This window comes from Acomys russatus, chromosome 24 (genome assembly GCF_903995435.1).
Source record: "Acomys russatus chromosome 24, mAcoRus1.1, whole genome shotgun sequence".
Lineage (NCBI taxonomy): Eukaryota > Metazoa > Chordata > Mammalia > Rodentia > Muridae > Acomys > Acomys russatus.
Window position 1 is genome coordinate 22536202 of NC_067160.1, and position 144179 is coordinate 22680380.

The window sequence follows — 144179 nt, forward strand, 5'->3', positions numbered from 1 at the left end:
CCTCCATGGGACATGGTCAAATGTGAGGCAGGAACATTCCTCCATTGCTGGTGGGAATGCAAACTAGTACAGCCACTTTGGAAATCTATCTGGTGCCGTCTCCCTTTAATTTTTAAAAGATGAAAAAACCACTTCCTCAACAAACAAACAAACAAACAAAAACCCGTAATAATCCATGTTTTGATTGGATCTGAAAGAACTCCTTCTTTGTATAGCCAACTTTGTCTGATTATAACTTCTGTATTAGTAGTACCAGCAAAATGAGCATTGTAGTAGTGCCAAACACATTTCTTATACATGTACCAGAAATATAACATAATATTTGATATTGTATAGTCAATAAATAGCCTGTTCACAGTAAAACTGTTATTATAACATTATCGACTTAAACTCTGTAATTCTTTTCACAGTACTGTGCTATTGTTTGGACATGAACTCCCCCTCCCCGCCTCCCAGTACAAATATGTTGAAAGCATGATTCCCAGCAAAGCAATGCTTAGACGGGAACTTTGGTGAACTGATTGGATTCTGAGGGCACTGACATAAAGAGGATGTTAGTGTGTTGATGGACTCATAAATGAATGCACTCTTGGGAGGTGGTGAGAACTGTGACTGAAGGCAGAGCCTAGAGCAGAGGAGCATCACCAGGAATGTGGTTCTCAAGGCTGTCCCCGGACCTCACTCCATTCTCCTGCTCTTCCACACTGTGCTCTCAAGCCTCCTCCACCAAACGCTCGGACTGCCCAGCTACTCTGAACTACCCCAGACTCAGAGCGCTGGATTCAGCAGAACTTGCAAGCGTGGTCTGGAATAAATCTTTCCTCTTTTAGACTATTTCTCTCAAGTATTTGTCACAGTGATGAAGTCACATACCATGAATAGATAGTTACTGAGCAAATGGTGTTTGGATGGTGAAAACGGTCATTTGCCAGAATGGCCTTTTGCTTAACTTTTATAAGGAAAAATGGGCTTTGTATTAGCTATTTCCTATTCCCAAAGCACTGATCTCCAGATATTTATGTAGTTGAATCCTTTGTATCATTTAGATTTCAGTTCAAATGTGCATTATTCAAATACAAATCTATGTAGTCTCCCAGCTCCTTACATCCTTTTAGCCCAAGTAACAATTTGTCTCAGACCAGCCAGTGGCTCAGGACGTTAAAACAGAGCACCTGTGACTGAATTGTCTCCAAATAATAGAAGCACGTCTCTATCTTTTATTTATTTAAAACATTTTTTAATTTTTTAAATATACATTTATATTATTATACATATATACAATAAATTACCTATAGCAAGAAGAACCATGACACAGTCAGGAATTACATAAATGTTACATTCTTAGTGTTTTGGTTGTTTGTATTTGACAGCCTTAATAAAAAAAAAAAAAAAATCTTTTCTATCTTGGCACGCCTAAATTCTGACTATAATGCAGGTACTTCTCTATTGACCTTGACTATGAGAAGTTCAAAATCAGCCTTGGTCAAATTCACTCGCTTGGGAGCGGTGTCCTAGCCAATGGCTTATTGCTATCCCTACAGAAAGGCAAAGCGAACAAAATTCACCCTCAAAACTTTTTGACAAAACTATCACTACCATTAGTGACGGTGTAGAACCACCCTTGGAAATTTCCGTTTCTTATAATTACTGTGCTAGATTCAATTTTGGAAGGGAACAAACACTCAGACAGTAGCACGCTGGCACATGCAGTGTAACAGACGTGAAGCCCTCTGCAACAGAAGCCCGTTGCCTCACAGTTCCGCAGGGGGGTGTGGACGGTTAATATCCCATGAGGATCCTCGCCTTATCTTGTAGATGGTCATTTCCTCTTACTGCCTTGTAACAAAGCCATTCGTCAACGCACACCCATATCTTGCATTCTCTCCTCATCTCAATTTGTTTTGTTTTGTTTTAAGGACACATTAAGCAAATTGAGTTAGGGACCACAATAACAGTCTTGCTCGAATTCATTTGTCTTTTTCAAAGCTCTATCTCAAAACATAAGGCAACATTGAGGTACTGGGGTTAAATTTTCATATAAGAATTTTGAAGGGGATAAAATATAGGCCACAATTGCATGGGATTATGATGTTTATAAAGATGAATTTATGGTCTATCATCACTCTGTAGAATGTAAGCTCCGACCTAGCTCAACTGTGTTGTTGACTGCAGCACTTGGATCGGAGCCTAATGCATGATAGACACTCCGTACATATGTTTGTTAAATGAATGAACAGATAAATGAATGATAAAAGCACTTAATTATCAAGTCTTTGATGTTTGTAATTATTAAAAATTTCATTAATTTCAGACCCAAGCCTGAAAAGCTAATATGCAGTGTTTTATATCTTAGTGAGGCACAGCAGCTGTTGGTTTCCTCCAACCCCTACTCACACCATCCAAACTTCTTTTTGTTTTGTTTAGTTTTGCTTTGTTTGTTTCTTTTGTTTTTTTTTTTTTTTTTTTTTGTTTTGGAGACATGGTTTCTCTGTGTACCCTTAGCTGTTGTGGATTTGCTTTGTAAACCAGGCTGGCCTCAAACCTGCTTCTGTCTCCCTGAGCAATTCAGATGAAAGGTGTGTTCCACCACACCCAGTTCAAAGTTCATTTAGAGTGAAAAGACATCTTATGTTTCCTGATTCAACCAAGATTCAAAAAGTAGTGAGGACCCACACTTTACCTTCTGGCAGATGGCCCAGCAGAGACCACAAGGGAGCTTTAGATGGTCAGTAAAGAAAACATAAAATATTGCGTTACTAATTGATTACCACCTCTGTAAACTAAGAAAACAGATTTATGGCCGAGACGGAGACTGTTGCTTCTAGTTGTTTTCCAACATCCATCCTGCTGTTCTCCTACAGAAACAGGATCTCATGTTCTCAAGGAGTACACTGGCTAAAAAACAGCTGTTTTCCATTTAAGTGACTATATTCTTAACTTCATTTGCATCTGAATTAAATGAGCTGGATTAAAGGTGTGAATGGTAGGTTCCTGTAGATATGTTGGGCACTTCTGGGAGCAGTGCGATGGTGAGATGGTGAAGGAAGGAACATGTACGTCCTTTATAATGTTTTGTTACTCCTACAGCATTGGACTCCTGAACAGGCATTTATAATCTGAAAGAGAGATAGATTTCTTTGAAATACTAGTATTTTAAATGCTTCTGATACATTATCTGATACAATGATTTTTATGTTTAATTATAAGATATAAAATAATAACAATAAGATGCCAGGCAGCAGATATTAGATTATATGAGCTTTATTAAATGAGCTTAAATGAGCGTGAGGAGAGAAGGAAATGGGGAGGTGTACCCCAGAGAGAGAGGGGTGAGGTAGGTCTGCCCTTTTATAAACTGGGCAGGGCCACGCTCCCATGGCAGGAAGGCAATGACATCACAGGCAGGTGGACTGAAGCAGAATCCTAACTAGGATCCCTAGTTTTTGTAACATTTATTTTAATACTATATAACCTGCAACTGAGTAATTTATCTTATTACTGTGGCAAGTTTTTTGACTTATCTAAAGAATTTTTCTCCTTGATGTCTACCTGTAGCGATTTGAGCATTACAATGTAGAACTCTTTGCATCGCAAGGTAGATCATACTACACAGCTGTTTTAGTTTTGTCTAAACTTAGTTTTTTTTTTCTTTTTTTCAGTGTCTTCTTATAAATTATTATAAATTTCTACATTATATAAACTGTGTCCTCAATGAAGGACATATCTTAGTGTCTCGTGTGTTTTCCTCCCTGCCTCACCATACCGTGTGCCTCTTGTGGATAGAAATACTACTCAGCCTTGGATTCTAAGAACTTTGTGAAGATCTTAGAGTGTATTAAAAGCTCTTTTATGGGTAAGCAGATGTGTAAATACTTTATCTACCTGTTGTTTATCCACATATTCACTCTAAGAGTGGCAGATTCAAGGTGGATTTTCGGATAATTCCAGTGGACGTTAATTTCCTTAGACAGCCTAGCTACTCAAACCACTTAGAATATTTGCAACACATTATCAGGCTTCAAATTAATATCAGTCATATTGTGACTCCAACGGTGGCTCATGAGGAGCTAGATATTGAGAGGGCTGCACAGTCACAGGAAGACACTGTAGTACAGGATATAGAAAGGAAGATTTTAAGTGAGAAAGTCAAAGATATATATATCTATCTATCCCAGTTTTTTTCTTCACTTCCTGGGTTAACATTTATTATTCTGATTCTGGAAGTGTTGTCAAAAATTCACCAGTTTTATAGTAAAATGAGTTGAAAAGTTTTTGATAGGTATATGACACAGCCAAATGTTCAATGAGTTCTAGCTGTATTGAGGTGCCCTTAATCCGAGCTACTTGGGAAGACTTAGGCACAGCACTCGGGGGTCACATGTTTTTAATTTCCCTATCTAGTGCATGTTCAAGGTTCTCTTGCTCTGCAACTTTAATAATCCTTGATCAACAATGCATTATACAATACATTGGCTTGAGTTGTAGCAACCAGTGCTAGCCTTAATTCCACTAATGAGGAACATTCATGACCCATTATGGGATTTCCTCTGTAAAATAGAGTTATACTGACTTTGTAAAGTAGCATGCTTGCTTTTATGCTCTACAAAGGAGTTATATTGTAGAGAAACTTCATGCCTCAGATCCTGCTTCTCAAACACATGTATATTATTATAACTATAAATTTTATATTCTTTTTCTAAAGAGTTTTCTTCCTAAAAATTATGCAATCATCTTCATAGTGAAGTATTTATTTTCATTTCTTTATTTTTAAATACTTATTGTGTATGTTTGCTGAATGTATAAGTGTACATCTCGTACCAGCCTGGTATCTTCAAATGTCAGAAGAGGGCATTGGATGCCCTGCAATTGGAGTATCAGACAATGGCGAACCCTCATGTGGGTGCTAGGAATAGAACCTGTGTCTTCTGCAAGAGCCAACTCTCCAGCCTCTTAGAGCTTATTTTTAGTAAAAATCAAAACTACCAGAATTTTTACTTCTATATCTCAAAAACGAAGAAAATGATGTTTACCAAGACAGAATGAGACATCTCATCTCAAAACGCTGTGCTGAGTAGATGTCAATCATTTAGCTTAATGTGTTTACCCCGACTCTGTCATGAAGACTCAAAGCAAGGACCTTGAGGAAATCATTTAATTTATCATGACACGAAGAGAATGTTTTGCCTCTACTTTGTAATTGCATCTTTACATTGATCTTATCTATAGCCAATACTGTAATTCTGCATTTTCAATCCTAGTCACTGTAATGAAATATCTAAAATCTATTCTCATGACTTTTTGCTAAAATTAGTAAATAAATATGAAGCAGGTTACTTTTTTTCAAATTTATCTCATAATTACCCAAGAATTACATTTAATAAAAATCTAGATTGAACTTTGCTCTAACAGGTTTACGTTTAAAGATTCTTTGATCTGTGATAACTGTAATATATATTAACATGTTGCATTTTAAAGTGACACTGCTTTCCATTAATCAAGTGTCTGTATGGTTGATTAATTTGTACAAGGTTTAAATTGCTATGAAAATTTATCATTCATAGCCATGATCTCCATTTACATATATGTTAATTATGGTAAATGTAATCTTTTTCTGAATCCTCTGGGCTGCATACTAAAAAGACAAAGTGATCATTGACTAGGTTTTCCATTTTAAAGTGAACTCTTACCATTGCTAAATAAAGTGTGCTGTCGCCATAAAAGCTAAGCTAAAGATACTTTGATATTTCGTACTGAAGAAAAGCCCAAATTTAAACAATGCTATTTCCTTTTAAAATGATTGCTTTAAGCAACAAACATAAAAAATTCTACAGACAGGATTACCATATTTGATTATCATAGTCTATGGAGCTGCCCACAAGTACTCATTGTTTGAGGTTTGATTTGAAGCACTCTCTTATTTCAACTCACGATTAGTAAGCACAGTATAGGTTTCTATATATCTATAAAACAGAATGACTTGAGAGAGATATTGTGACAAAGTAAATGAATGAATGAATGAATGAATGAATGAATGAATAAGCAAGCAATATAAGAATGTATCTATAGGGCTTTGTGAGACTTGATCAATCCTTTGTTGCCACAAGAAAGACTGGTACTGGAGGAAACTGAGTCATTTGTAGTTAGGTTATTATCATTATTTTCTAATTAACTGTTTTTAAAGCTTCACAGTCAAGAAAAACCTAAGCACCACCATTTAGGGATTTACTCTGGAGTGCTGGGGAGAGTTGGAAGCCCACGTCTAGCCACATAACAAAACTTGTTACTGGTTTTCTCCTTAAGGTTTTTTCCCCTGGCTTTCCTTAATTTAAACATGCTAATCAAGGCCTGCTTCTTCATTAGTCTTAAAGCTTCCATTTGTTCCCAGTTATAATTAGTTCTGTTGGGAAAAACCAACTTAGAGGAAATGCTAACCCACTGTAGGTGGCTAAAATGGCGTGAGATGGCGTGAGATGGCAACCAGTGTCTTTGAATGAATGTGATGGGCCTTGCTAGGCAAATGTTAGAAAATTTAATTATTCCTATTAAATGTCTCTAATTTTATGCTTAAGTTGTTAATATTTACATAATATATTCACTTCAAGAGGAGTCTCATTTCTTAGTCACATTTTAATAGAATTAAAGTATCCATCTTGGAAACCTTTGCAAGCATAGCACCTCTGACTGCCTGACGAGGCTGTTTTTAACACCACTTATTTGGCAATTTTCTTATAGTCAGCCTAATGATACAAGAAACAAACTAGTATGGCACCTGTTCTGATAGATTGATGTTGTCCCTTTCATCCTTTGGTCTCGGACCTTATAAGGCATTTTCCAAGGAAACATCACTTCTCTCACTGCAGAAATGCACCCACCTCTGAGCTGGAAACAGCAAAAGCGTAGGGCAGAAGATGAAGAATATATTATCCAACTAAAATTACAGAGAAATTTTAAGTAGGCAGAATATAATTGCCCAATTTGGAAATTAGCCAGGACACAGGGTTTAACATCATCTTTACTCTTTTGAAAAGTGCCATGGGATTTTTAATAACTGCTGGTGGTCAGGACCTTGGTTTTACCCTCATCCATTAGACGACACCTCCAGCAGTGCAGTGCCCCCTCATACCATGCTGGGGCATCAGTTCAGTACTGACTCAGTGAAAATTGTGCCACCTACTGAATCATCCTCAGCTCCGCTCAGAGTGGCCTGGCTTTTAGATTTTCTCTGGAGAGCTGTTATGAAAGATGAGACTGGGCACAATGATGCTTAACGTATGAGGTTTCAAGGTTTTACATGGCCAAAATCTCAGACCTGGGTTTTGTATTTTCCAGTTTCACCTAGCCAAATTTCCAAGATAGTTCTATCCTTATGATCCAAAATGACAGTCTTGATGATTAAACTCTACCTTAAACTCATCTGTCTTTTACAAGAAAAACAGTGACAGCATACCCAGCACGTGATGGGTGATACTCAGATGCATCATTGCATTTAATGTAGAGCAGATTGTGCTGTTTATAGTTTATTTGCCTCCTCTAAAATGGAAAATGAGCTACACATCCTGTAAATCCATGTAAATTATGTCACTTAGTATATTCCACCAAGCGTTCATTTTCTTTCTCATTTTTTAAGTTCTTAGGAACAAATCCTCTAAGAATTAGTTTTAAATCACAGAAGGACTACACTTCCCTGGACAAATAAAATGGTGTGTGTGTGTGTGTGTGTGTGTGTGTGTGTCAAAGACAGCCTTCATCCCTGCTCACCGAGATAAAAACCTTGCCATCTACAAAAAGTCCTAGCGTAGCTTGACTGTTCTAAGAATAGCTGAAGAAGAGTCAGGATTTTTCATGTCAGTCCAGGGACTCTAAAGGTAAGTGTTAAGATGCAGCTCTTTTACAGCCTCCACTTTGATTGACTCTTTTTAATCCGTGTTAATGGCGTTAATGGTTAATCTTAGTACACCTTATCCAAGATGTTTTAAGTGGGGCTCTTGCTATATTCAGAAAGCCTGGTCTTTAAAGAAATGTCTCCTGGCTGCTAAAGGTAACAGTATGCTGGGATTGAGAAACTCCTCTGAAAGTGTTTCTTGAGGTGTTGCTTCTGGGAATGACATTGAGTAAATCCTGAGGCTGGTGTGTGAGAAAAGAGATGTTGGGAAACAGTTATGAAGAATACAGTGAGACGTGACAGCTGAGCCTGGAAAGTAGAGTCCAGCATATTCTGGAACCAAGAATTCTTAAGTGTGTGTGTGTGTGTACATACATATATATTACACACACACACACACACACACACACACACACACATACATACAACCCTCCCACAAGAACACTTATACACACACTCATATATATCATGTCATTTTATTTTTCCCTTTCTTTCCCCATCAGTTTCTAGCTTTCTCTGTGACCTACTTTTATATCAGTTCATCTTTGTTAAATAGAAAAATCATTTTCAACTCATTTTAACCCTTTTTCCTCCGAGAATTTCCCTGTGCTAGTCTACTGCGAGTTCATTATTCATGATCTAGTAGACTAATATCTCAAGTGTTAGCTGTTTGCGGATCAGAAATGTTATTTCAGAAAACTAAGGTTTGATTTGCTGAACAATTACAGCCATGGCATAAAACAGACAATATGGATCCCTAAGTGCCTGTTTGATACTTGATGTGAAAAATTAGTTACTTTTTGTCATTAATTATGAACATGAAGATCAATGGTGACAGATATGCCCCTATTTTACAATTGAAAACATGGGACCTAAAAGGGCTCTGAGTTGATCACACATGATCACATGATAGGTGTGAAAGGGTTAGCTTGAGCTGTGGATGGCTATAGGTTTGCATGATATTTAATGCTGGCTATCCATAGCTTCCTCCAAAATTGAATTTGAAGTAAAAATTTCCCCTTAATTTTAAGGAAAAAAAATGCATTAGGTTGTTCTTTTCCTTTTAAAGGACCCTTTATTTAGTGCTTGTTTATATGTTTTCATAAGTAATAAAGCTGCCTTCAGCTCTTTTATATTTTTTCCATTGTTGTTTTCATTCTTCTGAATATTATTCTGTCAGTTACTTATTCTCACCTAAATGTTCTCCTCAATTTCTGTTTCAATTTCAGAAATGCTTCCTTAAATATATTTTCTTCTCTTCACAAGAAGAGAGGATTTTAGAGGAAACACGCAATCATCTACGGAAACAATCATTTCAGTTACAATCTGTCAATACCTCAACTGAGCACACTAGGATATGTTTATAATAAAGAATATTTGACTCTGTGTTACCTGTAGGCTGGAGAAGCACAAAAATACAGATAAATATGAATTCATATGGGTTTTGCTGCATTTCCCTAATCATTGTTAACTACACTTTGCATGTATCTCTAAATTTGCATATAAAAGCATTAATTCCTTGTCTGTATATTTCAAACAAATGATTGCAACCCAATGCTGTTGAATTTAATAGTCATGAAGTTAAAGGGGCCACTTAGGTTATGAAAATCAGTCTTGCTTGCAGGAAAAAGGACAAATGATTTCCCAGACCCTTCTAAGTAAATACTTCTGGTCTTAAATCTAAGTCATAAACATTTTATAAGAATTCTTCTTCAGGGTCAGGTATTATGACTCAGCTTGTAATCCCAGCACTCAGAAGGCCAAAGCAGCAGAATTACCAGACATTTGAGGCCAGGTTAAGCTACAGAGTGAGTTCTAGGCTAGGTAGAGATACATAGTGAGATCCTGACTTCAACAACCATGAAGAAATCCCTCAGAAGATATGAAAGATCAAATATGCTATTCAAATCGAATTTTAATACATTTGTTAGCTATTCAAGGTATATATTGAGGCATCATGACCATTTTGACATTTATTGCATTGAATGGTGAACCTCAAAAATATGTGTCCATGGGAAGTCGCTAGACATTGTGAATGTTACTCAGCAAGGGAGAGAAGCCTTTGCAAAGACTGTTAAGTAGAGGATCTTGAAATAAGATCAGCATTCTGAAAGATTTTGGAAATGTTATATTCAAAGGCAAATATCTCTCAGAGAAGAGACGCAGAGAGGCACAGGACTGGAGTCATGTGGCCTCAAAGAGTCTGGTTAGAAGCAGAGAGAGAGAGAGAGTGTTTCCCTAAGACTGCTGGAGAGACACAATGACGCCTTGCATTCCAGCTTCTGGCTTCTAGAATGGAGAATATGAATTGTGGGCTTTTCAAGTTTTGCAGTCCTTTAATTGGTCACTACAGGCTTTGGAAAGTGAAGAGATTCCACCAATATATGGAGATACACATCTGTTATGGTAATACTGCTACTGGCATAGCTGAAAGAAGCCCCCTTAACACAGCAAACCTCTCATCAAAGAGTGATTATATAAAACAGAATATCACTCAGCTCTCAAGAATACTTACTAGAAAATGGCTAAATTAATAATTTGTTACATTAACCAAAGTCATACAATCTCAGCAAGAAATGTTCTCCCTCATATGTGGAACCTAGCCCATAATATATGTGTATCTGTAAGCTCGTGTACATTTGGATATAGGATAATGTATAGAAAAGAGGACTAGGCAGACTGCCTGCCTATTAAGGGCTGAAAAAGGACTCAATGCTGGTGACAAGTTATGAAAGAGGACATAAAAATAATTGGTTTTCTATTTATAACGTATGGGTGTTTGTTTGTTTGTTTGTTTTTGCTGCCACCCAAGAGCATAAGAATATATTTGATAATGAAAGTGTAAAATCCAATGTGAAGTTCCACAGGTCCAGAATGGCTACTCTAACTGTGTAGACACTCACTAAGAGGCATAGACTGGGTCAGGGAAATTTTGCTGTGTGGTATTTTGTATTCACAAGTTTTTAAAACATAGTAACATTTATAAAAACAAAGCAATACAGAAAATAAAAAGTTATTATGAAGTGCTTAATTCATACAATGTACAATGTTATTAATGGTTAGATCACCTGACCCTTCCATGGGAGCTTAAATCTGCATGTAAAACCAAGTACCTTCACTCTGCTTTTGCCAAGCAAAACAAAGCCAAAGCCTGATGTGTTTGGAGTATACTGTAAGAGGAACAAAGAACTTATAAGGGGACAACCATGGGATGGAACATAACCATGCAGATCTGAATGGCTACAGCCATCCCAGAGAGAATATGTCAATGTTATAAATAATAGAACGTTTCAGAATAATTAAAATGGCCTAACCATCAGCTGTGTGCCTCCTCATACACTTATGTTATTTGAGCCTTTTCTGCTCCATGGTTAGCTGCTAGTGGTCCTTTCACTGCTGTGCCTTTGCCAGTACTAAATGCTGGAAAACAGTGACTCATGAACAAGAAGAATATGCAGTTAGTTTTCCTTGGAATGTTGAGTATGCACAAGTAGATTCTGGGAGGGTCAGCCTCTGTGACTGTTGCGGGCTGCAGTCTGGTCCAAAGCATGAGCTCTGGAAGCCAGGGCTCTAATTCTGTGTTCTAAGTATAAAGTTTCTCTTCTTTGCTTTGCTGTGGTGTTTGTTTTTCTTGTTTGTTTGCTTGTTTTCTGTATCACTAGCAGTTCTTACACAACAGACCAGGTCACTACAATTATAGATACTCTCCCTCCAGGCATTATGCTGTGGGATGTTTGTTAGCCTGATTCTAACAATCCTCTATACATCAATGAAGTAGGCTCACCTTTCAGTGTGACATTGTATTTATAGTTTTTACGAATCAAAACTGTCTTCCAATGCCATATTACCACACCTATGCTGTACGGAACTCAGTGGGAAAAAAACAGTCATTTAATATACTGCAAATCAGTATAGAAATCACAGAAAACAACAACCAAATTCCTCCTATTATTTGTGAAACTCAGTAGTAGTGAAAGAACAAAATATCACTTGTCTTAGGGAATCCTTTTTCAGTAGTATACTGTCCCAGGCTTTAAATTTTTAATATGTTTTTAGTCAAAAGCCTTTATCTTACAAAAAAAAAAAAAAAAAAAAAAAAAAAAAAAGAAAAGAAAGAAAAAAGGAAGAAATAAAGAAAAAGATGCACACAAAAGGCATGTGAGTGAACATGTTGGCATAGAAAAATATGTGCTCGAAGAAATATTTACTACTGTACAACTGCGGCAATCAGCATCGCAGCATCTATCATTCAATCCTAGAAAATTCTGCCCTTTCGGAGACAAAATATTAGAATTAAAATTGCTGGTGCGATAGCAGGTGTTTCTTCCTCATGAGTGATATCCAAGCTTAGGCTCAAACTCTTAACACAATAGCAGAGTTAGCTTGAGAGTGGAACAAAAGATGTGGGTTGGGGGACTTTTAGAAGTTCACAGAGGGAGTTAGAGGAGGAGCTGGGGGTTGAGAGGAAAGACAGACTGAGTAAAAGAAGGGGGTTTCAAGATAAAAAGAAAAAAAAAACCAAACCTAAGACTCAAGGATGAGTAAATCTCCTCTTTAGTGTTTCAAAAGGTTTGTGATAACCAGCTTTTGTGTAAATACACTTGATGGCTCTGAGCTGAAGGTGACTGACAGCTGAATCTAGACCCCCCTCTGGAGTGCTGCCCTGGGGATAGCCATTGTTGCTGGCGGTTTCTTCAGACTGACCCAGAAGAAACATTATCTCAAGAGGACTCTAACAACAGCTACCCCCAAGCAGCCTAGGAGCCAGGAGCAACCAACTTTGTCTCCCTTGAGCAGTAATTAAAGCAGTGAGGAGAACAAGGCGTGCTAACTGAGCTGAGATTAAGTCTCTCCCCAAACTCTGATTTTAAAAATGCATCCAAGTCTCTTCTTGGTAACTTGCTATCCTTCCTCTGACTTGGATGCCCATTGAGATGTAACAAGAATAAATTAATAAAAAATAAATAAAAATGCATCCAAGTATCTGAAGAGTTTTCCCAAGCAGAAATGTCAAAGAGTTTCTCTCCTTCATTTGTTAGCTGGAAAAACAAACAGTTGTCTGGGTGTTCCTCGGGAAGTCTGGACTGAAGAGCGTATTGGAGGTACTTGCCTTAGACTCTGTTTCTTAATAAAGCTAATGTGTTTACTGAGAGACAACTTCAGCCAAGTCGGGCTAGTAGGAGTTTGGCCTAAAACTCAGCAAATTGCTCAGTAGGGCAGGAAACAAATTCTCCTGTTGTGTACTGTTACTCTGGTAACAAACATTTGACTCTGCTCAAAGTCTTGGTCCTGCTGTTTTCAAAAGAATTTGTTCCACCTCCACTGGGCAGAAAAAGTGACTTCCAGTGAAAGTTAAGAGTGTTGGCCACCACAGGGTGAGCCACTTGGCCAGTCTAAAAGCTGATAAACCTAAGGTGAGATCATAGCCACCTTTCAGCCATTTAGCTCCTGCCAGTCACTGGCCTGTACTTCCCTGTGAGTTTAGAGTCCAGGAGCCAGCCAAAGCCCAAAAAAGAAGCTGCAAGGAAATTTCTAAAGCAATGGACGCTCGGAAGGTTTCTTTGGGTAGAAACTTTGCTCAGTTGAAGTTAGAGACAGTAGTCACTTACGAAAACAAGCTGGCCTCCACAAGTAAAAAAGTGCGGGGATTCCAATTGAGATGCAATGTAAATAAATTATAATAAAATATGTATATTGAAAAAGAATAAGTGAATTTCGATCATCATATGTGAAAACATCCTGGGGAATCACATTGATGGTGTTTCACGCAGCAGGACTGAAACTTTCCTGGTTGAACCATCTGGCTTGTTTTTCCTATTCTGCACGTATGAGGTTTTGTCAACTATTCTTATCCCTGACCTTGCTCATATATTCCTATCTCCTTATCAGAATGCCTTGGACACTAATCTACATGAAGCCAGGGATTAAAAATTTCTGATATCTAATACACTTTCCCCCTGACTGTTAAATATATGAACTATAACACCTTTAAAAGAAAATATCCACATAAGATAATTTTGATATCATTCAAATGACAAGTTGGAAAAAACATTAAGCAAGAAAATTTAAGATTATTAAAACATTTTATTACATATCTACTCTTGTTAGAGCTTATGGTCTCTCCCTTTTGGTCCCAGCAGTTAAGAAACATTCTGATGGTTGTACTCTAAAGAGTACCTGAATGATTTCATTTAATGGAAACAATCTTACAATTTTGTGTATCTTTTGTTATACTATGTAAATTCCCTTTTTCATATGATTAAAGGAAAGGTATGATAAAATGATTAGGTCATTTGCATTCACTTGTAGAGGTACATGAGAATTTGAACATTCTTGTGTTTGGGTTTGTTCATTCCTGTGAATGGTGGTACAGTAGGTGAGATTTCTTTTTTCTTTTTCTGTTTTTGGTTATGGCACCGAACTCACCATTCGTCCCTCTTAATCTTTGAGGGTTTCAATAAAATTTGTTGACTCTAAAATTTTTTTCTGACATCATAAGGGACCAATATTAATTTGCCAGATTTTAATCCTTGCTTTGAAGTACATTTGCTCCCATTCCCCAGCATCAATTTTATGTTTTGGCAGGTTTCTATGTGTTCCTTCTTATCGTTGTCAGGTTGTCTTGAGCAGTAATGATTTTGTGGCTTATATGCTTGTTTATAGAAATGTTTACCTTTATGTCTTAAATAATATTATGACAAGGTAGTAAAAGGATAATTCTTAAACCTGGCCCGAGGGCTGTAATTTAGTCAGTTGCAAGTTTGTTGAATTTCTTAAGATCTTCAGATTTCATTTGAGTGACAAGAAATCGTCTGTAGTGGGTTAGTTTTTAAAGAATGACTATTATATCGTGTACAGATGTTCATATCGCACACTATGATACCGTGTACAGATGTTCATATCACACAGCTGGCATGTGGTAACCAGTGCCTTGGACAGGGTAGTGAAGTTATGCCAATGCAGCAAGGATCCTAAAAGCCTAAGAAGGAAACAAATTTTGTGACTCAATTTCTTCAGCCTCATTCATTTCTATATGACTCCAAGAATATTATGTAGCTACTCTGTCTGGTAGGATTAGTACAATAAGGTTACAAACTTCATCCACTGTCAATAGATTTATCTACATTAGACAAATAGAACTCCTCAGTGATAAAAATATCATACATACACCAAGTTCTCCTGTTCTAATTTTGTGTGATAGAATGCTATTTAGACAAAAGCAACAGTTGAACTGCAAACCATTATTGTGTTAATTAAACGTAGAATTGTGTTAAATGGTTGCATTAATTTCCCCTGAACACTCTGTTGCCTTTACAGTAGAGTTACTATTAACGATCACAGCTTGACAAATGTTTCCACTACAGGATGTTTTCATGGCATCAATTTCAGGTGGGAAATTATAAGGAATATGCTAGCTAATAAGTACAGTCTTTAGGTACTGTGTAATATAGCTGTCAGAATGGAGCTGATGCTGGTATTTCAGTGACGTCTAAAAATAATGATCACAATCCGGTCTTATTTGGGATGGGATCGGGTGGGATATTTGGATCATGTAACCCTAAGAAGGTGGAAGATTCTGGCTCATTAGGGAAAGGTCCTATCCCTTATGAAGTGCATGCTGCTTCACAAAAGCACATGTTACTACTGTGTTGAAGATAAAAGTTAAGATTTCAGTGTTGTGAGTTGAGGAAAGAAGAATTTAGGGAATGGGAAAGGAGGTCTATTAACAGCTGCCTGTGCATGGAAGGTGCTGTAGCAGTTAACTCAAACACAGCACAGACTGGTCTTGCACACTGTTCCCATGTTCTATCCATTGCCTTGCCTTTGATCCTACACAGGCATGTATCTGTCTGAATGACCAACCGACATAGTCTTAGCGAAAAGAGAGATGTTATTTGAAAGACCCTGGATAATCATTTACATAGTCAATGCAGGCATATTTTTTCTTTAAAATCATTCCATCCCCCGTTTCTTAATTAGTCAGGTCAGTTGACAGAGGGCAATGCTAACAGAATCCTCTCTTTAAGGGACTTATCAAGGTTTCAGAAGAAAATTCCTGAGGAAGTGTCAGAATGACTGAAGTGATTGATGCCCCTTTCTGTATTTCTAGGGCAAAACATATAATAATGATAAAAAAAAAAAAAGTGGTAAAATAACCACCAAGTCTGGAATGCCAGAGAGCTTTGGTTCTCAACATTCCAAATTCTGCAACCCTTTAGTACAATTCCTCATGTTGTGGTGATCCCCAACCATAACATTATTTCATTTCTACTGATAAGAATTGTGACATCTGATATACAGGCTATTTGATATGTGACCTCAAGGAGCTTGTGAGCCACAGGGGCTGCTGCCAGAGGGGAAAGTCTGAAGACTCGTAGCCATTGGGTGCTGGTGTCATGTTCCCAACACAGTTCATTAGTGTGTGATCACAGCCCTTTTACTAAACATTTCCAAGCTTGCCCATTTCTTTATAATGTAGTTAATTAATCTCTCTTTTCTCTATAAAGTTCATAGGATTATTGTACGATTGTCATTGTATCTGTTGCAGCTCAAAAATGTTGTCATATTGGGTGAAGTTAAACTGCGTACCTTTGGGGAACAGCAAAGGAAGTAAGGTCTGTCTCTTTGTGTCCATTAACTACCTGTTTAAACCACCAACAGAAATACAATTATCTTCAAGCTTCATACAGAAATTTCATTAACCAGAAAACACTGAGTATAGAACCTAGTCAGAGAGACTGAAAGTCAGAAGAACTGCCCCAACTGATTTTTTTGTAGATGACTCTTTTTTCCTTAAGAATTATATACTACACCCCTATTTTGCCTGCAGCATGATCTCTAGTTCCCTACTCTATTAAAATTATATTTCATCTTCAGCCATCTCATCACTTCAGGTTCCATTGTTCCAGGTTCCAGTGTTGGTGAATTTAATAAATCTATATTCCCTTTCTCCTAGTCATCTGTCTACTTTATGTATTCATATATTGGTGGTATCTTTTATGCAGGACCATACAAAACCAAATAAGCAATATGCAGAGAATACACAGACACACTGAGCATGTCTGGGAAGCCCTGTTCTGGCAGCTTCCTTACTATCTTAAGGGGAATGAAGGACACTCTGAAAAGGTCTCAAGAGAACGCTGGATGTGTCTACTTCTCCATTCATGAGAGCAGCTTGAAACCGTGGTTTGGGCTTTTGTTTGTTTGTTTTTGATGCAGAGTTTATTAAGACAGAATTTTAATATAGATTTAAAATGGGAAAAAGGAGAGAGAGAGAGAGAGAGAGAGAGAGAGAGAGAGAGAGAGAGAGAGAGACTTGGAGGAACAGCTGGACCACAAGAAGGGCAATGGTAGGCTTGGCAAAAGAAAGTATAATACAAGTTAATTTGTTAGTTTTATAAGTTCTGCTTCTAATGGCAGAGCCTGCAATGTACACAGAACATACTAGGTAATCTCTAGTCATGCTAGTAGCAATGTCAATATGTTTAATACCATACCAAAACCGTAAAAACTTCAAAAGCAGAGGTAGACTTGATATCCTAAGTTAGGTTAAATGAGCATGTAGTAGAGCATTTCAATCTTGAATACACACACACACACATACACACACACACACACACACATGTGTTTTTTAATAAATATATAAAACTTGGCTATATATATGATATATCCTAAAACATACTGATGACTTCAAGAAGTTAACTAACAGTTCCTAAAGGACAGAGCTCCTAAGCACACATGCTATTAGTCACAATTTGATGTTATCCTGTGACAGGTTGGCTCTGGAAAGCCCATCAAACACTCACGTGAGGATGAATCGTATGAAAACAATATGGCCTCGGTATTGTTATGAAAATAAGTGTGACCCCTACAACTTCTCAAAGAGTCTCGGGGACCCTCAAAAGACCTGAGTTCAGGTGCTGAGGACCATTGACCTGTTAGTCTGTGGAATCTGAAGACCTGAATAATGCACATTAAGTGTGCAGTTTTTCATCTTTGCCTCAGGTTCAAAGGAAACTGGAATGATGCTACCTCATTTCCTTTTCATTGAAGGAAATTAACTGCCTTTCTGATTTCTGTTAAAGTAAAAATCAGACTCCTTGTTTGTTGTTGACAAAATGTGCAGGTCTGTTTATTATTTTGTTTCTTAATTGCAGTTCGTGGATTCTGGAATAAATGAGTTTCCACCATCCAATGAAGTGACTTTTCCAAACAATAGATGTCCAAAGCATCCTCTCAAGGATGACTCATCTTTCTTTCACACTGTCTGAGTGTGATCCCATCAGCAGAGCACTGTGGTACCTATTTTATTAAACAACTCATCAGAGTGCTTACTTAACACTTCTGTGATACATTTTAATTGGTCACAACTGGCTCCCTTTGTCTCAGGATTTCTTATGTTATCTGCTCATTTATAAGTGAAGACAAAAGCTGTCCGATCCCCAGTGTACTTTCTGCATTTCTCTGTGAGGACATCTGTACTCTGAATAGCTTTCCTCTTTCCCCAACAGGTCTCCCCTCAGCTGCTCTGTGTTAGTACATCTCTCAAGAGAGGTTAATTCTTTACAGCTGTATCCTACCTTCCATGAATCTCACATGTGCAAAATGTTAATCTTTTTTTCTATTGCTACAGCAACTTCCCAGGCCATAAACACCCCCTACCAAAAACTGGCAATTTTCCAAGAAAAACTTTGATACTCTTGGCCTGAAAAGATAATTTGTCCTCCTTCAGTTTGCATTGTTCCTGGGAACAATACTAAGGATAAAGAAATATAAACTTACCTCTAAATAATTATGTAGAAATAGAAATTTAATCTGCAGGCTTAAGTCTCTCTCTCGAGTGCTATATAACAGGTCTGGATTTTATATTTTATTAATTAAAAAAGACAAAATACAAGACAAAAACAGAAAAAAATACCCAAGCTCTTCAATATTTTCAGTTCTTTTTTTTTTGAATTTTCATGTAAATTGCTGCACATAGGATTTTCTTCATAAATGAAAACATCTTTTAAGCTTAAGGAAAATATATTTTCCCTAACATGGCATAGACATACTTACATATTCAACCTACATTATACATGCTTTCTCATATGAACAAGTTAATATTTATTTGTAAGGTAAGAAAGAAACTTTAGAGATTCAGGTGAAAACACATGCCGGCATTTAAACCCACAACAGAAAAGCCTCTGAATGTTAATGTGACATGTACTTAAGTTTAGAAATTAGAATTCATGTAGACTCACAGCCGCATAGCCAAGGCTTGGACAATACTGCTTCTCAAATCTACACTTTGATTTTCTCTCCTTTATTTGGCTACTACTTGGATTCTCTTATGGTAACTCCAGCCTTCAAAATCAATGATTTATTTTAAAAGTTAGCTATGTCATAATAAAGCATTAAGAGAGTCCAGGAGTAGCGTTTCTTGGTGATTAGATGCCTCTAGTGGTGTTGAGACAGGAGGCAGAGGGGCAGGGATTTTTACCAGCTGACAAGTGCAATAATCCCCTAGAACTGCAAGGCCTGGAGCATCTTATTGCTGTTATGAAACAGAATTTATAAATAAAAATAAGGAAAACAGCCAGAGCCATGCACTTCCTGGGCTTCGCTGACATTGATATGACAGCCAATCAGAAATTTCCATTCATGCTAGGACTGCCAAACCAATAATTTTAGCAATAAAACCCAGCCTAAGAAATATTAAAATTTTTTGTCTCAAATACACATTTAAACACAAAAGAAAGGTAAGTTAGTTATAATCCAGACACACAATCATCTTAATATATACAGAAGATTTCCCCGTAGACCAATTAAAAGGGGTTTCCAAAAATACTATCTCTCAATTCACGTAATATCTGAACTCAAGCAAGTTACATTTCAACATGTTAATATAAACCATATAATGGTGGGGAAAAGGGATTAGGATAACAGTGAAATACAGATTACAGTTTGTATTATTTCAACTGCATTTTAACAGGCTTTATGCCTGAAAGGGAATAAGAATGCAGAGGGAACAAACTTGAATCGATTATTTTTTCATTACATGCATTATTCCAGCTTAAAAATGTCAGTTGCTTGTCATGTTAACTAAGAATGCATTCACCATTGTACGTATCTGAAGCTGAAGGGAAACCGAGAATTTTGCAAAGGACAGATACAAAGAAGTGTTTTTTCCTTCTTTCTGTATATAAAAATAGAACTTTCAGAAATGTCATGGCTGACACATTTAGCTGCCGGACATTGAAAACCCTCTTTCTGACTCACAACCTGTGACTGGAACTCTGTCAGAGTAATCAAGAGATGTTATACTGTAGAGCACAAACAGGAGGCCAGGCTTTGCTATTTGGCCTGGCTTTTAGAGAAAAGAGACTTAAATTTTATGTGTAGCATAAACAAATACTTTTCATAGTCACATTTAAAATACACAATAGGATTAGTTGTGTCTTCTATCTTTGCAGCTAATTAATATAACCAATATTTTATGAGCATGTGAATTTGTCATAGTATGACATGGTAAGAGAGTCTTGACCCAGTAAATGTCTCTGTTTGCTGGATTATTTCCTGAGATGCAATGGAGTCACTGATGACCATGACAACAAAGGCAATGGATAAAATGAACCTTTGAACAGTACAATCCAAATTTAAAGGTCAAAAATTGATTCTTGGGTGATATTTGCTTCTTTTTAATACATGTGTAATTAGACTGTCTCTTTCAAAAATTAAGGAAAATTATAGTTCACAACTTATTTCTCCTAGTATTCTTCTTTTTGTTTTATTTTGGTTTGTTTTGGTTTTTTGAAACAGGCTTTCTCTTTGTGTAGCCTTGGCTACCCTGGACTCACTTGTAGACCAGGCTGGCCTTGAACTTATAGAAATCTGCCTGCCTCTGCCTCCTGAGTGCTGGGATTACAGGTGTGAGCCACCACACCCGGCTATTCTCCTAGTTTTCTTAAAATGTTGCTTTTAGGATCATGTGTAGGCGAACGTTTAAAAAGGTTTTACTATAATAGTCAACTTTATTAAACACAGAATTTGACTAAGGGATATCAGTGTGAACATCTATGAAGTGGATAAATTCATAAGTGGGCAAGTCTGTGTCACAGTCCATGTCATACTTCCTTGCCTTTTAATGTGAGCACACTGCTTCTTTTCCTGGCTTGCAATCATCTCTGGAAACAATCATATTCAACCTTTCAAAGTAAATGGATGCAATGAATACAATGAATTTAACAGACTGCGAGGTTGAAGCTTATTGTGATATGTACTATAATTTACTGGGAGAGATTTCAACTGGTAATTTATTTAGGGTCCATGTTTTGCATGTTTTTATGTGTTAGACATTGCCTCATGATGACTTTAGAAAACAGGTTCAAAGCTTGTCTCTGAGAATTACTAGCTGTATGCTCTTGGAAAAGCAAGTCATTGTAATCTTAATATGTTCATTCTTGTCATGTGGAAGATGGCCTCCCAGTCATAACTTGCGAGCTTTACCAAATCAAATAATGACAAGAATAGATTAGTACACTGTCAATACATACACTTAGAAAAATTAATTACTCTGCTGTCTTATCTACTTTTCTCATTGCTGTGACCAACTACCTGGTAAGAAGCAATTTAAGGCAAGAGAGTTTACTTTTTTAATAGTTTGAGAGTATAGTTCATTATGGAGAGAAAGGCAAGGCAGTAAGAGTAGCTGTAACTATGACAATAAGAGCAGGTGACAACTGGTCACACTGTGTCTGAGATCAGAAAGCACAAAAAGGGTGAATGCCACTACCTATTTCATCTTTCTCATTTGTGCCAAGCCCCCGACATGGCATAGTGTCTATCACGGATTCAAATCCAGCCAACATGACAGTGTACAATAACTATAACCTTTCTTATTTATCTTTTTAGATTTGTTTTATTGATGTTTATGTATATCTAGTGTGCACAGGTTCGCACATGTGTGTGACTTCCCTTGGGGGCCAGAAGTGGGTGTCTGATTATTTCGAGATGGAGTTACAGACAGGTGTAAGATGCTTCATGGAGCTGGGAACTGAATTCAGACTCACTGAAGAGCAGAAAGATGTCCTAAGCACAGAACCGCTTCTCCAGCTCCTCAGCCACACCTTTCTTCCTCGATTCCATTTAAAGACATAGGTTATATTCTTCTTTGTCCAAATTTTAAGTGGGTTATTTTCCCAGAGACCTTGACCTATTTAGATAAAATTTATTCAAATTGAACAAGGACTGGCATTCTAAATTTCTGCGACCATGTCCTGTACAAGATCATAACTGTATTGTTTTATTTTTCATGTGTAGTTTTGCTTCTGCTCAAATAACCACTTATCACTCCAGAGAATAAAGGATGGCCTATTATTATACAAGCATTAGAGATTTACAAAAATCTTAGGATTTGAAAAGATGCTTTGAGTTAGGCATCACAGTATTTTCTACATGTGTTCTGGTTGGGCCCTTGTAAGATAACAAGGATAGAAGCAGATCTAGAACATTGGAAATAGAAACTGAGTTGTTACATGGTCACACACTTGAGACTGAGACTGGGGAGCTGAGAGTGGGATAAGCAGCCGAAGCTAAGTGCTGCTGCATTGGCGTTACTGTCCTATGCTCTGTCAGACCTTCAGATTTAGACAGGGTAGAGAGGTGGGGGGAAACCATAAATATTTATTGGAAATCATTCAGTTAATTTTTCTTGTTGCTTAAAACCATAGTCTAAAGAATACATGGCTGTTGGCCATATCTAGAGCATTGGTTGCCATCTCAGGCCCTCTTACTCACCGCTGGACAAGGATAAGTTTGTGTTCAGATGGTGACATGAATGCTCACAGTGCCAAGTGGCTTGCTCCCTCTTAGTTATTGTAAGCCCAAGTACCAAGACTTGTGTTTAAGAAGGTCACCTTTGGTTACTTTACTGTTCTCAACACACATATTATGTTTTGGAATTTGTTTCCTCTGTTCATAGGCATGACATACATATCATTACATTAAACATTATCTTATAACTAAAGTCTCCATGTTGAAGCATACATAGAGAACTTGATAAAACGTTACTTCAAATTTTAAATTTTCTGCTCATCTTGACCACACTCCAGAGCTATTAACATCTGGGGTTATTTCCCTCAAGTACATAGTTATATTTATAAAGACAGTTTACCTAATAGCAGTAGAACAATTTAATAATTTTAAAGTAATCAAATATATCATTTCATTATTTTCTTTGTACTAACTTGAAACAATTCAGATATTCTAAAATAGAATCATATATTTATATCTATACTTACTCGGTAATACAAACCTTAAAGGAAATATAATGTCAGTTTTTGTGAGATTAAAAAAATAAGAAGTCTTTATTTATTTGCTCACTGAGTTTTCTGTATTCAAGAAATCTATAGCCTTTAAAATTTAAAAGCTGAATGTTTGGCATTCTTACCTTAGCATACATCATAGCCATAGTTTAAATTCTAGTGGGCAAACTTCTTTATATTATTTATTATACATAGCTCAACACCAGTCGTTACTGATTCCAAATCCTCCTGAGATGCTGCATTTGAATACTTGAATTTTAATGTGGAACACCTACATTTTCAATACTAAATCTGAAAGCACCCTGACCACGTATTAATTGAACAGGCCTGTCTCTTCCAATTGTGGGTATTGGGGATTAGACTGCTTACAAATGAAGTCCATTGATTAGGTCACATGGTATCATTTCAGGGATGTGAACAATTCTGAGCTCTGGTTTTGCCCTTCCCTTGGGGTGTTCACTCTTCTCTGTGACCCTAACTTGCTTCAGGATTTTTAAATTTGCTGCTAACTAAGGTGGATGCATTTCCTGACCTTGCTGGTGGGAATAGTCTAGAAGTCTCTCAAGTGCTGTAGGAACTAATTAATATGCATATTATACTAAGAAAGAATCATTAGTTTATGGCTATCTGTGAGACGGCACAGCAGCCATGGTGCCTCGTTACTAAAAACATGCCCATCTCTAATACAGAAAGGGCTCTTTACTTAACTATGAGAGTTTAATTTTACAATTTAAAATAGATGACAAAATATTTGATTTATGAAAATATGCATTTTATTTTGTTCTTAATCTTTATCTGATGGCTACTATATGAAAAATGAGTATGAAAATTACAAAAGGTTCTCAATCCTTGAGAAATAACAAATAATAAGAAAGAAGTTGCAATAAAATAGAAATTATTGTAATTTTACTTCACTTTAATACAACAAATAAGTACTGGATGATTAAGAGGACAAAGTGCAATAGCAGCATTTGTACAAAATTACCATGTAGATGAAGTATATTCTCTTCTGAAACTTTCTTTTTCTATTGGTTCTTATTTGTAAACTCAATTGTTCATAGCAAAGGCCAGTCCAGGCATTGAGAGATGGCAAGGAGATAACTAGTATCCAAATAATCAGGAATATCAGCTACCAGGTGGTGATATGGAGGTCAGTGTCAGGGTGACCTGGAGTTGAACATAAAATGAGAGGCTTTAGAACCAGAGGGGAAAAATAACAGCTTTAGAATTAATGTGTCCTCAGTTTTGGATGCTGGGAAACAGCAGTAGGATCAAGAAAGAAGTACCTGAGTAAGGTACAGGCTGTAAATTGAAAATACAAATCAAAGGCTGAGTTCCTCAACTTAAAAACTGTTTCAACACTCACTTAAGTCCACTCACAGGGTGGGACGTTTATTGATTTAGGGCATCAAGGACTTCTGCCTACTCTTTGGTTATAATATTGTTATGTGACTTCAGCTCATTGGTCTTTATGGTACAAGTCAAACACAAAGAATAAGTAGAACATGTACAAAAGTCAACAAAGGCATGCCAACAATAAGGATATACTATCCAGAAAAAAATACCTAGGGAAAAACCATAGAATTGGTACAACATGTGCTGCAAAAAAAAACAAAGCAAAACAAACAAACAAACAAACAAAAAACACCTTTCCACAGTCAAAAATAAAGTAAACAGGAAGAGAAGTGGGAACCCATGAGGCACACTTTGTGGGGTGGGGCAACAAGAGATTTTTTTTTTACTCAGATCTTTGATTTATAGATAAACATTTTAAAGCAAATTAAAACATTTCTACAAATTGTAAAGGTGTTGAAAAACTGAAACTCAAGTAGACTTAAAGATAACTCATTTTTTTAATGCAATAAAGGAATTTATTAAAAGAAACAATCAGGCACTATAGAATTGGAATGTACAATAATGCAATTGAGGGCATGAAACGACAGTAGAGAGGAAACAACAAAGTCGATTCAGTAGAAAAAAAATCAATTATAAAGAAAATATGGGAAGATAACTGAAGAAAATGAAGAGTACTGCAAAGACTTGTGGGAGAAGTTCAATATGCAAACACAGGTATAATGGGAGACTCACAGAGACAGCAGAGGGAGAAAAGGATGTCTGAAGATCAATCAATAAAATCTTTCTAAAAATAGTGATAGTTTGAGTTCTTCCTTTCCTATTTTTTATCCCCTTGATCTTCTTTAGTTGTCATATTGCTTTAGCTAGAACTTCAAGTACTATGTTGAAGAGATATGGAAAGAATGCACACCCGTGTCTTGTCCCTGATTTCAGTAGAATAGACTTAAGTTTTTCTCCATTTAGTTTGACGTTGGCTATAGGCTTTCTGTATATTGCCTTTATTATGTTGAAGTACACGCCTTGTATTCCCAATCTGTCCAGGACTTTAAACATGAATAGGTGTTGGATTTTGTTGAATGCTTTTTCAGCATTTAAGGAGATGATTATGTGGCTTTTTCCTTCAGTTTATTTATATGATGGATTTCCGTATATTGAACCACCCCTGCATACATGGCGTGAAGCCTACTTAGTCATAGTGAATGATATCTTTGATGTGTTCTTGGATTCAGTTTATGAGTATTTTATTCAGTGTTTTTGCATCAATGTTCATAAGAGAAATTGGTCTGAAATTCTCTCTCTTTTTTTTTTTTTTGTATGGTTTTTCTTTGGTTTTAGGTATCAAGGTGACAGTGGCCTCATAGAATGTGTTTGGTAATGTTCCTGCTGTTTCTTCTGTTTTGTGGAAGAGTTTAAGGAGAATTGGTATTAGCTCATCTTTGAAGGTCTTGTAAAATTCTGTGCTGAATCCATCAGGCCCTGTGTTCTTTTGGGTTGGTAGACTTTTGATGACTTCCTCAATTACCTTAGGAGATATACGACTATTTAATTTGTTTACCTGATCTTGGTTCAATATTGGTAGTTGGTATCTATCAAGGAAATAGTCCATAAGATAGATATTAATTTCCATTCAGAAATTTAGACCCAACAAGATAGAAAAAATGTTTGCTTCAAATTTGCCAAATACAAATGCCAAATCACTATGAATGTAACATTTATATAATTCCTGATTGTCTCATGCTTCTTCCAGCTGAATGTAGTTGATTTTACTCATGTGTAATAATATAAATGTATATGTTAAAAAAGAAACATAATAAAAAAACTTTCAAAAAAGAATAAATACACACACATACAAAAAATCCTTCTAAAAGTTGATGTCAAACAATGGTGTACCCAGGATGTTTGTGTATTCCAAACAGCAAAATATGGGGATGTTATAGTCAAAAAAGGAACATAAAACCCATTAAGAAACTCTTTAAAACTAGCCAGAAAATAGAAATAAGATTAATGGCTAACATTTTTCTTCAGAAAAATCTGTAAGATAAAAGGTAGCATATGAAAGCCAGAAAATATTAAGAGGAGCAAAACCAGAATTTGTTGTCATCAGACCCTAGGTTAAAAAAAAAAATGAAGGAACATCTTTGAGATGAGTGAACGGAGACTGAACAAAAGACAAATCCACAAAAAGAGGTGAAGAAAGTTGAAATATGTGACTTATATAAAAAACTGCCTCTGTTATGAACTCTGATGTCCCCCATTTGATCACTTTCCCTTGGTTGGGAGGCCCAGCAGCACACAGAGGAAGGGTAAGCAGGCTATCTGGAGGAAACCTGATAGGCTGTGATCATATGGTGGGTGATGAGGTCCCCTTCTGTCAGAGGTCTAGGGGAGGGGACAGGGTGAAAGAGGGATGGAGGGGGAATGGAAAGATACAAGTGAGGGGATATTAATCAGAATGTACTCTGAATAAATTATAATACGTATAAAAAAGAATGGTGTCAATGTATTTTTAATTACATTTTATTATTCAGATTAAATCCTTATTGTTATCTCCTCACTTGTATCTTCCTGTTCCCTCTCCTTCCCTCTTTCACCCTTTTCCCCAGCCCTAGACTTGTGACAGAAGGGGACCTCCTCCCCCACAATACCATCACAGCCTATCAAGTCTCATCTGGGTAGTCTGCTCCCCCTTCCTCTGAGTGTCACCAGGCCTCCTCACCAAGGGGAAGTGGTTAAATAGGGGTACCACAGTTCATGTCAGAGTCAGTGCCTGCTCTCCATACAACTGTGAAGAATGCACTGTCCATTGGCTAGACCTGAATAGGGGGTCTAGCTTTACTGCATGCATTGCCCTTGGTTGGTACAGTAGTTTGTATGGGCCTCCAGGGTCCAATTCCATCAGTCTTGATGGTCTTCTTGAGGGGTTCCTGGATGATGTTTCCATTCTCCCATACCACTTTCATGATCTTTATCTCCCTTGTTCATGGATTGGGAGAATTAACATAATAAAAATGGCAATCTGACCAAAAGCAATATACAGATTCAATGCAATCACTACTAAAATACATACACAATTTTTGAAAGACCTTGAAAGATCAATTGTCAATTTCATATGGAAAAACAAAAAATCCTAGAATAGCTAAATCAATCTTGTACAAGGAAAGATCCTCTGGAGGGGTCTTCATCTCTGATCTCCAACTGTACTATAGAGCAACAGTAATTCAAACAGCATGGTACTGGCACAGCAATAGGCTGGTTGATCAATATAATCAAATTGAAGATCCAGAAATACATCCATCTACCTATGGGCACTTGATTTCTATAAAATTCTATATCAGTGAATTAAAATAACCTTGTAAATATAATTAAGACATTAAGTTGAGTAGTAGATTCACTAATCTACATTTGTCCTATCATACCTATATATTTCTATATTCCCCTTTTTTTCTTTTCAACCCCTATCTCCAAACTGTCAAATGAAAGATAATAGAAAAGGAAGACATCCCTGACTAAAAACTTGTTTTCTCTACAAATAAGACCAATAATAACTTATAACCAACTCCCATTAGAAATGAACCTCTATAGCCCAAGAAAGCACCAAAAACCTACCCAACCCTCCTTAAGGGAAATGGGTCCTCATTTTGTTAAGGTTTATTCTTGCTGATTTGGGACAAAAAATAGCTCTGTAGGGGCCCAAAGGAATTGTGGAAAATGATTAATCAAGATATGAATAACATTTGTGGCGCAGATTCTAAATGTTGAGAAAGTCCAGGCTTAAATAGAGCACTATGTGGGACATCCTGAAATGCTGGAGCAATTGAGATTGGAAGCTTTCTTCTAAGCTGTCCTGGGAGCTGTCCTGTTCAGATAAGGAACAGCAACTGAAGCACTTGGTTATGAAACATGAAGGATGCAGGATGTCAGTGTGCAGCATGCTGAGAGGAATGAATCCTGTCAGGTGGGATCCAGCGTCAGTGTCTGGTTCCTTTTTTTTTTTTTTTAAAGATTTATTTATGATGTATGCAATGTCCTACCTGCATGTACACCTACATATGAGAAGAAGGCACCTGATCTCATTATAGGTGGTTGTGAGCCACCATGTGGTTGCTGGGAATTGAACTCAGGACCTTTGGAAGAGCAAACAGTGCTCTACACCTCTGAGCCATCTCTCCAGCCTGAGTGTCTGGTCCTTTTGTTCTGAAACCATATAATTTCTTACAAGCATTATACAATCCTAAAATTATAAATGTAAAAGGTGTGCATGATGCATAGAGCAGTTAAGGATTGTTCTTTGCTCTTTGTATGCACAGAAAAAAAGACAGCTGTAAATTTCCAGTCATGCCATATGAAGAATAGCATTTAATAATAATTCACAGGAATTCTGTAGCCAACAAAAAGCATTGTCTATGCATAGGAATTCATGTCCATCTAGTCTCAGAGATATTCTTATGTGGTGGGATTAGCAATATAAGTTACCTGCTTGTTTTGCAGTTTGAATTCTTCATATCCTGATTGTATCCCCTTCCCTTATTCCTTCCCCATAACCCCTTGATAAAAAGTCCACTTAACACCATAGTTTTGGGCACAAAAGAAGATAGTAAAGTTAACAAAAAATACAAAAAATAATGCCATACAGAAGTAAGAGGAAGCCAATTCATAAATACAATCAAATGGTACCAGTAATTCCATTTATTATGGGGTTATTAAAACTTGTCTCACCAAAGATACTGTTGCTGTCATGTGTAATAGTAATGTAAGAATATATGCTAGTCAGAGATCTCTAGAGAAACAGACTAATGGAATGAATATATTTAAAGGATATTTAAGATATCTTACATAATATGGTTGGAGGAGTCCAGCAATGCCTGTCATCATGGAGAGTATGAAAGCTGAGTAGTTGCTGAGTGTTTCAACAGTATCAGGTTGGTGCTAGATGCATAGAGATTCCTGAAAAGCCTTAGATTTCACTCTGTGCTGGAAGCTGCAAGAAGCTGATTCTCACAGCAGCAAAGGAGTTGGCCATGTCTACATCCCTTCATCTGGGTTGCCACCAGAAGGTGACAACCACATTCAGGGTGAGTCTTCCCACATCAATAAAGGCAATCACAATAATCCCTACAGACATGCCCATGGGTCAAATGTGTAGAGGAGCTCTATTGAGATTCTTTCTCCAGGATAATTCTAGTTTGTGTCAAGTTCACAGTTAAGGCTAACAATCCTGACATCTACCATTTTTCTTTATGTATGATATATCTACATATTTACTGTTCCTTGGTGATGAGCCTCAGTCATGCTATTCAACCAACTTAAGGCACAAACCTAAAAGACTCACTTTAGATTCCAAGTTATAGAAATGTTGAAATATGAACATGCAGGAGAAATGGTTTGACTAAAAATAATTATAGCAGAAATGGCATAGTTATATTAATAAGAGACAAAATCAAATGAGAAAAGTAAACATTATATAAATCATATAGACTGGGGAGCTTTCTCAGTAGGCAAATGTGCTCAATCTGCACACTGAGCAACTGTGTGAAATATTGGATATGGTGACATACAAAATCCCGGCTCTCACATACAGAGATAGGAGCATGGACAGGAAACTGGCCTGGAAGTTTGTGAGCCAGCTAGCCTGGAGCATACAGTAATCTACCAAAACAAAAGAGAGCCTGCCTCCACAAAATGGAGAACAGAACAGGCATCAGAAAGACATTCACACTTGCACCTGCTTATACCTGCACTCTCTCTCTCTCTCTCTCTCTCTCTCTCTCTCTCTCTCTCTCTCTCTCTCTCTCTCTCTCTCTCCCTCTCTCCCCATTATGCACATACACTGAAGCACACAGGAATAAAATTTCAAAACTGACTTTATAAGTTTAAGTTCAATAACAAGAATACATAATGTTTACTATTGCAAAGATATCTAGCAATGAAGGACCATACAGTAAACAAAATCTGGAAGCTAAAGAAGCACAGATACTTTAACTGGACGTTTCATTCTTATTTTTCTTTTATTGAAAATAGATTCTTTTCCCATATAACATATCCTGATTATAGCTCCTTTTTGCTGTACTCTTCTCAGCTCCTCCATACTCTATTCCCTTTCTGTCCCTCATTAGAAAAGATCAGGCTTTGAAGAAATATCAACCAAGCATGACAACTTAAAATATAATACAATGGATCAAAAACTATCATATTGAGGTTGGACATGGCAATCTAACACAAAGAGTCCCAAGAGCAGGCAAAAGAGTCAGAGACTCGCTTGTTTTCACAGTAGGAGTCCCATAAAATATGCTAACATAGAAACATATAACATATATACCATATAATATATGTAGACCTACATGGGCCCTGTACTTGATTTTGCAGTCTCTGTGAGCTCGTATGTTCCTTGCTTAGTTCATTTGGAGGGCTATGTTCTCCTAGTGTCCTCCATCTCCTCTGACTCTTACAATCTTTCAGCCTCTTCTTCCTTGGTGTTCCCAGAGCTCTGAGGGGAGAGATTTTATGGACAGCTCTAATATAGACTCTCTCTTTGCATAATGTCTGGGTGTGGGTCTCTGCATCTGTTCTCTCTGCTGTGAGAAGAAGAACCTCAGATGATGACTGGATAAGGCACTGATCTATGAGCACAGGACAACACCTTTAGAAGTCATTTGATAGATTATATGGGCCAGCTGGGGGTGGATGAGGATGGGAGCAGGGGAGCAGGAATTGGTAGAGACAGGATGGAAGGAGCGTGCTTGACTGGGATGAGGGCCATCTTAGGGATGGTGTGGAAACCTTCTGCAGTGAAAACTTCCTGTAATGTAGGAAGGTGATTTTAATGAGGATTCCTAGTAAAAGGGGAAATGAAGTTTTGACTGGCCTGCTCATTTTTCCAGGTGAAGTTTCCAGCTGCATTCAATTGAACTGTTTGCCAAAGGGTTCCCATGGTACCTAGGCTGTTGCTAGGACAAAAGATGCTCTCCGAAACTGAACAGCGGGCCTTCATTGCTGAGGTAAACATCCGCACTACCGACTGAACATGGAGAAATTGAACTTATGCCTACATGGGCCCTTCACCCTTATACATAGTCTATTTGATAAAGATAGGTACTCTGTGGGCTACAAGGAAAGAAATGTGGACACCAACCTAACCATAAAAACTTTGACCTACAATTTGGCCTGCCTGCAAAATATGCTAGGCAGGGCAGTGGTGTCACAGATCTTTTTTTTTTTATATATATATATAAAGATTTATTTATTTTATTTGTTGCATATGAGTGCTTTATCTGCAGAAGAGGGTATCAGATTACATTATAGATGGTTGTGAGCCACCATGTGGTTTCTGGAAAATGAACTCAGAACCTCTGGAAGAGTGGACTTCAATCTTAACCACTGAGCCATCTCTCCAGCCCCCAACAGATCTTGTAGGAGTATCCTACCAGTGTCAAATTTGACTTACGGCCCACTCTGCAAGAAGAAACCCATGGCTTTGGATAGCCAAGAACCAGAGCTTCAATTGCCCAGAGACCTGAGGTAAAAGCTAATACTACTGGGAAAAAAAGTATCAAATGGAAATTTCAACCTAATGGTGAATACTCCACTCACAATAAATGAATAGAAGTTAGACAAACAGTCAGCAAGGCTCTGAAAGGCTTGAAACTCCTTACAAAATTGACATAAATGACAGGTATAGACACTCTGAGCCCAACGTTTCAAGTACAAAGATAACATGTTTTTTTCAGGGTAGACCAAATACTAAGCATGAAGTAAATCTCCATATCCAAAAATAGATTTTAAAGTATGTTCTTAACTAAAATGTAGTTAAAAAAAAAAAAGACAAAACAAGAACCACAACACAGATCTTTGAGGAAAACTCAAAATATTTGAAAAGTCAGCCTCAGATTCCTGAATAATCCCTGAATTATAAAAGAGATTTAAAAATTTTAAATATTTTGAATGGATTCAATGGGGGCAGGGGAAATTCGGTAGCTGATACAATATGTAGCTGAAACATTGCTTAGAGGAAAATATATTAGTTTAAATAGTTCTAATTTTTCCCCATGATGCAACATCTCCATTTATTCACTTATCAGATTGACGAGAGCTTGCTATGTTCCTGGAATCATGCACACCATCCTGAGTCACACAGACTCTACTCTGCAGAGCTTAGGCCAATGGGGAAGGAGGCTCAGTAATTGCCAAATTGCTTAAGACTATGTTATCATGAATTTTTAAAGAATTTGCTGAAAACATAACATGTTTACATAAAACTGAAATATTCCCAAACTATATTTTCAATTATAGATGCAAATATTAATTAATTCCTATTATTAACAACTTAGCTTTCTTAAAATTACTGTTCCAGAAGCCAAATAAACTGATTAAGACTCAGAGATGCAATGCCAGTATCCACTGGACCATCTGCTAAGTCTATTTGTGGTTTTTTGAGGAATCTACATATTGATTTCCATTGTACTTCGATTAGATTACATTACTCCCAATTGCATAGAATGGGTTCCTTTTGTCTATGTCCTTGCTAGTGAGGGTTGCTATTTATTTTCATAACAACTAGTGCAAGATAGCATCTCAATACAGTTTTTATTTTAATTTCTCCGATGACCAGTAAAGTTGCCAAGTCTCCATGCTAATTGGTCATCGCCATTTTACTATTTTAGAACGGTATGTTCATTTCATTAGTCCATTTATTGATTAATTATTTAGTTTTGTTGTTTGTATATTTGAGATAATAGTCCTTTGTTGTTTAGCTAGTAAAATTTTTATCCTATTCTTTTGGCTGTCTCTTTATTCGATCAGATATTTCCTTTGCTGTAGAGAACACTTTTAATTGAATATTTTCCCACTTGTCAGGTGTTGACATTAGGTTCTGAGCAACTGGAGCCCTGTTGAGAAATGTATGGCTTATAGCTTGAAATATTTATCTGACTTTTTTCTCTAACAGTATCATATGTTCTTAAGTTAATGTCTCTCTCCTACTTGCAGTTGCTTTTGGTACAAGATAAGAGCTGGGAATCCAATTTCATTCTTTGTGTGTGGTGAGTATACAGTTTTTTATTGTACCATTTGCTAAAGAGGCTTTTCTTCCAGTACCTATTTTTGGCATCTTTGTGGAAAATTATGTCTGAAGCTATGTGGGTTTATTTCTGAGTCCTCTCTTCTGGCCCATTGACGTCTCCTTGTTTTGGCTCTTTACCATGTTGTTTTTGTTTTGTACTTGACATCAGGTATGGTGGCACCTCTAATGCTCCACTTTCTGTATCTTCAACTATCTGAGGTTACTGTGATTACAAATGAGTATTAAGATCTTTATCTTGTTCTTATGAAGAGTGATATTGGAATTTTGATGAGAGCTTCATCAAATCTTTATGTGGTTTTTAGTAGGGCATTATTTTTCACCATTTTCATTAGTCCAACCTATAAACATGAGAAGTCTTTGCATCTTCTTTTGCATTTTTCAGTGATTTGAAGTTTCAACTATATAAGATTTCTATGTGCTTGGTTAAGCTTATTACAGGATATTTTTGAGGCAATTGTGAATGGAGTTATGTCTTTGTTTATTCTTCAGCTTATTTGTTTGGTATATATTTACTTATTGATTTTATGACCATCAGTTTTGCACAAAGTTTGTAAGATCTATGCATTTCTGGTGTAGTCCTTGAGGAATTCTATGTGTAGAATAATATCTCAATGATATTTTGACTTCTTTCTTTTCTATATGAATTCCTTCTACTTTCTTCTTCTTCTTCTTCATTTTTTTTTTTTTTTTTTTTTTTTTTTTTTTTTTTTTGGTCTAGGACTTCAAAAATTATGTTCAATAAAAATGGTTAAAGTAGTTACAACTGTCCTATGACTTTTTGTGGAGAACTGAATTTGAGTTCCCCTCACTTAGTATATTGACTATAGTTTTTCATACTTAATTTTTATTCTACTGTAATGTTTCCTCATATTTCTAGTCTTTTTCAGGCTTTTAGAATGAAAAAAATTGGATTTGTCAAAGGAATGTTTTATATCAAGTGGTATGATGATCTGATTTTTGAACTGAGTTCATGTAGGTGAGGGATTACATTTATTGATTTCCATATGTTGAACCATTCCTGAACATCTAAATGAAGCAAATCTGATCATGAAAAATGGTCTTTTTGGTTCATGCATGCGTTTTATATTCATGTTCTTATTAAGAACTTTTGCATTTTTATTCATCATGGTAATTGTTTTATAATTTTCTTTCCCAGTGTTTCTTTATTTCTTTGTTGTATCAGAATAATATTTTTCTTGCTAAAAGAATGTGGTAACATTCTTTATTATTTTATGGAACAACTTGGGAAATATTGATTTAATTTGGGGGCATTTAAAAGTATGGTTGTTTTTAACTGTTCTAATCTTGCTGCTTGTTGTAGATTTATAAACTGTTTATTTTATATTGGTTTAATTTTACTAGGTCATATACATCTAGAAACTTAACATTTGTTTTAAATATTTTTATTTCAAAAAAATCTTTTAAAGAAATGTCCTCTTTCCATAGAAACATGAAAGAATGCTGTTGTTTTGGATTCAGCAATACTGCTGCCTGCTGCTAGTTCAGGAGTGAGTCACTGTGCTCCTGGTACTCAGACTCCACAGCAAGCTGCCATCTTGGAACTGGCAAATATGGTCATGACTCTAGCTGAGACTCCTACTAGCAGGGGTCATGGAAACTGAAGAGGACACCCTCCAACTGTAGAGAGAGGGGAACACCAACCCATCCACAAAAACTTTGATCCAAAGTTTATGTTGTCTACAAGATGTGCAGGGACCATAAATAGAGCAGAGAATGAGGGACTGTCCAGTCAATGCCTGGCCCAAGCTGAGACCCACCCATGGGAAAGAGCCAGCCACTGACACTATTAACGGTATTATGCTATGCTTACAGACAGGAGCCTAGCATAGCTATGTTCTGAGATCCTCCACCCAGTAGGCAATCAAAACAGATGCTGAGACTTATTGTCAAAAATTGGGCTAAGCATAGGGAGTCTTGTGGAAAAGTGCAAGGAAAGAGAAAAGGACATGGAGGGGTCGGTCAGGAGCTACACAAGAACAGGAGAGCCAACTAAGTAGGGTCCAGAGGGGCTTGTGAAGATGGAAGCACCAACCAAGGACCATGCTTGGATTAGACCTAGGCCCCCTACACAGATGTAACTGATGGGCAGCTTCAACTTAACATGAGGGCCCTATAAGGGGAGTGAGGACTGTTTTATAAATATATTTTATTGATATATTCATATTACATGTCAATTGTTATCCCATCCCTTGTATTCTCCCTACCTCCCATTTTCCCCTTACTCTCCTCCCCTATAGCTGTCACTGAGGGGCACCTCCTCCCCCTGTATATGCTCATAGGGTATCAAGTCTCTTCTTGGTAGCCTGCTACCCTTCCTCTGTGCTGCCAAGCCTCCCCCTCCAGGGGACGACTTTCACATGAAATCTGGTGCCCCATATGTGAGGACTGTTTTGACATGGACTCTACTACTAGAATACTTTTTTCATCTTTCTTCTATAAGGTGATGTCAATCCTCGGAGGTGAGGTGTGAAGGAAGAGGGTGGGATATTGAGAAAAGGAAGGAGGGAGCTATCATTGGGGTGTAAAGTGGATAAATAAATTAATTAGTTAAAAAAGAAATTTCCTAAATTTGTGTTTGCTATGTCTATTTAAATATTTTGAATTATTTAAATAGATTTAAAATCAATATTCAAATCCTATGTACTAACAACTACAAAAGGAAGGGGAAGCTGTTCTTAAAACTATAATTAGAAAGAAAATAATTACAACCGTAGTAAAAAATCTATTAAAATAATGTCACTGAAACCAAACTTGGCTTACAGAAAATGACAGCAAAACTAATAAAGCTTTCATTAAAATGACCAAGCTAAGAGATAGAATTAAGTATATCAGAAAATAGTGGTTATAATTACAAATCCTAGGAACATCAAAAAAATACAAAAACTCAAAGAAATAAGAATAGTTGAAGCAATTTGAGAAAGAAAGGTTGAAATCCTTACCTTACCTGATAATAAATATTTTCACACAAGTACAATAAGCGCAGGAGTGTATTCATAAAAGACCTATGTCTCAATTGAACAGAATTGAAAGTCTAGAAAAGTCTTTATAGTTACTGTTAGATCATTTTAAATATGTAAACAAGGCAATTTAATGGATAACTTAAATATCATAAGTAAGATGACTGCATTTGCACATTATTTCATGCTATATAGCTATATTAACCCAAAATTGCTCACAACCCTAAATTGAAAAGCTGAAACTATGAAATTTACAGAAGAATAAATAGAAAATTTTAAGTTAAAGCTGAAACTTTCTGGATAACATAAAATACAAGGCAAGAAGAGGTGAATTAAACTTCAAATTTTAAAACTTTCATTTATCTAAGGTATTATTAAGATGAAAATATGATTATAAAGCAAGGAAACTATTTCTAAATTATAGCCTAATAAGGAACCAGTTTTAAGTTATTGTTAACAACTCAAGAAGAGGAACCACAATTAAGTTATAACAAAGGTGAGAGCTTCCATATGTTTTCTGATTTTCCCTTGTCTGTTGTTGTTTTCTTGAAGAATTTCTATCTACATGACCAAATAGGTGGACTGTCACGGGTAAGCTGTAGCAGACTTGAAGTTATGCCACTTTTTATTAAGGCACCGCATTGCAATGAACTCACAACTAAAAGCTTCCTGTTGATACATTAACATAGCTACTCAAGCACTTGCCGAGTCCCAAACCCTACATCTGAAACAGTGTCTATGCAGTTAGAAAAGCAATTCTGAAGCAATGGATCTTTGATTCACTTTTTACGTGTTCAACATGAATTACGTTTGTATGTTTTTATCCATGAAAAAGCACAAAATCATGAAAGTTAAAATTAGAAAATTAGTTTTTATATACACTCTTTAATGACTCCTGTGGTATGTCCATTCCATTCTTCCTTATAACCTAATACTACTCTTTCCTGTTTTTCTTTCTAAATGTTATTCTATACTTGCATTTATATTCAACTACATATTATATGCACATTTAATGCTAGGTTCTACACATGAGGGAAAAGAATTAATTGCTTTTATTGTTGTTGTTTTTACTTCTGAGATTGGGTGACCAAATGACCTAGCAATTCTACTTCTGGACGTACACTCAGAAAACTGCACACCATACCATAGAGATATTTGTATATCTATGCTGGTTGGTTGCTTTATTTATTATAACAAGCTAAATGAACTAACCTAGATATTATTCAAGAGATGAATGTATACATGGTACATATATAAAATGGAATAATATTTAATTCTAAAGAAAAGCAAACCCACATTTTTAGGAAAATATATGTACTTGAAGGTATAAATATTAAGCCTAGTTCACACAAGATCTAGCATGACACTTTTAAGGCCAAAGAGGTTTATATCTTGCTCTTTCTCTCCCTTGGGTTAATCATTCTTCTGGAATCTGGTTATCATATAATATGATGTTGTGAGTGAGGTGTTTCAGAAGTGGGTTCTTCAGACTAAGTCAGATCTTCAGATAATTGTCACTCTCATTGCAATCTCCTGAGAAAAGCTGAGTGTGATCACCAACCTAAAATCTCACTGAACCCTTAAATTACAGAGATAAATGAGTTGTTTGTTAAGGTCTCTTATTTTGGAACAAGTTTTCAAATGCAGGGATTAATAACTAATTTTAAAGGGCAAATTATTTAAATGATATTTCCATCCTAAGAAGTTCTAAGCATGGCTAATAAGTACGTGAAAATATTGTTGATCTTATAGAGGGCTGGAATTTGGTTCTCATGCCCCATTTCTTGATGGCTCACCACCACTTGTACTTCCAGTTCCAAGTGATCTGATACCCTCTTCTGGCCTCCATATTATCATAGCTATAATCTGCTTATTTCTTGGGTCATTTTGCCTAGAATACTTTTTTCATCTTTCTTCTATAAGGTGATGTCAATCCTCGGAGGTGAGGTGTGTTGCTTGGATGCATTAGAAATATATATGCTGTTTTCTAATCCATTCTGTTAGTCTGTGTCTTTTTATTGTGGAACTCAGACGATTGATATTAAGAGTTACAAATTAGCAGTGTTTTTTTTAATTCTCATTTTGTTGATATGGTGTTAGTGGATTTTTAAAAATCTTCTTTTGCCTTACTCTTCTTAGATTATTTATATCTTGTGTCTTCTAAGGTGTGGCTAGCCTCTTTAGGCTGATATTTTCTTTCTAGTGCCGTCATTAAAGGTGAGTTGTTAGATAGAAAAAAATTTACATTTTGTTTTGCCATATTTTTTTCTCTTGGTTGTGATTGATAGTTTTTCTGGGTATAATAGTATGGCCTGGCAGCTGTGGTCATTTGGACTTTGTAGAATGTCTATTCAGGTTTTTCTGACTTTCAGAAGTCTCCATAGAAAAGTCAGGTGTTATTCTAATGGGCCTGCTTTCATATGGTCTTTTTCTCCTTTAATGTCCTTTTTTTGTTCTGTATAGTTAGTGTTGTAATTATTGTGTATTATCATGTATCTTTTTTCTGGTTCAGTGTACTTGGAGTAATGCATAATTCTTGTGCCTTGACAGGCATCTTCTTCTTTAGATTGGGGACATTTTCTTCAATGGTTTTGTTAAAAATGTTTTCTGTGGTTTTGACCTGGGGTTCTCTTCTTCTCTACTAATTATTCATAGATTTGATCTTTCCAGGTGTCCCAGATTTCTTGGATATTTTGTAAGTGGCCTTTTTTTTTTTAGATTTAACATTTTATTAGACTGAACTATTACTTGGTCTTCAAGACCTGAAACTCTCTTTTCTACAGATTGTAATATATTGGTGAGGGTTACCTCTGAGTTTTTTAGTTTGATATCTTAAGTTTTTTATTTCAAGTTTTATTTTCATTTGAATGTTATTTAATGATTTTCTCTCTTTGTTAAATTCTACTGTCATTTTTCAATGCTTTGTTTATATTTTCATTGTCTTCATTAAGACATTTATTTATATCATCTTTAATATTCTTGAGCATATCTACAATTGCAGTTTTAACGTCTTTGTTTTGTATTTCATCTACATTTTATATTTTTTAATGTTCTTTAATAACATTACTGTATTCTTATGGAAGCATAGTGTCTTGACTGTTTTGGTTTGTGTATTTACATGGAGATGTAGGCATCTGTTGTTATGATGTTTGAGATGTTTCTTGGTGGAGTTATTTGTTTTTGTCTTTGTTGGATGGGAGCTCTGTACTTTGATTGCCTATTCTAGACTGTAGGCATATGTAATGGCATGTAGTGTTTCTTCAGGTATATCTGTGAAAAAAACAGGGTGATAGGGGTTCCTGGGAAAATAGCTAGGGAATCCTGAGGCTACACCAAGAGGAAGAGTCTGACAGGGAATTAAGGTGGATAGGAGGAGGGGCTAATGCAGGCAGGTTACTGCAGGGCTAAGCATAAGTCTGAAAAGACATGAAGGGAGGACTGGAAGGATAGAAAAAATTACCAACTTGTACGTAGTGTGACTACCAGAGTTCCTGGTAGAAAGTGTTTTGGCAGGTTGGTAGCTTTCAGAAAAGAATGGAGATGGGCTAAGAAGAAAGGCTGAGAGGGATAAAGGCAAAGAGCTATGGGGATCCTGGATCTGGGCCAAGAAGAAAGAACAAATTCCACTTTTAGACAGCTTTGCAAATTATGTTGCTAATCCTAGGGACAAAAAAGAGCACATTCTTTCAACTGTCAAGACTTTTAAACATATTATATTCTAGTCCAATACAAAAAGTTGGATTTTTACTATTTTCAGGACAAAAGAGAACTTAGCATAGCATTCATACTAACAGGAGCCCTTGATTTATGAAATAGTTGCCGAAAGGCAGAGAGTGTACACAAGATGGATTAGAACTAGTGAGCATCAATTTAGAAAAATAGATTACTAATTCATAAAAATTGAAAATGTCTTATGATATTACACTCAGAAATTAATTAAAGTGAATCATAATCCTAAATTAACTGGTAATATGTAAAACAGATTTTAGAGGTTCACAGAAAAAGGGAAGAATACACTCTTCTTGCTGAGAAGCTAAAGATTGCCTGTTAAAGACTCAAGAGTCACCATAAATAACTTATAAACTAGATAGAAAGAAAAATTCCAAATTAGCTTCTAAAATCAGAACGGGTAAAGGAAGAAAGAGTGAGTGGAAGAAAGAACACAAGGTTTAAAAATTGATAAGCATATAATGCAACCCAAATCACAAATATTCCTTAAGATGTTCACACTTGGTAAACAAATTAAGGAAAATTGGTATCATTCAATGTTTTTGTGTGTGTATGTGTATGTGTGTGTGTGTGTGTGTGTGTGTAAAACTAGGTACTAAAATTCATAAAGGAAGATGAATAGCTAATAACTAATTATAACTCATTAGTAATAGGGCATATCATTAGAAAATTATATCTTATTTATGTTTAGGACAGTTTTTTAGACGTTTTAAGAGTGGAGTGAGATGTGATGCACTCAATTCAATTGTTGTTAGGTCCACTTAAGGTATAGGACCCTCTCAGTTTACAAGGGATGCACACTAGGAACGTAATGCCCAGAAATGTATGTTAAAGCATAAAGGCACAAAACCCAGAAACCTGAACAGAGAGCATAACTGCTTGTTGGTAAGAGCATTCTTTTGGCCCATGCATCTGTGCCTTGTGGGGTGTAAGTGCTCCTGGGACACATACACACAGCATCCTGAAAGGACTTCTTAGGATTGCTAAGCAGGTGGAGGGCAGCACACAGAACTGCCTATGGAGGATGCATCCTGAGAGTATGTCACTTGTCACTCAGTTTCTGACTTTGAGCCTTCATCTGGGCCTTGCGTCTTCATTGGTGTTCCCTCTCAGCATCTTACTACTTACTCCATGCTCTTGTTTTCTTTGAAATTATCTGTTGTTTGTCTTCATCTTGAACTTGCGTGTGCCTTAATGTGCTCTTTCTTCTCCACTTTTATAAGGATGAAGATCAGCTCATTGATCTGAGACACTTCTTGGCTAAAACAAGTATTTAATGTTATATATTTTCCCCAAGACTCACTTTAGACATATTCCCAGAAAACTTGATCTAATTGTGCTTTTATTTTCACTCAATAAAAACATGTTAAACAACTCCCATGACTCCTCTTTGACCCACCTGCAATGTAGAAGACACTGCATAATTTTCAGATATCTTGGGAATTACAGGTATCTTTTCTGCTAATAATTTCCGCTTTAATCCTTTTATGATCCAAGAACAAAGTTTATATTATTTCAGTGTTTTAAAGCTGCTATGACTTGTTTCATTGCTCAGGGTATAGTCTATTTTGGAAAATTGTCCATGTGCACGTGAAGACCTATTGTTGTCTAGTGCATTGTAGAGATGCTATCAAGTGCAAACTCTCCGTAAGTGTTGAAGGCTACAGGTGTAATTGTGCCTTTGTATATTTCTCTTTTTAATTTTATTTGGGGTTTTAAAGAATAATAACATCTACCAAAATTTGCCATTTTAATAAAATCTTGCAAACATCACATTTAGTCATTTTTAAAACAGCTTCGGTGCACTAAACCAAAACCCTTTTCTTGAGAAGTAATTTATCTGACCCTCTTGTGATCCCTAATCTATTTTCTCAATATGTTCTACACAGCCCGTACAAGGACAACCAGACTATGTTGGCGCCTTTGGCTATGTTATCAGAGTGTATTTACCCACATTGACCCAGTATCAATATTTCATTCCTTTATATGGCTGCATACTTTTCTTTCTTGTTAGCATAGCCTTGAATTGTTGTACGAATAAGCATATGAACATATTTAAATATTTTGTTTTCAGTATTTTAGGGTAATAAATAGGAATTACTTTAGTATCTATAGATTACTAAGGGATTGCTAAACTGCTTTTTAAAGTATCTGTGTTTTTAATATTCCCTAAACAGTGTATAATGCCTCCATGTCATATCATCACCAACCTCACTTTTTTTTCTTATCCTAGTAACTTTAAAATTATGGTTCAATATAATATTGATTTTTTTCTAAAGGTATTGAATATCTTTTAAAGTGTTGTCTAGCCATTGTATGTCTTCTTTGGAGAAATTCTGATGACCCAAATCCTTCACTCACTTCTAAATTGCATTGTTTGTCTTCCATGATGCATTTTAGAAATATTATCAGACACATGATTTATGAACATTACACCTGAATTTTCCTTTCACTTTTTTGGTAATATCATCATGATGGACAAAAGTTTCAAATTTTGAGTAACTCCATGCTGTCATTCCATGCTGTGATTGTTAATGCCTTTGGTGTAATCTCTAAGACTTCATTGCCAAATTCAAGGCTATGGTGGTTTCCTAGTATGGTTTCTTCTTACAGTTTTATTGTTTTCATTCAAATATTTGGATTACTGATATATTGTGAGTTAATCTGTCATATGCTGTTTAAAGTAGTTTGCCTGAAAACTATGTAAATAACTGTTACAGAGTCCAAGAGGAAGGATCAAAGTGACTCTCAAAAGGAGACATATTGAGAAGTTTGGTGTTTTCCTTTAAAACAGATATGTGGAGAGATAATACCAAAACAAGGAGATGAATACACAGAAGTGACATCCTGGACAAGGACACAGAATCAAGAAAGACATGTTTGAGGCAGTTGCTGAAATAGCCATGTCTTGCTATCTGTCTTGATGTACAAAGAAGTGTAGACTCAAGTGATTTTCTCATGCAGAATGCAATAATTCTTTCAGGGAATGTTCAAAGAAATACATGACTTTACCCTCTTATAATATGGCATGTTCTTCTACCATTTTGATGTGCCTTAACCAAAAAGATCAAGTTTTAGAATCTTGGTTGAATGTTTTAAACATAACACATTTCAGGAAAGCAAAAACAACCCTCAACACTTTCAAAGGTGCCTTCCTTCCTATACACTGAGATCTCACAGCTGCAAACTACAGCACAACAATGAAGCTGATTGCACACTCAAAATGACCAGGGATGAAAAAAGTAAATAAAGAAAGAAACTATTTTTTTTAAAGTAGGTAAATGCTTCCAATTTATGAAATTGTTTGAATTTATTTAGTTTGTGCAAGAAGAAAAATGCAGCCAATTATGCTTTCATGGTCATATTTCTGATATTGGTGTGGTTTATTAAAATTGTAGAATATCTTCAGGAATAGAACTGATTGTGGTTGATTCTGAAGTTTATCTGATCTTTAGTTCATTTTTCCAGGGGAAATGAAAGAAGAGTGAATGAAATACTTTTTCCTTAGTGGAATGTACTAATATAAGTGGTTTTGATCTGTTATCACATTTGTTTCTCAAACAACCTTCTGTGTCAAATATTATCAATTCATTCTTACCACTGAAGAATTGGAAGCTAAAAGAGATTGAGGAAAATGTCTAAAGTGATACAGAGTAATTTTTTTTACATATAGAATTTGAACTCATGGCTCACTATAAAACCATTTTGCTTTCCAAAATATTAGTGTCTGAGTCAGAAGGCTGTCCACAGCCAGGACCTGAGGCTGGGAAATGTTCACTTTGATGTAAAAAATAAACCAAAAATCCAGAAGAATCATGAGGTGTTAAAAGCACTGGCCATTGAAACTAATATATAATTTAATATAATTTGTCTTTTAGAATCAGGACCACTCTGTATCTCTAGAGAAAGTATGAAAGAATGAGTAATTAACACTTACACATTATCTTCAACACTAGCAGAAAACATCGTAGTTTAGGTAGGCATGCAGTAACTGCAAAGGGCTAGATTGCCTGGTGTGATGGAATTTCTATTACAAAAATAGCCCAGTGGTGAGGAAAAGGACAGAGGTGGAAGCTGTGAGATCACAGGTGGAAATGATCCAATTTTAGCTTGAGCCTTTGTGAGAGGAAGCCAACCATCATCCACTGTTGTTTTCAGTGTAACGTGTGGACCGAGGGAGGGTGCCTCCAGATATTGCCGGTTATCCAGGTGGAATGAAATTAGGTTAACAGTTACATTGGGACAAATTGGGAGAGTTTTACCTGCTCGTGCTGTCCATCACTAGGAATGGAAAAGTAGGCTGTTATGTCAGGGGATGAAGGCCGGTCTTCCTTTTCCTCACAAATTGCAGTGTCAGAACCAAAGACTCACATACTTGTGATGAAAGTTAGGCGTACATTCCAATTCTGGATGGAAACTGAGTGGTGAAAGGAAGTGTGTGGCAGAATTCTAGGCTTACAGACCTAAGAAAACAGAGGCCCTTGCAAATGCTCCATACCAGAACAGCAATGCCAACATCTGGTACTTGGTACATTCTCACTGGTTCCTGAGGAATTAGCTCCAGAGCTTAGGGATAGAGCCTTCATAGTACGCCCTCCCTTAATCTGTGTGAATTGAAGAGTTTAAGGCTTGTGACTGGGATTGGAGTCAGGGAGGGAAATACCTGCTGAACAAGCATGAACTCTTGAGCTCCAATCCCCACTACCAGCATAAATCTTGGCCAAGCAGCGTGAATCTGGAATCACCTCATCCCTTGAATCAGATGGGAGGTGGGTACAAGAAGATGCCCAACTAGCCAGGCATATCCAGTCGTAAAGAAGGTGGACAGTAAAGATAATAACTCAAGGTTGTTGTCTTACCTCCACATATGTGCCATATTCACGTATGAATGAGCAGCAGCATCACCCATCACCCCACAACATGCTCGTATCATTTATGTATATATACACATATGAACAAAACATATTTGAAAAGACTTAAGGAATTAGCAGCCCAGTGGCCAACATCAATATTAACACTCTTCAAGAATTTCTTTATTTTCCTATTCACTCAGCAAACACTTAATTAAATGCCAGATATAGAATCTTTTTTTTTTTTAAAGAACATGTTATGTTTTTAAATGGCATGTGAAATGGATTAGAGGTTAACAGCTCATACTGCTCTGGGCTTGGATTTGTTTCCCAGCAACCACACTAGCTCACAATGGTCTATTACTCTAGTTCTGGGGTATTTAAAGCCCCCTCTGGCCTTGCTGGCCTTGCGTGTGGTATACATACACACAGATAACATTTGTAATAAACACATATTTTAGATAAAATAACATATTTTAAATTTTAGTTATATTTTTCTGAAACATTTCAAAAATATAAAAATTTCAAAAATATCACTGACAATTTTGTTCATGTCAATAACATATGCTTACTTTATTTTGATGTAGCGTTTGTTTTTGATCTACCAATAAGCAAACAACAGTAAGTGTCAAGTTCCTTTACTTAATCAAAACCTACTGTTTTCTGTGAGGCGGGGTCTCACTAGGTATATATTCCAGAATGGTCTCAATTTATGATGCTGTTGCCTTAGCCTCCAAGTTCTGGGATTCCAGAAAGGCGCTGTCTTGCTCAGTCACACAATACTTACTTATTTATCAGCATAGATTTAAAGTTTTCTATTCCTATAGTTTATTTAAACTCAGTGTAAAATGATATGTAAATGCTTATGAAATTAAAGAATACTCCTTTGAATGCTGGTTATAGCTCAATGAGTAGAGGGAATTACACCACTCCTAATGACCTGAGTTCAATCTCTGGAGCCCAAGATGGTAAAAGGAGAGAGATGACTTCCACAAGCCATACTGTGATCTACACACACACATAATAAAATAAATGTATGTTATTTAAAATTTTTTATTTAAGTAATTTATTCAGATTACATCTAATTTGTTATCCTCTCACTTGTATCTTTATGTTCCCTCCCCCTCCCACTTTCATCCTATTTCCCTGCCCTAGGTCTGTGACAGAAGGGGAGCTCCTCCCCCACTATAAGATTACAGCCTATCAGGTCTCTTCCTGGTAGCCTGCTTATTCTTCCTCTGAGTGTCACCAGGTCTCCCCTCAAGGGGAAGTGCTCAATTAGGGATAACCAGAGTTCTTGTCAGTCAGTCCCTGCTCTCCACACAATTGTGGAGAATGTGGTGTCCATTGACTAGATCTGGATAGGGATTCTAGGTTTAACATATGCATTGATCTTGCTTGGTACAGTAGTTTGAGCTGACTTGCCTGAGTTCAGATCCTCCAGCCTTACTGTTCTTCTTGTAGGTTTCTAGAATACTCTGGATCCTTCCATTTCCCCATTCTTACTTACTTCTCTCATCTAGAGTTCCAACAGGAAGTCTCAGTATCTATTCCAATCTCTGGCTAAGTGAAGACTTTTAGGGGACATCTCTGTTGGGCTAGTGTCCAATTATAAGTGAGTATATGTCATGTATATCTTTATGGGTCTGGATTAACTCACTCAAGATAATCATTTGCCTGCAAATTTCAGGATTTCCTTATTTTTATTTTATTATTACAAACACTCCTTTGCTTTATCAGATACTTGAAGGTGACTAGTATGTGACTGAATAGCACATGTTTATATAATAACTCATAATAACTTTATACTTTATATACATACACGCTGAAGCTCAGAAGGGATCACTGTATTGTTCTAAGTGCATGCAGTGTTGTCCATACACATATGCTGTGCTTTGACCAGAATCATCTTCACTGAAATCTTCACTCTCATTATTAGTCATTTTTTGGGACTTGCGCCCTTGAAATTCACTACCTTACAGTGTTACATTCAATCTACATAATTCATATTTACTTGTCTCTTCGCCTCAACATAAATATTTGCTCTGTGGAGAGCACATAAGGGTCTCTGGATTCATTGCTGTGGAATCAGCTGGTAGCTTTTGTGGATGCCTGAAGCGTATGAAGGATAGGCCTTGGAATGACACAGATCACATTCACCCATGACCCGGTAGATGCCATAGCCATCCCACAAAGATCTTCCAAGTGGCTCTACCTTATTTTATCTCTCAGGGCTGAGTTGAGGGATGCTGCTGAAGTGGTTGGTCTGCAGAGGCTGTGCTTGGGAAAACTGTGCATTATCTATGACGTGGTAAACTTGGACCAACGGCTAGAGAAGACATAGCATGGAACAGTTAAATATCTGGAATATTAAAGTCTTTTTTTTTTCCACCTTTTAAATCTCTGTACTACTTGGGCAGTTTCAAGTAGTCTGTCCTGACACCACAAAACTGAATCTGTTTTCTCGCGGATCCATAGAATGCAGACAATACCGCTTGGGTCATTGCATCTCATGCATGCCTTATGTCCCTTATTCCTCTGACTAGTGCAGTTTTATGGCTTTACTGCCAAAGGAAACATTAGTCTCGAGCTGTTCATAAGGAACATTGAGACCCAGCAGCACTTGCACATATCTATTCTGACTCAATAGACTCATAAGCCTACTTCTCTATCTTAGCCCATTCACTGACATTTCCAGGGACATTCTTGTGACAAACTCAGAAAAGCGAACGTTCTGCATTTGTTTAGTTTTAGCTCTCTAATTCATGTAAACATTTTTCTTCAGTATGCCTGGAATGTTGCTCTAGCTTGTCTTTTGCCTTTCTTTACTAATATTTTGGTCATTCATGCACACTCTATCCTTGATCACGTGTAAAATGTTAGACTTCAGGAGAACTGTTCTTTTTTTCTTCTTCCTCATCTTTTGCTCTTTTTCTTCCTGATTCTGATTAAGTATTTTATCTACTCATTGTGACATCTACTTGTACTTCAATAGAATCCAAATGTACTTGGCTATCACAAACCCTTTTCTCCTAAAGTTGAACTGCACAATATTTCTTCCCATCTGAATGTCCTATCAGTATTTTGCATTTGCCATAGGCAAAGTTAAGTTTGTATCTCAGGCCTGTGTCTGTATCAGATCTTCCATTTATACTTCAAAACTCTCTTCTTCTCCCTTAAGCACCCTGCTTTGGGATCTTGAAGACCCTACTTATTCTGAGTGCCACAAAGGGTTTTCTTGTTCTCTAGCTCCTCATAGAATCCAGTCATTCCACAATCATCCACTATGTGTTAGATGCAGGAAAGACTTGAAATGTGAATACTACAGCTTCAGTAAAATCTTAGAATGGGCAACATAAGCTGACTGTGTCCCTTGACAGGGGACACAGTTCCTGCTAAATAGTTTTTTTTTTGAGCAAATGTTCTAGACCCTTATGATTAATGCGATGTAGATTCTGTCATATTATGAAATTATCTACCCTGTATCTCTCAGAAACTACTGTAGATTGTCTGTTTCCCTATCCCCAGTGGTCATCTTAGTTTCTTTTAGATAGGAGTGTGTTTACAGTAGTGCTTACAAATTAAATATGTGTTCACATATATGCCTGATTGAAAGTGGACGTATAATACTAAGATTGTCCTCAACTTCAAAGAATTTATGGCTCATTTGAACTTAACGCTAGTGTGTTGTGAAAATGGATTCTTAAAAATTATGTGTTAGTTGGGATTTGCCAACTTGACACAATCCTAAACATATCTTGGAATATGAAACCTTAGTTGAGAAAGTGCCCATGTACAATTCCTGTAGACAAGTCTTGATCAATGGTTGATATAGGAGGGCCTAACCCACTGCGGATGATGCCACCACTGGAAATGTCATGGGTTGTAAAATGAAACAAGCCAAGCAAGCCATAAGGAACAGTGTAAGAAACAGAATATCTTCCTTTTCTCTGATTTAGTTGTGATCCTCATGCTCTGTAACTTCCTGGCTTGGCTTCATCTGATGATGGACTCTATGCCATGTAAATTCTTTCTTCTACAAATTGCTTTGGGCCATGGGGTTTTCTGTTGTTTTGGGATTTTTCTTTGTTTGCTTTTTTTTAATCACAGCCATAGGGAAAAAAAACTAGAGTAGATATTGGAACAAGTTTTTTTTTTAGATATTTCTTTGACAGAACTGATCATATTTTGGGGATGATTATGGAATGACTTTGGAATTTTTAGCTGGAACAGCCATTGAGTACTCAGATTTTATTGAGCTCTTTTGAGGGCTTGAGAGAAAGAAATGCTGAAAAAGTTGTAGATGATGGAGAATTGGCTTATGAAGTTTCAGAGAGAAGTAAAGACTATATATGCCACTCATGTACCATCCTGAATCAAGACTATGTGAAGTCTGGTCAGTTGACCTAAAGATTCGGCCATGATTAACAAGAGACCATCCCCACAGAGGTGAAAACTTGGCTTTGCTAGGACGCTCAGGGCTGCTTAGCTGGAACTGACAAATTAGCAGTGATTAAAGACACTAGCATCAAGACACTAGCATCGACGATGTTAATTCTTCTTGACATATTTCCCCCAAGTCACAACACAGAAGCAGTGGACCAAGAACACCAAAGATGAGTGTCGTTCAGCCAACTAAGAAATATAAAAGTACCTCACATTTCATAATGGTTTTGAAGGTATGAAGTGGCATGGGAAGAAGCCAGGACAGGTCAGCCTCAGTTGCAGCCTCAGTTGCAGTGGAGATTCCAGATCTGAAGAGGTCATGGGGAGAATTTAAGGCTTGGTACAGAAATAGATCAGGAGAGGTCATTGATGAAGATGTAACCACGGTTGAATTGTAAACTCCAAGATGGATGGGAGTCATAGAAAGAGGCAGAGGCTTGACACTATATGACAGGGTCAGAGTCCCTAAAAAAGCTGAGGAGGCTGTGGATGAAGATGTAGTCTGTAGCGATCTCAGCACATTGAAGATGTTAGGACCATGGAATGACTTCCAAAGACAAGAGTATCCATGTAATAGAGCTGAACTGAGCCTATAAATAAACTTTGTGCGTTGTATATGCCAGATCTGGAGAAGTGGGCCTGAGCTTATTACTGCTTTATTCTCAACAGCCAGAAAGTAGCATCAACCTAGATGTCAAACAAATTAGGAACCAATAATGAAACTGTGGTACATATACACAGTGTAACATTCAGCTATAAAAAAAAATGGCCTCATGAAACTTGCAGGTAAATGGATGGAACTAAAAAATAAAAAATATATTGAGAGGTGTCATTCAGAGTCCCAAAGGCAAATTCTACATGTTCTTTCACAGAAGAGTGTGGGATCTTTTGCTTTGTATGTATAACCTGGACTATGTATGAGAGTTAGTAGTATGTATGTAAACTAGAAATGGGCCATTGGTAGAGGGATTGGATTCTGAGAGGGGGGGTAGTAGAATAGGGGTGAAATGAAAGTATAGAGGAGACACATTGAAGGCAGAAGGAAGGGTTCTATGGGTACTGGAGTGATGAACATCCAGACATGAGGGGTTCAGTGAAGACTTAACCAAATGAAAAATGTATGAAGAAAAATTTAAAAAATAACAAGAGGACAGGATGTAGAGGACACTGGGCGGTAAAGCCTAAGCAGAAATAGTGATAGGAATATGAAAAAGAAAGGCTAAAAATGGGTTAACCAAAACAAAGGATGCTGGAGAAGCTTTACAGAATCCCACTTGTTTGCAAGACAATCAAATATATACCTATTTTATGTAAGGAGGAATTTGAGTAGAAGTATTCCCCATTAATAAACAGTACTGCTTCCAGAAGACATTTAATAGAAGATTTCAGTGCTAAGCCCTGGTTACCTAAGTACAAGGTATTAGTCAGAGAAGCATCCCAAACAGTGTAAGTGATTGATTGTCATTGTTCTTGGTTGTCTAACATAATTGGGCAATGAGACTCTGTTGCTGAAGATACTACATATTTTGCAAGACACAGAAATAAGTTTTGGGCTGACCAGGGACCTCGCCCAAGTTTTGTATGGAAACTTCTTATGGTTAATACAGAGATTCATTGTTCAAAATTCTGAGAGTAAGTGACTATGAGTGCTTCCCCATCGATTGACATCTCTACCCCATCACAAAGTCTCAGGGAACATTGCAGAAGACAGGGTGGAGAGAAACGAAGAGCTGGAGGATGAGGCAGAGTGCTGTAAAATGCTATCATGTGGTCATGACATGGCTGCTCTGTACATGAAGGCACAGAGGTTGTGCTTACTTATATAAGACCTACTGATGGTCAAGCCGGCTGCAAATTTCAGCATAGTAGCTCCAACATCCTATCCCTAGCTCAGAAGCTTATGGCAGTTGGTAGCTGCTGAATAGGGACAGTTGTGTTTCTTTAGTGGTGTGGAAAATGGTGAGTTCCCCTTACCCTACAGGATGATACAATTTATGTGTGCCTAAGGGTCGCACTCAGTGGACTCAGTAGCTTAAAATTGTAGTCAAATTATTATAAAAGGAAGAGGTGAAATTTGTAGGGAGATGTGATTGAGAGTCCAGGGAATAGTTGGAGGGGGGAATGAGGAACAACTATGCCCAAGATAAATTGTATAGTGCTGAGAAATGACTCAACAGTTAGGAACACTGACTGCTTTTCCAACTTACTTGTTCATTTATTGAATGAGCACATTGTGCATAGCTGCTGTGATATGGGCTATGGATTAAATGTTTGTTTCTCTACAAATTCATTAATTTTATGTCTCAATATTAGTCTGGAGGTAGTGACTCTAGGACACAATTATGTCATGAAGGAGAGTCTTCATAAGTTACTTTAGCATTCTCTGAAGAAAGACCATAGATCTTACCTGCTCTTTCCCTGCAGTGTGGTAATAGGATGAAAAGCTGACACTTTACAAGCTGGGCAGCTGGGTGTAGGCTTTCACCCCATCCTGAACACATTGCTCCACAGAGTTTTATTTTTAGTCTCTAGAGCTGTGGCAAATGGATCTTTCTTTTTTTTCCACTTTTTTATTTTTGGCTTTTAAGACAACTAGTATAAATTATTTTGTTTTAATAGCTCAAGGTAAGCTATCATGCACAAGTCTATGTGCTTGGTGTAATAATTAAAACTACAAATATGATTTACTACTCCCCAAACTCACATACTAGTAACAGTTATGATTGGAGAAATAAACAAGGAATATCTGTCTTCTTTGCTCAGGGAAACAGAACAGCACTAATAGGGAATATGCGTCAAGACATCTGAGTGAAAGAGGTGCGTGGGCAGGAGGATATTACAAGGTAGAAATGATATTATTGATTTGGGACTTCAGGGACCATTTTTGAGATCTCATCTACATCAGGGCTGGGAGCATCCAGAGTCTGAAGCATGTACATATTAAAAGATGTAGCCCTGCATTGTGGGAGGAGTCAAGGATCCTTTCAAGATCATTCCTGGTCAGAGTTCTGATTCCTATGGCACTAGGTGATAGGATGGCAGTTGAAGAGTGACCTAAAAAAGACAAAGGAAGGTATGCTGTCATGAAAAACTTTGAGTGGCTTGTTCAAGTGAAGTTACAGTGGTCTCTTTCAGAGGCCCCAGCGTCGAGCATATTTGGATATAGCAATAAGGTAGTTGTGAGTGGGAAAAGGTGAGAGAGTGCCCAAGCGTAACTTGTAGTGCAAAGGAATGCACAGATGTGATTTACTACTCAAGTGAGAAACACATTAACTAAAACAATATTCTTTTGTATTTGTAGTTCTGAATTTATTTTGCTTTTATATTTTTAAAATCTGCAATTATACAGGCTAATACTATGTCTCAGGGTAGCGACAATCAATGACCATTTTGTCATGGGCAGGCAGTGCCCCACATTGCAAGTATTGTCACAAAAGATGACATTTTCAAGGATTGAAAGGGGAATTGAGAAGAGGATTGTTTGATGGAATCTGAGGCTGGGAATTGTTTTACACATTTTCCTTTGTGTTTGCACCTATTTGCTTATACATACCCATTGTTGGTTCTTTTGCCATGTTTCCTTGGGAAGAAGGCCCAGAAAGACACACTGTCAGTCTCTGTTTATTTAGGGCATCTTCCTGACTGCTCTTTTCCCTGTTCCCCATCAGACTATTTTTTCTTTCTCTTCTCCTTTACCCTACTCACTATTACTCATTGTTTGGGTATTTTGCTAACACTTATATTGTACATATATCCGTTGTACTGGCCCATTTTTATGTTAACTTGACATAGACTGTAGTCATTTTTGAAGAAGGTCCATCAGTTGATAAAATGCTCCCACCAGATTGGCCTGTGGCCATTTTCTTGATGGATATGGGAAGGCCTACATCACTGTGGGCTGTGTCACTCCTGGGCTACTGTTCCTAGGTTCTATAACAAAATGGACCGAGCAAACCACGAGGAACAAGCCAGTAAGGAGTACTCCGTCGTGGTTTCTTCTTCAATTCCCGCCTCCAGGTTAATGCCTTGATGTCTTGCCCAGATGTCTTTTAAGATAGACTGCCATGTAGAACGTCATCAGCTGAAATACCTTGCCCCTCCGTGCCCCCAAACTGCTTTTGGTCATGGGATTTTATTGCAGTAAGAACACTAAGACATCCACCTTTATGAATTTCTGTTAGAATTAGCAATTAATGGGACTTCAGTCTTGGTAGAAGGCTACATAGACCATCGCATGACAAAACAGTCATTCAGTGTGAAGAATGTGACACTTCTTCAAATACATACAGATTTAGAAGCACCAAGTACTACAGAGTGTCAAATGTAGAGCATTGTTTTGGCATGTATGCATGAACAGAAATAAAGATAGAGTAAGAGAGACAGAGAGATGGAGGAGGGAGCTGCCAGAGAGCAGTTTTATGGGAAAACAAAAATAATGAAAAAAGAACTCAGAGCATAGTGATGACTCACACCACACTTTCTGATAAAAATTTCAGAGTCACCATTCTCTTTGAGGAATGGGTGCACAATTTCATTTCAGTTGTGGACAAATGCTTCCAGGTGAGACAGTATTTCACCTTACAACCATACAATGTCAAGCTGAAGCCATTGTTTCAAAGGAACTGAACCTTCTGCCACTTCAACAACCCTCGAGTGCTGACTGTTGGCTCATTTTTCTTTTTATGTGATGGGATAGTGACAAGATACAAATTCATATGAGCAGAATTTTCTGACAATGGAACATTGGACAGCTGACCTTGGAAAAGTCAAAGCAACAAGTTAATGAATGTCCTCACTGCAATTGGATTGGAGTCATAGTTCCAATTAAACACCTGACTGCTGATGTGTAAGATTTCACATATGAGGATTATTTCAAAAAATATTTATTATATTTTCTATGGACAATAATGTGTACTTATTGATATCTCTAAGCCATATGCTTTTTACATTATAATTTTAAACACTAAAAATATGAATATGTGCGTATTGCCCATGTGAATGTGCCCCTCCTCTGTGTTTGGATAATGTGGAAGGAATTATTTTTATGAACAGGTTAATGGCTTTTAAATTTTTTATTTCTAATTTATGTTGCAAAGCTTGGTGTAACTTTTAAAATTTATTATAATTTGCTCAGATTACATCCTGAATTCCCTCTCTTGTATCTTCCTGTTACCACCCTCTGTCACTCTTCTGCTCTATTCCCCACCCCTAGGCCTCCGACAGAAGGGGACCTCCTCCCCTAACATAGCACCACATCCTGTCAGGTCTCATCTGGATAGCCAGCATTCCTTCATTCTTACATACATTACTTATTATTTAAATGCCCAGTTCTGTCTTCCCAGTTCAACTCTTGTTTTATTCCTTTATACATTGTTAGTGACAATTGTCATACTGAGACCACATGAATGACCCTGGAAATTTAGTCAAATGTTTGGTCAATTCCATTCAATCCCATCTGGTCTTATCTTTATTTCTGTTTACTTTATATGTTTAGTAAAATTACTTCACTCATTCAGCATGCTACGAAGAGTACAGAGCTAGGCAAATGGTTCTGTGAGGAGAGGCACTTGCCACAAGGCCTGGGGACCCAAGTTTGATCCCTGAGACTCAGAGAGGAAGAAGAGAACCAACCCCTGAATATTGTTCTCTGACCTCCACATATATTCTTACACAAATAAATACACGTAACAAAATAGGACATCGCACTTTAGGATAATGTGACTTTGCTATTTAAGAAGGCTAGATTCTATTGGCATACTGTCATGACTGAGAAGCTTCTAATGTCTAATGTAGCCATTTTAATAGATGATATTTTGTGCCAATCACTGAATTGTTATTTAATGAGGGGGTGTATGTGTGTACACACGTGTGTGCATGAGTAGAGGCTTGAGATGGATGAGGCTTGTCCTCTTCCATTATTCACCAGTTTCATTGAGTCTCTCATCGAACCTCTCATTGCTCACCATATTGGCTAGAGTGGCTGTGCAGCAAGCATCTGGAATGTGCATGTCTCAAACCCTCTTCTGCTCAGCAGATGCACCATAAAGCGGATTCTAGGTAGTTTCTTGGGGGAACAACCTCAGGCCTTTATACATAAGAAGCAAGCACTTTACACTCTGAACTCTCTCTGTAGTTATGGATTAAATATTTTATACGAATTATTTCATTTGATATTTATGGCACTCAGACAAGAAGAATTATTTCCTTTAAGATTTATGATGGGTGGATCTGAGCCCAGGGGTTCTGCTTGATCAAAGGCACCAACCAAGGACAAAACATACAACCATCATCAAACCCCCACCCAGATCTAACCAAGGGACAGAACATTCTCCACAGTTAAGTGGAGACTGGGGACTGACTTTCACAGGATCTCTGGTGCCCCATATTTGGCCATGTCCCTTTGTTGGGGAGGCCCAATGGCACTCGGAGGAAGGATAGCAGACTACCAAGAAGAGACTTGATACCCTAGCACCATATTCAGGGGGAGGAGGTCCCCCTTGGTCACAGTCATAGGGAAGGGGGGTTGGGGTGAAAGTGGGAGGGAGGGAGGAATGGGAGGATGTATGGGATGGGATAGAAAATGAGATGTAATATGAATTATTTTATCTTTCAATAAAAATGTGTTAAAAAAAAGATATGAATGTAAAAAAAAAAAAAAAAAAGATTAGGCAATTGAGTTCCAGAGAACTTTGTTAATGAATGCTAAGCTACATAGTTGGCAAGTGAACCATCGTAGGTTAGGACCCAGGCATCCTGTATCTCTGCTGCCCTCCCTTATACCAACATAGCTTAAAGGGGCAAACTTATGTCATGTGTACAGTTTTTTTTTTGCCTCAGAACACAGATGCTTATAGATGATGTAACTCAGACTAATGTTTTTGAAATCCATAAAGCAGACAAAATGAGTAAACCAAAAATATCCAAGGAAAAATTTATGATTGGTTTTATTTTATCACTAGATGAAAACACATTATTTGTAAAAGAGAAGAGGAGGGGTAAAGAAGAATAAAGGCATAGGCGGAGAGCAATAGACCAGGATGCTGGACATCTGCTTTGGTTTCTGCCAGAATGAATCTGAGCCTATGAGCTACAGACTCATGTAAATGCCTCCCCTGCATGACTCCCACCCACAACAAATTAAAATAGTATCCTTATCTTTCAAAGAGGAGAAATAAAATTATTCAAACCAGCACTTTTACTATTTGAATCATTATTTGCTATTTTTAATGATTGTTCTGAAGTAGCAAATTTATTGGGAAACCTTTTACATTTTCTGGCATATACATCAGAATGACTGCTTACATAATTTTCATTGTAAGTTAAGTTTCTCTGCCAGCTGACCAAGTTCATGATGGATGCAGTTAACCTTTTAGATTTCTGAACTGAAATAGAGAACCACAGATTCCCTGTTACCATATAACTTCCATTTAGTCTAACTTATAAATCTATAGTCACATAGTAAAAATCAAATCTAAATAGTAATTGTCAGCACAATGATTTTTGTTCAGGCAAAATGGCATGCTCATTAAAAACATACTGAGGACACAAATGATTAGTGGCCAAAGTAAAATCCTATACTGAACTTAAAAGTGAACTTAAATCTTCAATTTAGACTGTGATTCAGGAAGCTTTTGATTTTGGCATTAAGTGAAGTTATGGTCAGTTGCCTTATGAACCTGTTCTGTGTGTGCCTGGCACAAATACTTTGGATGTCAAAAAATGATTGACATTTTTTTTTTCTCCATATAGTCTGGTGTCAAGGCTAAATCATCAATGTAAAAGAAGTCTTCTGTGCAGCAGGAATATTTATTTACAATGTCTGCTATCCTTTGGGGCAGCATTTGGTCATCAACAAGCTGTTTAAAACCTAAGTAAATTGTAATTTTCAAACACAACTCCAATTTAGTATTCTCAACTCTTTAACAACATCATGTTGATAATGAAAGTTGAATAGATTTTTAGATTAAGAACCAAAACGTCAACCCCTGCATGATCTATTAGTGTCATAGTCACTGGCTGAATTAGCTTAAAGTCTTTATGTGTGTGAAACTATTATTAACAAAAATGTAATGTTCCTTGTCCAAATTTTCTTTCACTTTTTAAAAAAAAGTAATTGGGAGATATCTAAGAATGCTCTTTTTTTTTTTTTTTTTTTTGAGAAAAGAATGAACGGCTATGTAAGAAGAGCACATCCTTTTGTACTTGTGTATTCTTGGGCCTGTTTTTTAGGTATGCCTTTGGTATCAGGTATGGTTCCCACACTATTTGATGGTGAAGAAATATCCCAGACAAGCAGTTGAGGACATGCACCTCATTCTGTTTCTACTGTTAGATAGACAACCTTGCATAACTCTTCTCTTTGGGCATCTAGTTTGTCACTTATGAAATGAAGTGTTCTGTTTTGCTTCCCTGTTTTATAGGTGCTTAAAAAAAAGAAGTATAGGGAGTCTAGAGCAAAAATGGAGTCAGGGAGAATAAAAGGACGTAGAGGCAATAAGAGCTACACAAAAAGAACAACAGAGCCAACTAACCAGAGCCCAGAGGAGCCTGTAGAGTCTGAAGCACCAATCAAGGACCATTCATGGACTGGACCTTGGTCCTTTACACATGTGTAGCCAATGGGTGCTTAGGCTTCATGTGTGTCCACTAGTAAAGGGAGCAGGGTCTGTCTCTGATGTGGACTCTGATGTGACATGATAAGTTGAGGTGGTTGGTTAAGAAGAACTCTCCTTTTCTGAGAAAAAGAAGGTTGGGGGAGGCATGGTGGGACTGGAAAGAGAGGACAGAGGACTACGACCTGGATGTAAAGGGAATAAATAAATTAATTAACTTTAAAAGCAGATCACCCCTAGGAGTGATATAGCTGAGTCATACAGTAAAATTGCTTTTAGTTTTTTGAAGGTTCTGCACACTGATATCTACAATGGCTACAACCTATTTGCAACCCCAACAGTGACTTGGGGTCCTCTGTTTCTCCTTCTACCCTCTCTAACATTTTTTGTCCTTTGTCCTGTTGATCTTTGCTCTTCTTATTGGGGAAATAAAGTTTCTCAATGTTGATTTATTTTTAATTTCCCCAATTACTATGTATAATGAACATATTGTGAGTCTTAACTATCAAAATTTCTTGTTTTGAGAACTCTCTGCTCAGGTACTAGACTCATGTCTTGAATGGGTCATTTGCTTTTAAGACTTTTTTTTTTTTTTGAGTTCTTCATATATTCTAGATATTAATCCCTTGTCAGATGTGGAACCACCAAAGTTCTATCTGATTTGGTGGGATTACTATTCACTCAATTGATTGGTTTTTGGTTGTACAGAATGTTTAGTTTTATGAGGTCCCAACTGTTAAATTCATAACAATGGAGCCCTGTGCAGAAGATCCTTTCCTACACTTCTATCATATGGGCATGGCCAATGATTTCTTCTACAAAGTTTAATGCTCACTTTTAGGTGTTTGATCCATGTGGAGTCAGTTCTTGTCCTAGGCAACAAATAGAAAGTGGTCTAATTCCATTCTCTGCACATGGACATCCAATTTCCCTGTACCATTTATTGATGATTTTTTTTCTCTAGTGTACTTTTGGCACTTTGTGAAACATTAGTTGCCTTTAGTTACATGTAGTTATATTTGGGGTCTTTAGTTTTGTTCCATTGGGTTACATGTCTGTCTTGTGCCAGTACTACAGTGTTTTTATTGTAATGGCATATGCTCACTGGTTGACAACCTACCCCCCACACACTTTCTCAGCTTTGTTCGTTGTCACTCTATTCACTAGAAAGGAAGTAAACAAATGTCCTTCAATTGCTGAACGGCCATTGAGAATATGGCATATGTACTCTATGGAATATTAGTCAACTGTAAAGAAAAATAAAATCACAAACTTTGCAAGTAAATGTATAGATCCAGAGAAGATTATGTTGAGCAAGAAGACCGGACCCCGAAAGGCGAAGGCTACACATTCTCTCTTATCTGTGGTTTCTAGCTCCAAATCATCAGATGTGAGTATAACCTTGTAGAGAGCCGTGGAAGCAACGTTGTTGCTGCTATGGGCACAACCATGTAAAGAACCAAAGTCTCAGACCTGTGAGAATTTGTCAAAGTCTTCCCCTAAGGTGAGGCTCAGAGGCTCAGATGCTCAAAACCTTTCTCTGGTCCAAGTACAAATGTGCGATACCCTGTGATACTATGAGTGTTTATGAAGAACCAGAGGAACAGAAAGTTTGCTGTGAGATTGCATAGTCTCCTAGACTTGTCAAAAGCTACACCCATGAAGTCTCATCAACATGGCTGACTAAATTACCTGAACAATGATGACATCATTGGACATGTTAACAGAATAGGGCAATCTCATGTGTCTTCCACCCTGGACAAGGAACTACAGGTAATTAAGGAAAGATTAGGGTGAGAGAAAAAGATTTCCATACAGAAGAGCTTCCTAATTGTTATCTAATAATAACTGGTTACCTCTGAAGTTAATACATATAAATAACATTGCAAGGACTGAGCATGTTTTATGTAGTTATATCAACAGCAATATACACATATATAGTCACTTATAAAATGAGGTGTTTTATTTTCTTTTCCTGTTTTTGGGTGCTTTGAAAAAGAAAATATATATATTAAGATTGGTAACATTTAAGGGGTACATACATACAGAAAATATATTATATGTAAACATATGTAAATATTCATGAATATATACAATTGTGTATGTGTGTAACAAATGTTAATGAAATAGAGGCCATGAATGTGAGAGAGAATGCAGTTTATGGGATGGGTTGGAGGAGGAAAAGGGAAGGTATAAATAATATAATTATATTATAGTTTCAAAAATTAGTATAATAAAGTAAAAATAAATCACTTCTAATGTACCTTGTGTGAAACTTAGACATACAATATTCACTGTGGAAACTAGACATCAGCTCTAAAGATGTCACATGACTAGGAAATGGCTAGAGTTAGAATATTAGAAATCTGATTCTTTTAGCTGTTTTCTTACAGATGACCACTAGTAATACATCCCTAAATATACATTAATAAATCTGATTTGACAAATCTCACAAGTGATTCCTTTATATCTGTACCACTTAAATGCTACTAATATTTTATAATAGAACTGTTATAGCATTATATCCTTATTCATATAACTTTTCAAGTCACTCTAAAAGTCATCAGAAAGGCACTACATTTGAAAGTCTAGGGATGTGTCTGATGAAACGAATTATGTTGAAAACATGGCAGCTAAACCTATCTGATGAAGCAGTGAGAACCAAAGTTGAAGAATTGTTCCCTGGGCCTGAAATAATATAAACCTCCTTTAGTCTACCTCATCAAACACGGCCTGAGCAAACAAACATTAGTGTTTTTGCAGCATTTAAGTGGACTCCAGAGTGTCAGCGTGCTCTTCTTCCCTTGGCACTTGTACCTAACACCAACAACTCTGAGGATGGAGGAGATCTTAGCTGTGCTTGTAATTCCAAGGCCAGTTATTTCCACCATGTCCTTAGTTTTTCAGTTGGTTTACTTAGAAGTGACTTCTCCTAATTTCTTTCATATTAATAATCTATATTATGATACATGTATTTGGTGAATGAGATTTTTTTCTGTTTTTCTACCTATAGATTTCTACTGTCTAACCAGCATCTGTCATGTAGTAATTATATTTATTTACTACATTTGCTTAATAAACACTTGAAAATTGCCTATGAATTATTTCTTACTAAATATAAAAATAGTAAAGGGAAATCGCAAAGCCTTTTGCAAGCTGAATGCCATAGGAGCTGTGTGAAATAGAATAACTTAAATTAAGGCATTTTTCTTCTAAGGGATAATTTTTCCTTCATAAATGTTGATGCCCAATATTTGAGGCTGGAATAGTTTTTTTGCAGTTTCAAAATGTTGGAGAATGGAGTTTTAAAATAATGAAAACCAGCGCTTGCCTCAGGTGGCTAAACTGTGCGCCCACCCCCGAAAAGTTTGTTTCCTCTTCCTTCATTATTTATGGCCCTCTTCCATTGTTCTTGCTTTTCAGGTGAGATGACTGTACAAATTACACTTCCTCCTGACTTTTCCAACTTCTCAGACTTTGCTGGCTCTTCTTTTCTCCTTCTTCCTCCACCCCAATCCTCACGTGTGCCTCCTTTCTTTTTTTCAGATCATATGCTTTCCCCTCCACACAATCAAAATGCATTTGACGTGAATGATGAAAAATATAACTACAGGGTGAGGGAGGGTCAGAGCCCTGGGGACTTGAACCAAGGGCACCGTCTTTACTCTGCAGTCTGTGTTTGTGGATTTACACAGGTGAAAACATTGACCTAGAAGTACAGTGTATGGAACCAACTACTACAACAGCTTTAAGCTGCAGTGGTTTATATATATATATATATATATATATATATATATATATATATATAGAGAGAGAGAGAGAGAGAGAGAGAGAGAGAGAGAGAGCAGAAACAAAGGCAAGCAGATGGCTAAAGATGAAGGTCACATCAGATTGAGAAGTTTGTCAAAATGTGATGACATAGGTGATCTGTAAACTGTTACTGCGCCTAGCTGGAGGTGCTGAAAAACATTTTGAAATTACAAAACACACTGGAGTCGCCGGCTCTGAGGCAGGAGCGATAGCCTGGAGTGCTTCTGGTCTATGGATGAATGCCAGATGTGGAAAGCGACATATCTGGAATTAATGATATTAAACATGCTTTTCTTTTATGCTCAATAATAACGCTATTATGATTGATACAAACCGCAGACACTTTATCTAGTACAAATGGAATCGTCTGTCATTGACTATATTAAATCATCAATTTCTGCATGATGAGGATCGTTTAGGGTAACTAATCATCTGTCTCGTTCTGAAGTCTTTAAGGCTGATCAGATAACGTTTTGAATACTGCCTGAGCAACCATGACAATCTAACCCTTCCGTGTAAGGATTGAGAGGGGCCCATTATGCCGTCAAAGCCTGTGGAAATATCACAGCTCTTTCTCTACATAATACCCCACTGTAAATAAATCACTCTCCACCGCAAACTTTATTGATCACAAGCACTTCCATGCTTGTGTCTAGTGAAGTCTCTACAGAATAAAATGTTGCTTTATATTTTGTCTTGTCAAAATATTAAACGGCTCTGTCAAGCAGAGTCTGGCTAGCCGTGATGGCGTAATTCTGCTGTAGCCGTCTCATTCCCCCCTTCTATCTTAGCTGCCAAGCTTACAAAGCAGCACCACCCGCCTTCTTTTTTTTTTTTTTTTTTATAAACTTTCCAATTATAGTCTCATAAGATTATGAAGCCTTAAGATAAAGTGTCCTAATTTAGAGTAGTGGAGTTCTGAGCTACTAGGAGGAAAACTGGTAGATAAAAGCAGTGTTTCTCACACGGAAAAAAGATAACATGGCTTATTTATACACACAACTTTAATGGGAAGTGGGAATTTAGCTGCAAAAACATCGTTTATTTTTGCCTTGCAAAATGGAACGATGGGAAGTGTATAAATTATTTGTACTCAAGTGCTTATTGCTCAGACTTATGTAATGATTTGCAATGATCTGGAGCAGCTGGCAGGTGCTGAGAGGAAGACAGAACTGAAGTCCACCATGAATAGAACACATGTTTTCCAAATGGCATAGACTGGGTTTCTAGCCACTAACTGGTACCAGGTACTGTAATATGTTTGTGGCAACACCGATGAACAACAAACAGACTAAATGTTTAATTTACTGCCTGCTAACATTGAATTTCCTGGGCAGCATATGGTTTTAATGTAATCTTAAAGTAGTTTCCCCCTTTGAATATAAAGGAGTTGGGCTTTGCTTTCAGGAGGCCAAAGAAAGAGACTGAAGCCATTTAGGGAAGAGTAAAAGATTTAGTGTACTGAGCCATTAGTGCTTTGGAGGACACTGGGTTTGCTCTTTACTCCCTCCTGGAAGATCATTAACTCTTTTAGACAGTTAGCAAATAACCTCTTCCAAGGCTTGGAAGAGTTTATATGCCTCCCTAGGAGAGCATTTTGTGTCTCTCTTCACTGCCTCTGTGTTAGATATTTCTTGAAGCTTCCCTTTGGTGATTTTTTTTTAAAACAGAAGTTAAGCTGTGAAGTGACTGTCATTCTACACAGGGAATTTATTTTCAAGGCATAAACCTGCATGCTATGTCCTGGAGATGTGCATTTAGCCTCTGTGTGCAAGTTTGTTCTTGGCTGGAAAGTATCCTTGTTGGAGGAAGGAAGCACATTTTAGATTAGAGACAATGTTAAACCCAGCGGCATCATCTGTCAAAGAAGAAAGTAAACAGCTTTGTTTGGAGTAGTAAATTTGAACAATCAAGAACCTCAGCTTAATTCAAGTTCTAATTCATCTCTACCATCCCACCAGCAGTAATGTTTAAAGAATTAGACTGGGCAGTAAACCACAAAGATAGACATATCCATCTCTCACAGTTCTTAGCTGTTGTTCCTTTGTTTTGTTTTGAAACAAAGAGAAACTTGATAAGTCCCACTGGATAATTTCTTAAGTAGCTGTGACCATGTTCTCATGACTAAAGGACACGATTTCAGGGAATAAAATAAGATGTACATTAGTAGATGTATTGATCTAAGTATTTGGTTAAAGATGGTGCCATATTTACCCCCATCAGGAAATACTGACTGAATCTTTCCACCAGTTAGGCACTCTTGGCCTCACCAGAAGCAGCCACTCACTCTGAGTAGCGCAAGGTTTATTAAAGGAGATGCTCCTGAGAACTCCTGTGAGCAAGAGCTGTAAGAGGGAGGACAGGGTGGGGAACTGCCCCCAGCCGTGTTAGACTCTGTTTCTTACTCATCTGGAAGATGTATGTTCATTTTTCATGCAGCATTTTATTAGATTATATATAGTTTTTATCTGCCAATATCCTTAGAACAATCCCTCTACGTTTGTTCTTTTCTGTATTCTATCACTGATTTAAGGCAGATGGGACTTGGCTTACTTTCACCTGTGCTATATAGACTGTATAGTGAAGGACTATAAAGAGACTCGGCCTTTAAGGACATCACATTGTTCTGTCTCTGATTTCTCACTCAGAAATGCATGGTCTTCCTGAAGTTCTCCTAGTGGGTGTTCCTAACCATGCCTGGCTGTCCCTTTCTTGTCTGCTTGCTGTCGAGATACATGGGGTGACTGAAATATTGAAGGTACAAAGGCCTTAACCAGTCCAATCTGATTCCAGGTTGAGTCTTTGCTGAAACAGTATCTTTCCCCAGCTAACTTGCTAAACCCATATGACTGGAAATGTTTATGGGCCAACTTTAATGAAGAAATAACACATAAAAGAAGTCAAATATAGGAAAAAAACCTCTGAGAAGAGGAGAAATGGAGGAAGAGTAATGTGATGTAGTTCGAAGTTAAGCACCATGGTGGTATCAGTGACTCCTCATATTAGCCGCTCTTCAAGCCTGTGCCTATGGGTTTGTCACTTATAAGAGCTGACTACAAGGAGTTACTGTTACTGAAGTTATTTGGAGTTAAATTTATGTGTTTTAAAGAGCATTGTGATCAAATAAATTAATACACACCTTGTTTAAGGCTTAACAGAAAGAATATAAAATATTAAAACTCTCAATGCCTTTATAAGCTCCTGGCTCAAAGAGGAAACTATAATTTATGATCTTCAAAGTAAGGTTGCTATTTAATATTCACCTTGGTGTTGGGTCAGAGGCCTTTCTATAGTTAGAATCTAAATGATAATTGTAAAATTGAATATTTATCACAAAAATTTAAAAAAAAATCCGTCATCTAAATATTTGCTTTCTTTCTACATAGTAAACCACTTTCTACTAGTTTTAGGGTTTCTCAAGAAGGTGCCTAAGAAAGCTGTGTAAATTCTCTTTGATATATGAAGGTGTCACTTCATATCCTGTGAGGTAACTCTTTTAAAGCTCTGGGAAGCCAGCTAATGCAGCATACCTGAAAGTGTTAATGCTCTTTCCTCAAGTACTTAGCTTACTCCTGGGGAGTAGCTTACACTGTGGGAGAATCTAGGTCAATGTGCATGACTGAAAATAGCTTAACAGGGAATCCAATATGAATTGAAAAAATAATGAGATGAGATCCTAGCGATGAGATACCCCAACCAGGCTGATATTAAGTTTGAAAATCCAGCATCCTAGGTCTAGAAATGTATATTGGTTTGGCAGAATTTTCTCTTCTAGTCATATGGAGCTGTTTTAAAGGACTGGGTACTTAGATCCAAGTCCAGACACAGAGGCTGCCAAGAAGACAAAGAACTTTACTCTCTATGCAGGGAAAGTTATTGTTTAGTGGAGAAACAAAACCCCTACTTAATCATCTCTTATTACATCACTAGGCAATTTTTGCATTCTCTTGAAATCTATTGGAACCCCAGGATGGAAACAAACAAACAAACAAAAACTACACTTTTACCACCCTAACATTTTGAAAACAGAAAGATATACAGCGGCAAGAACAGAGTATACCTTGCAATTTTTAAGGGAGGGGCGATGGCTTCAGATGGCTCTGATGATCAATTTCAAACAAAGTTTTAAAAGTATCTTAAAATTAAACACAATATTTTAATTGATTTTGAGAATTTCATACTTACATAAATATATTTTAATCACACTCATCTGCTCTATCTCTCTCGCTAACACCTCAATGATCTACTGTGCCCCAGCTTCACAAACTTTACACATTATTTCTGTTCTACTGAGTCCAATTTGTGTTAACCATATGTGGATAGCTGTGGGAATATCTGCTGGGACATGTTAGACTTAGGAGCCTGAGTTTCCCCTAGAAGATTTACATTAGCAACAGTTTCTCTGTTCCTGACTCCCTTCCCACTCCATGCTAGAGTATCAATGGGCTTGATCTTGTATAGGTCTTGTGAAGGCAAGCACAGCCATTGTGACTTCGTTAGTACAGTGGTCTTGTCATGCAGAGGCCTGCTCTACCCCAGTCTTCCCAAGCCACTTCTGGCTCTTACAGTTTTTCTGTCTCTTCTTTCACAACAGTCCCTGATACTTGGGTGTGGGTGGGGGTGTGGAAGAGAGTGTCATATAGAAGTACGTATGGCTGAGCATTACCCTGATTTATTCTCTGCACTTTGGTTGTTTGTGAGTTTCTGCGTTGACTTCTCAATTCACTACATAGAGAAACTTCTCTGATTATGTCTGAGACATGCACTAATCGATGGCTATAATTATATTAATTAAGAGGATTTGATATCATGTCTATATAGCAAAATAAGAGTCATAAATTCACCCTTGGTACTTATATACTCCCTAACCATGGATTCATTTCCAGACTTACAGTTCCAGGCTTATCCTTCTGTGGAGCTGGCCTTAAATCACATCTGAATAAAGCAGCTGATTACCCTCACTCTGGTCAGTTTTGCAGCCTCCAGTGTTCACAATTGATTAAGACTGTGGCATAGAACCTTCTGGTAGTACTAAAGCTAGCGAGCAGGAAGGAAGCCTTCTGGCCAAAGAAACTGATTACTCCACATCCTGTAAACACAGTGTGAGGTGTCTTTAGCAATAGTGTCTCACCATTAAGTTCTGGGCAATAACGTGTATTGCTCAAAGTAGGGTGTTTCTTTGGGATACACCAGACCAACAACTCAAAGGAAGCTATTTCACCTCCAGTAGAAGGTTCTTAAGTTGGCAATTTATACCTTCTGGAATGGTCATAATATGTTTGTAGGGTAGTTTAATTTAAACTCTTTTACATAAAAATATATTAATAAGAAAATACTCAGGAAGCTTAATAGTGGGTGGTCAATTCTAAAATTAACATGCTTAAGTCATTGATATCATTTTAATAAGGAAAATCTTTAGTGGTAAGCTCAATATTTATAGAGTAAGCTTATTTTTATAAGTAGGAATTGATCGCTTATATTCACACTCTGTCTAAAATGATAATGTTTTCACTAGTCCAAAATATGACTAAGTATTTTGCAGAAATATCTATAATAAATGCCATGTGTCAATATTTCAGCCAGGCAGCATCTTCTAAAGGAAAAACTGTGTCGTAATCTAAAATTTTAGTCATTGTGTGCCCTACATTGGCAGTTCATTTGCTAGTTATGATGTCATGTGCTAAACATACAATGTGTTTTATGATGCTATGTGCTTCTAGATGTTATGTTCTAAAATAAAGACATTTAAGATGTATCTGCTACAGCTTTTAGCTTGTAGATTTTAGTCTAACTGTCCCTTTGGTTATAACTGGTGGCGAGTGTGACAAAGATTCCAAAATATATGCATTACCTATAATCAAAGGTAGATGAATTATATAATAAAGACTTGTTAAGCAGTGTTTGAGGAGACAAAGAAAAGTATGCTTTTTACTAACAGCCTTAATGGGAAAGGCTTGCATAGTAATGTTGGCATTGATATACAAATGATGGAGACCTGAAGTAGGAATGCTTAGTTGAACACACAGTCTATAGCAAGAAAGTATGAGAATATGGCTTCTGATGGAGAGCACTGAGATAATGCAGCATATACAAGTTCAGAGCATGTCAATAATATTATTGATTGTTAGCATGTTCTGTTAAAGAAATGCACAGTTCATCTCTGTAGATAGATAAGTAGTTACTGAACATACAATTGTGTCATGCCTCTTCTCAGTAGATGTGCCAAGACCAGACAAAGATCATAGATAATTGCAGTCATCTGAAAAAGGGTGAATAATCCTCAACTGTGTTTTAAGTATACTGAGTGGTAAACATTTGGCATGGTCTTTCTCTTACTGAAAATTATCACATAAGATAGACCATATTGGGTTTAAAAAATTTTTTACACATACATTTATATTACACATGTATACAATAAACTACTTGTAGCAAGAAGAACCATGACACAATCAGGAATTAAATAAATGTGACATTCTTAGTGTTTTGGCTATTTATATTTGGCATATTGGAAGAAAACATATTTCCTGTCTTGGTGCATCTAAAATTCTGAATGTAAACCAATCTCTACCACATATTGTTGTTTTCAACTTAAAACATCCATCTAGACCTATTAACATCTTACGCCCTAAACAAGTAATTACAGAACTGAACTATCTGGTCTTCAACCCCATCAGAGACTTGAGAAGGAATAAAATTGATTACCTCAGTATACCAGGAGTGCAGTTTAGTAGCTTTCCAAATGAGAAGATGACAGAGACAGTTTGCTACCTAAAGAGTCATTCACAACTCTTTATAACGTTTGAGCATGATCTTCAGCCTTCTGGCCCAATATTTCGGACAGACATATTTGTGAGGCAGGAACTATTGAGGATTACGTATGCTGTCTTAGCAGAGTTTGACCTTCGACTCTGCCTGCATCCAAGCTTGCCCTTTTTGAGGAAGAATTCTGGCTGTGGTAGAAATGAGGACATTTTGCCCAGTGGCTTGTTTGCCACATTTGAAGCCGTCTTCATAAAGAGGTTCTTTGATGATCATCATCATCCTATTTGAGGTAGACTGGGTGTGGCCAGGAGTTAATTTGTCTCATCAGTAGTGAATCTTTAAAATAATAAAAACATTTTTAAATGTCATATTCTCTATGTCTCTGAGGTTTTTGAAGACCTTACCTAGTTACTTTACCTTATCTTTCTATAGAATCATATCTATCTGTTGCACCTAAGATGCATATTCTTGTGACAAAAACAGACCAGCAATTGACATGATCATGATCTGACCAACTAACAACCAACTTGTGTATCTTATTCATCCCAAACAACCTGAAACAGCATCTTCAACGCATTGGAAGTAAACACTATATTATAACTGAGTTACATGGGTACAATACCTCATATTAGAGTAGAAATAAATGTAATGTGTGTGAAGAATAAACTTACAAATTCTATACCACTGTATCTAAAATTAAACTTATTTTGCATTTATATACAAAATTCTATACCAGTGAATTAAAAATAACCTTGTGAGTGACAATTGAGGCACTAAGTTGAGGAGTAGATTCACTAATCTACTTTTTGTTCTATCTTCCCTATATATTTCTATATTCCCCCTTCTTTCTTTACAACTCCCATCTCCAAACCTAAGAATGTAAAATAAAAGAAAACAGAGATATCCTGAATCCAACCTTGTTTTTTCTCTAATAAGACAAATAATAACTTATAACCTCCCATTGAAAATAATCCTTTATAGTCCAAGAAAGAAACCAAAAACCTACCTGACTCCCCTTAAAGAAAATGGGGCATCATTCTCTTAAGGTTTCTTCAGGCTGATTTGGGATGAATAATACCTTTGTGGGTGGGGGCAAAATAAAATTGAGGAAATAGCTAAACAGCTAGGAATAGCATTTGTGGTCCACTATCTAAATTTTGAGAATTTCCATGTTTAATTAGAATGCTGTATGGGACAATATGAAATGCTGAACCAATTGTAATTGGAAGCTTTCTTTGAAGGTGTCCTGGGAGCTGTCTTGTTCTGATGAAGAACAGCAATTGAAGCACTTTGTGCTGGGACATGAAGGATGAAGGATGTCAGTGTCCAGCATGCTGAGAGGAATGAATCCTGTAAGGTCTGATCCAGCATCAGTGTCCTGGTTCAATGCAATTCCCATCAAAATACCCACACAATTCTTTTTTGACCTTGAGAGATCAATTCTTAACTTCATGTGGAGAAACAAAAAACCCAGAATAGCTAAAACAGTCCTGTACAATAAAAGATCTTCTAGAGCAATCTCCACTTTGGAAATCAATCTACAGCTTTCTCAGGAAACTAAGAATAATTCTACCTCAAGACTCAACCATACCACTCCTGGGAATACACCTGAAAGATGCTCCACCATACAACAAGGACATTTGCCCAACTATGATCATAGCACCTTTATTCCTAATAGTCAGAGTCTAGAAACAACCAAAGAATGGATAAAAAAATTGTGGCAAATTTACACAATGGAACACCATTGAGCTATTAAAAACAAGGAAATCTTGAAATTTTCAGATAAATGGATGGAACTAGAAAAGATCATTCTGAGTGAGATCACCTAAACCCAGAAAGACATTTATGGTATATATTCACTTATAAGTGGATATTATCCCAACATAGATGTCCTCTGAGAGACTCCACCCAGTGGGGGATCAAAACAGACACTGGGATTAGCAGTTGGACCCTGGGCAGAGAGCTGAGACTTATATGGAAGAGTAGGGTCATGGAAGGACCTGGAGGAGTCAGGAGCTGCACAGGGAGACCATCAATACGGTGGATCTAGACCTAGGGGCAGGGCTGTACAAACTATTGAACCAAGCAGGGACAATGCATGCAGAGTACCTAGATGCCCTGTTCAGATGTAGACAATGGACAGCTCATTCTCCGTGTGAGAAGGTCAAGAAGTGGGGGAGGGGGAGCAGGGACTGCCTCTGACATGAACCTCAGTGTCGCTGGTTTGATTGCCACCCCTTGGAGTGGTGGCCTTGCAGCTACATAATGGAAAGGGGATGAAGGCAATCCTGATGAGATCTGCTAGGCTGTGGTCTGATGGTAGGGCAGGAGGGCCCCCACTGACAGAGGTCTAGGGGAGGGAAATAGGGTGGAAGAAGGAGGATAGGTAGGAATAGGAAGATAGGAGGTAGGGGATAGCAATGGGGATGTGATGGGAATAAATTATAATAAGCGAATATTTTGAAAAAGAAGAAGAATAAAGGAAGAAGTTAAAACAAAACATAGCACCATTTAGTAAGAAGATTAGATCAGAAATACTAGTGAGTGATGAAAAAAATGGGCAAGCACGGTAACAAGAGAGAAGAAAATTAAAAGTAAAGTTGATAGATTTGGTGATAGAAAGTGAGAAAAAGATGGATGAAAGATGACTTTTATGTTTCATGTAAAAACAATTCGAGGTACTATTCCTAAAACCAGTTAAGAAGGTACAAATTTCCTTGCACAGGGAACTTTATAGAATAACTGAGGTTTGTTTATTTTTATTTTTGAATTTATTCTTCTCTCATTCAATACATCCCAATGGCAGCCTCCCTTCCCTCCATTCTTTCGAGTAACACCCATCTCCACAACCCCCCTATATTCATTCCTCCTTCATTCCCCTTCATAAAAGAGCAGACCTCCACACCATAGCAGATACAATAAGACTAGGCACAAACGCTCTTATCAAGGCTGGACTAGGCATTCCAGGGGGAGGAAAAGGGTCCAAAGAGCAGGCAAAAGTCAGAGACACCCTGACTTCCATCTTTAGGAGTCCTGCAGAACAGCAAGCTTAACAACCATAACATATATACAGAGGTCCTAGCACAGTCCTATGCTGGCTCCATGATCACGCTCAGTTTCTGTGAGCCCCTATGAGCCCTGTGGGCTTGTGTTTTCTTGGTGTCCTTGATCCAGGATACAGGTTCAAGGTGCCTATAATAATTTAAGTTGTATATAGTATGTATAGCATATCATGTTCTTGAAGCTCAAGATCCAGGGTATTCTTTTAATTAGAAATATATATGTCCACATGATAGGTATCACATGGAAAAGTATTTAAAGACATGCCTTCTAGCAACATGGATAGAATAAGATGGGAGACATAGAAGGCATATTCAAACCATGTCATTTAGTTGGTTTTCTCTTCACTGTGAACAAATACTGGACGGGAAGCTGTTTATAGGGGAAAAAAGTTTATTTTAGTTGCACAGCCTCTGCAGATCAAGAAGCAGAGAAAGAAGAAAATGCTGGTGCTCCGCTGGATTTCCTTTTTCGTTTATTCACTCTCAGAACCCAGCCCATGCATGGGCGGGCACCATGCGCATTCAGGGCAGCTTTCCCCCAGTTAGTTAGCCCTCTTAGGAAACACTCTCACAGACATACGCAGAGGTGGTAGTCATTGATCCTATACGTGTTCCTTAATCCAAATAATGTGACAACCGAAGTTAGATAAAGCAAGCTGTCAACTTAACTTCCAAACACCTCACTTTAAAAACATAACTTTCCAGTTCTATCTCCTGAAGTTTCATGATCATTTCATAATGCAAAATTGATTTAGTTCATCTCTAAGAAGAGTTCCCACTGATTCCACAGTCCCAAAAGTCTAGAATCACATCTGAGACTCGGGCAGCCTCTTACCTGTAATATCCTGTAAGCTGGAAGATACATAGACTTTTAAAAATTATATACTTACAATACACATGAGCACCAAGTACTCCCATTCCAGAATAGAGGACAGGGGCATGATAAGGGAAAGGATGAGGGTCAGTAATACAGAAAGCCACCAAGGGCACACACAGAATGTACTTTAGCCCCATGTCTAGCGCTTAAGGGTCCTGGTGACACTGTCTGGGCTCCAGAAGCCTTGAGTAGCTTAGACTCTTCAGCAATTTTGCTGTGGCACATTTGTCCCCCTTCCTGATTCTCTTCTACTTGGTGACTACAGCTCAAAACATTGATTAGAATGTTTCAGCCCCTTCCTATTAGGAATGACACTATTTGTATATGTGCTTGGATTGCTATGGGATACAGTAATAAAAACATTGACTTATAATAAGTAAATAGCTTAACAGTATTGACATTGAGCTAAGGTAGAAGAATATGTATTCCAAAAGCATAGGACAGAATTTATGGAACCCATAAATACCATTATTTATTCAATGTTCTTCAGAAGCAGAGCTGAGAGCTCAGTTGTGGTTGAAGGAATATATTCTGTGACCCATAAGAATTTACCAACTATAACTGAAGCTAAGGAACAAAGGAACAATCATTAGAAATAAATACATGAATTAAAACATTGATTAGGGTACATATAGAGGTCACACTCAGCAAAAGGACATTGAAAGAGTTCCAGCTTAGACAGATCCAAGATTTAAAATTCTGGGCCTTGAAAAATGAGCTGCAAGATGGGATTTCTAAAGCGACACTTTTCTATATCTATTTCCAGATCTTTTGGGGAAAAATATCATCTTCAATTTGTAGTTCATATTGTAGATACTGCATGAGAGAATAAAAAATTCTGTATGCCTTAGAACTGAGATCAGGATGTGTAGCTACAAAAGTAAAAGTGAAATGCTGGTGTTTAGGCCAGGTGATATCACGTGCCACTTGTTTCTTCTGGATTCAAATACAAAACCTAGATGCACTAGTGCACATACAGTAAAGTGTGAAAGATATTTGTCAATGTCTGTCTTTATCTCTATAAATTTCTATATGAACACTTATATAGATCTAGTTAGTTATGTTTCTTTCTATATAAAATCCATTATTATTTGCTTTATAATTGTCCCTGCCCAGAATCACTTGTCAGAAGCACCTTGAGGGAGGTTCCTTGGCTCACAGTTTCATGGTGGGGAATTCATGGCAGTGCAGGAACTGCTCATGGTGGCAGGAACTTAATGTGTGTGGCTTGCTGCACCTTAGCAGATCAAGAAACTAAGCTCTCAGCTGTACATATGACTGGACACATGCTTCAGGCTGCACTGTTAGTGGCCTATATCAGCCAGCTAGACCCAACGGCTCTGACACTCTACAAAGTTCCTAAATCCCAGCTGAGGGCCAAGTTGAGAGAGGTTTCATACTTACAGGAGAGCAACCAATATTAAAGAATGCACCAAATCAAAATAGCAAGGTATACTGGGTGAGCAAGCTTATATAAGTATGTTGATAATGCTCTTCAACAACTGCAAGTATATTATGGTTGCTCCATTAGAAAAGGACTTCCATCTTCAAGCAGAGAGATCATTCTTGCAAAACTTGATTTGATTGAGGCACACACCCCAGACAGAGTCTAAAGCTATCTTTTGCATTCTATATCCACATGGTAAGAAAAATCTGGTATAATACTGTTAATGGAGATAATTTATGTGCAAAGCATTATGAAATAAAAACTTCAGGCCAATAGAAATGGTTTTACCAGCATTAAAACAGCAACAAGAAAAGCAAGAAACACTAAGTTCGTCCCCTTCTCCAAAGAAAATCATGACAACAAGAAAGAATAGGGATATTTTGGTCTTTTGAGATGAATCTAGGTTTTAGGTCTCAAGAACCTTTCAAAGACAAAAGGTGTTTCTAGAAATTCTTGTCTTCTCTGAGATTCCACAGTGAGATGAGCTTTGTGCTTCGCTGAGAGTGGACTCCCTGGATGAGAGGGAAATTCAGGTGAACCAGGGGTTTGGTTCTGAATGAAGAAGGCAGCTAACATGCAGGAGAAAACGCCAGGTCTGAAGTCTGTCTCTTCCCTACAGAAATTCCTCTTCTGCAGACCCTTCGTTCTACTGATTGGGCCTTCCTGATTTTAAAGCTAAGGTCTCTGCTGGCAGAAATGGTTAGAAATAGTGAGAACAGTAAGATGGGGTGATTTTCGTCGCCTTTCAAAATCTCTGTTAGTGCCCGGCCATGTCAGACTCCTGCTAAATCCATCTGGCTCACCATTCCTGACAGGCAAAATTACTGTCTTGGAGTTTGCTTTCAGGAGGGCTTCTGTTTGAACTCCCTGGAAGCTGACATCCCCGTTGACTAGGAAATCCCGCGCTGGCTGTCAATAAGCTGGCAGCTTACTGGCTGTGAGCATTGCCTGCTGGGCCCCTCTTGTCTACAGCAGACTCCTGTGCTGTGATTTATCCCAAGGAAGAGCCTTGCACAGAACCAGGAATGAATTCTACCCTGAAAAGAGGTGATTCTTGCTCACCCGTGGGTTCCACTCTCATTTTTCAGTGTCCTTAAGACAAAGATCTAACAGGTTACCTTCCAGCAGCACAGGAGTTCAGTCATCTTTCAGATAACCTAAAGGCTCCAAAACAAAATAGATCATCGGGGGTGGGGAGAGCCTCCTGTATGAAGTGCAACACTGCAGAGAACAGCAGATCGATAACTATTTATATATAGATTTATCTGATTTGTTTATCAGAGAGAGAGAGAGAGAGAGAGAGAGAGAGAGAGAGAGAGAGAGAGAGAGAGAGAGAGAGAGAGAGATGGTGGTGGTGGTGGTGGTGGTGGTGTGTGTGTGTGGGGGGCACATGTGCATATGTGCCTGTTGCCTCTTGAGTGTGTGTGTCTAACTTGTTTTCTTTGGAATAAACAAATATGAAGAAAAAACTGAAGCCCAAAGATCCTAAGAAAAAGAGAACTTGTAAAACATAGCCAGTTAAAGACAGACAGGTTTCAGCTACACAGACACTTTCAGAAATGTGCGTCAAGAAAGAGTGACTGCCCTTCCCTATGACTGTGCGTGAGGGGGACTTCCTCCCCCTTTATATGCTCATTGGGTATCAAGTCTCTTCTTGGTAGCTTGCTATCCTTCCTCTGAGTGCCACCAGGTCTCCCCCTCCAGGAGACATCGTCAAATATGAGGCACCAGAGTACATGTGAAAGTCATACCCTACTCTCCACTCAACTGTGGGGAAAATGGGAGGGAGATAAGAATGGGAGGATACAAGGGATGGGATAACCATTGAGATGTAACAAGAATAAATTAATAATAATAAAAAAAGAAAAGTCAAAAAATAGAAAAAAAACAAAGTTTTTTTAAAAAATTAAAGCAATCTCTTGCCTCTCCTTAAAAAAAAAAAAAAAGGAAGAAAGAAAGAGTGACTGGGATCGGAAGCAAAAGTGAGACCCCGTTTGTGGTCCTTTTGGGGGAATATTCTGCACTGGCAAAGTCGTGTTCGTCCTTCGGCCAGTCAAGCATCAATCTCTTCTTTTTCTCTTTTCTCTTTTCCCTTCCCTTGCTCTTCAGTGCCCATGTTCCAGCCCCTAGCACTCTCTCTGCTGAGTGGCAGCGTGGGTAGCGAGGCAGAGACTATCACAAATGGCTTGGCTTTGGAGAGTACAACTCTGGCTGAGTTCCTTCATCACTTGGCCACACTTCTGGCTTCCACCATTCCCCTACCCAAAAGACAATCAAAGATTAAGTGAAAGAAAAGAAAAGAGTATGTCAACATGTTTTCTTTGAGAACAAAACAAGTCTATTTGCTTTACAGGTTGATAAATGTCCCAGTGGAGTATGTATGTGTACTTCTGTGTGTTTTATTTTCTTCTCCCTCTCCCTCCCCCCTTTCTCTATCTCTCTCTCTATTTCTATCTCTCTCCTACTCTCTCTCTCTTTCTTTCTTCTTCTTCTTTTTCTTCTTTTCTTTTCTCTCTCTCTCTCTCACATTTGATTGAAAGTCCTGTTTTTCTGGAGCATACCCCATAGATATTATATTCTCTGGCTGCAGTCAGCACAGCAAATGTAGTAACCTGAAGCACGGAAGCACGGAGATAGTTTGTAGAGGGCGTGTCTGTGTGTGTGTGTGTGTGTGTGTGTGTGTGTGTGTGTGTGTGTGTTTGTGATCCTATCTCTTCCCTCAGAGGGCGCTTTGTGGACAGCATTAATTTTTAAAGCAAGCTCGAGATGGAGGCAATGCTTCTCTCTTACATCCTCCGCCTAACTAGGACAGGAACAATTACAAAACAAGCTGTCCTGTTGTCGTCAGTGCATGTGACCTGACTGTGGGCATTCAGTACTTTGTTTCTTCTGGTGGCACCCCTGCTCTGGGAGTTTCCTATGATAACCCAGTACAAGGATCTCTGAGCGAGTACTTAAACCTTGCTCAGAGGCTGGTTATTTTCATCTGTAAAATGGGAATGATAATTTTAGCACGTTTCTCATCAACTGTATGTTTACTGTAATGTCCATTAAGCAGATAACTCTTCATGTAGTGATGCCAAATGGAATTGTTTCTATAAGCACAAAGGCACTACTACTACACGGATACTAATAAAGTAGGGTTACTACGATTATAGAAATTTATGCACATAAATTTCTAGGGGCAAATGGTTTAACTGTAAATCTTAGAATTAATGGCCATAAGCAGGCTGTATATGCAGAGTGCTTTAGGATATCAAGGGTAGGCAATTTCCATGATCTCACTTTATCCTTCCAATGATCTTGTGACTTTGAAAATGAGATCACCTTTGCCTAAAACTCCCGGTAGCCTGAGACCAAACCCAAGTTGTGGGACATACTCTGTGAAAACAGGAGGGCTGGAACACAGGCCTTCAACATCAGTGCCTGTTGACTTTAGCAGAGGGCAAAGCAGGTGGCAAAGAGTTTTGTTTTTGTTTTTGTAGCAGTCAAATAAGGTAACGAACATGTTTATATGTGCTGGCTTTAGCACAGCCATATTCTACAGGGCCTACACGAGCTAGGCGGTTTTGAGACAAGCCAGTCTTGAAGAAGTAAAAATCCATACATGTATGTGGTGGCTTTTAATTTTTTTAATCGATTGATTCATGTTCACCTGGCAACATTTCCTTAATAATATTTGGGTTCAGTGTATGTGCACCATTTCTGATTTCTTCTCATCTGTACATTATCATCATGGAAGGACCTTAAATTAAAATGTGAAATATTATTTGCAAATGACTCTTTTCATCCAGGTGGAGCAGTGTATTCATACACCCATGTTGCAGTTTGACCTCTCCAGAAAAATTCTAAGGAGTTTTTTTTTTTTTTTGGTCATACATAGTCACAAACATTGCAAAGCAGACATCGTCTGTGCCTGGAGGATGGAAAGGAAGCTCCACCTTGTGTTTTCATCCTATTACCATGTGTTAGAGGAACAGAATGAAGGAAGTGGGGGCAGAAAAAGGAGAAGAATGAAATCTGCCCTACAGTTTACATACACATGCACCAACACTGACTTTTAACCAAAAGAAGTTACATGTTAAACAATTCTACGAACTCCAGTCTTATTTATTTTGGAAGATCAGCAGAACACTTTGAGTTGATTAGTTCATTTTTGCTTGCTGTAAATTCTGAAACTGCTTAGTAAGAAATTTTCATGAGACTCTTAATTGTAGTTTATGTGAGTAAGGTACATAGAGCATTTATTACAAGTTTTATTTTTGAAAAGTAAAGAGTATCATCTTTTTGTGGAGATATAATTCTGTTGAGAGAGAAGTTAATATGTATTGATGTCAAATTCTAATGATCCAGTTCATCTTCCTGGATGACTTTGCATTAATCATATTTTAGTAAAAACTCCTGTCCTTGTATAGAAATTTCATTACTCTGGACTGATAAATTGAAAATAAACCCCTTCTAACACCAAGTTTGGTTGTTTCCATATCAAAATCGTCTCTCAGAATTGATTGAAGTATCTTTTAAAAAATGATTTTCACCCAAAAGGTGGGGTTTTATTATTTGATTTTACCAAAACTAAAGACAAAAGAGAAACGACTGACCTGAACACCAACCCTACAGCTTTGATTCTTAGGACAATATGAACACTGGCAGACCAGATGTAAAATTTCATCAAATGTCAGGCCCTGCCCAGCAATGGCCTTCGCCTGGCCCTTTGGAGTGCTTTGAGATTTTCTCCTCTTGTTATTGGAACCACACCAGGAATTACACTAGGAATTATATCAGTCCTGCAGCAATTTTCAAGAAGCCACAAGTCCATGATCCTGAAAACGTTGACTGCTGACAAGAAGTTGCTTGGAGCGGCTGTGTTATTAACAAGGCACGGTCCCGGCGCCCGATCTGCGCTGGAAACCGTCCCCGGCTCCTCACCTCCATCTGTCTCACTGTACTATGGGGCGTGCACACCAGCAGGCTCTGACCACGAGGTTCCATTTGCTGCAGAGTTACTCATCAAACATCCCATGCTGTGTGGACTCCTTCCTCTCAGTGCTGAGGGCTGCAGGCAGCCACTCCCGGAGTCTAACAGAAGTATACTTACCTTCTTTTATAATGAAGGCTCTTTAGGCAGGAATTTTGATGGCCTGAGAAATGAAGATATTTTTATGAGTGTGCTGAGATCCATGTGGTGCAGTGGGTGTCTCTCCTGAGATTTATTACCAGTTCTTTGGAGGGGGATGTCGCTTGATTTGATGCAACCGGGGCCTTTGTTCTCTGCACAGTGTCCTCTGAAGGCTACCAGCCTAGATTCTTCCTCCAGCTTTTGAAAAGGCCTTTGAGGACTCATAAATTCAGAGCTCCTGGATTAAAGTGTAGAATGTGGAATGTGCCTACTGCTCTGTTCCTCTCTGGTCTTTTCCTGGTAAAAAACTCTACTCCACTCTTGCTGCTGGTTGTCAAGTGTTCTGCAGTGAACTGCAAATGACTTGCCAGCCACTCACAGCTATATATATTTACTCTTGAGAAACTTCATTTCATGTGCTTTTGGTTTTGTGTATCTGTACCTCCCCCACCCCATTTTTCCTTAGTTTTCTTGTCATGGTTGGGAGAGCACAGAAGTGGTTAGGGAGATGTAATTTATTCTCTCAGATTCTTGTGTATCACAACATCGGGACATTTTAATGGTCTGGCCATGAACAGGCCAAGAATCATAGAAGTCATTTGTTCCCCATCTTCGGTGGACTTGGTGTAGAAAACAGTGTACAGTGCACTAAAGCAAAGAATTAAAGAGAAATAAAGGGGAATTATAATGTAGCAAACCATGGATGTTATGCTTAAATATTGCAGGTCTAGACCTGGGTTCATCTTTTACTCATTCTATGACTTCAGATGAATTTAAAAAAATGGAAGCCTTGGTTTTGTTTTTTGCTTTTGTTTTTCTCTGAAATGGAGGAATATTTGCTGACTTTCAGATTCCTTTGAGGTAATGTAGAAACTTAAACTTGGATGTGCACACAGGAGGTTGAGCATACCACATGGCTTCAAAGTCAATGAAATACTAGGTTATATTGTACAATGTCTAATGTCAGACTGCTGCTCTGAAAGAAAAGGAAAAACTGAAAGTGAATACTTTTTCTTTCCATTTCCTGGTAGTGATAGTTTGTGTTTCAGTACATCTTAGAGTTTCCCTTACACAGATGAAAAAGAGGAAAAAAGATAACCATTCAAAGACTGTATTCCAGAAGTCTCTGATAACATTTAGCCAAGAATTTAAGACACTGAATCCTCTTCATATGTCTCTACTCACAATGCTGTTTCCTTCTACTCATAAAAAGCTCTGTACCCATGGGGCACTCAATAAAAACCATGACAGAGCCCAAGCCATTGATGCACAGAGGGGTGAGCTAAAGATCTGTCTCATATTATATCCAGTGTTGTTCAGAGTGCCTGGTTTCTTGCAGGGGAAATAAGCCATGGTGCTTGTAGCCACTTATGTTTTCTTGTTTGACATCTGTCTGGACCTTATACTGTGCTGCCATCACTCTCCTGGAGAGCTAGTTCCTGAGGAGAAATATAATCAGACTAACTAGTTAACTGACTTACTTGCTGACTGACTTTACCAAGCCACTAAGATAGCTCCCAGTTGCACTACAAATGACATCCACCCATGGAAACTTTTAATAGTCATGTTTTTAAAGATTGGGAACATTAAAGCTTTAAAGCACAAAATGACACACATTGAGTCTAAGCCAGATGGGAAAGCTAAATAGAAGGGTGGATTGTATCACTGCCAAGTCTGACAGGACTTTTATACTAAACATTTGCAAAACATTACTTTTGGAGACAACTGGACAGAGTATACAGAGGGAGAGGATACCATGTGATTTCCTAGAAATATGTGTAAATTTGATTTACAAGTGTTACAATGAAAATTTTACTAAAAAAATAAGGTAGATATTATCTTAGTAATCCATATATATGTGTGTGTGTGTGTGTGTGTAATCATTTTTCAACACACCTTCAATTGTTTATGACTTTGTGTAGTGTCTGAATAAAATATTTAATCACTGTTGTTATTGCTTTTCTACGATAAAATCTGCGGTTTGAGAAGATAACTTTCCTCCAAATGCTTGCCATTCGAATGTGAGGGTGTGAGTTCAAATCTAAGCACTAATGTGAAAACCTGACTAATGTTTCCTTGTACTCCTGTAATTCTGGGCCTGGTAGGTAGAAAGAAGGGAGTCCGCAATTTTCGGGTCAAGAACTCTAGTTGGCTTAGTCAGTACCAAGTTCAATGGTAGATCCTGCCTCAAAAAATAAAGTGGAAGTTGGTAGGGAAAGATACTCCACATGTGTACTCCTATGTCCGTGATGCTGTACACAGATACAGGCACTCACGCACACCCACTCTTTTAGTTGATTCGCTCCCTTTTAATTTCCTATAAAAATGACAAGAAATAGTTGAGCTGCAACAGCCTTCTCTTTCATAGGATCATAGAAAATTGGGACAATTCTTGCTTTTAAACTTGAAAAGAATCAGTCAGGGAATAAATAGAAACCTCAAAAAATTTGCGTATAAAGCAGCACAGAAATATCTTCAAGGGAAGGGCATTTTCCACTGATCTGTGTTTAAAATAGGATGATGCATTGTGACAAAATCTAAAACATTAGATAGAGCAGGGGCAGCGCCTACCTTTCTGTTCTGTACCCATTAGTGGCAGCAGCTTGCACTCCTGCTGGGAGCTTAAAAATAGTTATTTTCTGATTGTCCTTTCTGATATTTAAACATCCTGTGGCTTGCAGTGTAATAAAACATCTTGGTCAGTTAGCTTTCTTAATAATCTTACCAAAATCATGGGGCAAGTATTAGTATTTCTCTTGATAACAATGGCTTTAACACTCTCAGATGACATCAGAGATTGTTAGCAGCGCCTGAAGATGCAGGTGACTTCATCTCAGTGCAGGTGGCACACTTGAGTGTTGGCTTGGCAGGAGTCAGTGACAGTACATCTTTGTCTTTTAGTCCTCAATAGAGCCATGCTGATTTTAGCAATGGGAAAGACAGTGGGGGTGGGGGAGGGAGTGCGACTTTCCAGCTGTGTTTCTGTAACACAGATATTTATAGTCGAAGGGAGTTAATCCTCTTTGACTTTTCTTTCCTTTAAAGAAAACAACAACAGTGTCTAATACACAAGCCCAGGTATGATCATGGCAGAGTGCTCCATATATTTGCTTTGGCCTATGTTAACGCCAGTCAGTAAAGAACAATTTCTTTGTGCTTACCTCGCAATTATTTACAGATCCATTCCACATTATTAACTCAGGTCCCCAAATAGACTCCCTGGTTAGTATGAACAGCAAATGTCACTTTTTTAATATCTCCAAGTGCCTTTCAGTCTTTAGGACTCTGGAAATATGTTCCCGAACCTTTGAAACATCCATACCTGTTAACTCAGGTTGGTGAATAAGGAATTGTAGAGACAGAAGATGGACATTCTTCTTTCTCACTGTACCTTGGAATCTTGTGGCTACGGATGCCCAGGTCTTTAAACTAACAGCACCCATGGTGTATCTACCTGTGTTGCCCACGGTCTGCACTTTGATACTTTTATCATCCACTCTCAGATTTGCTCTGAAATCTGCAACAGTTCCTGAAAGGTAGCTAGCTAGCTGTCTAATCAACTGTGATTGGCTTTTAAAAAGTTTTGTGTAAACAAATTACAAGGGACTCTATACAATTCCCAAACTATTTGGTAGATTGTGGAAGCCCTTAGTTACAGGATAGTTTACTTAGGAACGTAGTCTTTATCATTTTCTTTTTCATTAAAAAAAATTATTTTCAGTTTCCACAGTAGACTCTTAAGGCACACAAGTAAGGATTTACTGTTTGTTCCAGCCTATAAGTCCTTGCCAAAGCTGGAACCAAAGAGACTGTGAAGGACAAACCGACTAATCATCTGTACACATGTACCATGCTGGCTGTTGCATGTTGAAAAAAGGAGCTCTACAGATTCTCCAATTGGAAGAAATAATGAGTCTAATACATCATGTTTCTCTAAAAACAGATAAATAATGATGGACATATCATAGACTCCAGAGGCTCCCGCCAGGAAGCAGGAAGGATTCCCATGAAGAAGAGGGTGTTGTGTGAGGAATGACACCACATGGCACAAGAAGTTCCTTCAGAAGGACATGAATAAGGAGCAAATTAGAGGGAGACGTGAAAAATAAACATTTGGCCCGAAGGCACTCTTGTGTGCTTTCTTGCAGGAATGGCTTATCAGTTACTAAACTCTGTCCTTTTTTGTATGATGAACATGGACTAGCAAGATGAAGAGAATGTTTACAGACATCAATAGCATTGATTAAAAAGTAAAAGTTCTGTCAAACAGTAGTTTGATCTTCGTCACGGCAAACAGCCTGTTTGATGTTTTTATTGAATCAATTGATCTTTTTTCCACTGGATTGATTTGTTGCTTTTATGTCATGGGGACACTTCCTAAATCAACATGAGCCTCTGAAAAGATGTTTATGGAAACTTCTGACTTCATGGACATTTCACAAATTTTAGGGTAACAAAACCTTATTATGTTGGTTAAATACCATCAGTGCTATGGAAAGAGGTGAATTTTTTTCCTTAAAATTGATCTTGTATTTTATAGACTGGATAAGGGTTCTTTAAAAAACATCTTGTTCAAGTATGTACTTTGAATGTTGACCAAGTTGATAGATAATCCACAACCAAGAAAGAGAAGTTGATTTCTACAGATTTCTGAAAATGAGGGGGTGGTTACAGATGTTCCACCCACTCCATAGCATCTTTTCAAGTCCCAAACTTATACATTATCCATGTTTCCTGTCTCTTAAATGAATCATCAAATCTACTATTTATTCCTGTTAAAATTCCTAGGTGCCCAACACTGTAAGTTATAAAAATTTCACTTCCCCCCAATACACTCAGACTTCCTAGCACATGTTTGTTTTAGCAGAGAAGTTTAGGTGAGGAGACAAAGTCAACTACATTTCGTCTATGGGAACAATAGACTGGTCATTCGGGATGCAGATGGTAGAAGAAGACGGCATCTTCAGTGTGCATAACTGACCTGGTTTTATTGTAAAATATTAAAGTACATCTCATTGAAGCAGGATTAATATTGACTACATAATCAGTATGCCTGTATCCTTTAGAGGCTGTGGGGGAGATATGAAGAGCCCAGTGAGGTCAGCTACAAAAGCACTGACTCATCAGCTTTCAGCACATACTGGGTTGTTTGGCATCCAAATTGGCCTAATAAAGAGATTTTTATAGTCTTGCTCTCTAGCGCTACATCACAGATATTGCCAGATTTTTCTTCTCCTGTGTCATTAATTCACTCACTCATCACTCATTTAGACTCTTAAGACCTCTGAATTTACTCCATCAACATTCTTCCAACAAATTCTCTTTTTCTCCTATGTAACTGATCGAAGGTATGTTTCTGTGTTCCTTTCTTTGTTGTGTGACAAAATGCCTGAGAAAAACAACTTAAAGGAGAGAGAGTTGTATTTGTATTGCTCATAGCTGCATAGGATCCAGTTCATAGCCTGTGGTGCCATTGAATCTGGACCTGGAGAGGTAGAACGTTAAAGTGTCTGGAGTATGTATCAAAGGCTCCCACCTCACTTCAGAGTGGTGGCACATGCCTTTAATGCCAGCACTTGGGAGGCAGAGCCAGGCAGATGGCTGTGAGTTCAAGGCCAGCCCGGTCTACAAAGTGAGTGCAGGACAGCCAAGGCTACACAGAGAAACCCCGTCTCAAAAAAAAAAAAAAAAAAAAAAAAGAAGAAGAAGAAGAAGAAGAAAAGAAAAGAAAACAACCCCTCCAAAACAAACAAACAATAAAAGCTCCTATCTCAGAGTGGCCCAGAAGTAGCTTCTCCATAACCCCTTTTTAGTCTATCTAGGTGTGCTGTGTATAGGATAGTACCACCTGTATTCACAAAGTCATCTCCCACTAGTTAACCCTCTCTGGAAACTCACTCACAGATATGCCTTGACATGCATGTTGCTGTATTCCAAGTGCTTCCAAATCCAACCACACCGACATGATTAACGATCACATTCTGATGACTTCCCAGGATGTCTATATTTGTATAATTGTCACCATATCAAAAAACAAACAAACAAACAAACAAAAGAATTTCATACTTTTAGCTACCTTTTTCTGTGCAGTTTACATGTACCTTTATTAAATTGTTGTTTTTTTCTGAGTCTATCTTGATTTCTTGAGTCTCTGTCCTCAGCACCCACAATTATTTTGATCTCCCCAAACAAGAGCAACATGACTAGCAGATTGCACTCACTAGAGTCCTTCTCTTACTGTCAACTCCTGTCTAAGAAAATTTCTCAGTTCTAGGTACCATTTCTTCACCACTTCCTACTGCTCCGGTCCTCATCATGTTACCAACGGTCATGAATATCATTCATATGATTAAGCCCAACAGGGTATTATCACTTAGATATTGTGACATCAATGCATCATATAACACTTACTTAACATCTTGGATAATTTTCTATATATGTCTGTGGCCCCTCAGAGAACTTGTGTACTCTTATAGCTCTACATTTGCGCATTAAGAAATAATACAAAGAGCTTTAATAGCTTTTCTCATGCTATTTTTGTTCTTCCAGTTATTAGCTATGTGTTAGATATACTTTCCGAGTTCTATGAACATTGCAGAAGAGGGATGTTAATAGCTAGTGTTTAAAATACACAGGATTCCAATGAGAATGTGTGGTGACACTCACTGGGACCTCGGTAAGTGACACTTATGAAGTGAATTTGTGTTGAAATGTATGCTAAACTATCTGTTCAGTTGCTCAAGTTTGATCATATTTTCTCCTGTCTGGCCAATTTTACAGAATGGATAGTCCCACTGTTACCAGTTATGCATTTTAAAACATAGAGTAATTGGGACCTTCCCAAAAGCTACTACAGCTGCCTGGGTTCATCCAGGAAGCCCTGCCAGCTGCCTCAGAAAGAAAGGGTCATGGACACACTTTCTGGGGAATTTCTGTAACAGCCTGCTGATATCTGACCCAAGTCTATGCTAGTTCCATTTCCATTCCTTCCTTTTTATTGCTGGTGAATTGGCTTATTTGAGCTTTTACACTAGATTCTCTTCTGCACCTAAAAGAGACCCAGAGTCCCAGTTTGGGTCCATTCTTACCCTTTTGAGCTCAAACTGGTTTCATAGTTTCCCATATGGTTTGATTACCATGTTCATTGTGTTTCAACCATTAAGACTGCCTGACTAGTTCTTTTACCATCACCTGGGAGAATTCCCTAATTAGCAAATGCCTGGAAAGGCCAACAAGCTCTCTCAACAGGTAAAGATATTTTCCCCCAAATGTAAAAATTTGAGATTGAACCTAGGACCTACAAGTAGAAAGAGAAAACTGGTTTGTATAGTTGTCCTATGAGCACCCCTAACATGTGCCAAGGCACATGTGCACCCACTCACCGCCCCCACACACCAAAATAAATGAATAAATGTAATTAAACATTTTAAAAGTGAGTTAACCAAAATCTACTTCTAGAAGCCACACTTTGAGAGTACAAAAAGGTCAGGACCTAGAGTGTCTCAAGTGGGAAATGCTCTAGTAACCATTTGCTTCTACTTCCCTCTTCTTTATGTCAATCAACAATCAATAATCGATAGTTACTTCAGCATTTCAATGTCACACATTATCCATGTTTTCCTTTATTGTTTGTATCACAATACTATCAATGCCACTAATTGATAATAATAACATTGTGACAGTTAATATTTATTCAGAGTGTGGTGTACCACATATTCAGGCAAGCCTTTATAAGCCACACACACCATAAAAGAGACACCTGAGATTTGCTTTAGGACATAGGCAACACCAGGGCCAGGGATGTAATTTCAGCTTTGAGACATACACACCCTGATTTGCTATGCAACAATGTTTTAAATGACCTTGTTTCTTCGACAAAACCACTTATATGCTTTACCTAAGTAAAGTTTCACAGTTTCTTAACTAGAGATGGCACAGAGTTGCACCTAACACATGATGTCATATAATTAAGAGTTACCAGTAAATAAATAATAATTCTAGTAAAGATTTGCCTTTTGTGTTCAGTTATAAGGTCAGCACCAAGGCTGGGAGAAGGGAGGAGAAATGGGGGCTTATAGAGAAAGGCCGTAAGTGAAAATGTGATCCCTGATGTCAACTTACTTAATAAGTGAAGACAGTCTCTGGCTGGCAAGAAATACAAGTGCATCCTTGGAGAGAGTCAAAATGCTAACAGCAGTAAGAAGTCAAGCCACAGGAAACAATGTCGAGGCAGGGTGTTGTGGCTTAGGAAGAAAGATTACTTCTTCCATTAGTATTAGACCTTGAGCATATACCCTATAAACTCAAAACAGTAGGTAGGAAACTTGGAGCACTCTGTATGCATTGCCCAAGAGAAAAAATGGGATATGAATATTTTTGTTCTGTCATTAAATAGAACATGGATTTTGCACAAATCTCCTCAATATTATGGTTCTTTGATTTGTTATCTTTTTTGTAAAGATTTATTTATTTATTTATTTATTTATTTTATTTAGGTCTTTCTTTTTTTTCTTTCTTTTTTTTTTTATTAATTTATTCTTGTTACATCTCAATGTTTATCCCATCCCTTGAATCCTCCCATTATTCCCTCCCTCCCATTTTCCCATTATTCCCCTCCGCTATGACTGTTCCTGAGGGGGATTACTTCCCCCTGTATATGCTCATAGGGTATCAAGTCTCTTCTTGGTAACCTGCTGTCCTTCCTCTGAGTGCCACCAGGTCTCCCCCTCCAGGGGACATGGTCAAATGTGAGGCACCAGAGTATGTGAGAAAGTCATATCCCACTGTCAATTCAACTGTGAAGAATGTTCTGACCATTGGCTAGATCAGGGTAGGGGTTTAAATTTTACCGCCTGTATTGTCCTTGGCTGGTGCCTTAGTTTGAGCGGGACCCCTGGGCCCAAATCTGCCTATCAATGTATCTGGTGCTATCTCAGAAAAACGGGAATAGGGCTTCCTCAAGACCCAGCTATTCTACTCCTTGGAATATACCCAGAAGATGCTCCAGCACACAACAAGAAAATTTGCTCAACCATGTTCATAGCAGCCTTATTCATAATAGCCAGAACATAGAAACAACCTAAGTGTTCCTCAATAGAAGAATGGATAAAGAAACTGTGGTACATATACACTATGGAATACTACTCAGCTATTAAAAACAAGGAATTCCCGAAATTTGTGGATAAATGGATTGAGCTAGAAATGATCAAAATGAGTGAGTTAACCTAGAAGCAGAAAGACTCAAATGGTATATACTCACTTATATCTGCATACTAGCCCAAGGGGCATGTCCCACGAAAGCCTTCACTTACCAGAAAACTGCGACAGAGGGGAGGACATCCTATTGGGACTCTAAATGAGAGAAGCATGGGAGAATAGCAAAGTAGAAGGATCCAGAGGGTCCTAGAAACCTACAAAAAAAAAAAGATTTATTTATTATTATGCATACAATGGTCTGCAGGCCAGAAGAGGGTATCAGATCACATTATAGATGGTTGCAAGCCACCATGTGGTTGCTGGGAATTGAACTCAGGACCTCTGGAAGAGCAGAGTCAGTGCTCTTAACCTCTGAGCCATCTCTCCAGCCCCTGATTTGTCATCTTGATGTTTAGAGACTTAAGGTTGTGCTCCAATCTGATCTTTCGGTATTCCTCATGCTTAAAACCTGAGGACAGCTCATGATTCGGGCATGCGCTTTATTACCTACCTACTTGTCGACTCCGGAGCAGCACGTGTGGATGCCGTGAGTTGCTCTTGTCTCAATTGCAGAGGATGTTTTAAATCTTGCTGGATGTGTCCACAGACTGGGAACAGCACATGGTAGAAGAGATCATATACCTTTTCCAACCTAACAGAATGTGCTCTGCTTTTGCTATGCCAACAAGGGCCCTTTGTGATTCTTCTGGCAAGTTCTTTTCTATTTCTTTGAGCATCTATTTAGTTGCAGCTGCCACGTATATATTCATTTGATTGGTGCACAGAAACATCTGTGTGACCAGGTATGCAGAAGCACAATCACAATTGAACAAAGGGATAATTTGGTTGGCAGTTTATTACCTCAAAATCTAAAGAAAGATCACCTTTGACTACACTGGTGGACACAAATTGCCCTTTTTATTGCTTTACTAAAACACACCATTTGGGCCCCTCTATTTATTGACGTTTTTAAATTTCAAGCACAAATTCTTACTTGGGTAGAACTTAGAGGTCCACAACACACTAATTGTAAAAGCAGAATCCCCAGTTCAATAGAATTCCCAAGCCACGAGGAATGTTGTTGAGTTTGACAACTGTGGGGGAAGTTGCTTAAAAATAGTATTGAAAAACAAAAACAGAAACAGAAACAAAACAAAAGAAAAAAACCTGTTTTTGAAAAGTACTTCCCCCAAATCAGTCCAGTACTAGTGTCTTTTTCCAATATAATTAAACGAAGATGTTAAGCATCAGTTGCATAAATCAGTGAGAAACACTCAGGTCGTTTTTTGTGATACCAAGTGTTAGCTGGGTATTTGGATATGGTTTAAACCACACCCAAGAATAATACCCAAGCTTCCAGGGACAGGCACATCACACACACACACACACACACACACACACACACACACACACACACACACACACACACACACACACACATACACACACACACGTGTGTGTGTGCACAGGCACACACAGACGCACGGGCGCACCCACGCATGCACGAAAGCATGCACGCCTCTCCTCACCACCCCCTTTGCCCTTTCACTCACTGCTCCTCTTTGCAGAAAGCAAGCAAGAGTTAAAACACAAGAGCAGTTTGAAGAATGCTCATGACTAGCAATCAGTGCTAATAAGATTCTCTTCCTTTTGCAAGATTCACAGAAAGCCCTCAATCCATGCCAAGCACATTCAAAGGCAGGAGACTGAGAGCTCCTGCACAGGTTCATTATCATTGTTAGGTTATCCCAAGCCAAGTGAATCAGGAAAGCCAATGAATTAGTGAGAATTAAGGAGCCTCTGTGGTGTGAACCCACTCCCGAGTCTCAGCAAAGATGAAAGGTAGATACTGATGTCTTATGTCCCCAGGTTCCCAGGTCTGGAGCCCCAGTGCCCAGCTGTTCCTCCAGAGCCTCACAGAAACGTGCTGGCAGTTAATGTTGCCTAACGTCTCTTGACCGAGGGTTCAGCCATGTGGGAAAACTTTTACAAGGCTGCATGGCCCCTCCCCGCTTCACTCACAATTAATTACGGATGTTTTCTTACATCACCTAGCTGTCAATGAGTTCAGCATGTTACCTTTCCCTCTCATTTTGGTCACTTACTAATTATCAAAATACCAGGGTAATAGTTATTACTCCATGATATCTCATGGAATTTTCGAGGAACAAGTCTATACAATATTTGAGCTAAGTTGCATCATTGGAATCTGAGCAGATGGAATCAAATGTGAACCAGAGGCTTTAGAACCACAAAGAAGTTTTCATAATCGTTTTTATTGCTTTAAATGCTCCTGGCAAGTAGAGGTGGGCATTGCAGGAAGAGCACATTTTGTACTTTTGATGGAGATACCGTAATCCTCAGAGCATCTGTGGGATTTGAACAAAGCTTGTAGTAAAGGCTTGGGAGTAGCAGTTTGTTTTCATTAAATACTTGTTACTGCTAATTATATTTGATCACTATAAAGAATACAGTTTAATTAAAGAAACACAGCAGTTAGGAAAATATTTGATTTCCAAAGGAGAACAATTTATCTTTGCATTACTAAGTAGGGGGGAAAAAGTAATTGTGACTGTGTGTGTGTGTGTGTGTGTGTGTGTGTGTGTGTGTGTGTGTGTGTGTGTGTGTGTTTTCAGTATGTTTTGGGATTCAATGGAAAAGTTTTTCTTTTAATCCTGAAAGAAGTATCTTATTCCTCATCTTAAATTTAGACTCAAATACCAATTTCAAACCATGCTGCTTGCATGAATTGAAATTGCATGTTCAGATTTATTTAACCTAAGTAATTATTTAAAAATTGAAACAACATTTGGCAAATGATGTTAAGCAATGTATTCTAAAATCAACCTGAATGAACATATCTTCTTTCTCTTTGGGCGAGGTTTTCATGTTAACTCTTTCAGTGACTGTTGAAATGTGCTCTGGATTTCCCGTGCTTCCTCTAATCAACACATGGTTCTCATTTCAATTTTGCAAGGTAATATTTTGGCAGTGGTCTGGAGGAAATTATTGGAAAGTGAAGGCATATAAGCATACTTGTAAGTGAAGCTGAGTATTTATGTTGCTTGTATATCATTGTATATAATCACCCTTTTAGACAGACACACTAGAAATCTCTGATTAAAAGTAAAACTCGGCTTGCTCCTGTCAACTTAGTTTGAGTGAACTTCCATGAAATCTGTAAGCTTAATGGATAAGATTATATCCTGGTTTAGTAGTGGCAATATTCATTGCAATGTTAAAAAGTATTGTTTACCTCAGATTTGCTATTAGAAGTAACTGTTTTTGAAACTCACAAATATAAAAAAAACATTATCAAATAATGCACAAATAATTTTGAAACTTAATTCACAAAAAAGGAAATATTTGATCTTTCCATGTTAAACACACCTAAAATTATGGAGGTGTGTGTGTGTGTGTGTCAAATAGTTATAGGATTTTTTGCTCTTAACCATTTTATTTAACCTTTTCGTTTGCCTGGAATTATATATATAAAGAATCTTCTCTTTCTAGAATGCCACATAAGAAGGTGAATCTAAAAGCTATATAGCTTAAAACTTTAGAGCTATCTTCCTTTTTTATATTGTATTTCTATGTTTCATTTCTCTTTAAGCCATATTAAAATTAGATGAGACTTAAGAGAACATAAGTTTCCAATTATGTCCAAATGCAAAATAGAAGTGGTCTTCCTTTCTGCTCTGTTTGCGTTCCGTTTTCTATTTTTCTCTATTATGCCTGTACATATCTTCTGAAAGAAGTTTTTAAAAATATGAAATAACAATGCTCTAGCAACATTAATTAGTGGCAAATAAACCTCTACTTTATATTAATGTGCACGAATGTTTGTAGGCCCAAAACTGCTAAATCTGTGAGTAATTTCCTACCAAAGTCAGCATTTACCAGCTCTCTGACTAAAGCACAGGGAAACAATTAGTGCAGTTTAGTGCCCAACAGACAGCCTAGAGAGCAGCTTTCTGCATGCTTCCATCAAAGCAGAAGCTCACTTTTGTTAATAGAAATAGGATTTAAAATGCTCAGAACTGGCAGCTGCCTGGAGCAGACACAACAAGAGGTCCTGCCTCAGCAGAGCAGCCTGGCCTGCCTGGCGCTGCCCACTGGTGACCAGGGAAATCCCAGAGGGACTCTTGAATTTCTGCATTCTCATTTCGTCCCTGGTAAAATATCTGTCATTCACATCCCACACTGGCCAAAGTGACACCTGCCAGTCTCCAGAGCAAGGGCAGATTATTGTCCTTCTGCCAAGTAAATGTCAGCAAGGAGGGCAACCAATGGTGAGGCTGTGCAGAGTGCTCTCTCTCTCTCTCTCTCTCTCTCTCTCTCTCTCTCTCTCTCTCTCTCTCTCTCTCTCTCTCTCTGTGTGTGTGTGTGTGTGTGTGTGTGTGTGTGAGAGAGAGAGAGAGAGAGAGAGAGAGAGAGAGAGAGAGAGAGAGAGAGAATTTCTTTCAAGAAGTCTAATTTGATTTTAAATATATTGTTGTTTTGTGTAGTAGCACAATGTGCTCTTTGTGTCTACTTTAACCATAGTAACACATTTTAAATTGCATACAAGATGATTCTATGATCTATATTCCAGAAGCTGAGGCCACTCTGTGCAGGGTCCTATAATGCTGCTATCACTAAAAAACTTGGTTTTACTGAGGTTGTAAATGTCACCACCTTGAGGGCTTCTGGGTTCTTTTTAGGGCCTAAATCTAAAACATTTTCTTCCGTCTACCTTCTGATTTTAAAGGTTTGTGCTATGAGCACATGCATTCCCAGGAGAGACCTGTCACCACGTCACCAGACGTTACCCAACATTCTGTCTACCAGTGATGAGATGAGACAGGACAGAATGTAATGTAAAGCAATGTATCAAAAATGTAAATAATATACTTCGTACGATTCGATATCTGTTGTCAATTCCTACAGTAGGGATCTGAGCTGAGCTTACTGAGGCAGACAGAAGCTCAGTGAACGCCAAACTGGCCATGGTGTTTCAGAAACGATGACACACACCACAGTTCACTGATTTCCTCAATTACTTTGGGGTAGTTTGGCACGTATAGAAATGTTCAACAAAAGTTCTCTTGTTGGACACTTCGGGGAAGTAATTTGATTGTTAATTACAGATGCTCAGGGTGATTGCTCTACATAATTGTCTCACTCCTTCAGCACTCCATTAGAAGCTTATCTGTTGAAGGGTTATTTTTAGATCTTTGAATTCTTAACATCTTCCTTATGTCAAACTGATGTGTAATAGAAGTGACCCCTCCTGATAAATGCCATTACGCAGCTGGGAAAATTCAAGGTTCCTCGGCAGATACAGAAAACAAGCAATAGCCTACCTGCCTGTATTTTATTATATCAATACCTGACATCATCTCTCTCTCTCTCTCTCTCTCTCTCTCTCTCTCTCTCTCTCTCTCTCTCTCTCTCTCTTTCTCTCTCACACTTTCTCTCTCCAAAATTTGGTGCCCTTTGAGGATAAAAAATCTTCACTTACATGTTTTGAATTGCTTGAAAATTATACAGAGCAAAAGGCGTCTCTCAGAATTAACCAAATGAATTTCAGGTATTATTTCTTTTTATTATCATCCTCCAGCCTCAGCTCTGAACAACAGATCACAGAAAACAAGTCCACCATGCCTTAAAGGTAAGTGAGCAGGAACTCACTTGATACTGTGTCCCTGAGAGTGGAACCTTTTATTTGCTGTCATAGTGATGACTTTTAATTGTCCTAATAAATAAGCTTTTAAAAAGCTTCTAAAACGCTCTCTAATAACACACTTTGGTCTTTAGCCATAGAAATGCAGAAATAATTAGAAGTGGCATTGTGTACAGTGCCTTCTGGACTGGGCTGAAGGTGAAGGAGAAAGACTCGTGCTCTCCTTGTCAGCTGCAAGGGTAATTACTGCTGGCTGAAATTACTCAACATTTGTTTATAAGCTCCCCAGAGCACTCTGTAAATAGATTGTCTGTTATAGTCCAATCACATTAAAACGCTGCTCCTTGCAAACTGTTACCTCCTGTTTTCTGTAAGCCAGACAGAGAAAGCCTGCTGCTCACTTATTGAGCACTGAGCGTGGAAGAGCTACGTTGAATGTGACTGTTTTCGTTACAGTCTTCTTTGTCCAAACTCGTGTTTGTCTTGTGTAGGGCCTGGATGCTAGTGAGGTATCTTACTTTCATTAGGTCTGTGATTTGCTTTTGGAAGGATGGATTTCTTTATTTTCCAAATGAGCATACAAATAAGTTTGTAAAGAAATTAAAGACAACAGAGAAAATGGACCACACACACTCCCTTTTTCGCATAGGATTTGCTTATCTATAGAGTTTATATCATCCATTTCTTACATATACTTTATTCCATTTATATAATGTGTGTACACACACACACACACACACACACACACACACACACACACACACACACATACATATATATATATATATATATATATATATATATATATATATATATAGTGTTACTATCTGGCACTGGGGAGGGATTATGAATACATAGATCCATTTCTTATAGGGAGCATATAATCTAGCTGGAAAAAGTAACTTGATATATAATATCAAGTTATATTACTTTTATTATTTATATTAGTATATATTTTAATAAAATATAGAAAGAGAAGAAAATTCAAAATATAAAAAGCATACACTCAGATGGCTGGGATGCCTGTGCTTAAAGAACAAGTAGAATTTTCTGCCTTAGAAAGGTTAGCAAGGGTTGGGATGGGTGTGGGGGGAGGGGGAAAGGGGGGACAGTTGAGTGGGTAATGCTATGTAACATGGAGACCTAAGTTTGGAACCCAGCACCCACATAAGAGCCAGATATCACAAGTGTCTGTGACCCACAATTACAGAGTCAAGTCCAGGTAGATCCCTGGTCACCTAGCCTACCTGAAAAGTGAACTCCACATTCATTGAAAGACTATATCTCAAAAAATAAAAGATAGGAAAACCAGAAAGAAGATACCATCAACCTCTGGCCTATATACACATACAGAGGTGATGATGATGATTGTGATGATAAAGCTTTATGAATCAAATGATTTTTTCTTTTATAAACATGACAGGAGACACCTAGATGATAATTAGCAGAGCATTTGGGTGAAATCTGCTTCCAGTATGTCATTTGAAGTTGGGTGGATTTGATTGAATTATTAGCCTAGCTTTTCTTAAAACACTTTGGATGAAGAAGACAATAGGAAATCAACAACAGCCAGACAGAAATAATCAAGTTCACCACACCAGTTCCTGCCAGTGTCCAGAGTGCTCTTTGACTGATCAACAACTTTTTGATAATTTGTTGTTGCTTGCTGTTGAAAAGTCGTTGGAATATTTTGTAACTTATTCCCATTAGTGGTTGATTAATCAAGATTTACAAAATGTGATTGATCATATCTTTAATGTATTCTCAAACAGAAAAATATATTTGATTTTATAAAACAATGAACTGATCTATATATCTGTCTTGAAAAGGGACAGATAGAAAATTTTGAAACAGGGATATTGATGAGTCAATGGAAGATAAAAGATTGAGAAATACAAAATATATAACATCAAGTCTGAGAGAATAAAGTATAAGGAAAATAAGTATTGTCTTAGTTTTTTGGCAATTGGCTTATTTTCCTGCATATTCTACAAAAGTTTCTCAAGAAAATAACTGTGCTATTTTAACAAATTTGAGATTACTGTGGGGTTTTGGAAAACTCCAATTTTAAACTAGTCACTGTCTATAAAAGAGAGATTGGGGAAGGGCAAAGACAGACAGGAGAGACGCAACAAAGCAACTATCAGAAATAATAATTTAAATATATTTTTCAATACTTTCTAGAAGTATCATAGTTCAGGTTTTAGTTCAGGAAAAAGGTTCGAAATCAGGTTCTCTTCAGGGTGGGTAAGTCTATTGTCCCTGAAAGCTTGAAATGTTTTACATAGAAGGGCAAACAGGCAGGAGGATGACAATGGTATATGCATTTCAGAATGTTTGACTAAATTTATTTTGAAGAGAAAGCTGGAGCTAAATAAACCCATTCTTTAGGGCTAGCACGTGTTGTTTTAAAATGGACTGAATCCATTTGTAATCTATATAACATTTTATATGCTCCCCATTACTCACGGCATGCCATTAGGAAAGCGCTGAATCTTTAAAGAGAAACTTCCTACAGCTAAAAAAGACATTAAGGGCGAAAATGCTGGGAGCCATCGTGACAAGTACAACTAAGCTTGTATCCTTCGGTTCCCTGGAAACCAGTCAAACACTATCTCATCTTGCAATGGCTGTGTCTGATCCTGCGCTTCAGACATCTTCCTAATAATGGCAACTGCAGAGGTGACTCTCTGCAAATAAGGGCTTGCAGCCACTGGGCATCCATCACATTTCTCTAGAGCAACATTAGACCACCCTAATGGGTACTCCCGTCTTCATTATGATATTAATTCTCTAAATTTCTGAGGTGATTTCATTTGTATTATGACAAAGGCTGGCTGCTCAGGAGACAAACTGTTTTCATCCCCCTCCTGCGTGCTCACAAAGGCTTTCTCTCTTTAGTCTTTGGGGGAAAAGGAATTTGATAACATCAGATCTCCTGTGATACACGAGGCTGCCTAACAGCTACACCACCTGCCAGTGCTTCATGCCTGGCCTTCCAGCCCGAAGCTTTCTAAAGCAGTGGTTGATGAGTGGAACATGGATGTTGGTTTGGAAAGAAACTATGTGGAGAGCAAGCAGCAGCGGAATAAAAAACTCGGCATGGAGGCTGAACAGGATTTGAGGGTAACAGTGAGGTCAGCGAGAGGCTAGAAACAGAATCAATTGCAGCAGGGCTGGCTTGCTACAAGCTATCTAACATGGAGATTTTTGTTTTCACACTTGTACATTGCCATCTTTGTTACGGCTACAAACTCCAGGGCTGCCAACTGTATACAACATCTAAAATATGGTAATCTAGTTTCCGTTCACATGCTAACCTCCATAGACTTTAATTCAATCTACCCACATCAAAATTACCCACATCGATGCTTACTGGATAGAAAATGCATGCTCACAAAAATGCGGTCTTGCTCTCCTGGTCAACAGTGAGAATTTGTCACTCACTGTTTCTCATTGTTTCCAAATGAATTAGGCTTCGTGCAGAGAATATCAGAATTGAATGACAAAATTCTAATATTTTCAAAGGTCCAATATTAGTTAAAAAACAGAAATACAGATGTGTATGACATTTTTCTGCTTTCTCCTTTCTTCTTATTTTAAATGGTCCAGGTTAAGATTTTTAAAAGCATTTTTCTTAGGCATGTTCTAATGTTTGCACCAAATGTTGACTGCTTAACGCATCACTTTTTTTTTTTTTTTAAGACTAGCATTCTAATTAGAGGTAGCCCAGTTGAGTGGCAAACAAGCATTAAGCCTGCATTTCATCCCATCAGCAAACTGTTCAATCTTGTGTTCGAATGAAACAGACGACCTGTTTCTGCTTCATCAATTTGAATGAAGTTGTACTTTAGATTCCCCCAAAGTTCACTATTTTGTCTTATACCACACAATATATTCATAGTTTAAATATCATTGTGGATTTTGTCTGATTTTCAATATATATATGTATATATATTATATATAAAACAAATAACTTTTGCCTTGATTTTGTTTATATTATGTTAAGAATGAAGTAAAACTATGTTCATGATGTGTTACTTTAAGTTTTAATAGAAAATACTTTGAAGGAATCATAATCTCTTTTCCTGAATTCCAAATTGCCTTAAAATAAAATTACTTGATATAACTATTGTAAATTTTATCACTCATCTAGTTTATTTTCAACTTACTGGCTTATATATTATATTAGATTTTGACTTTGTTAATTAAAAAAATTCAAAATTAAGATTTAATTATTAAACCCTTATGAATGCTAATTTTTCCCTTTATCATTTGATTAAGAATTGGCAGTTTTTGTTTTTTTCCTGACAAGTTTTCTAGAACTAATCAAATTAGGTGATTTTGTTTTTGTTTTTGTTTTTCTCTTGACATCCAGGGACATAGAAGTAGTGTGATCCTGATAAGAATCCAAGAAATACTGGAGAAAAATCTATGTTCAGACTCAATTCAAAACAATTCTTATTATTTCAAATGTCTTCTGTGTGAGTAGGAGTCATTCTGTCTCCACCACCTTCCCTTCCTGAGGTCCTTCAGAGCAGCACAGCAGCTTAGTGGCCATGAGCTGGAACCTGGGTATTTTATGTCCGGAAGGTGACAGCACAGAGATTTCTGATACCAATAGAGAATTTGCTTTGTGTGCCATGGCCCCGGGTAGGAATAGTTAATTTGTTTGAGTGTCAGAATTTAACTGAGAGTTTACTAAATGCAGGCCAGTCTCTTTCCTCCAAATGTGCTTTTCTAAGTACAGCCTGTTGCAGTTTCTTCCACTGACTAGGATCACAGGGCGTCATGACAAGTGCTTAAAGAGTACCTTTGTGGTTTGTTAGTCCTGGATGGAGGATGGGTCGCTGCAACAGAATGAGATAAGTGCACTATCATCAGCCCTCGGATGCCTGACTAAGACTCAAAAAGAAACTAAGATCCTTGAGGTCAGGGTTCAGTGCTTCTCTGTTCATTCATGCTTTTTAGTTTTGAGTAAGTATGTAATACACATCTGCAGAACAAAACTCATTACACATCAAGATCCACAACTGACACGTTCCTACTAATTTACAGTGGAGAATTTATAGCAAATGCTTTGAGAAACATATGGTATTTGGTGAAACATTGTGAAGAATAGTAGAATGCTAGTATGTTGACAATGACTCTAACAGCCTATATTAATGACACAGGATACTATGGTATAAGAGTCTTAAATGATCAGTATTTCATTGGAGGAACAAACACGCTAATGAGTAAGCTTCTTATGCTATTTTTTTTTTAAAAAATCGTTTGAAATTCTACATACTACTGAAAATTATTTCTATATTGCTTTTTTCATAACTGAAAATAATATATTTAAGGACTTAATTCATAGAACATTTGTTTATTTGCTTTGAACCTTGTATATTTGAATGCAGTGAAATAATCATTGAATGCACTGCAGGGGTAAAATAATGTCATATGCATCCATGAGACCTGGAATTCGAATAGGATCATAGTCCAATGACTCTGCATGGGTTCAGCCATTTGGCAGATATCTGTTTTTTGTTACTATATTGATATCTTCAGCACTATTCTTTATCAGACACTATCTGAACATGAATTTTATTTTGAACAGAGCCTCTCATCTAGTCCTATGACCACCTTGTTGAAAGATTTATAAAGGTTCTGAATTCTTCTAATGCTTGGAGATTCCAACACAACTTGGACATGTAAGGATGTCTTGCACAGACGGGAACACCATTGCTGCTGATGAGAAAAACCAACCTTCCTATTAGACCATGTTCTCGCCCTTCCTCAGCCAAGATTCTGAGTCTGGAGAGCATCAAGAAATTCCCAACTCTTCATAGCCATAGCCACAGAGATGGGAAAGATGAGTCTCAACAGCTGGTTTGCATCACTTAATTCATTAGCATCACATGCTGCATATGAATCATTTGTGATGACCTGAAAGTTCAAGATCTTAGGTTCAAATTTGACATTTATAAATGAATGGCTTTTTCATTGGAGTCAATAAAACCCCTTAAAGATTTAATTTTCTTAGTGACCAAAAGAGAAAGTTAATAAAAGTAAGGACTTAGATCTTTCAAATTCTAAAATAATTGTTATTTAATAAAACACAATTTATGTTCCTTACCGAATTTTCATGATGATTTATAACTTATTTATTTTTTTCACTTTTTTTAAACATTTATTTTCTTACTCCTTTTTCTCCTTTATTTCCTTTCTTGCTTCCCTCTTTTTTCCTTGCCTTTCTTTCTTTCTTTCTTTCTTTCTTTCTTTCTTTCTTTCTTTCTTTCTTTCTTTCCAATGTATCTCTGCAGTAGGGAATAGAGTCCTTTGGGTATCTGCTCTGGAAATGTTGAGTAGCTAGGTCACATAGTAGTTATTTTTGTTTTTAATATTTGCTTTTTAAAATAAGTACACTACATGCACACTTAGTTCTTATAAGTGCCATAGGAGGCACTAGATCTCCCACTAGTGGGGATAAGGATTTTTTTTCTTTTTTTAATTTAATTTTTTATTTCTTACATATACATTTATATTATTACATCTATATAAAATAAACTACATGCAGCAAAAGAACCACAGAACATTCAGGAATTACATTCATGTTACATTCATAGTGTTGGCTCTTTGTATTTGGCAACCTTAAAGAAAACATTTTCCTATCTCAGTGAGTCTAAAATTCCTAATGTAAATCAATACTACCATATTTCATCTCTATCAACTTAAAACATCTATCTAGACCTAAAGACATTTTAACCCCTAAACAACTAAGCTTAATTGTGAAACTCAACTACTTGGTCTTCAACCCTATTAATGAACCTCCTCATGGAGATGGCTTCAAATATGGCAGACCAGCCACTAGTCAAAATGTCCTTGTTTCGACCACTGACAGAACTCTACCTAAAACTCTGCCAAGACAGGGTAAGCAGGTCCTCAGTAGTTCCTGCCTCACAAATATATCTGTCAGGTATACTGGGCCAGAAAGCTGAATATGATGCTCCAATGTTTTAGAGACCTATGGGTGACTCTTCAGGCAGTAAATTATCTCTGTGATATTTTTATTATTAAATTAGGATATGAATGCTCTTAAGGTAACATGATGGTAATGGGAACAGAACAGTGGAGCTCTGAAAGAGTAGCAATTGCTCATGACTTCTCAGTTGTCCTTCCAGTCCATGATAGCTACATCTCTATTTTTTATGTTTGTTTGGTTTTGTTTTTGAGAAACTGCCACAATTTCTATAGTGGCCTCACTAGTTTGCACTCCTAAAAAGAGTGAATAAGGCTTTTCCTTCCCCATATTCTCCCCAGTTTGTCAGTTGTTTATTATTGAAAATCATTATGACTGGGGTGGAAGAGAATCTCAAAGTATCTTCAATTTGTATTTCCCTGGTGGAGAGTGCTATTGAACACATTTAAATTTGTTTAGTATCTATTTATATTTCTTCTTTTGAGAATTCTCTGTTCATGTTCATAGCCTACTTTTTGAGTAGGTAATTTGTTTCCTATTTACCACATTTTTAAATTTGAGAAGTCCATATATGAGTATATGGCAGTTGCATCCTTTCCATGTCCCTTATTGCTTTTCCATACCTATAGGCACTACCTCTGAAATTCATGATTATATATATGATATAATATAAATTCAAAATGGTGTTTCCTTTATCCATGTTGGTATGTTGATTGAGTGCTCTGCAGGTCTTGTTTAGAGTTGTTTAGAGTTCTTTTTTAAAAAATATATTTTATTGATTTATTCATATTACATCTCAATGGTTATCCCATCCCTTGTATCCTCCCATTCCTCCCTTCCTCCGATTTTCCCCTTACTCCCCCCCCCCATGACTGTGACTGAGGGGGACCCCCTCCCCCTGTTATTTGCTCATAGGGTTTAGAGTTCTTGAGAGAAATATCCCCATCCTGTCCAGAAGCAACTGTCACACAGCAATCATTCTAGTCTTTAAACTCTTTCAATATTTCCATCTCCTATGCTAGAATGTTTCCTGACTTTTAGGGGTTGTATTATAAGTGTTTAGGCCTGGGGACTCCATGGTCCCTTAATCTCTGCATTTTGGACATTTTTGTAGTTCTTTGTGTATTTTAGATATTAATCCCTGTCATGTTTATAGTTGCCAAAGATTTTCTCCAGTACTTCAGGTTGCCTTTCTGTTTAGTTGACTGTTTCCTTTGCTGTTCAGAAGATTTGCTAGTTTTGTGAGGTGCAACTTGTCTATGAGTAACCTTATTTTCTGAGTGGTAGACACCCTACCTAGACTTTTCTTACCTATGTCCACCTACTGAAACATTTTCCCAACCATCTTTGCTAGCATTTCCAGAGTTTCAGACTTGGAGAAGAGAGAAAATAGTTGCCTTGAGTTATACAGCCACTGATTACCCTTCCTGACTTCAGTGGATAGTTAGTTTCAATCAAGTGGTTCTATGAATGACCCCAGTTAAATTAATGGGTATCAAAATAATACTGAAAGTCGTGAACCTGAGAAAAAAACTTGAAGCATAGAGGAGGGATTGATAAGTATAGAAATGAGGTGGGCCGAATATTCAAAATACTTTATAAACATATATAAAATTATCTAATAACAACATTGTTAAGAAAAAAATTGCAAAAATAGATAGAATTAATATATCCTATTTAAAAATAGTACTAGTAATAAGCTTTAATATTATTTTATTCTTGAGACCTTCATCCATGAGTACAATGAAACATAATTATATAAAACCCTACATTTCCCTTCTCAACTCCTTTCAATACCTTTCACTACAACTCCTTTCTCAACTTTGTATACTTTTATTTACTTATTTTTGATAAGTAACTAAGACTAGCGTATGGGGTTGGAGACACCCACTGCAACATTGAAAGTCTAACAGAGTGTCCCACAAATTTGGGACTCTAGGTGAGATAAGCATGGGAGAATGGGGAAATAGAAGGATCCAGAGGGTACTAGAAACATACGAGAAGAACATTATGATGTACAGGTCTGGGTCTAGGGGTCCTGCTCAAACCATGGCACAAGCATATGTGCAGTAAACTTCAAACCCCTACTGAGATCTAGATAATAGACAGGACGTTCTCCACAATTGAGTGGAGAGTGGGGACATTCACATGAACTCTGGTGCCCCATATTTGACCACGTCCCCTGGATTGGCAGGCCTGGTATAACTCAGAGGAAGGATACCAGGCTACCAAGAAGAGACTTGATACCCTATGAACATATACAGGGGGAGGAGGTCCCCTTAGTCACAGTCATGGGGGAGGGGAGTAAGGAGAAAGTGGGAGGGAGGGAGGAATGGGAGGATACAGGGGATGGGATAACAATTGAGGTGTAATATGACTAAATTAATAAAATATAAATAAATTTAAAAAAAAGTCTAACAGAGGCCACTCAAACAAACACAAAGCAAAGTATGGAAACAAAGGGAGGTTCTCTGTTCCTCAGCAGCTGTCACTTGGAAAGGGATGGTGATTTAAAACTACCTACATCATATAAGCTAGGATTTTTTTTTCTAGCTTGATCTTGTGCAGGTCTCATTCATATTTCTACAGCTACTTTGAGTTGATGCATGTGAAAACTATGACAGCTATAGAAGTGTGCATTTCATTGAACTTCCCATCATATGGCTCTTATATTCTTTCCAATTCTTCTAGAATGTCCCCTGAGCCTTAGAGGTGGTGTTGAGTTCATTAAGATGTTCCATTTAGAGATAAGCACTCACTTTCTTATTCTCAGCACTTTGACTAGTCATGACTTCCTGCTGACTGCTAAATACTGTAGCGAGGGGTGAGAGAGAGAGAGAGAGGGAGAGAGAGAGAGAGAGAATGAGAAAGAAAGAGAGGGCTAGAGAGAGTAAGAGATGTTATTAGTTAAGGTTGAGAGCAGACTAGGTCTGTGGGTATACACATAAATTCAGAGTATAATTTAGCAACATAATCTTTAGTAAAATTACAGTTGGAGGTTATACCCTAGGCTCATGACCTCCCAGCCATGGGCTTTGTGCCAGGATTACAGTAACAGGCACAGCATTTTTTCTTGTGAAGAAGGCCTCAAATTCTAATAGAATATAATCAGTTGTATTACCACTGTTATGCAGCTACTGTACAAGTGGTCACAATTTCCTCATAACCTGCGTGGTATTGGTAGAGTGCAGTGTCCAGTCCTGGGTGGGACCTTTTCTCCCCAGCAGCTTTCATAACACCTTCTGGCACCACGAGAGTTAGCCAATGATTTATCTTTTCAGCAGTCAACAGGGTCACGTATGGCTCTTGTTTTTATTCTATGGCAGCATGCCATTTGACATTTTGTTATGGGTGCTCCTCTCTGAAGTGATGTTGGGGGTTTCATTTTTTTTCCCTCAGAGTAGCAAACTTCTATTATTAGTGCAATGATAAGAGGCGCATCAAGTTATAATGGAGAAGGACAATTATTGATTTTTTTTTTCACCTGGAATTTAACCTGAAGCATAAAAAGTAAACAGCACCGCCCCCAACAAAACAACCTCACACACACTGACATAATTAACTGGGGAACTACAAGCACTTTCTACCTCCAGCTAGAAAGTCACGCATGCACTGAGATAGAAAGTCTTTGTGAAAACAAAGTTGTCTTTCAGAGGAGACCTGTGTTCCCTGTAAACCCTATTCTGACATGATTGGTGTTCATATGGCCACTTTATCCTGGGACTGATGAGATACACTACATCACAGAAGAAACTAGTATGCCCTGGCATGTTCTCAGCACTTCCTCTGCATTAGAATTCTTGCACTGGACCCATCGCTGGTGGAATGCATGATTGTTTACTGTTCGTGTTCTTTTCTGTCCTAAACATTTAGCCAGGAATCTTGCAGAGACATCTACATCATGTGTGTCTGGAACAGTATGCAGAGTGAAGCACCTTCCTAGCAGGCAGTGACTGAAAATATGGTAATGAATAAGTTAGGGGGAACAAAAATCAGTCAAGTACAAGGAAGAGAAGCAGTGCAATAAAGAACCTTTTATTTTTCACCAGGGAAGGTTGAGCAGTTTCTAGGCTATGACTTGCCTACTCAAATTCTTCTAAAATGAAAGTCCTAATTGTAAATAGGTGAGGAAAGCAACAGGGACCGGTAAGCGCAGTGGTGAACCAGGAAATGTATCCGTATCTTAAAATGCTCATGCTTTTCCAACATGGCTGGAGCCCAAACAAATGCAGCCCTGTGCTTCATTTGGCTCCCTGGCCCTGTGCTGCGTGCACTGCGCAACCTTTGTGGAACTACGCCAAGGGAATGACCTCGTGTGCTATTATGGAGGCAAAATGTAAACTAAAATAAATAAAACCTAAAAAAGAAGGCACCTGAAACTTTGAATAGCTATTGATGTAGAAGGTCAACAGGAAACAGAACTCAGGCCCCTAGATATTGAGCCTGATAGAGGCATCAGGGTGTTTATCAATAATTAACTTGATATTTTCAGGAGAACAATGTCTAATGTGATCCTAAGTGTTTACTCTAAATCAATAGTTTTCAAGCAGTGTGTCTCTGGCTTCTAGAGGGAACCTCCTTTGTCTGCAGTTGGACTCCTTTCAGGAAATGAGATCATTACAGAAATTGAATGTATTTCTGACTTTTTAAGGCAAAAAGGACAAACTTGCAGAGCCTTCTGTCTATCTAGGCTTTCACTACGTATCACTGTTTATAGCTTGGCCTCTTCCAAAGATCTTGCTAAGAGCATTGTATTGAAAATCAGACATGAAGGTATACGGATTTTTAAGTTACAAGAGACTTTTGTTTCAAAGACATGCTTCACTCTAGGAAAGCTGTGTTGACCTCAGGGTGCTTATTGCAGTGTCCTGTCACATGCAAAAGGCATTTTGAAACCCTGTTTCCTCTGTTTTAATGTAATTTTCCAACTTCACTGGACCAAGTAATACTTGTTGGGTTACATTATTTCCCCTTTCTTAAGCCTAGCTCAGCATTAGAGCTAAATCTACCCAGAGATAAGCCACGTTAGTTATAAGGAGTATCTATGCTCATGTCTCCAGATGTTTTTGGTTTCCTGGGTGTTCCCAAGACTTGCTGTAAAGGTTAGTATGGAGCCTAGCCCCTCTCCTGGGCTTTTTTTCCAGGAACAGAAATCAGCCAGTGTTTTGAATGTGCTGTGAATTCCTTTCCTCTTTTATTTATTTTTATTCTGTGTTTAGGAATGGATGTTAAGGCATATATCTTCAGAGGTTTATAGCTAAGTAATAGTAAATATAACACATAAATATAACACTAAAACCAAAGAGTTAAAGAAACCAATAATATTTTAATTTAACAAAGGTTTATTGAATGCCTACTAGGAGACATTGATACTTTACAGGACAAAAACATAAAGAGACATTAGTCCCAACACACTATTGGAAGTACCCTATTAGGCCATCACACAGGTGTTTTCTTAGTTAAGTAGAGTGATGCATAATTGTGTTATACCTCACCATCTTTTAGGACAGGTTATTCCATATTTTCAGCACACTCTCAGTTTCAATGTTAATACTTTCAAGGAGATACAAGACACTTCTGTCAGTATATAATTAGCCACACACACGTGTGCACGCACAGACACATGCTTGCATGGGAATGCTATTTAGATGCTCTTTCTTGCATGAACCATGCCACGGGATTACAACTATCTCATCTCAACAATCTATCTGTATGTACTAATTGGAAAGGATTTTGTAGTATTCCTCGAGTTTTATTTTGTGTGTGGAAAACTACATTCCAGGATAGCCTTCCCCTCCAGAGTTCAAACCTGGAAACTATTAACAGAAATGCTGAGCTTAGCTGTCGTGAGGGTGACGGGAGAAGAGGGTGTTTCTTAGGCACTAAATATAGATTTACAGAGCTCCTATCAAGCAGTGATGTTGTGCAGGAGCAGATAACTAGAAAGGAAAATGAAGGCTAAGAGAAAGCCAGCGAGTGGCACATGTTTTCTGTTATGCCCAACCCTGCACATGACAAGGAGCTATGGAGTCAATGTAGAAATGCCTGGTGGCTGATCAGGACACATGCTTCCCTGGCAACACAGTGGGAAGAGTTTCGAATGCATCTGCCTTGCGAGGCAGTTGAGCCCCAGAGGAAGTCCTGTGAGTGGTAGACAGGAACATGGGCAAAGCGCTTCATTTCAGTTTCAGACAGAGGGGCCGACTTGCCTTTTCTTTCACCCTCTCTCTTGTCTCTTTCATCCTTTTTACCAGCCCCTGATCTTTGCTCTGCAAATTACGATTCAGAAATTATTCCCTCCGACTTCCAGCTTGATCGTTTCTTTTTGGGCGCTCTGTGTTTTCCTTAGGTTTTTGTCTTACTAGTGCGTCCAGGCATAGTGGTATAGGATTCTGTTTTTTGTTTGTTTTTGTTTTTGTTTTGTTTTTTTTTTAAAGGTTGTGCCGAGTTTTCAGTATGGTTAACTCCAGTGTAGTGGAGGCTGAAAGATAATTGTGAAAGTATACACTGGATTTCTTCTACTAAGTCAATATGAGAAGAAACCTAGTTCTATAAATTGGATAAAGGCTATATTGAAATCAAAATGCTGCACCTACTAACCCCTTCAGTTGCAGTTTTATATTGTGTTGTGTTGTGTTTGTTTGTTTTTGTTTTATGCTACTAAAATTGCTTTTGGAATGAATCTCTAGCCAGATAAAAAGTTATATACTACTGGATTGACATATTTTATATTTTCTCCTTGCTTGTATTATTCTTTCCCCATTTCCCAATTAATCAAGACAACTTGAATATGTGGCATCATTCTAGGAGCCGCTAGTTTTTCTTTGCTGTCTAATTTCAGAACAATGTCACAGGAAAGCAACTTTTTCCATTGTATTGTCTTAGGGAGAGAAAGCACCGAGTCTACACTTCTAGTGCTGTTTCCCTTCTTCTCCGTCCAGGTTCCTTCCTTCCTGTCGTCTTTCTCTATACCTTCCTTCTATCTTGATGTGCTTGTCTTACAATATTGATACTTGAGTCCTCCTCGCAAAAACACGATGAAGACTGGGACTAAGTCTCTTATCAGTCTCTAGCTTCAGGTAAAAAGAGTTTCATGTTAGTAAGGCAGCCAGCAGGCTACTAGTAGGAATTTAAATTTTCATATTTGTAAATGACATTAAAACCTTCTCATTTGCACACATTTAGGTTCATATCAATAGGGATACATGATATAAACATGAATTCAGGGTAACAGGGTGCATACAAGCTCTAAACTATTACTTATAAGATTGAAACTCTAGATTTTTAAAACATCACATTTGTATTCAAGTGTTGTGAACCTTCGTTGTTGTTTTTCCAAAGAGACATACTGCTAAGTGTTTTTATTTAACTTCATGGAATGCTTGCTTGCAATAGTTACACTGACACTGTACCGGGGCAGAATGTTCCAACCTCTTGGTGTAGTATTCAGTTGAAAAAGAAAGAGTCTTGAAGAAAAAGGCAGATATGACTATTTTTGTTTGCTCTGAGTCTGCAGAGCCTTGTTTCCATGTGTATATACATGCTTGATTTCTAGACTTTACATGAATGGGTTTTTTACAGTCATTCCTGGGAGCATACATGTTGAAAAAAGAATAAACTGCTTCATAAATAAATGGCCTCTTGTCTGCATTTGTTCTTTGTCTGAAATGAGTCTGAGGTTCACTTGGGAGTACTGTGATCTGAAGGTTGCTAGCCGTGCTGTCTGTGAAAACAACATTTATGACAATGAAGAAGAGCTACATTCCCCAGATTTCCTTTGAGCCTCCAAGATGGTAAGCTTACAAAATATCATCTGCAAACAGATGGCCTCAGAGAGAAAGATTCATACTAGTACCAATATCTTTAGCTAACCCAACCCCAAATAATATCTCTGATTTAAGCCACAGTGAAATATATGCAATGTACCGTAAGTTACTCACTAAGCAATCTATTTGGTTTAAACATCATTTATACTGGACTCAGGTGTCAATGTATCAAGGTAGTAATGGATGGGTGAATCAGGCTAACATTAAAATTCCAATAGTCTATGTTTCTTGTGCAAGCGATGATGAGTGACAGAACCTCTTAAGTGTGTGAGATAGGATATGCCAATAGTTTTTGACATATATACCAAAATAGACAGTGGTCCACAGGTTCCTGGAGATACCTGTGTTTAGCATCTGCTTGTATATGTGTGGATCCTGGATCCTGAAATTCAATGTCAGCAGAGGTAGTTTTCTTTTTGAGATAAGAAGAGGGTAACAAGTGGGAAAAGGTTTGGGTTTGGTTCATATCTGACCCTACCCTTTGTAGAATATACATCAAGTCTTCAAATTCTAAGAGTCTCACTTTTCCCTAGCTAAAATCATGAGGCGATTCTTCCTTCTTTCCTTCCTTCCTTCCTTCCTTTTTTTTTTTTTACAAAGTGTATTTGTGTCCAGAAGAATAAAATTTAAAAGATACATAATATAGTTTTTGGGACTCCAAGATCTTGCAGAAGGTGGGCAAGAATAAAGAAATAGACAGTGGTTCCAGTGTGGACTTCAATTGCATGCTGCACTGTGTGTCTCATCACCTGACTGGGAAAATTTTACATGAATTTACCTTTGAAGTCAGTAATCATGGTTATTAACTTCAAAATGGTCAGCAACAGTTCAGTCTTTGGATACTAGAGGGCCACATACCACTGTCATAGAAAGAATGACTTTTAAGCCACATAGTTCAAGCCTAAAACAGAAAAACAAACAGATCTGTGAACTCTGCTTATGCTGTTGAGCCAAGGCCAAGAATAGAAGAAGGCAGATTATATGTATTGTAAGTAGATTCCACATGTTTGACGAGCTGATGGTGTATTTACATATGTAGCCAGCTACTCACTGGACAGATGTTATGTTATAGATGATGTGATATAGGGACAGGTAAGGGCTCAGACACTCGCTACTCCCAATAGCTCTCTTGGTCTTCTGTCCTTTTTTATTTCTTGTTTATGATCTCAAATATTCAATATAGACTTTAATAACTAAGAACTTTCATCTCTGGAAACATGCCTTGAAGAATTGATGTTCCTGGATAGACTAGTTTGTTTTTGTTGTCAACTTGACATGTGTGAGAAGAGGGACTCTGAGCTGAGGAACTGCCTCTGTCAAATAGACATACAGACATGTATGTGTGCCATTTTCTTGATTGGCAACTGGTCTAGGAAGCTGCAGTCCACTTTATGTGATTCCATACCTGGTTATATATATTTTTTTTAAGGTAGAAAAATGTGAAATGAAAGCAAGGCAGTGAGCACAGTTTCTCCATGCTCTCTGCTTCAGTTCCTGCCTCTAAGTTACTGCCTTGACTTTTCTACATGATGGACTAAAACTTGTAACTCAAATAATCCCTTTCCTCCTGTGTTGCTTTTTATCAATATTTTATCAATGCAACACACACACACACACACACACACACACACAAACACACACACACACAAACACACAAACAAGCTGAGACACTGGAGGAAGATAAAACTTTCATACTATGGTGAATTCAAAACACTCTAGTGTGAATTTTTTATATTAGCAAAGCTAGTATTGGAAATGTAGTAGTGAGTGTCTGAGATACAGGAAGTAAGCTTGGCGAATCAGAAGGTAATTAGATAATTAGATTCGGAAGCATGGAGCCTGTTATGCTGTGTGTCTCTGTTCAGCCAGGAGCTGTATATAGCTGAGACTCTCAGTCAGTCATTGGGAATGGTTTTCTGAAAACTGGTACAAGGACCCATGGTAATCTTCAGGAGCTGTGGGCTCATTTTGGGTGTTATTGCTCTGCAAACAAGCTATTGAAAAATTCCCTCCAGACACAGGAAGAGGTGAGAAATAAGCATAAGAAAATATTGAGGTGGGAGAATTAATGGCGATTTTAAAAAGTTGCATTTTTACATTCCTTTCCCTGGCCCTAACTTACTATAAAGTATCAGTTACTGAACTAGAAGAGGTGTGATGTGGGATCCAAGGAGGAATGGTGCTGTAAATCACTTTGAGTTTCCACTTCCTCTTGCAACTCAGTTGTCCATTACTTAAGCATTCTTGGTGAGAAAGAGTTGTTATTCAAAGGCATTGCAGAAACAACCACAAAATACCACGTGTACTTTAAAACCTGACTCTATGTCTGGCTGGGAATGTAGATTGCTCAGAGTGTCTAAGGCACACTCTGCAAAGCTATGGTTAAGAGTAAATCCAGTTAATGTTTGTAAAATGTACTAATTTGTGCTATTAATACCACAGGATAAATTGTTTTATTGTGTTATAACATATAGATGAATGGCACATACTGCATGTGATCACCTATCAGTGGAGTCCCACAGTCTCAATTAAGTGTGTGTTTAGTTAAGACATTCTGTAATCAGCTTTCCCTCTAAGGCCTGGTGATATTTCATGGTACTGCAGTCAGTGACCTGTGTATCCAGCCTAATTGCCAAGGGGCTAGCTCCTGACTCCTAACCAGAGGTTAGACTTGAGACGTGTAAAGTTATGTTTGTTAAAGGCAAGCCTCATGATCTCTGGAAGGCGTTAGCAATAATCTTCCTGCCCATTGCACAATATTCTCCCCGTGAATGCCAGTGATCATAGCATGGACATACTTTTGCTGAAAACTACACTTCTTGCCTGTGTCTGAACTCTTGCTCTTGCCGTTAATGTTATCACAGTGTTCCAATAAAAGGAATTAGAAATAGAAACACACCAACTCAGCACACTGCATATGAGGCATGCTTTTCTGAGCGTTTCTTTTGTCAATTTTACCTGAACCAATGAGAATATGAATGCATTACTAGACAGATTAAAAACTTGTAGACAATTTATATTCTAAGCTTTTGTCTATCTCATTTAAAATTAGATCTTCTTTAGATTACCCAGCTCTGTATCTAGAGTTATTGGTAAATGTTATCTAATGGAAAGAAACATTCCTAGTTTATGTGTGTGCGTGTACATATAAATCCATACACATTTGTTATAGTTTTTAAATGTTTTATTTATATTTTACATGTGTGATTATTTTCAAGGTAGTCTGTGCATCACATATGGCCTGGTGTATGTAAAGGTCAAGAGAGGGCATTGGCCCACTGGAACATGGTTGTGAGCCATCATGTGGATGCTGGAACCAAAGCTGAGTCCCCTTTAAAAGCAATAAGTGCTCTTAACCACTGACCACCTAACCACTGAGCATTTCTCTAACCCCTGTAGAATTTTATAATTTCTGATGTTGTGGTGGAAATATGTCTAGTTATGCTCTCAAGAAGTGTAAGAAAGATGTATTTTATACTTTTCAGGAAATTTGGTTTATTTGTGGAAAAATAATTAAAATGATTGCTGACTAAGTTTGCTGATATATAGAAATTACCATGTGTTTGATTTTTAAAATGTGAAGTAAGATGTCCTGTAATTGGACTGGGCATGGTACCATGCACTGAAAAATAGGAGCACGGACAGGCAATTAGTTGGAAACTTTGAGGCTAAGAAGGGATACACAGTGAAACTCTGTCTCAAGCAAAACAAAACAAAATAAGAACAAACAAAGAAAAATTAATTACCCTAATTTTCACACATGAAAATTCAGAAAACAACTGTGGTGGTCAGTTTTAAATGTCAACTTGTCACCATTTAGAGTCACCTGGAAAGACAATCTTAATCGAGTAACTGTCTTTATCCATATCAATTTTGCCTGTGGCAGATTATCTTGATTGTGGGAGACTGACTTGACTATTAAATGACTTAGGAAGATCCACCTCAAAGTGGATGGCTCCATTCTCTAGTCCTGGTCCTGAACTACATAAGGAAGAAGAGAGCCGAAAGCAAGCAAGTAAGCATTTGGGATCTTATGCTTATCTCTCTCATTCCCATATGTGGATACAATGTGAATAGCTACTTAATTTCCTGTCTTGACTTTTCCAAAATGATGGGCTATAATTTGTAATCCAAATAAGCTCCCTTCTCCCAGTAAGTACTTTTTGTCAAGGTATTTACATCACAGCAAAAGAAATTAAACTAGAACAACAGCTTAGGTCATTTTTGCTATGATTTCGTGACCTATCTAGAGAAAAGAATAAGCATCCACTCAATAACATAATCTACACACATTTTTTCGTGTCATTGTTACTCAGCTGCCGTTACAAGTTCATGTTGCATATATATCATGAATTGTGACCAACTTGAGATGATCATATTTAGTTTATATTATTGAAAAATATGTATATAGGTGCTAGGGAGATGGCTCAGTCAGTAGAGTGTTTGTTGTGCATGCTTGAGAATTTGAGTTCACATCTCCATCACATACTTAAAAAGCTAGACATGGTAGCACTTGCCTTTAGCCTTGGAGCTGGGGAAGGCAGAGATAGAAGTACTTCTGTGCTTTGTGAACATTTACTCTGGACAATCTGTGAGTTTCAGATTCAGTGAGAGGCCCTGCCATAAAGAATAAGGTAGAGAAAAGCTGAAGAAGACACCTGATATTGACTTTATATACATTGGTACATACACACATGCATGCTTTCAAACACATATGTGTACACACATGAACGTGTACACATCACACATTGGCACAAGTGTATGTATACCCTGTTGTGACACACAGATAAATGAAAGACACTATTTTCCCATAGAGAATTATTTGAGAATATGAACTTATACCCAAATAATACAAAGAAAGGTATTTGATGTCATGGTATGGAGTTGCACCTTTCAATTCCATCTGAAGTGTGCTTGTAGCTGAGTGGCTCAGGAGAGGTGAGCAGGCTTATGAAAAGGCCATTGTTAAATCACCACATGTCAGGGTTAGAAGGAATTCCATTTGCCTTCTATTCTCATCTTCCATTGAATTCAGAAATCCATTGAATTGTACCCATGACTGACTCTGTCTGAATACACACAGTATAGTCCAGTTGGTTCATAAGACTCCAGCTATTGATTAAAACTACTGTGTCTCTTACCAAAATCCATGTTATAATTTTATTTTGAATATGAATAAGAGGAAAGGCTGTTAAGATAGGATGAGACCAATGAAGACCCCACATGCATTAATACTATTAAAGACCTCATAAAAGGCCTGGAGAGAAATGGGGCACTATTCTGTACTTCCCATCATGAGAACTCAGCTTTTGCCAATGGTAGCAACTGGTTATTATCTTGGAAACACAGAGCAGTCCTCATCTAAAGTCAAACAGCCAGCACCCTGAGCTGGGACGTCACTCCTTTATCAATTATCCAACACAGGTATTTATTATAGCAACACAAATGAAGCTGATTTTTAACTCTAGCTGTGATGGCTCTATCTTTGAGTAATACTTTCCAAATTCTATTGAGTGTTTATTCTCTGTTTCTTTCATTGATAGATGTGATCTATCCTCATTCTAACATGTGTGTCTTTTTGTGGACTTTTGGCTATGTATTTAAAACCCAAACTGCACAGTTCTTTTATTTTTAGACTTGATCATAATAGACTATGAGCCTCTTAGATGTGCACAAAATTACAATATAGAGGTTTTAAGCCATTTGTTTAAATATGAAGCTCTGTGAACTAAATATTCCATTATTGGACATGGTATCAACAGTAGCAACATGTAGGCTCGTTAAAATGAGACTGTGTGTTGAAAAATTCTCAATTGACTGTCCAGTTTGAATACAGCACCAAGATATAATTTCTATGTGTTGTATACCACCTTGGTATCAATGTCCATCCATTTTATTAGTGCCACTGAATTCTGGGATGTCTTAGAAAAGTTTCCTCCAGACCCTAAATAAGGAAACTCATGTGCAAATTCTTGCCTCCTTTTCATTTCTTCATTCAGTTCACAATGGTCTGTAGAATGACAAAGTTGGATACGACGTCTTACATGTGAGTCACTGCTTCGACCACATGTGGATAGCCTCTGTTGTTCTATGTTCATTACCGTTCTTTTTCCTGTCTAAGTATCTTTTCAACTTTATTCACTTTGTGAATGGAAGTGTTGCCTCTTAGTCTTTATTCTGTAACTCCCTCCATCCATTCTGGGTTGGCTGCTCTGTTGTTTTTAGAGTCATTACTTATGAATAGTTATCAAATCACTCCAAAACACTATCAGTAAATTCAAACAAATAATCTGCTTGCTGTTTCCAACAAACGTTCAGGCCCAGAAGTTCAAGGTTTAACCCTATTGCTAAAACCACCATGGACTTTGGACATAGGACTTGAAGAATTTGACTGGAACTGGCCTGAATTCTTCCTCCTTGTTGACTAGCTTATATAGTACCCAAATGTGCTTTGCAAGCTGATAAGGAAGGAAAGCAATTAATAGCCCTACTTACCTGTAACAATGAACCACAGCAAGGGACCAGCATGACAGGGTAATGCTAAAAGTGCAATAATGTGACTTATACCTTGGAAATAACCAACAGATGTCTAATTGAATTTAAAGCCTGCTTAACAGAAGGAAAATCGTGCCTGGTACTAGAAACCCAGCAAACTACCAGAAGCTAGTGAGGTCATGAATCTTAGAGGAAAAAAATCTATTATTACCACTTTAGTAAGTCAGCATAATTGCTAACTGCATTCTAAAACTTATCTTTATACCTGTAGATAAATGTAGCTCACATGTCTCATCAAAGAAGCCCATTATAGGAAAAGAAAAAGAGACCATTAAATAATAACAGTGCATCGTAATGTAGAGATCAGCTGATGCTTGGACAAATAGCCCAGGTACCAATCTAAAACACTGCATGTAAACCTCACAAGACATTGAGGAAGAGAGGTAGAAAGACTGTAAGCATAAGAGAATCAGAAGTTTTATTGTGAAACCTTGCCTTCCAGCTATGACAAAGAAACTATGCCCATGAAACCTCAACAACGTGGTTGCTTATACTAGATCTGAACAATTCCAATAACAGTTCAGATTCCAAAAAAGTTAGGAAAAATCTCACATGTCCCCCAACTCTAGATGAAGAGCGACTCAAAATGGGCACCTATTGAAAGAAGGAGACTGTTTTCCACAAGATGAGCCTCATTGGTTAGCTAAAGCCTAATGCTCAGCCCTAGGAACGTATTCACGCAAATAACACTGACTGGACCTGGTAGATTGCATTTACAAGCTATATGTATAGGAAACAAAAGTGGTTAAAGAAGAGGATTTTGTAAATTTTGGAGGGAGCTGCAGTGGATATGGTAAAGGTAGGAGAGAGCAGAGGAGAGACAATGTGATGTATTTAGTTATATTTTCATTAAATAAAAAGGAATGAAAAGGGAATGTGAGACTTGAAACACTTTGTGTTACTGCCCTCACTTGGCCTAATCCTTGTCCATTGCCAGTTACTATTAAAGTAACCTTATCCTGTAACTCAAAATAGTCTTACTATAACTCCCATTTTGTTCCTTAAAGCAAGCTAGTCTCTGAGGAAAGAATTTTCTTGGCTACACAGGTAGAAAGAAAATAACGCAGTTAAGTTCAGGCCTGGTTCATATGACACCCAACCCTAATTAGAGCTTGGACTCTGTTTCACTAAGATTAGGTGTGCCTTACTGTCTATGAAGGGTAAGTTCACATACCTCCAAAAGAGGGTCTGTGTCTGCAAAGGAGAAGACACGTCGACAGCCATCACAAGTATATATGCTTTTCTGTGTCTATTTTGGTTCTGCTCTTAAAGGCACTGGAAGGGAAGGGGGAAAAAAAACCTGAAATAGTACAGAAAACCAAGTGATCTATCCAAACTGTGCAAGTGGCTTTACAGGAGCATGCTTGACTCTGCTCATTTTGTCAAGAACTCAAAGTGTTTCTACTTGAAGTTCTTTTGCAGCAGATTATTCACCACGTGAAATGGATCCTAACAGAGAGCGCCTGGTTCCTTCTATTAGTTTACTAGTTTGTTCCATCTGGAGAGGCTGTGGCCATTCTCAGGGTTATTATTTGAGTATTTGAAGGACTCAATGCTGTGTGCATAGTGCTTCCTGCTCTGAAGAGCTTGCCAGGAGGTGTAGAAATATGCAAGTCTAAGGGCTGGTCAGCCCGGCCCAGAACATTCTCAGAAAACAGGTGTAGTTTATGTCAAGAAAGCCCTCTCAAAACTAGGTTCTATAAGTGTAATGGCATTCCATTTATTCAAAGAAAATAATTCCTGCCAAATGGTGAAAAATTCACTGAAAGAAAAAAAAAATACAAACTGGGGAGACATGGAAGGGTTCTTTCAGATATTTAAATATTGAGAATTTAAAACCGTTATATTATCTTGCTTCAAAATTACACCTTGTTATTTCATAATGACATTAGGAATTATCTTTGAGTTCAGGAAAGTTTGCAAATACTATTCTTCATTCTCTTCAATTTATAAAGCCTCAAAGTGCGTAAGTGACTCAAATTCACATACAAAATGAAGGCATTTTTAAGTGGGAAGACTTTTATGGTGTCCTTCAAACTGCAACATATGGATCTCGGTATTTATTCTCTAGACTCTTATGTGTGACCATTTGACTGATGCTACACGTGCTGTGGTGCCTTAGATATGCTTTCTTCCTAGTGTGTTTTGACGGATGAGCTGCAGTGTGTGTGTGTTTGTTCAAATCTATCTATGTAATGTATGATGCATGATGTATATATCTCATTATGCGACTACATTTAGAAACAGGTTTTCAGAATAAGAAAATAGCTATGGGTATTTGTGTTTATTGCAGTAGCATTTGTTCCTGAGCTCAGAGTATATAGAAACAAAAGAACTACAAACTAGACATTGTGTGAGTTAATGATTATAATTAATGTATAACTATTAGATTTGCATAATGGCCTATTTGTTTAACAGAACTAGCTAACCAGATAGACACGCTGTTTTATTATCTGAACAATCAATCTCTAAAACAAGCAGATATTTCTGAAGGAAAAAACAAGACAAAATACCCATCCTTCCAGTAACTGAGTCCTGGAACTTTGTTTTAAAGAGACACCCTGCTGTCCTTTCAAGAAAATTTCTTCAAAGAGATGCCACGGTTGGGGGTGGCATCTCTGGGACAAGCTGGATACCTGACACAGGGTAGGCTTCAAAACAATGATACATCCAACAGAAAGCTAGTATCCAAGCTATATAAAGAACTCAAGGAATTAAACCTCAACAAACCAAATAATCCAGATTAAAAGTGGGCACAGAGCCAGAGCAAGAATTCTCAATTGACGAATGTCTGATGACCGAGAAGCACTTAAAGGAATAATGCAACATAGATGTCCTCTGAGAGAGTCCACCCAGTGGGGGATCTGGACAAATAATAGAACTAGAAGCTGGACTCTGAGTGGAATGATGAGAGCTGTAGTGAAGAGAGTGGGGGGCGCGGAAGGTCCAGGAGGGAGCAGGAGCTCCACAGGGAGACCATCAAGGTTGGCAGATCTGGACCCAGGGGGCCTGCACAAACTGATGCACCAGCCAAGGACAATGCATGCAGAGAACCAAGACCCGCTGTTCAGATGTGACTGATGGACTGCTGATTCTCCATGTGGTTGAGGGGAGATACTGCTGCTGAACCTCTGACATGCACTCTGGCGCTCATAATATAGTCACTGCTCCTTGGCAAGAAGACCTTGTGGGCACACAGAGGAAGGGGTTGCAGGCCATCCTGATGAGACCTAATGGGTTGTTTCCAGACAGTTGTAGGAGCCTTCCCTTCCTGCCATCAGAGATCTAGGGGAGGGGAATAGGCATAAGAGGGAGGGAGGGTGGTAATGGGAAGATAAGGGAGAGAGAATAATAATCTGAGTGTAATGTGAATAAATTATAACAAAGAAAATATACATAATAAAGAAATGCTCAATGTCCTTACTCATCAGGGAAATGCTAATCAAAATAACTCTGAGATTCCAACCTTAAGCATCAGAATGGTTAAGATCAAAAACTTAAGCGACAACTCCTGCTAGGGAGGATGTGGAGAGAGGGGAACACTCCTCTGTTGCTGGTGGGAGTGCACATTGGGAATAGTTCTAACCCAAGACCCAGCTATACCACTCCTGGGCATATACACAAAGGATACTCCACCCTACCACAAGGGCACTAGCTCAACTATGTTCATAGCAGCTTTATTCAAAGAGCTGGAAACATCCCAGATGTCCCTAAATTGAAGAATGGATAAAGAAACTGTTGTACATTAACAATGTGGAATACTACTGAGCTATTAAAAACAAAGAAATCATGCAATTTGCAGACAAATGGATGGAACTAGAAAAGATCATCTTGGGTGAGGTAACTCAGACCCAGAAAGACATGTATGGTATATACTCACTTATAAATGGATATTAGCCGTATTGTACAGGATAACCACCATACTCCAATCTGCAGACCTAAAGAAGCTAAGTAACAAAGAGGCCCAAAGGAGTGTGCTTGAATCTCATTCAGAGGGAGAAATAAAGTAGATGTTGGATGTGGATGAAGAGGGAATAGCATGGAAGAAGGTGTGAGGAGGAGAGAGAGGGTGGGGACCAGGCATGGGGGAGAATTGAAGTCAGAGGTGAGAAGGCAGAGAGAGTGAGAGAAGGGAAACTGAAAAACCCACGGTCGGGGGTGGCATCTCTGGGACAAGCTGGATACCTGACACAGGGTAGGCTTCTGGAAGGATATATGGTGACTCTAGCTAAGACTTATAGCAGGGTGGACGTGGAGACTGAAGTGGTCAACTCCTAGCCAGGCAAGACTTCCAGTGGAGGGAGTGGGCCAGTAAAGGGACAGGACATGCACAAAACCTTCAACCCAAAATTTACCCTGCCTACAAGGTCTACAGGGATAAAAATGGAACAATATTGAATGACCAATCAATGACTAGCCCAACTTGAGACACACACCATGGGAGAGAGCCAAACCCTGACACTATTAATAATACCCTAGTATGCTTATGGACAGGAGCCTAGCATAAATAACTGTCCTCTGAAAGGCTCCAGCCAGCAGTGGATCGAAACAGATGCTGAGACCCACAGCCAAACATTAGGCAGAGCTTGGGGAGTCTGGTGGAAGACTCTGGGGGGAGGGATAGAGGGACCCAGAGCGGACAAAAACCCCACAAAAAGACCAAAAGAGTCAATTAACTTAGACCCACGGGGGCTCACAGAGACTGAAGTGCCAACAAAGAACCAGGCATGGACTAGACCTACATAGCCTACACATATGTAGTAGATGGGCAGCTCAGTTTTCATGTGGGTCCCCTAGCATTTGGATTGGGAGCTGTCTCTGACATGGACTGTGTTGACTGCTTTTGGATCTTTTCCCCCTACCTCTGCTGCCTTGTCTATCCTCAGTGGAAAAGGATGTGCTTAGTCCTGATTCGACTTGATATACTAGGTGGGTTGGTACAGGGGTGGGGCATTCTCCTTCTCTGAAGAGAAGTGGAGGGGAGAAAGAGGTAAGGGGGTGGGAGAGCAGACAAGGACGAGGGAGGGGCCTGTGATTGGAATGTAAAGGGAATAAATAAATAAAATTTAAAAATAAAAGGCATAGAACAGCAAAATTAGGTAGACCGATGGTAGATAGATGATAGATAGATAGATAGATAGATAGATAGATAGATAGATAGATAGATAGATAGAAAAGCTAGCAGGTAAGACTATGACTTGGTTCCCAAGCCAATAGGGAACTAAGTTAACTTTCTGTCCCTGTGTGCTGGATACCTTGGCATGGCTTGGGGCACACTCTACATGCAGAAAGAATTGCCTATTGAGGCAGAAAATATAGGCAGAGAAAGAATTAGTGTCTCATTCATTCTTGCTTTTCAGAGAGAGAACACTAAATTCAAGTCTGGATATTATTTCCTTAGAATGATAAGTTAACACATATGCTAGAAGTTTTTGTGTGGGAAAGCCATTTGAAAGTTTATAATTTCCTTATTTTGGACTACAGACATATACCACTTCCTTATTATTAACTAAAACTCTATGGTTTGCTTTCAAAGCTGTTTATTTTCTGACTGAATAACATGGAACATACTTAGAAAATACATATATCATACAGTATGTTATATATATGCATAAATACATATATATATATATATATATTCTGTCAGCATATTGAAGATGGTACTAAGTACTTTGACATATAAAAGCAGCATTTTTAATAGCACTCTGTAATTTGATTTAACCTGGAAGCCTTCATGTAATTAGTATTTATACCCAAAGATTTATAGTCTCTGTATATATACTGTAAAAATGTTCTTTTTACATAGTGAAAAGATATGCTTTAGAAGAAAAATTAGACATAAATAGTGCATTTACTTTACCCTAGCACTTTTATTTCTTGTGAAATTTTAAAATGTAGGAAATGCATTCAGAAATATCAAATCAAGTTCAAATTACTTAAATTTAAACTGAATATTATGCCAGATCAAATTTCAAGTTATTTCTTCAATCAGCATTTATAATATGCCTCCATTTTCATAAGTATTCTAAGAAATAGAGAAACATTTTCTACACATACATTAGTAATATGTATTATACACATGAGCCCAGCAGACATTTCAGATAGAGTCACATCAATTGAAATGATGTCACCATCTAAACGCTCTACTCCTTTAGGAAATAGAAAAGAGTTGGAATTTCTCTCATAATATCCTTATGGGTTAACATGAGTCTGTGCTAAACTATATTTGTAAATAAACTCATAGTTTAAGCAGGTAAATTTGCTTTCAGATAAAGTGTTTATTTGGAAGATAAAGTAAATTGAACATCACCAAAAAAATAATTGGTCAACATATCCTTAGAGGACATTTAACAAAAGAAAATACTACATTGTTGAAAGTTACAGGTTAGAAACATGTATACACTTTGTGTTGTGACTGGAGATGAATGCTCTGAACTAATTGCTGGTACAACTGTGTAGCAGAATATCCCGTGTCAACTGTCAAAACCAACGCCAAAACGAAACAAAATCGAAGCCAAAATAACCCCAGATTATCTTTTGTTCAATTTCCATTTAGAAAAGGTAAGTGCTTCTTCATTACTCAAAGTTCTATTTAGAGTCCACTTTTTACAAATTTGACAGGTTAAGAAAATAAACCCATCTTTAAATGACAGATTTAAATGCTTACGAATTGTACTCTCTTCAACCTAGATTTGGAGGCTACTCCCTAGGTAATTTCTTATAAATAAAAATAATAATGCTTTTTTACACTGAAGTACCAAAAAATCTTAATAACTGTTTGAATTGGTTCTTCATATTTGTTATTCTGTAATTTTATTTCATTCTCTTTTACAGAAAACAATAAAAGGAAAGATACAGCAGCAAGGAGCTGAGTCTAGGTACTACATGAGTGCTGTAGATTAGGCAAATGAAATGTCACCAGGATCTAGGAAACTCCAGGAAGCATAGTCATAACAAAAATGCTTCTCAGGGTCCCCGAGGTTGATAAGGAACTTCAGCTCCTATTCATTTCACACCAGTGTTTGGTGTAAAAATGGGGTCTTCCTGATTTCTGAGACAGTAGTTGAAAAGAAAAATAACCAAATGGCCTGCATTGTGAAACCAACCAGTAGCCAAAACAAAGCAACAATGCTCTGTCTCTCCATTAGTCTTTTTCTTTTTTTTCAGCAATCACCGGTTTCCTGGAGTTCATGAAGTCAGAACGAGAGAAAAAACAAAAAACAAAAAAGAAACAAACAAGAACCCAACACAACAATAACAACAACAACAAAAACCAGAAGCAAAACAAGAAGGAGAAAGTGATAGAAAAGCAGATGTAGGGAAAAAAAAATCCAAAAGGAGCCATCAAGAAAATGAAGGGAAGTCTGTGAAGATGGAGAGGAGAGACACATGGCAGAGCTGGAGAAACTGGTCACACAAATAGTCATGAAATGAAAAGTTTCAGATTTGTATTGAAGTTAAAAAAAAAAAAAACTACTTAGAGAAAGGCCAACAGGCCAGACTAAATAATCCTCGACTTACCGTCCAATTCTGAATCCCATATTAGCTGCCGAGATTTTAATGTAAATATGCCATTACACTGTCATTACAGTGATCAGCCTTCACGGCTCACAGGTCACATCTCAGCCACTGTTAATTTTGCAGGCAAAAGCTTTTTTTTTCTCTTGAAATGTTAATAACTTTCTATTAGTTAATGTAGCGTGACTAAAATTCAGATTAGATATAATTCATTTTAATATCTGTGACTGGCTATCCTGATCATTTAGCAATGGTTTCCAGCTGAATACAAGATGCTAAATTGGACTCATTTGCATAGCCCTGTTAAAGCAATGCCATTCTAGAAATGTCGGCATCTTCAAATTAATTTAAAAGATTTTTTTTTTTCTTCCCGCATTTGCTACTAGGATAAAAATCTTTGGTTGGCAACTAATTGAAGTTACTATGAGCTCAGTCTACATCACGTTTTCTGCTTACCTACCACTCACTCCAGACCCCGAGAAAAATAGAAATCAAAACACTAGTCAGTAGTAGCAACTGTTGAGAACCCCAGAATACAGGGAGGGTCCAAGCTGGTATCTCTAAGTCATTAAAAGAACCTAAGCTGTTGACTAGGTCTCTAATGACTAGATATTAAACACATTGGTGTCACTTTTGCAGACTGGATTTTAGCTGTCTGAACTAGTAGATTCAATGTGTCACTGTCTGTCCAGTGTGTGGCATCTACTCTGTTGAACTACATGGAGAGATAAGATACTTTCCAATGAAGCTTTCAATAGGGAAGAAAGCCTGGCTGTAATTAGTCACACAGTGTGCCACTGCTCTTCCCTCCTGTTGCAATCTGCAACACCCATTAATGGCAAGGGAAATCGCAGAGGATGATTTTTTTGCACCAAGGGGCCACCAGACAGCTGAATGATGAAAGCACTTAGGTAAATGTTCATACACACACTTTGGGCAGTGCACCTGTGAAAGGAGGCAGGGTTTCTTTAGGTGTACTTTGATTTTTTTTTTTTTAATTTCATATTGAAGATTAGTCTTTGCAGTTAAATAGAAATGATTTAAACTATTAATTCTTGTTTGGCTATAGGCATAAATACTGTGTGAGTGATATGTAAATAATTCTACAGCTAGGTCAAAGCTTCCCCTCAGAAATCCTGAAGTGATTCAGAAAAAGTCAAAGTAGATACAAAGTTTAATGTCTTTTGAATTGGCTCCCTTAGTGGAAAAATTCAATAATAGAAATACTAAATGAATTTAGTATTTACTTATACATAAGTAAAAAATATTTGGCTTTGGGATTTTTTTTTTTTTTTTTGAGACAGAGTCTCACTGTGTAGCTGGAACTTGCTGTGTAGGCAAGGCTGGCCCTTAACTCATAGAGGTCCACCTGTTTTTGTCTTCCAAGTGATGGGTAGAATTGAAGGCATGTCCTATCATGCCTGGCAGGAATTCATTTTTTTCTTTGTTTATTCCTTTACATCCTCCTGGTTGTCCCATCCCTCTTCTCCCAGTGCCACTCTCCTATTTCTTTTCTAAGGGGAGCCATTCACCCCAACTCATCAAGTTGTAGCAAGACTGAGCAGGTCCTTTTCCTCTGTGGTCTGGCAAGGCCATCTCTGCCAGGGGTAAGCGATCAAAGAGCTGGGAACAGAATCCATGTCAGAGACAGGCTCTGCTCCCATTATATGAGGACCCACATGATGCCTGAGCTGCTGATTGGCTACATCTGTGTAGGGTGTCTAGGTCCAGTCCATGCATGGTCCTTGGGTGCTGTTTCAGTCTTGCCAAGCTCTTCTGGGCCCTGGTTAGTTGGCTCTGTTGATCTTCTTGTGGAGATCCTGTCAGCTCCAGGTCCTTTTCTCCTCCCCGCTTTTCCAAAAGACTCTCTATTCTTTGTTTGCACAATGTTTGGGGGTGAGTCTCAGCATCTGTTTTGAATTCATTTTTATAATAGCTATTGTGAATGTAATTTTTAGGACTAAAGACATAATTTTTCTTGCCCTCAAAGAATAAGCATTTTCTTAATCAGGATTCTATAGCGGAACAGAATCAATGGATACACACACACACACACACACACACACATGTGGGGTTTTATTAGATTGCCTTACACAGTGAGATCTGGATCTGCACTGAAGAGGCTGGGAATTGCTCACTGCACAAGGGTTGGTGCCTCAGTAGTCCCAATCTGTTGCAGAAGGCCTGGAGGATTCCTGGACAGCCACTGTCTTTCAGTTCATGTTGTAGACCCAAAAAACTTCCCAGACATCTTCCACTCCATGCTAGTCAAGAATCAGAGGCAGCATGACCGCAAGTACATATCTTGAGTGCTGTGACTACCCAGGATAAAGGCAAGCCACGCCCCTTCCTTTGAAATCTATACGAAGAGATTTTCACTGTGAGCCTGAACAGATTTCCACTGTGGGTCTGAACTCTCTCTCTCTCTCTCTGTCTATGGAATTAAAAAACACTTTCAATAAACATCTTACTTATAAAGACAATCTATCTTGTGTCCCCCTTGAAGTCCAGACTGGGAAACTTCCAGTTTCTGTGATTGGTCACATGGCCTAGTTTGATTTAATATACTTACCCATTCTGTGTTTTCTTCACAGTCCTCAGCTAACTCCTCAGCAGCTCTTCTTTCTTTTCCAGGAGGGGTGACCCTCACTTTCATTCCTGAAGGAATGTTTATGGTATTGTAGCTTCCTACTGACCTTAATCATTGGACATGATGACACCCAGATGTACCCTAAAGGATCTTCTGTAATTCAGGTGTACCTCTTCTTGTCCCTTATGCTGTCTTGCTATTGTATAACAAAAGCAAATAATTAGTCACTAGGTGCAACTTATCTCTAAGGTGATTTGCCATCCCCTCACCTCTCTCCTCTTCACAATCAATCTTCACAAAGCAGTAACGATTCTTATTTCCTTTTTCTTAAGTTACAAATGAACTCCCTACTTTCAGCTTACTATAAACAGACTGCAATCTTGATTTCTTTCTTTCCATCACCCATTGAAACTTCGCATGTTCTTTATAGATTAATTGTGCCTTTGTTGGCAAATTCATCTCCAGTCCAAGAAATTCAAGCATGTGATCAAGATATATCAAGGCTTTAGTACACTGAGAAGATATCACACCTATGTGTGTTAATTAGAAGGTTCTGGATATGGTAAAAATGTGTGTGTAGATAGATAGTAGAAATTAACTATTCCGTACCCCATAGCCTTCAATTACAGAGATATTAAAACCTCTTTTTCATTCATTAGTTCAGAAATTCCTAGCTATATTATACCATGTCAGGTATATAAATAAAATAGTATACGATCCAGTGCAACAGATGGAAAGGCAAGAACAGAACCATGCCCTAAAAAAGGCAACCCAAGATTAACAAACTGCTATCTTAAAAGCAACCTGCGAAGAACAGGGGTTGTAACTCACAGATGGAGAGCTGTGCCAAGAATGCTCTAGGTGCAGTCTTCAGCTTTGGCAAATCTAACCAATCCATAGACACTCCTCTCACATGAAAAAAAAAAAAGGAAAACACTAGGAAAGCAGCCTTCAATCCCATCTTCCAGAAATATATATTGTAACTTGTCTAGTTTCATGAGGAAAATGTCTTCTACTATCAGAGGTAAGGATGACCTAGTAACAGATGATATTTACATCACTTAAATATTAAAACATAAGTGTATAAGTATCTCTATTAAAATATTATTTTGTCAATGTTTTAAACTATCTATCCAGGATTAAGAAATTATTGGTTTCTATCTACTACACAAAGTCATTTTTCTATTTTGACTTTGCTGATCTTCATCTTAAGATATAAATAGCATTTAAAGCATGTGCACAATGCAGTTACAATAATAGAAGTATCAGAAACATTGTGAAACAATATTTTTCTTCAAAATGTGTCAGAACAAATATCTGAGGAAAATAAATGGTGACAACACTGATGTGAAAATGATGATAATGTTTATTACTTGAATGTTTTGATGGGAACAAAAACTGTCCACATTGACAATTCTGTAAAATTTTTGTAAAGAAAACATATATCTGTAAATCAGGGCACAAAGAATTGATTAGCCAGAATACATGGTCTCTTTCAATGTGAGCATCAATAAATTGTGTTGAGTGTGTGGTGTCACTTTCTATCGAAGTGGCAATTCCCTTTGAGCATAGTCAGGCATTGGGAAGTGTCATGATAAAACACAATAGTGGTACTAAGAAAAGATAGGGTCAAAATATCTGTTACTAGAAGACACAAAATAGAATTCAGTTATTCAGACTCAGGAAAGAAAGTCATTTTACAAGACAGGCTGTGAGTAAGCCTACCTAATTTGCAGAGTAGATATTCAATGAATATAGTTTTTTTTTCTTTTCTTTTTCTTCATCCCTCCTGCTCCTCTTCCTCTTCTTCATGTCCCCTTTCCTCCTCTTCTTCATATCTCCCTGACTAGTCTTTTACCTTTTCCCCTCCTCATTCATGATATATATATTTGTTTTTGTATATTCTCTAAATAGAAAATAACCATAGTAATTCAGTATTAGAGTAGGCTAATCTCATAGCAGGAATTTCATTACATATTGCCCATTTAAATAAATTATTCTAGGTTGTGGGTGATAAAACAGAGAATGTGTTTAAGAGAAAATACAAGAATTCCAAGATAGCCTTAAAAAACAAATATAAAAATTCAAGAACATGTGTCACAGCACCAAGTGTTTTACTTTTTATCTGATAAATCTTTTAAAAATGAGTCACCTATAAATATAAGCATATTAAGATATTTGTGACAATTCTCATTTGCAAAAGCCACAAAGTCTATGGATTTTTCCCATATTTAAATAGAAAAAATCTATTAATGTAGCCTTCCCTCATTAGTATAATCTGTTTGAAGCAAAAAATGAGAAGGGAAAACAATGGGAAATTTCTTTCACTCTTTATTTTTATGTGAGAACACACATGTGTCTACTGGCTAATAAAATCAAATATCTCTCCCAGAATGTACATTTAACAACATTTTCTATGTCACTTGAAATAAAATCCCTATTAATTCATGAGAAAAATAGATAGTCTAATGTTTTTAAAAATTATTTTATTATGTTTCTTCTTTAGCATATACCTTTTATATTACTACATATGTATAAAACAAACTACATACATCAGGAAGAACCATGAGACAATCATGAGTAATATGAATATTACATTCCAGTACCAGTACCAGTAATTAAAACAGTATAGCACAGCAATAGGCTGGTTCATCAATGGAATTGAATCCACACACATATGATCACTTGGTTTTTTTTTTGTTTGTTTTTGTTTTTTGAGACAGGGTTTCTCTGTGTAGCCTTGGCCATCCTGGACTCACTTTGTAGACCAGGCTGGCCTTGAACTCACAGTGATCCACCTGCCTCTGCCTCCCGAGTGTTGGGATTAAAGGCGTGAGCCACCACGCCCGGCTCGGTCACTTGATTTTTGATAAAGAAACCACCGAGTCTATTCAAATGGGCAAAGGATAGCATCTTCAACAAATGGTGCTGGTCTAACTGGATGTCTACATGTAGAAAAATGCAATTAAACTCACATTTGTCACCATTCACAAAACTCAACTCCAAGTGGATCAAAGACCTCAACATAAAACCAGAGACACTAAATCAGTTAGAAGTGAAAGTGAGGAAGAGCCTGGAACACATTGGCACAGGAGACAACTGCCTGAACAGAACACCAACAGCCCAGGCCTTAAGATCAACAATTAATAAATGGGACTTCATGAGGCTGAGAAGCTTCTGTAAGGCAGGAAACACTGTCAAGAGAACAAAGTGACAGCCTATAGACTGGGAAAAGATCATCACTAACCCTACATTTGACAAAGGTCTAATATCCAAAATATATAAAGAACTCAAGAAATTTAACACTGCCAAACCAAATAACACAATTAAGAAATAGGTCTCAACAGAAGAATATCGAATGGCTGAGAAACACTTAAAGAAATGCTCAACGTCTTCGGTCATCAGGGAAATTCAAATCAAAACAACTCTGAGATTCCATCTTATACCCACCAAAATGGATAAGATCAAAGATTCAAGTGACACCACATGCTGGCAAGGATGTGGAGAAAGAGGAACACTCCTTCATTGCTTGTGGGAATGCAAACTAGTACAGCCACTTTGGAAATTTATCTGGCACTTTCTCCAAAAACTGGGAATAGGGCTTCCTCAAGACCTAGCTATTCCACCCCTTGAAATATACCCAGAAGATGTTCCACCACACAACAGAGACATATGCTTAACCATGTTCAAAGCAGCCATATTCATAATAGCTAGAACCTGGAAACAGCCTAAATGTCCCTCAGTCGAAAAATTGATAAAGAGATTATGGTACATTTACACTATGGAATACTACTCAGCTATAAAAAAAAAAAAAAGAAATTCCAAAATTTGTGGACAAATGGATGGCACTAGAAATAATCATACTGAGTGAGTTTACCCAGAAGCAGAAAGAATCACATGGTATATACTCACTTATAATTGGGCATTAGCTCAAAAGGCATGTCTCATTAAAGTCTTCACTTACCATGATATTGAGATAGATGTGAGGACATCACACTGCGACTCTTGGTAAGAGAGATGTAGGAGATGGGGAAGTAGAAGGATCCAGAGGATCTTAGAAACCTACAAGAAGAACATCATAACACGTTGATCAGGGCCTGGAGATGGGGGTCTGTTCAAACTATTGCATAAACATTACAAGTAGTAAACATCAAACCCCTACTGGGATCCAGCCAATGGAGAAGACATTCTTCACCGTTGGGTGGAGAGCAGGGACTAACTCTGTCATGAACTCTGGTGCCCCATATTCGATGACCTCCCCTTGGTGGGGAGCCCTGGTGGCACTCAAAATTGAATAGGCAGGGTACCAAGATGAGACTTGATAGCCTATGACCATAAAGTGAGGGAGGAGATCCCCCTCGGTCATAAACTTAGTGGAGGGGAATAGGATGAAGGTGTTAGGGAGTGGGGAAAGGGAGGATACAAGTAATGAGGTAACAATTGAATTGTAATCTGAATAAATTAATTTAAAAAATAAAAAAAAGTCAAAAAAAAGTTACATTCACAGCGATTTGGATATTTTTATTTGTCAAACTTGAGGTAAATATCTTTCCTATCTTCTTGGGTCTAAATTTCTGAATGGTAATCAATATCTATAATATCTCATATCTATTAATTTAAATTATCTATTTTGATCTAAAAAGATCTTATCCCCTAACCAACTAAACAATCTGGTCTTCAACCCCCATCAGAGACTTGAAAAGGAATAAAACTTAAATGCCTGAGTGAACCAGAAGTGCAGGTTAGCAGCTTCCAAAATTAAAAGCCAACTGAGACAGTCTCTATAACTTTGGAGCATCATCTTTGGCCTTCTAGCCCAATATCTCTGCCAGACATACTGGTGAGGCAGGAACTATTGAGGACTTGCTTATCCTGCCCTGGCAGGGTTTCACCATTGACTTTGCCTGTATTTAAGCTTGCCTATTTTTAGGCATAATTCTGTCTGTGGCAGAAATAAGGACATTTTTCCCAGTGGCTTATTAGCCACATTGGAAGCCAACTCCATAAGGAAGTTCTTTGATGTTGATCATCTTCTTTGAGGTCAGCTGTGTGTTGCCAGGAGTTAACTTGTCTTGTTGTTAAAGAATCTTTGGAATAATAAAAACCATCTTTAAATGCCATATTCTCTAGGTCTCTGAGGCTTTTGAAGACCTTATTTAACTAATTTACTTTATCTATCTATAGAATCACATCAATCTGTTAGACCTAGGATATATATTCTTGTGATAAAATTAGACTAGTATTTGACATGACCATGATTTGCTTCAATATACAAAATTTTATACCAATGAATTAAAAATAACCTTCTTTGTGAGTAACAATTAAGGCCTTGAGTAAAGGAATAGATTCAATCATCTACCTTTTGTTCTATCCTCCCTCTGTATTTCTATATCACCCGTTCTTTCTTTTCAGCTCCTATCTCCTTGCCTAGGAAAAAAAGATAAAGGAAAAGAGAGATGTCCTTAAGTCCAAGCTAGCTTTTCCTCTCTATAAGACCAATAATAACTTATAACTCCCTCACAGTGAAAAATAAGCATCTGTAGACCAAGAGAACTGACAGAAACCTACCCAACCCACCTTAGAGGAAATGGGATGTTGTTCTCTTAAGATTTCTTCAGGCTGATTTGGGGTGAATAATACCTTAGAAGGGACCTCCAAAAAATTGGAGAAAATGGTTAAGCAAGCCAGAGATTGCATTTGTGGTCCAGTTTCTAAATGTTGAGAGATTCCAGGCTTAATAGGAGTCCTATGTGGGACAGACTGAAATGCAGGACCAATTGGGATCAGAAGCTTTCTACAATGCTGTCATGGAAGCTATCTAATTCTAATTCTAATTCTGATGGGTATTAGCAACTGAGGCTCCTGAGGCTGAAACAAGGAGGATACAGGATGTCAGCATCCAGAATGCTGAGAGCAATGAATCCTGATGGGTCTGATCCCTGATCCCGAGTCAGGGTCCAGCTCTTTTGTTATGAAAACGTGATTTCTCACAAGCATTATACAGTTCGAACATTATAATTGTTTGAGGTGTGAGGAATGTACAGAGCAGTTAAGGCTGATTCTTTGCTTATTGTATGAGCAGAAATAAGACATCTGCAAATCTTCCTTCATAAGAATGGCCTCTACTAATAGGTCACAGGGAATCTGTGACCAATATGTGCACAGCCAACTTGTCCCCCATAGTCCAATAGTATATCTCTAAGTTTGAACACTGTAAGTAAGCTTGAGGGTTGTAACTAAAGCATCCTCACTACTAAGCAGCAGACCTAGGTTGTGTGCTGCAAGAAGCACAAGAAGAGAGTGCACGGTTAAAGGAAGAGACCAAATAAAAGTTCACCAGCAACACTTTCTATTAATCATTGCCCTATGTCAAAAGCTACTTTAAAATTTTTTACTGTACATAATGACATGGTTTGTTTTGTTTTGTTTTTCTGGCATTACTGCTTGGCTTGCATTAGAACTGACTCTTCAATATTATCATGTATTCACTACCCTTCATTTTTCTTTCTTTTTTTATTATTATTATAGTCTATCCATATTACATCCTGATTGCTATACCATCACTTCTGTCTTCCATGTCCCACCCTCCATCCTTCCTCTGTTCTATTACCCTCCCCTAGACCTCTGATGGAGCATGGGGGTGGGGGCTCCCTAAATGAACGGCTTACAGGTAGAATGAAAATCAGAACAAAAGTCGGTGAATAACTCCTGATCCTTATATCCTCACTTATGAGTGCATACCTCCCCAACATAGATGTCCTCTGCAAGACTAAACTCTTTCTTCACCCATAGCCAAGGATGTATATTCTTAGATATCTTCAGGGTCTTGGACTTAGTCAAGTTTTTTTTCACTTCCAAAACCAAAGCTTTCTGCATACTCCCTGGAATAGTTTGATTAGTTTTATTGTTTGTTTGTTTGTTTTGTTGTTATTTTAGTCAGTGCAGCTCCTCTTTCCTTTTCAGAGACTCACATAAGTGCTGAATTCTTATGAGTTATTCTTTCACTCTTCTAATCCGATTTATATTGTCAATAAAAGCATATTTTCAGGGTTTCCTACAATTTGTAATTTATGTGTATACCAATTCATAGGCAAATACACTTGCATGTACAACTATAAGGCTTATATATATGTATATGTTCATATATTTTTATATGCTTCTGACCTGATATATTTGCTTAGATGCTCATATGAGTGTGTGTATTATTTAAGAAATTGTCTATCGCCAATCACACAAATATTATGAGAAAATAAAGTCTTACTAAGAGGATGCATCCATAAACACACTTTTATACTCCATCCTTACATTTCAAGCAGGATATTATCGAAGGGACAAACAGCATTGCCTATGGTATTCACAACTATATTTTCAGTTTCTCCAGCCTTCCACAAATATGAGATAGCTTGTTAATTCTATCAAAATATACACCCATGATCACACTTTGAACCTTATATATGTATGTACTCTTGTGTGCCTATATCTTTTACTTAGGATTTTGTGAAATATAACCACTTTCTTATATGTTCTCAGAACTTGATCAACTTTATAACTTTATAGTTTTCCGTTATACACTTATAACAACTATAATTAGGCAGCCAAATATTGATGAATAATATGGTTTGGAAAATACCGCATCCGTCTTTTGTAACAAAATTCACACACACACACACACACATACACACACACGAGTTTTATGGAGAATAAATGTACTTGCTGAGAACAAGTAACAACATGCTTAGCTTAGAAAGCATTCTGAGCAAAACCCCAGAACTCTCATTTTTTTGTTTGTATATATTTTTAACCAGCTCTTGACATTGGTATTTCCTAACCTTAGATTTTTCTAGTGATGCATTTGTCTTGGTGATTTTTCTATTGCCTTGCAGGGACACTATGGCCAAGGCTACCTATAAAATAAAGCATTTAAATTTGCAGCCCAAGGTTCTAGAGGGTAAAGTTGGCAGGCAGGCATGGTACTGGAGCAGTAGCTGAGAGTTTATATCCTGATCTCCAAGCAAGAGGCAGAGAGTAAGATCATTGGAGGAGGCTATTGAATCCTCAAAGCCCATACACTATAACACACCTTTTCCAACAAGATCACAGCCAATCCTTCCCAAACAGTTCAACCAACTGCAGACTGAGCATTCAAATATGGGTCTGTGTGGGCTACTTCCATTCAGACCACCATAGTGTACTAGTATGCAAATTTGGCTTTAATTTGTATTATTACTAAGGTTAATCATGACATTCTAGGCATTTGGTTATTGATTCTTTGGACATCTTCTGTGGAATATCCTGTCTGTGGCTTTTTCACATTTCAAATTTGATCATCTTTTTACTTTCGTTTTTGTGATTCTTTTTGGTTTAAACACATATTTAGGTATATGTGCCCATTAATATATATTGTATGTACTTGTTTTTTGTCAGCAGTGATTAATTATATATAGTTATTTTTCATCTGTGGCTTTAAAATTTTATTTTCATAAAAGTAATTTATTTGACAATGAGTAGTTTATAATGAGGCCAAACTCAATTTTTCTTCATGGTTATTGTCTGTGTTTCATAGACATTAAGATTTTACCTACATTATCTTTGTATGTGCATATGTCCATTTGGTGTGCGTGTATGTGTTTGCATGCCTGTAGGGCAATCACAACTTGAGGTTACATGTCTTTCTCAATTATGCGCACCTTATTTGTTTTTAAACAAAGTCTTTCATTACTAGGACTACTAGTTAGGACCACTTTCTTAGATTCTAGAAAGTTTCCACTGCTTTAGGTTTCCATCCTTCCAGATGTCTACTGCCCTGAATACAGCCATCTCTCCTCACATTCTTACTCCTCCTTCTGTGTCTATACCTTGTTCCCCAACTCCTGTCCCCATATTACCCAGTCTGCTTATAAACATCTATTCTATTTCCACCTTGCAGGGAGATCACTGTGTCTCCCCCAGAACACCCTCTTACCTAACTTCTCTGCGTCCTCTGATTATACCTTTGTTATCATCTACTTAATGGCAATTAGCCTCTTATAAGTGACCACATATCATATTTATCTTTCTGAGTCTGAGTTAGCTCACTCAGTTTCTTGAGCTCTTTATATATTTTGGATATTAGTCCTCTACTGTGGAGTTGGTAAAAATATTTTCCCATTTTCTGGGCTCCTTCTTGGTCTGATTGATATTATCATTTGCTTTATAGACTCTCTAAATTTCATAATTTCATGAGGTCTCACTTATCAATGGTTGCTGTTAGCGCCTGCACTATTGGTATTCTGTTCAGAATGTCATTTACCGTGCCAATGAGTTCAAGCCTATTCTCCACTTTCTCTTCTATTACTTTTGGCATATCTGGGTTTATGTTGAGTTCTTTGATCTACTTGGACTTGAGTTTAGTAAAGGATGGTAAGCATGAGTCTATTTGCATTCTCCTATTGCACATATGCAGTTTGACCTGCAGTCTTTGTTGAAGATGCTGTCTTTTATTCCAGTGTGTATTTATCATGAGGGTTTGTTTTTGTTGTTGTTGTTGTTGCTGTTTTTTTAACTTTGCTCTGTAGAAGGGCTTGAAATCAGAAATGGTGGGACATACAGCAGTTCTTCTATTATTGAGTACTATTTTAACTATCCAAGGTTTCTTGTTTTTCCATTTAAGCTTGAGAATTGTACTTTCTAGATCTGTAAAGAATTCTGTTGGAATTTTCATAGGTATTGCATTGAATGTGTAGACTGCTTTTGCTAGGCTGGCCATTTTTAATATGTTAATCCTACCAATCCATGAGTGTGGGATATTTTTCCATTTCCTAAGTTCTTCTTTAACTTCTTTTTAAAGGCTTGATCTTGTCATACAGGTCTTTCACATGCTAGGTTAGAGTTACACTTTCTTTGATATGTGGCTTTTGTAAGGGTGTCTTTCCCTGATTTCTTTCTCAGTCTGTTTGTCATTTATATATAGAGGACCACCGACACTTTGCATTTATCTCATATACAGCCACTTTGCAGCTTATCAGCCGTAGGAGTTCCCTGGTGGCATTTTTTAGAGTCACTTATATATACGATTTTATTATATTCAAATAACAATACTTAGATGTCTTTTAAATTTGTATCCCTTTGATCTCCCTCAGTTGTATTACTGAATTGATAAGGAGAGAGTGGAAAATCTTGTCTTCTTGATTTTTATTGGAGCTGCTTTGAGTTTCCCTCCATTTAATTTGATGTTAGCTATAGGCTTCTTGTAAACTGCTTTTACTATGTTTAGGCATGTTTCTTGTGTCCCTACTCTCTGGAGGACTTTTAAAATGAAGGGTTATTGGATTTTTTTGTCAAAGGCCTACCAATCCTGAGGTAAGTAGATAATTCTTGTATCTGTTTAGAAGATTTGTATTAAATTTTTGAAATATTTCTTCTCGTTCTTTTTGGCTTTGTCCTTTTGGGAGATTTATTTATATATATACAAGATATTCTTTCTATGAGGCTCTGTCTAAATATTCATAACCATATTTATATACACATGTATAAAATCTTTCTTTATGTAGCACTTCACCCTCAATTTTCTATGTAGCATTACTCTAGCTCTGACTAATTTGCTGTTAAATACCCACGAAGATCTCTCAATGTTACTTGTGTTTCCATTTCAGAATTTGTATTCAACTTATAGATTTATACATGAAACTTTTTGTTCATTGTTTTTTGTATAATAATAATAGTTTCATTGGCAAATGCCCCAAGAACAACGGTGTTGTCAAATGTTAGGAAATTCCCCACTGAATGTCTATTTTCTTATTAGATAAGTGTTTCAAATTCCAACTGCTTTGGGTTTTTCCCAGCATTCTCAAAGAATGTGTACTTCTGTTGCTCAGTTTTTATAGTTGTACTTGGGAAGACAAATCATTAGAAACAACCTACATCAGAAAAGGAGCTTGTTTTGGCACCCATAGGTACTAATTCATGACACATGCAACCAGTTAAATTCTGTACTAAATTCCAGGATTTTACTAAGCGTGGAGACACTCGCAAGTGCCAAGCCCCCGGGGACATGATTTTTGGAGCAAGTCCATGGTAAAATACAGGGCTAAGTATTTCGCTTAATTTCTCAGCAGCCCTAAAAATGTGGTATGTAGGGCAAAATTCACTCTCGTGATTTTAAAATTGTGATAAGAGGCACAGGAAGTCAACATGATGGCCCTAAAACCACTTTGTAATCAGAAAAGCTAATCAGGAGAAATGTGAAATAGCTCTAGTAAATTTGGGCAGGATGGGTAATATTTTGCATGGAAAACACAGTTTAGATCAGAATAGTATCGAAAAGGTCACACTAAATGTTGTCAAAACTCAAATAAAAGTTGCATGAAACTTTGAGAGCGCTTGTAAGCAAGGTGCAATGCTCAAGCTCAGCGCTCACACACCCAGCATGCTCTCTGACCTCACAGAAGAATGTTTCTTGTCTCTGGGTGGTATTTATTAACTTCATTGTGGCTTTTGTCTTTGTTGATCTCCTCCACCTCAATCAGACTTCCACTTGAATTATCAGATAACATCAGAATTTTATCTTTAACTTAACAAGCCTGAGTTATGAAATCAAGCTATCATTGTACACGTTTTCTTTCAATCTTAGCAGATGCAGCAGTGTTCTCCATAAAGATGGATATAATGATATCTTCAGTGAGCAGGCACAGAGAAGGTCTATGAGATTCTCTGCTCTCATGGGGCGTCTCTTTAAGAATACCAAGTGATTTACAGGTGGCAATGCACTCACATTATTCTTAACAGGCTGCTCAATTTGACACCTGTGTGACTAGTGAAATGCTTTGCTGCAAACGAGTGCACCTGTGTGCAAGCTGCTAAAAGGTGTATTGACGATAGGATGTGGTTATCCAAAACAGCCCTCACAACAGCGATGGGAAGATTTATCTTTCTTTCAACCTCCTTTTTTCCCTCCCTGAATTCAGTGTCTTACTAGGGTATGAACTTAAAACTTCTTTCTGGATTAGTCATTTCACATATGAAGTACGATGGAGGTAAAGCATTGGCTTTTAAATGAAGGTCAGTGTTTTATCCATTATAGTCACTAGCTTCAGATACTAACAGTTAATTGCATACATGCCATTTTTATAGAAAAGAATAAAGAATCAGCAGTCAGCAAATCTAAGAAATACAAGCTAAAGGTGTTCTATCATTTAAAATGATTTATCATCCTAGGAAGAAAATTTAAAAGATGGTATATATGCTATCTAAAATTAAATACAAGTTTTTGAATTTCAGGCTGCAAGACTAAAAAGATCACAGGAAAGTCCTTATAGTACTTTGGAATTCTATATAATACTTCCAGGGAGATCATTTACTTTCATAATTTAGTCTGATTTATTTTGGCTTCGTGTCTATTAGGAATATATGGCAAAAAAAGATGACCTCTTTTTTTCCCTTTAATTTTTAACAGCAACTTGCCATAAGAAAGAGAGATTTTTGAAAGAGGAGCATTTAATATAGTTCTAATAGCTTTGAAATTTCCGTCTTTTAAAGTCTGATTGAGAGGGAACTTTGAAATATCTGTTTTAACTCTTTCCTCTGTTTTGAAGAGGAATATTAAATTAGACCTGAAGTGTTAGTCAGATTCAGCACACTATCTATGATGCCCATCACTGTCATAGAATACCTAAGGAAACTGCAGTGGTTGAAAGACTGAGTTGGTTACTAACAGATTTTATTACTTCTGTTATTTTAAAATGACCATTTCTTATTACTGTAAACTCTTTTAACCAGTGCATAGCTCAATACTCAAGACAAGTAGGGGGTCAGAGATGGGTGGGCAGTTCAGAGTACATACTGCTTTTGCCAAGGGAAGAAGTTCAGTTCCCAACCTACCTGCAGGGAGCTTACAACTGTCTGTTATTACAACTCTGGAGAATCTGATGCCCTCTTCTGGCCTGTAAGAGCAGCTGCACTCATTGTACATACACACTACCCACACCCACACACATATACACATAATTTAAAATAAGTATATAAACAAGATCCAGGAACAAATTTTTACTTCCTTTTCTTTCTCCTTTTATGTCTCTTTCATCTCTTCCTCCTCCTCCTCTTCTTTTTGTCCCTCTTCTTCTCTTTATCCCCTCTGTTCTCCCCTCTGTTAATTTCTTCCTATCCCCCATCTCCCAATCTTACAAAACATTAATACAAAAATTAAATTTAAAAAAATCATGGATTATGGTCTGTAAGGGTTGAAGAACTTGGCTGTGTATTGAAAAAGAAAGTGCTCCCTAGACTCTTTTACTCATTTGTCTTCAGTTTTCATCATTTGAAAAATTATAAGTTTGCATTAAATACAATTTCAAATCTCCTCATCAAAGCTCCCCATTCCATGCATGTGTCTGTGACAGTAGTGATTATTATTTACAATTAAAAATCCTGCAAGACAGTGTCCATCAATTCTAACTTTAACCAAGAAAATTGGCAAACTGATTTTTTTCAGTTTAATCCGTAAATTTTCTGCATAAGTTTTCATCAGAGCATGTCCCTATCCCACTCCTAGGACAGCAAACAGACACAGGTTCCTGGTGTGCATTTATTTAGAGTACAGGACTGTATATGGTTATGAAGATTCATCCCATCTACTGTCAAAAACTGTGAGAAATACACTACTGGTAAATTATTTGCCCAAAGGCAGCTTGAATTAAATACAATTTCAAGCATAAACAAGGTTTTTAAAAGTACTTTCTATATTGGTGAAGCTCAATATTGCAATCTTCATGAATGCGTATAACTCTATAGCTTATAAGCCTAGAAATTACTATTTCTTCCAAGGTATATTTATTTGTTGACGTCTTTTACATACTCATAAAATCGAATGGTATTTTATTAAATAATTTAAGATGTTTAGAACATTGACCCAGTTTTTAAAAAAACTTTTAAGTTTCTCTACTTACATACTAAAATCCTCATACCTTAGATAATGGTATGCCAATGTCTTTTTAATTTATTTCCCTCACACAGTATTGGTTGTGTGCTCTGGAGAAACCAGACATACAGAAGCTTCTACTTAACCTATCAGTTCTTAGCTCTTTCATTCCATTTAATTTCATTCTCCTTCCTTCCTCCCATATCCATTTTTCTTAATCAACTAAATATTTGTTGGATCTAACATGTCCCATTGCTTAATAATTAATTACACATTTTCAAAGAATAAGGCCATCCTTTTGTATAACTATGGTATAACAGCCCAAGCCAAGAACTGTAATATTGATATATTTATTATATGATATAAACTAGAATCTAATTCAAATTAAATGTATTTTATGACACATTTTTGTTTGTATTTTGCTGTGGAATGTTGATCATGAGCAAATAATATTGCCAAGACATGCCTATACATAGGTCGGTAAAGATGACACTGAGTACATAAATCTTGGGGCTGACCTTGGCTTTGAGGCTAGTTAGAATAAGGAAGCACAGGTGAAGCTTGATTAATACATTTGGTGATGAAAACGGAGCTGTTTCTTTTGTGCTGTGAATCCCTAAGTAGAGAAATGAGAGCCTGAAATTGGAGGAGCAGGTATTAGAAGATTAATGACGGAGAGAGTAGGATTCAGTAGACATTTATCAGCACAAGACGATGGGTGGATTAGGAAACTGTATTCTAGTTGAGAGTTGCATAAAAGGGCTACATGAAGTTCATGGTTTTCATTTTCATTTACTTATTTTACATCCTGATTACAGTTTCCTCTTTGTCTTCTCTCCCAGTCCCTTCCTCCCACTCCTTCCCTTCATCCGTTCCTCCTCTTTTCTCTTCAGGAAAAGGCAAGCCTTGATGGATACCTATCATGCATGGCATATCAAGTTGCAATAAGACTAGGCATTTACTTATTAAGGCTAACCAAGCCAACCTAGTAGAGGAAAAGAGTTACAAAGGCAGTTAACAGTCAGAGACAGCTCCTGCTCCCACTGTTCGGAGTCACGTAAGAAGGTCAAGCTGTACATATTGTGACATATGTGCAGAGGAACAAGGCCACTCCCATGCAGGCTCCCTAGTTGGCAATTCAGTCTCTGTGATCCCCCATGGGCTTAGTTGGTTGACTCTGTGGGGGTCTTTTTTTGTGGTGTCCTTTCACTCCTCTAGTTCCTACAATCTTTCCTCCTCTTTTTCAGAAGGATAACCCAAGCTCTGCCTAATATTTGGCTGTGGGTCTCTGCATCTGTTTCCATCAGTTTCTATGTCAACCCTCCCTGATGACAATTAGGCCAGACACCAGTCTATGAGTATAGGAGAATATCATTATGAATCATTTCATTAACTTTTTTGTCATTTGTGTTTGGTTCTATTGTGAGTATCTGAGCTATCCAGTGTCTGGGTTCTGGTCATCGAAGCAGTGTCAGGGGTAGGCTCCCTCTCATGGTATGGGTCTCAAGCTGCATCAGTCATTTGTTGGACACTCTCACAATTTCTATGTCAGCTACTCCAGCACATCTTGTAGGTAGAACAAATTGTAGGTTGAAGGGTTTATGGGTGGGTTGGTGTCCCAGTCCCTCCACTGGAAGTCTTGCCTAGTTACAGGAGATGGCCAATTCAAGCTCCATATCGGCCATTGCTAGTAGTCTTAGCTAGGGTAACCCTTATTAATTTCTGGGAGTTTCCATTGCCCTATGTTTCTAGCTTGTTCCAGAGATGTCCCTAACCTGATTCCATTTGTCTCTCCCAGTAATCTCTCCCTCCATTCTCCCCTGACCTGGTCCTTCATTTTCACCACCCTACATCCCAACCCCAATCTCGTCACTTTCCCCCATTCACCAGAGATGTCTTTTTTTGTTTCTTCTTATAAATGAAATTCATGTGTCTCCCCTCAGCCCTTGATCCCTCCTTCTCTAGTTCCATCTAATTGCCTGAAATTTTTATTATGTTCTTATTTTCTGAGCTGAGTAATACTCTGTTCAATAAATGGACCACATTTTCATTATCCATAATTTGGTTTAGGGACATCTAGGTTGTTTCCAGTATCTGGCTTTTATGAATAAAGCTTCTATGAGCACAGTTGAGCAAGTATCCTTGTGGTATGGTTGAGAGTCCTTTGGTTATGTGTTCAGAAGTAGTATATACAGCTGGTTCTATATTTCTGAGACATCACCATATTGAGTTCCAATGTGGAGATGGAGAAGTGTTCCCCTGGCTCCACATCCTTGTCAGCATGAGCTGTTACTTGTCTTAAAGTACATTTTTGAATGCCTGCTGTTGGGTGGGTAAAAGCATTCTTGGGGAGATGTGAGCAAACACCTATTCATCCCAGGTGGGGAACTGATGGTGTACCAAAATATTAATCTCACCGAAGTTCAGTGGGTGAGCCAGTAGTTGTATTGGGTTTTCTTATAGAAGTACAGGTGGAGAGTCAAATATAGCAACATCACTAAAAGCCTGTTGCAGCCTGGTGTCAGATAACCAAAGCTGGAAACCTGGGGTACACTATACAACCTGCAGGAGGCACAACAGTTTTGAGACTGTCTCTTTTGGGTGACTTGGATGATCTGAGCCTCTTCAGGTGGCTCTGCTGGTCTGGTCTAATTTGTCTCAGTAGCTCATCTCATTTAAGAGTCTCTTCCAGGAGTCCATTTTGCTTGGAGATGGAGAGGCCTATTAACTCTATCTAGTGTCAGGGAATCCTTGGAGATTTTGAGCTGTTTATTTCCTGAGCTTAAGGAGCGTCCGTGTAGGATGGGATGTTTTTATCTCCCTTTATGACGGCCTGTGTCTTAAAGATGGAAGATTTTAATCTTAGAGAAAAACCCACCTCTAAATATGCCTGTTTTTCTTTAGCCACATTTGATTTTGTAGGTGACGTTTCAGAGTAAGAAAATATTTGTGTTTAACCAGGGACAATGCCTGAGGTGGTTGTGTAATGAATTCACCTGCTTCATCTTCTGGGTAGAAAACAGATGAGAGAATATTCCTGGAAAACTCCTGTCCTAGGAAAGTTGTGGGAAGGACCCCACCCTACACAGGAGTGCTGTACCTGAGCAGTGTGAACATCAATGACACTTTACATCTGTATCCAACAATGCTGCATCAGCTGTTAATGAAATACTTTAAAGACAAACTCCATGTTCTGATTCACAACGTGGTCCTGTAAGAATGAAGCAGGTACCACAGATAAGATGTTCTGATAAAGGATAAAGGCCCAAGCAATAGGACTTAAGAAAATGGAGATGTAAAGTAAACCTGTCGAGCCTTTGGCCTTACAATTCATTTTGTATAGATTCAGGCACTGATAGTTTTCAAAATGCTCCCAACAATTCTAATATGTTTGTGGGGCTGGAGACTATTGTTATAAATATTATGCTTATAATCACCTAGTAATCTTTATGACAGAGCCTTTAGCTCTGTATTAGTTTTGTAATAGGTGGCATGTGCATTCTATTACATATTGGAGAGGGATTGAATGACCCAGATACTCTCACAATTCATTGTGCCCAATACTGTCTCTGTAGATACTTATAAATTAATATGGATAGTTACCACCTGACAACTAAAGCATTCCATGGTTCTTTGCCAGAATACCAAAAGAAATGCAATTCCAACTAGGTTTTGGATATATGTGATGTCTTCAACACTGCATTGAGTGTTCATTGAACGTGGTACTATATACTGATTTGGGCAGCAATTAAGTGTCCAGAACAAAACTATTACAAGCTTAAGGTACGTTTTAGTTTTGTAGCAAAATTATAACAAAAAAAGAAAAAAAAAAAGCACTTTCAGATGTTTGAGCTGAGAGTGAAAACAAACAAATGAAATTCAAAGGTTCCCAAAGCAAAACAACTATGCCACGAAAATTTTTAAAAAGTCTTATTTTTTAAAGTATAAATTTGTATTGGCTCATGGTTTTGTTGCTTACTGGAGACTCATAGAAATCAAATAGGTATCTTAGTATTTGCTGATATTTAAAAGCTAAGTACCTCTTTAATGCTTTTTTTCATAATGACTATATTCTGTGGTCTCCATTGCTGAAGTCATTTGAATTTACATTTAAAGTTTGCTTTACTTTACAAAACTAGATATTCTGAACCCAACCTTAGAGTTCCCCATCTATAGCCTACTCTCTGACACTAAAGTATATATACCTTTAAGCTGACAGTATTGCGCTTTGCTGTTTAACAGCCTTTTTTTGTATTTAAACATTAAATTTTATTATGATCTTTACTGATTTTTGATAAAAATAAAAAATGTCTTCCAATCAAGACAGATCTGTTTTCAGTTTTCCCTGAATGTCCAAACAAGCAAAACCAAGCAAAAGAAGTGTCTGCTGTAATTTAAAATTTCAGTTTGCAATTATCTGCACAATTTATTGGAAACTTCTCTCCATTCTGTGGCAGTGGTTTCACCAATTATGATGAGCCTGCACATCATCTGTCAGAAGCAAACAGATGGAAAATGTTTCACTCATTGCTCACAGCTTTCCGTTTATTATTATACTAAGCACAGAATGCAAGCACTCTAAATGTAGCACATCATGAAAATATTATCATCTGTAAATACAATGATTTGGATTTGTTCCTATTCATAGGACATGCAGGAAATGC